The sequence below is a fragment of the Oryctolagus cuniculus genome, chromosome 2 (genome assembly GCF_964237555.1).
Source record: "Oryctolagus cuniculus chromosome 2, mOryCun1.1, whole genome shotgun sequence".
Taxonomy (NCBI): Eukaryota; Metazoa; Chordata; class Mammalia; order Lagomorpha; family Leporidae; genus Oryctolagus; species Oryctolagus cuniculus.
Genome location: NC_091433.1, coordinates 174,011,282 through 174,154,679, shown reverse-complemented (window position 1 = coordinate 174,154,679; position 143,398 = coordinate 174,011,282). Strand labels below are relative to the sequence as shown.

The window sequence follows — 143,398 nt, the reverse complement described above, 5'->3', positions numbered from 1 at the left end:
GGCCCAAGCGCTTGGGCCCCTGCACCCACGTGGGAGACCCTGAGGAAGCTCCTGGCTTTAGATCGGCCCAGCTCTGGCTCTTGTGGCCATCTGGGGAATGAACCAGTAGATGGAAGACCTTTCTCTCTGTCTCTAACACTACCTCTCAAATTTTAAAAATTTAAAAAAAAATTATATATAGAATAAAGAAAAGCAAGGGAATAGGAAAAGCAGTTGCCTCGGGGGTTCCGGAATGGGAGTAGGGGGTGCATACAGACCCAACAGTATTGTTGACGTTGCTGGTTCTTGGGTGTAAGACTCATGTTTTTGGTGAGTGGTGGCTTCACAAGGTCTAGGGTTTTATGTTTCGGCGTTTCTACTTGCTATATGTATTCTTCTGTGCATAGATTTCCTTTTTAAAAGTATGTATATGATCCCATTTATGTCAAATTGTGTCTGTAAACACAAGGATTTTTTTTTTAAAGATATCCAGTTGGTGAGATTACATAAATGAGGGGCCAGCGCTGCGGCTCAATAGGCTAATCCTCCGCCTGCGGCGCCGGCACACCGGGTTCTAGTCCCGGTCGGGGCGCCGGATTCTGTCCCGGTTGCCCCTCTTCCAGTTCAGCTCTCTGCTGTGGCCCAGGAGGGCAGTGGAGGATGGCCCAAGTGCTTGGGCCCTGCACCCGCATGGGAGACCAGGAGAAGCACCTGGCTCCTGGCTTCGGATCAGCGCGATGCACCAGCTGCGGCGGCCATTGGAGGGTGAACCAACGGCAAAAAGGAAGACCTTTCTTTCTGTCTCTCTCTCTCTCACTGTCCACTCTGCCTGTCCAAAAAAAAAAAAAAAAAAAACATAAATGAGAACTTCAGAAAATGCTACGGAAATTCAAGAGTATCTCAGCATCCTGCACTTAGCATTCAAATGATGATGGGCTGATAATGCTGGATCTTCACGGATACCAGATAAACAGAATTAGGATGATGAAGAGAGCTCATTAAATGCAAGGTCAAAAAGAAAATTCAAGACATGTTCAGTGAAAAGCATATTGGTATATGTGGGAGCAGATTTTTATTGGATAATAAAGATAACATTGAGGACAGTAAAATAGTGACAGATGAAGCACTGCAGACAGGGCGGGAGAGCCTGTTACAGCCAGTCAGTGGTTTTCAGTAAGGGAGTAACCGCCATGTGATGAGACGGTAGACTGCATAAGAAAAGGGAAAGGACTTCAGGCACTAGTTCAGGCTAATCAATTAAATGCCTAATGTGTTATCCAAGTCCCAGATTAAGTGGAAGCAAGAAGAAAGCTAACATGTGCTGTAGTCTACTGCTAAGACAGTCTGCCCTACAATATGAGGTGTGTTCAGCTGCTTCTACACATGCCTTTACAAGGCAAAGTAATTTGCCCCCATATGATAGCTAATAAAATGGTGGTGTCTGAATTCAAACCAGGTGAGTGATCATAAAGTGTCTTCATTTCACACACCAACAAGGGGTGGGGGTGGAGGGAATCAGTAATGAGAACACTGATGAGGTCCTGCTGGTAGTAATCTTTAATTTGAAACCAAGATGTAGGCAATATGCTACTTCCCCAAGACCATTAACGTACATGCCTATCTACTGACTTTATATGCAGATTCTACTTAACACAGATTCACTTGTGACGATTTGAGGATCCTAAGGAGTACTTTCCAGCTACTCCATTTGCAGTATATACAAGCAGCAGGCTCCGCTCATCACTGTGCTGGGGGAAACAGCCCCGCTGCCTGGGTTCCCATTGGCTGCCTTTCCCAGCCTGGTGGGCATTCCCAGAGCCACCTGCAGGGCTTTCCTGTTTTCTGCTGCTCCCTGGTCCTGGGGCCCCATCAAGATGGCCAAGTACCTGCTGCTGCTAAGCTTTCCCGCTGGCTGTAAAGGGTTTCCAGTGAGCTTAAGGCAGGTCCAGTGGGATTTACAGGAGTGGTGAAAGCTGCGGAGACCCAGGGGAGCCAGCAGTGGTTCCCGGAGAAGGTCTGTGAAGGTGCTAGGTTCCAGTATGAAGACTGGAGTTAGAGGACTTGGGCCTCTCATCAGAGGAAATGCTCGCATGGATTTGGTGTGCTGCAGTGACATCTTGGGCCTTATTCACCCTGTTGTACTGCTGGTGAGCCTTGGCCCTTCTCTGTACTACTGTAGCCTTGCAACCCAGGCTTGATTGTACTAAGCTAAAGGTGTTGACACTGTAACAGTTCAGTCTGACAGAGATGCTATCTCCTTCCCATCACCATCGGTACCCCCCTTCCTCGGATTCTAGTTTGCTTCCTTCTTGCCCTCGATCACTGACTGCTATGTAGCAAAATCTTCCCCTCTCCCCCAGTCATTTTTTCAACAGATGTTTCCTGTTAAGCAAGTAATTAGGTGCTGATTACACAAGAGTGATTAAGACAGTCCTGACCCCTGCCTTCAGAGGACTTGGAGCTTAGTGGTTTGTTTCTGCCACTCTGGCAAGGCAACAACATCTTCCCTCCATCTCATCATAGAACCCAGAGCTGGAAGGGGCTCCTCCTCCACCTTCTCCATCTTACACACGGCCATCCTCGGCTTTCCCCCCTTTTCACTGTTTAACTTTTACCTAATCCCGTAATTTCTGGTGAAAATGTGTCTCCCTCATGCACAACTCATTGTGCCTCGTGTTCTAGTAGTGTGTGTGTCTGCCTGGAAGTTCTATGAGGGTGGTGCCATGGTGTATTCATTGTGCTGCTTTCTCTGCCTCCCTTTTTTCTTCTGAGATTGATTTATTTGAAAGAGTTAGAGGTCTTCCATCCACTGGTTCACTCCCCAAATGGCCACAATGGCCAAAACTGGGCCAGGCCAAAGCTAGGAGCCAGGAGCTTCTTCGAGGTCTCTTGTGGGTGGCGGGGGCCCAGGAGTCTGGGCCATCTAATGCTGCTTTTCCAGGCACATAAGCAGAGAGCTGGATTGGAAGTGGAGCAGCCAGGACTTGAACTGGCGCCCATATGGGATGCCAGCACCGCAGGGCGTGGCTTAACCCATTAAGCCACAACACTGGCCCTCTCTGCCTCCTATAGTATAACAACTGTTCATACAGTATACATTCATTGTTCGGTAAGTATCTCATAGTCAAGGCTAGGAATCAGTGATCACAGGAGTCCCTGATGCTTTGCAAGAGACCAGGCAAAGCAGGGAAGAATCCTCAGGAAAACACGGGGTTGAAGCTTGAAGCATTTTCCTGAAGATTTTCATAACCAGTTGGTGCCTCTTAAGAGTTGAGAAGAAGGCCGGCGCCGCGGCTCACTAGGCTAATCCTCCGCCTAGCGGCGCCGGCACACCGGGTTCTAGTCCCGGTCGGGGCGCCGGATTCTGTCCCGGTTGCCCCTCTTCCAGGCCAGCCCTCTGCTGTGGCTAGGGAGTGCAGTGGAGGATGGCCCAGGTGCTTGGGCCCTGCACCCCATGGGAGACCAGGAAAAGCACCTGGCTCCTGGCTCCTGCCATCGGATCAGCGCGGTGCGCCGGCCGCAGCGCGGCGGCCATTGGAGGGTGAACCAACTGCAAAAGGAAGACCTTTCTCTCTGTCTCTCTCTCTCACTGTCCACTCTGCCTGTCAAAAATAAAAATAAAAAAAAAATAAAAAAAAATAAAAAAAGAGTTGAGAAGATGTCAGAGACATCCATAAAGAAAAGTTAGTTATTAGGTGGCCCTCATTTCCTGACACGATTTTGCCATCTTGCTGCATAGGAGTCCCAGAAAGAAGGGAATTGATATGTTTGTTATCAGGATGATGGAGGAACTTGTGGGGAAGTAGCCACACAAACAGGCAAAGCCAACTTGTTTTTAAGGGCAATCGTTGTAGCTGAAAAATCTGGAAGCAACCCAAATAACAAAATGATTTAAAAGTGGCCCAACCACTCTGGAATAGTATGCAAGTTATTAAAGATGATTTCAGGGGCCAGCATTGTGGCCAGTATCCCATGGGAGCGCAGGTTGGAGTCCCGGCTGCTCCATTTCTGATCCAGAGCCTTGCTAGTGCACCTGGGAAAGCAGCCAAAGATGGCCCAAGTTCTCTGGGCCCCTACCACCCGCTAGGAAGACCCGGATGTAGTGGCTTGGGAGGCACTTGGGGACCGGACCGGATGTCGGTTTCTCCCTCTACCTTTCAAATTACAAACACTAGCAATGTATTGGCAGCAACAAAATTACACATCAGGTAGAAGGAATGTGAAGAGGAAGGGCTATCAAGACAAGAATTTAAAACCTGTAGAGAACCCTTTTTATTCACTGAGGAAGCACCTACTGCATCCCAGGCACCTGGCCGAGGGCTCGGATGAAACCACAAAGATGCCGGCTTAGAATAACCGTTACAACGGATCCCCTCACAACAGCGCGGCCTTCACGCTCTCGCCTTTAGTATAGAGAGCCCTAACTCTGCGACTTCACGGACAGGACAACCACCGCGCCAAAGGCCGGTTCCGACTCCCGCCTCGGTCACCGCGCGTGCGTGCGGGGCGCCGGCCGGTACTGCGGGATCAGGCTGAGGACAGGCCTGCGGCCTCACTAGAGGAAAAGTCAAATGCTCCACGCAGGACTGGCGGTGTGAAGCGTCCAAGGGGAAGAGGTCAACTGAGGCAGCTCGTGTGAGCTTTGCCTGCGCTTTGTAGCTCGAGAAATCTCGCCGTGTAACCGTAGGAGGCCTCTTGCCAACCGCGGCCCCGTGCCAGTGCGCGGGGCCCGGAAGTCCCGCCCCCAGAGGCCGGCTCTGCTCGTTGATTGGTCTCAAGGCCGGGCGCGAGGGTTCGAATAGGAGGTGTTGTGGGCGCGGCCCCAGAGAGCAACCGTCTGAGGCCCGGAACGCTGTGGTAGAGGCTGACGGCTGCGGGGATTTTCACGCAGTCCTGGGTGCTTGTAGGTACCTTCGCCCGCAGCCGGGGTCGGGCCTCGCGTGCCAGTCTCCGGTTGCACCCGGCCCCTCCGCTCCCTCCGGCTGCCACCCCGCGGCCCATTCGTGTGAGCTGGTGGCGGCGTCCCTGCCCCTTGCCGACGCCACAGCCCCGCCCCGCGCGCTTCCCCTCGCGAATCCCCTCAGATGCCTTCGCGGTAACGAGCACGCACACTCCGGCGCCCGGGGGCGAAGGCGCGGGCTGTGGGGCGACGCGGGAGGGGTCGGGGACGGGGCGCGGCCAGCTCCCGAGGCCGTGAGCGCCCCGGGGGCCCCGACTGCCGGAGCGGGGCGGTGGTCCCGGGGGCGTCCGCGCCGGCGTCTCGGGGCCGGGCCCGGGCCTGCTTCTCAAAGCGCGAGAGCCCTCCCCTCGCAGCCCCCGGGGCCGCCCCCCGGAGCCTCTGCCTGCTGTTGGTTTTCTTTCTTCTACTAGCTGCCGCGTTAAGGGTCCACGGGTGGTGGAAGTTTGGACGGCGGGGAAGGTGCCGACGTCTCATGCTGGAGCTCCCGGGTTCCGTTCCCACCTGGCTAATGCAGACCCAGGGTGGCGGCAGGGATGGTTTTGTTCACACCTCCTCCCCATTTTCTAGCACATAATTTGATATTTTCATTTGGTTTCCTTTGATTCCTACCACTTCAAGGAAGTGTATTATATATGACGCGCTTACGCACGAATGGATGAGATTTCTAATCCGATTTGAACGTATCGAACAGCCATGCACGCTCGCCTAGCATTTGGCCAGATCAAAAGCATTAAGCCGCCGCCTGCAACACGGGCAACTGTATGGGCATACCGTATGAGCACCAGGCCGTGCTGCTGCTCTCCCCATCCAGCTCCCTGCTAACGTGCCTGGGAGAACAGGGCAAGATCGCCCAAGTGCTTGGGCCCCTCCACCCATGTAGGAGGCACAGATGGAATTCCAGGCTCCTGGCTGGCTTCCTGTTGCAGCCATTTGGGAGAGACAGCAGATGCAGAATCTTTCTCACTCTTTCTAACTCTGCCTTTCTAATAAGTTTTTTTGTAGCCATTATATGAAATTACATTTTTGGAAAAGATCTTTAAAACCTCAAAATTGTGGGGATTCGATAATAACCCAAGCAAAGCTTCTAGCAGTTTTGCCAGAATACTTTTCCAATTTGCTGTGTTGTTTTTCAGTAGTTAGATGTGCAGGTTATGGTAGAAATGGCGGTAGTCATTTCAATAAAGTTTTTTTTGGAAGATTTATTTATTTATTTGAAAGGCAGACTTGTAGGGAGGAGGGAAAGAGAGCTTTCATCTGTTGGTTCACTCCCCAAATGGCTACAATGGCTGGGGGCTGGGCCAGGCCAAAGCCAGGAGCCTGAAACTTCATCTCAGCCTCCCATGTGGGTGGCAGGGCCCCAAGGACTTCGGCCATCTTCTTCTGCTCTCCCAAGGACATTAGGGAGCTGGATCAGAAGTGGAGCAGCCCGGCCTCGAACTGGTGCTCCTATGGGATGCCGGAATTGCAGGCAGTGGCTTACCTACTACGCCACAACACCGGCCCCAATAAGGATTCCTTTTTAAGAGTTACTTCATTTTAGCAAAAAGGTAATAAACTCTTCTCTATAGCAATGCTTCTTTAAGCCATCAAGTCACAGTTTATCAAGCATATTTACATTACAAATGATAGAATTAAATTTATATAAAGAGATTTATAGCTGGGTTTCTTTTCCTGACAAGGTTACAATAAGTAATATTGAAGTATTTATTATGTGGCAAGTATTTTACACATGATTTCATTTAATATTTAAAACAATTCTTTAGTGGTTAAAGATTATGGAACTTTGTTATGAAATAGTCCTGGAATTCAAATGTTAGCTTTATCATTTACTAATTTTGTGGCTATGAGCAAATTTCTTCTCTAAGCCTCAATTTGTTATCTATAAAGTAAGAATAAAATAACTCATTCATCTTGAAGTTAATGAGATAATGCATGTAAAATGTGGCACATAGTGTTATTACATTGGCTCATAGTAAGTGTTCAGTATGTGATGGCAATTATAAAGAAGGCTGAGTTGCCAATGAATATTGCTGTTAGGATTTTATTATTATCATTATTTAAGGATTTATATATTTTGAAAGAGTTAGAGGAGAGCACGAGAGAGAGAGAGAGCACTTCCATCTGCTGGTTCATTTCCTAGATGGCCACAACAGCCAGAGCTGGGGGATGCCAAAGCCGGGAGGTTCATCCAGGTCTCCAACATGGGTGGCAGGGACCCAAACATGGTGGGCCATTTTCTACTGCCTTTCCTAGGCCATTAGCAGAGAGCTGGAACAGAATTGGAGCAGCTGAAACACACACTAGTGCCCATGTAGGATGCTGGCATCCCAAGAGGATGCTTTACCTTTTACTCCACAATGCTGGCTTTGCTGTTAGGTTTTTAGTATAGGCAAATGAATCTCCAGATTACTTTTGCTTCAGTTTTGTGATTCTGTGAAGCATTACCGTTTACTTTACCTCAGAGAGAAATTATTTCAAATATGCAGAGAATTAATATGGTGTAATTACTAAAAATAAATAAATAAATACAAATTATTCCTAGATATCCTGTTAAAGTGTGAGTTTTGGCTTGATTGAAAAAATTACTTTTTTGAAAGGCAGAGATACAGAAAGAGAGGGAGAAACAAAGAGATTTTCCATTTACTGGTTCACTCCCCAAATGGCCACAAAAGCTGGCTGGGGCTGGGCTAGGCTGAAGCCAGGAGCCTGGAATTCTGGGTTTCCCACGTGGGTGGCAGGGGCCCAAGTACTTGGGCTTTCCCGGCACATTAGCAGTGATCAGAAGGGGAGCAGCAGGGACTCAACTGTCACACTTAAGGGATGCTGGCACCACAGGTGGTGTCTTAACCCATTGCACCATGACAACCCCAGCTTGGTTGTTTTGAATGTTGATGATTCCAGGTAAAAATCCAGTAAAGGATTTTACCATTATCAGTTCAGTTTCTCCTACTTCACTCCCTTTCCCTGTCTCTTACCCTGTCTGAAATGACCCATATTTTAATTTTTCTTTCATTCCTTTCCTTCTGCCTGCCATCAGAACTCTTGTTCAGTTAGTTTATCTAAACAAAGAACAAAATTAAAAGCTACTTCAAGGTGGAATATGACCAAAACTGTAGCATTGATCACTTCTCTCCTTGAGCTTCTTCTCTACAGCCTTCCTGCCAAAGTTTGCTGATTAACTTAAGTGAATCTCTGGAGATTTTCAGACATTTTATGTTCTTTTAATTTGTTTCAAATCTCTTATGATATACCCTAAAATGAACATTAGGGTTTAGTGGAATAAAGAGACCTACTGTGAGCATAATATTTTGTCCATTTGGTAGGAAAATTTCATTTCATCTCATGACATACCCATTTTTTAAAATATTAAAATACTAATTAAAGTTGCTTACCATTCAGTAAAATTTAGTCCTAGAAGATGTGCCACAGTTGTTCTGTGTTCTGGTATATTGCCTAGCCCAACGACCCAATTTGAGAAGCCTAATTTTTTCCATCTAGATATAAGTCTGCTCTTATTTGGAAAAAAAGATGTAGATGAAGCCTCCACCTGTTCAGAGCAGAAAGTTCTCACACAAACTGAAGGCTCAACTGATCACTTACTTATCTTTCCGTAGAGTTTATAGCACCCATGCTCCAACTCCATAATTTCCTTCTCTTTGGACCTTAGGATCCAGAAAGAAAGATGGGAGAAGTATTTGTAGAATTGATAAAGTATCATTTCTTCTTCCTAATCTAGTCCTGCACTGTATAATACAGTAGCTACTAGCCACATGTGGCTATTAAATACTTGAAATGTGAGTGATGCAACTGAAGATTTAATTTTTATTTAGTTTAAGAACTGGTGCAGTATAAACAATTTCCCACTTTACACAACTTCATTTTCTTGGTAGGACTGCATTTCACTTTGTTGAAAAATTAGCCACAGAGGGGCCGGCACTATGGGTAGTGGGTAAAGCCACCACCTGCAGCACCTGCACCCCTAACAGGATGAGTACCAGCTGCTCCACATTTTTTTAAAATATTTATTTATTTATTTGAAAGAGTTACACAGGCGGGGGGGGGGGGGGAAGGAGGGAGGGAGGGAGGGAAAGAGGGAAAGAGAGGTCTTCCATCCGCTGGTTCACTCCCCAGTTGGCCCCAACGACCAGAGCTGCGCCAATCCGAAGCCAGCAGCCAGGAGCTTCTGGGTCTCCCAACAGGTGCAGGGTCCCAAGGACTTGGGCCATCTTGTACTGCTTTCCCAGGCCATAGCAGAGAGCTGGATTGGAAGTGGAGCAGCCAGGACTTGAACCGGCCCTTTATGGGATGCCAGCACTGTAGGTGGCAGCTTTATCCATTATTGCCATAGCGCCAGCCCATGTTCCACTTCTGATCCAGCTCCCGATTAGTGCCCCTGGGGAAGCAGTGGAATATGGCTCAAATCCCTGGGCCCCTGCCACCCACATGGGAAACCTGAAAGAAGCTCTTGGCTCCAGGCTCCTGGCTTCATAGTAGCCCAGCTCCAGCTGTTGCAGCCATTTTGGGAGTGAACCAGTGGATGGAAGATTTTTCTGTCTCTCCCTCTCCTCTCTCTCTCTCCTTTCAATAAATAAATAAATCTTTTTTAAAAAACTAGCTTCGGAATTGAAATATGCTATAAATATAAAATACCCACCAGGTTTCAAAGACTCAGGGTATAAAATACCTCACTAATTTCTGTGTTGATTGTATTATTAAATTATATTTTGAGTATGTTTTGCATAATTATATTAAAGCTTCCCTTTTAAAAAAAATGTGGCTTTTAAAAAATATACAGCTATTGGGGCCGGCACTGTGGAGTAGTGGGTTAAGCTACTGCCTTGCAGCGCTGGCATCCCATATGGGCACCAGTTCGAAACCCAGCTGCTCCACTTCTGATCCAGCTCTCTGCTATAGCCTGGGAAAGCAGTGGAAGATGGCCCAAGTCCTTGGGTCCCTGCACCCACGTGGGAGACCCAGAGAAAGCTCCAGGCTCCTGCTTTGGATTGGTGCAGCTCCAGCCATTGAGGCCATTTGGGGAGTGAACCAGTGGATGGAAGGCCTCTCCCTCCCCCTCTCCCCATCTCCTCCTCCCCATCTCCTCCTCCCCCTCTCCTTCTCCCCCTCTCCTTCTCCCTCTCCCCCCCTCCCTCTCCTCCTCTCCTTCTCCCCCTTTCCCCCTCTCCCTTCTTCTCTTCCCCCTCCCCCTCTCCCTCTCCCTCTCGGTGTAACTCTGCCTTTCAAATAAATAAATCTTTTAAAAAATATATACAGCTACAAGTGTGGCTCATGTTATACTGAATAGTGATACTCCAGTCTCACTACACCCAATTTTATTTTACAGTCCTTCCTTCAGTGGGGAAGGGTCTGAGGGTCAGGAAGAAGAATGTGTACCTACCTCCCTGAATATGAGGGGAGGCATGGCTGCTGGGCCACTGAGTTATGGATGCATAGGTTTTCATTAGGTTCTTAGAGTAGTTTCCTGCTTTGCCTATTTGTGTCTCCCATTTCCCTAGAAGTACTTTGACCACATAAATGGTATTAGCTGTACTAATCATGCTTATGAATTAGTACCAACAAGGTAATTAGTATGCATATTGTTAAGTATTGATGGTTTAACTTCGATTCAGATTTTATCATACTATAACACTGTATATTCACATACATTTATAAAGAGCCACTCAAATAGCATGGCCATATACTCATTCACAACTTTAAAAAGTAGGGATACCAACTTAAGAAAATCCTTCCTGTACCATACATTTCTTTGTTTTCAACTTTTTAATGAACACCAAAATATGCTTGTTAAATAAATTTTGTAATATGTCAAAGAATTTACTAATACAAAGATTTGTGGAGTTTTTTGGGGGAAAGAGGTTGCTTTTTAATGTAGCACTTGACATTGATAATAATTTAGTTCTGGAAATAGTTTTCCTTGTTTTATAAAAATTGGAAGTGGCATATAACAACCATGTGATATAAATTATCAGGAAGAAAACACCGCAAATACATGATAAACTCAATATAATTTCTAAAATTAACTTTCACATTTGTTTGGGGTTCCCTAATAGCCAAGGCAAAATAATATGTACTATCTTATTTGAGCAGAGGAAATGTAAAGGAAGTATAGCTAGTAATGAATTCAAAAAGCAACTTCTAACACTGTAACAAATAACATTTTTTTTTTATTTATTTGACAGAGTTAGACAGTGAGGGAGAGAGACACAGAGAAAGGTCTTCCTTCCGTTGGTTCACCCCGCAAATGGCCGCTAAGGCCGGAGCTACGCTGATCCGAAGCCAGGAGCCAGGTACTTCTTCCTGGTCTTCCACACGGGTACATGCGCCCAAGCACTTGGGCCATCCTCCACTCCCTTCCCAGGCCACAGCAGAGAGCTGGACCGGAAGAGGAGCAACCAGGACTAGAACTGGTGCCCATATGGGATGCTGGCACCACAGGCGGAGGATTAACCAAGTGAGCCATGGCGCCGGCCCACAAATAACATTTTAATAGCAAGTTTAGTTACGTTTTATATGACTACCTCTGGTAGTATCATCCATTTAGTTGTTTTTATATAGAAATGAATGTGATAACTAATTGTATGTTTTGTTTTTACAGATTCTTGGGAAACCAATATGAGGCACAATCAGATGTGTTGTGAGACACCACCTACTGTAACTATTCATGTAAAATCAGGACCAAGTAGATCACATCAACCCAAAAAATCCATGAATCTGAAGCGTCCTATTTTTAAAGATAGTTGGCAAGCATCTGAAAAAAATGCACATAATAGCAACAAATCTAAACGCCCCAAAGGTCCTTGCCTAGTTATACGGCGTCAGGAAATGACTGCTTTCTTTAAATTATTTGGTAGGTTTACAGTGCAATTACATTTAAAAGCTAGAATGCAAACATTTTATCATTTCCAAAATGATCAGAGAGATTGCTGATTTCTGGGTCAAATTTCCCATCTACAACCAAATTTTTGTTTTACCTAAGTTTTTTTAATTTTTTGACAGGCAGAGTGGACAGAGAGAGACAGAGAAAGGTCTTCCTTTTCACCCTCCAATGGCTGCCGGGGCCGGCGCAGCACGCTGATCCGATGTCAGGAGCCAGGTACTTCTCCTGGTCTCCCATGGGGTGCAGGGCCCAAGCACTTGGGCCATCCTCCACTGCACTCCCTGGCCACAGCAGAGAGCTGGCCTGGAAGAGGGGCAACCGGGACAGAATCCGGCGCCCCGACCGGGACTAGAACCCAGTGTGCCTGCGCCGCAAGGCGGAGGATTAGTCTAGTGAGCCGTGGCGCCGGCCATTACCTGAGTTTTTTAATGTTGGTGTTTTTGTTTTTTGCTTGCTTGCTTGCTTATGAATTAAAAATTCAGACTCCTCTACCTTTTAGGTGAATTAAATACAAGTGTCAAATGTAAATCTAGGCAATTCAGGTTCATAGCCTGAGTTTCATTTGCCCTAAAGACAAGACTTAGGTGAGCTACTAACCCAGTTTAACTGGCCTTGAGGGGTATCCCAGGGCTTTGACTGCTAAAACCAAGCATACTGGGAAAGTTGCTCTCCTAGAGAAGTTTTAGAGTCATGTTTTGGGAATGTTAAAAATTTAACTGTGCCTTATCAGCATGTTCATATAATGAAATAGAGCTTGTTCAGATCATGAGGCAACAGTACTTTGCTGACAACATTTCATAACAATTAGACAAAAAGAAACTTCTGCATGGCACTTCTACTAGCCAAGAAAGAGAAGGTATCTATTGGGGGCAGGGGCAGAAAAGAAGGTAGTTAGATAAGTATCTGTGGGAATGAATCAAGTCAAGTAGATTACAGGGCCTAGTAGATCCAGGGAACAGACTTCCTTGTTTACAGGAAGGCCAGGTACATTAAAGCTGATTAATATGTAAGAAAAAATAAAATGAAAAGATGAGTTTCTTTTTTTTTTTTTAAGATTTATTTATTTGAAAGGTAAAGTTGCAGATAGAAGGAGAAACAGAAAGAGATCTTCATCCACTGTTTCACTCCCCAAATGGCTACAACAGCCAGAGCTTGGGCAGGCAGGAGCCAAGAGCTTCATCTGAGTCTCCCATGTGGATAGCAGGGGCCCAGGGACTTGGGCCATTTACTGCTGCTTTCCCATGCACATTAGCAGGGAACTGGATTGGAAGTAGAGCAGCTGGAGCTCGAACCAGCACCCATATGGGATGCCATCATTGAAGTGGCAGCTTAATCCAGTATGCCACAGTACCAGCCCCTCTACAGTGTTTTTGTTTATTTATATTTTTTCTAATATTCAGCTTTTTTCCAAAATTAAATGTTAATTCTAAATGAGTTTTTATGTAGATATTTTCATATGTATTTGAATAATTTAGGTAAATAAGACAAAAAAGAAGAATTCAAAGCTAAAAAATACCTTAAAATCTAAGGAGAAAGTAATAGAAAAACATATTTAGAATACATTTTAAAACATTTAGGAATCAGAATATTAAGTCATTGTTTCTTAAAAACTGATTATTATCAGATTTCATTTCCCCCTGTTAAGATTGATTTTGGAAAGGAAAGAAGAGCCAGAGTTACCCAAGACTTGTTTCACAAAGTGCTATTAGATGTTCAGTAACCCAGACACTTCCATCATTCCATTTCCTTCCTGAGCTGTATTTCAGTTAAATCAAATGGGAAGCTGAACAATTAGGCAGTAGGTTTTGTACAGTCCTTGCAGTGGTAAATATATCAAAGGACTGGAAACTACACCTTAAACAATGCTAAAATGGTCCAGCCATTTTTGTTTGCTTTCTAAGCCTCATTTATAATCTTATGTAGCAGTTCTTCAAGAGGAAATGTTCTATTTTTAAAAGACAAGTCATAGCTATCTTTTGTTGTAGATGACGATTTAATTCAAGATTTCTTGTGGATGGACTGCTGCTGTAAAATTGCAGACAAGGTAAATTTGATAATGATATAAACGTTAGCATTTTTATGTTACATGATCATTAGAGAATTTTGTGAGAATTTTCTGCTTTATTAAGGTTTGGAAAGGGGCTAGCCTATATTGTGCTTTGAAGGCAGAATCCTTACGCATTCAACTTTGGAATTAGCATACAGCATAGATTCATTGAATATTGCTGATTAGATTTAAATGACTCTGTCCATCTGAAAATAAGAATCAATATGGACCTAATCCAATTTTTAATGGCTTTTTTTTAATGATTTATTTTATTTATTTGAAAGATGTTCTATCCATTGGTTTACTCCCCAAATGGCAGCAGCAGTCAGTGCTAGGGTAGGCTGAAACTAGAAGCCAAGAACTTCTATCTGGTTCTCCCACATGGGTGGCAAGGCCATCTTCCACTGACTTCCCAGGCACATTATTAGCAGTGAGCTGGATCAGAAGCAGAGCAGCCAGGACAAGAACCAGCACTCTGATGTGGAATGGCAGCTTAACCAGCTGCATCAAATCTCCAGCCTCAACTTACTCCTGTGATCAGAATTACTACCTTTTATCAGGCTGTGTAGAAAAAAATTCCGAGATTCACTGTACTTGGAAAATCTTATTTTGTAGTAATTCAGATAAATCCAAATAATCTTGTAGGCTAAAATTAGTTTAATATTTATTTTGGAACTAATGTTTCAGGAAAGAATATCTAACTTACATACTAGGAACAGTGTTGTTTCTGTGCTTTTTATGAATAGTAATGATTTCTGCTTTGGCAATGCCGTTTAGACTTACCAGTCCTATAGAAAATTCAGCATAGGTTCACATCACACTTAAAATAACATGTGAGCCAACAAAAAAGATGAATTGGTTAATTTCAAGATTAAATACCCGGGGCCAGTGCTGTGACATAGTGGGTAAAGCCATCGTCTGCAATGCCAGCATCCCATATAGGTGCCAGTTCGAGTCCCAGCTGTTCCATTTCCTATCCAGCTCTTTGCTATGGCCTGGGAAAGCAGTACAAGATGGCCCAAGTCCTTGGGCCCCTGCACCTGTTGGGAGACCTGGAAGAAGCTCTTGGTTCCTGGCTTAGGATTGGCGCAGCTCTGGCTGTTGCGGCCAACTGGGGAGTGAACCAGCAGATGGAAGACCTCTCTCTCTGCCTCTCCTTCTCTCTCTGTGTAGCTCTGATTTTCAAATAAATAAATTTTAAAAATGCTGATAGGAAAATAAATAAAATCACCAAATATTTTTTTAAAACATTAAATACCCACTAAGTTAATATTGATGAGGACATTTTTTGTACTTTTTTTTTTTTTTTTTTTTTTTTTGACAGGCAGAGTTAGAGACAGAGAAAGGTCTTCCTTTTTCTGCTGGTTCACCCCCCCAAATGGCTGCTACGGCCGGCGCTGCGCCGATCCGAAGCCAGGAGCCAGGTGTTTCTTCCTGGTTTCCCATGCAGGTGCAGGACCCAAGCACTTGGGCCATCCTTCACTGCCCTGCTGGGCCAGAGCAGAGAGCTGGACTGGAAGAGGAGAAACTGGGACAGAATCCGGCACCCCAACCAGGACTAGAACCCAGGGTGCCAGCACTGCAGGCGGAGGATTAGCCTAGTGAGCTATGGTGCCAACCGATGAGGACATTTTTAAAAAGATTTATTTATTTGAAAGGCAAAGTGATGAGAGAGAAAAAGATCCTTCTATGGCTGGTTTACTCCTCAAATGCTGGCAACAGCCAGGGCTGGGTCAGGCCAAAACCAGGATCCAAGAACTCCACCTGGCTCTCTCACATGGGTGGCATGAACCCAAGTACTTGGATCATCATCTGCTGCATTCCAGTTGCAACAGTAGGAAACTGGATTGGAAGTAGAGGTGGGACTTAATTCTAGCACTCCAGTATGGGATGTGGGCATCCCAGGCATCAGCTTAACCCACTGTACCACAACTCCTACCCCTGATGTGAACATTTTTTTAAAAAAAGATTTGTATTTATTTGAAAGGCAGAGTTAAAAAGAGGTCATCCATCTGTTGGTTCACTCCCCTAATGGCCAGGACTGAGCCAGACCAAAGCCAAGAACCTGGAACTCCATCCAGATTTCCCATGTGGGTGGCAGGGGCCCAGGCATTTTTACCATCATCTTCTGCCTTCCCAGGCACATTAGCAGGGATCTGAATCCAAAGTGGAACAGCCAGGACTCCAACCAGCACCCGTATGGGATTGCTGTTGTCGAAAGCAGTGACTTAACCTGCACCATGCCACAACAGCAGCCCCTCTGTTAAAATTCTTTCTTGGGCCAGTGCCGCAGCTCACTAGGTTAATCCTCCGCCTGCGGTGCCGGCACCCTGGGTTCTAGTCCCAGTCGGGGCACTAGATTCTGTCCTGGTTGCTCCTCTTCAAGTCCAGCTCTCTGCTGTGGCCCAGGAGTGCATGTGGAGGATGGCTGAGGTCCTTGGGCCCTGCACCCACATGGGAGACCAGGAGGAAGCACCTGGCTCCTGGCTTCGGATCGGCGCAGCGTGCCAGCCACAACACACCAGCTGTAGCGGCCACTTGGGGGATGAACTAACGGAAAAAGGAAGACCTTTCTTCCCCCCCCCCCCCCAACTCTGCCTGTCAAAAAAAAAAATTCTTCCTTGAAGTTTAAGATGACAAAGAATGTTAAATTTCAAACATGTACAACATAGAATAGAACAAAGGCCCACTTTTCCAGTCTCAAAAGCCTACAATAAACTCATGACTATTCTTATTTCTTTAACCCTCTTCCCCATCAAAGACTGGTTTATTTTGAAGCAAATCTCAGTCATCCTAACATTTTATCAATAACTATTTAATGATGCATCTGTAAAATACAAGAGCTGTTTGTTTTTTTAAGGTTGAGTTTTTTTTTGTTGTTTTTGTGTGTGTGTGTGTTTGTTTTTTTTTTTTTTTTTTTTTTTTTTTTAAGGCAGAGTTACAGAGGCAGAGAGAGAATGAGAGGTCTTCCATCTGCTGATTCACTCCCCAAATGGCCATAGCAGCCAGAGCTGAGCCAATCAGGAGCCAGGAGCTTCTGGGTCTCCCACGTGGGTGCGCAGGCCCAAGGACTTGGGCCATCTTCCACTGCTTTCCCAGGCCACAGCAGAGTGCTAGATCAGAAGTGGAGCAGCCAGGACTTGAATCAGCACCTATATGGGATGCCAGAACTGCAGGCAGTGGCTTTACCAGTTATGCCACAATGCTGGCCCCAAGGGCTATTTTTGACATAATTACAATGTTACTAACACTTTTAACAATTAAAAAAATATTTGTGTAAAAGATCCAGTTTCTGTGGAGTTGTGAAGTTTTTAAGATGTCCAGTTTTAAGTGGATTAAAATTGTTGTACAGCAGGGGGCAGTGTTAGAAAAGAAACTAACCAGGAATTTGTTATCATTTCAACAGTTCTTTATACTGGACGTTACCCTGAAAACTTGGAATCACGTTTGTGATCAATCCTTTGATAATAGGATAAATGTGTTAGAATACTATGCTTATTTACTAGAATCTGTTATATGCTCTAATATTATCTAGGCATGTATCTTTTTTTTTTTTTTTTAAGATTTATTTTATTTGGCCGGCGCCGTGGCTCACTTGGCTAATCCTCCGCCTCTATCACCGGCACCCCGGGGTTCTAGTCCCGGTTGGGGCGCCAGATTCTGTCCCAGTTGTTCCTCTCCAGTCCAGCTCTCTGCTGTGGCCCAGGAAGGCAGTGGAGGATGGCTCAAGTGCTTGGGCCCTGCACCCGCATGGGAGACCAGGAGGAAGCACCTGGTTCCTGGCTTCGGAACGGTGCAGCACGCCGGCCATAGCGGCCATTTTGAGGGGGGAACCAACGGAAGAAAGACCTTTCTCTCTGTCTGTCTCTCTAACTCTGCCTGTCAAAAAAAAAAAAAAAAAAAAAAAAAAAGATTTATTTTATTTGAAAGGCAGAGTTACAAAGAGATTGTCCATCTACTAGTTCACTCCCTAAGTGGACACAACAGCCAAGACTTAGCCAGGCCAAAGCTAGGAGTCTGGAACTCCACCCAGAAATAGAACCATGTTATTTTTATATCTAAAGATAGTTTATTTAGAAGTCATTTAATTGCATTTAGTTTGAGGCTAGGAGCCCAGAACTCCCTCTGTGTTGCCCACATTGGTGTCAGGGGCCCAAACACATGGGCCATCTGCTACTTTCCCACATGCATTGGCAGGGAGCTGGAGCAGAAGTAGAGCAGCCAGGACTCAAACTGGTGTGGGATACCGGTGTTGGAAGCAGCGGTTTAACCTGCTGCACTACAACATGGGCCCCTAAAAATCATTCATAAAGGTTGTTTTAAAAAGTAGAGGATGGTTTCTATAAGAAACTCAAAGGGTTCAGAAACAAATTAGATATACATTCATACAAATAGAAATGTCAAGCAAGTGTGGCAAAATATTAACTGGTGAACCTCAGTAAAGGATGTATGTTTTTTCAATGTCTATAGGTTTGAAATTTAAGTTTGAAAAACTGGTATTTAAAAATATTAGCTATAATAATAATTTCTGAAATTAATCATAAATGGTCAAGAACTATTTCTCAGTGCTCAAATGTATTGGTTAGATAAAGCAAAAAATATTAAAATAGGTAATTCTTAGTAAGGATACATATTGTTATAGCTTATGAGAAATTTTGAAAGCTATTTTAAAGCAGTGTATGAAAGCAAAGTGTTAATTTTTAACTTTTTTCTTTATAGTATCTTTTGGCTATGACCTTTGTTTATTTCAAGAGGGCTAAATTTGCTATAAATGAACATACCAGGATAAATTTCTTTATTGCTTTGTAAGTATCTAATCACCAAGTGATTTTTGCATTAGTTATTTATAATACATATGCTGTATCACTAAAACATAGGCTGTTTAAAACTTTATATATATTTTTGAATAGGTCTTCTTGTATAAAAGCTATTCATTTTTACCTTAATAGGATATTTTTATTTTCTTTTCACTGAACTTATTGCACTACCTACCTAATATTTATTGTTCCTTTTACATTTTTCAGAGTGCTTCCATATAAATTATCTCAAATTCTCTCCTTTTTGACTTAGATATTTTTAATGCTAAAATATTCTCTGAAATTTCCAGTTGGTAAAGGAACTATATCATCATTATTGCCCTTTTACATCGACTAGCTTGTGGAAAATATTCTACATATACTGTTTGTGGAGCTATGTCTATAACTTAGGAGTTATTTATATTTGATACCTTTAGCATCCACTGACTGTTTTAGTGACCACTTGGAATGCCTGAACATTGTTTTCTAGTTTTTTCACAGACCTCAGATAGTTCATATGAGCTTTGTAATCTGTTAAATGGTTTCAATGACATGATTTTCCATTATATAGCTCAGTTCAGCTGGAATCAATGTAATTAAATGCATTTCCTTTTCCACCCTATACCTGGATATAATGCTATAGATGGCAGTATATGAATCTAATTTAATTCATTAATTATTTTAAAGGTTTATTTATTTACTTCAAAGAGGTACAGAGAGGCAGAAGCAGAAAAAGTGAAGTCTCCAATTCCCTGGTTCACTCCCCAAATGGCCACAACAGCCGGAACTGGGCTGATCCGAAGCCAGGAGCCTGGAGCTTCTTCCAGGTCTCCCATGTGAGTGCAGGGGCCCAAGGACTTGCGTCATCATCTACTGCTTTCCCAGCCATAGTAGAGAGCTGGATTGGAAGTGAAGCTGCCAGGACTCGAACCAGTACCCATGTGGGATGCTGGCACTGCAAGCGGCGGCTTTACCCGCTACCCCACAGCTTCGGCTCCTGAATATAATTTTAAATATTTAACTTGGAACTACCTATACAAATATTTAAAAATTGAATACCATAATAGATGTTAGCCCTTAAGAATAAATATTTACTCATTTTTTTATTTAATTCAGATTCAAAAAGTTATTAAAGAAATAAGAATAGAAGTAACTGATCTCCACATGTATTAAAGAGATACATTTTCCAATACATAGGGAAAATGAAAATTTAAAATTTGGTGATAATTACTAAATTGGAAGAATATAATAGTATTAGCTAATACTGAATATTATGTGGAAGACACCACAATTTTTTTATGTGTTAACTTGTTTAATCTTCCCTATGAAATACATTTTTTTATTATCTCCACTTTATAAATAAGGAAACTGAAACTTAGGATGATTAAGTACTTTCCATGATTACAAAAGCTAGTAAGCAGTGGAGCTGGGATGGAAATTCAAATGCTCTTTACCAATGCAAAATTCAGCCATTGATCCATAAATTAAATTAAACTATTATTCACTTAATTGTAGTTTGTTGACTTTCAAATAGATTTTAAATTTAAATAAATAAAAAAATTTAAATAGAGAACAACTTCCATGTATATGATAAATATATTTTGTCTAATTGAGCTGAGCCTGAAAAACAGACTCATGATGTAGCTCTGGTATAGCATTTTAGTCTATTGTAGTGCATTGTATATTTCTCTCTCTCTCTCTCTCTCTCTTTTTTTTTTTTTTTTTTTTTTTTTTGAGAGAGAGAGAGAACTAGCTAGCTAGCTCACTCCCTCCTTATGCTCATATGCTGGTTCACTCCTCAAATGCCTACCCAAGGCTGGGCCAGGCCAAAGCCAGGAACTCAATCTAGATCTCCAGTGTGGATGTCAGGAACCCAGTTACCTGACTCATCTCCACTGCCTTTCATAGTCTGTTTTAGCAAGCAGAAAGGTGGAATCAGGAGCCAGAGGTGAGTGTCAAAACCAGGTTATTCAAGTATTGGATATGTGCCTCATAACAGCAGTTTTTCCAGCCAGGCTAAACATCCACCCAAACTGAGTCATTTTAACTCTAATCCCCTGCTACCTAATAGTCTTGTTTTGTAGTTCTATAGTTCTGCCTGTCGCCCTCCTACAAATTAGACATTTTTTATACATTTCAAAATTTGCTCAAATTTGCCCACATATTTATATCTTTGCTTACTATTTATTCTTGCACTTCAAGAATCCACTTGGGATTATTTACTTTCATTTCTGACTGTTTTTAAAACTTACTGGGACCACTTGGAATGCCTGTATCCCCTATCAAAATGCCTGGGTTCAACTCCCACCTCCATACCCAATTCTAGCTTCCTCCTAATGTAGACTCTGGGAGGCAGCAGGCGATGGCTCATGTAGTCAGGTTCCTGCATCCCATGGAAGAGATTTGGATTGTACTCCCAGCTCCTGGCTTCAGTGTGGTGTGTGTGCTCTCTCCCTCTTCACTCCCATTTCCTCTCCAATAAATAAAAATATTTAAAAAATTTTAAACATAATAAACCTCTTTCTTTGGTATTTGGCACTGGTTTCCTTTATATAACCTGCTTGGGATTTGATGAGCTTCCTGAATATGAAGATTGATGAGTTGTTCAAAAGCTGAAGCAATTCTTAGAAAATTTTGATCACTGTATCTTCAAATATTCCTCTCCCCCATCTCCTCCTTTTGAAACCAATTAAACATGTTATAACTCAATCCATGTTCTATTTCACTTTAACATTTCCTATCTTTGTTTCTCTGGGCTATATTTTTAATAGATTGAGTTGTATGTATGTATGTATGTATGTATTTGAAAGGCAGAGACAGATCTTGCATTAGCTGGTTTACTTGCCAAATGCCTGCAAAAGCTGGAGCTGGGCTAGACAAAAGCCAGGAACCAGGAGCTCCATTTGTCTCCTACACGAATGGCAGGAACCCAAGTACTTGGGCCATCATCTGCTGCTTCCTCGACACATTTAGCAGGATCAAAAGTGCCGAGTAGTCAGCACTCAAACAAGGCTCTCGATTTATCTTTTGGTTCACTAATCTTCAGCTATGTCTAGTATGCTAATTAATTTAATTATATGTTCATTTATAGGTGTTCTATTTTCTTATTTTTCAAGTGTACTTATGCCTATATGTTATCAAGGTACTTACAAGATTTTTTTTTTTTACCATATTAGACATTCTGATATATTGATTGCAATATCTTAAGACTTTAGGATCTGTTTCTGTTCATAGTGCTTTGTTCCTTTATGTGTTTTGTAATGTTTTTATTGTAAGTTTTCCATTTTTCTTGGAAAGGCATCTATGGGGCTTACATTCTCTCTCCTCCTCTCTCTCTTGCTCTCCCCCCTCTTTCTTTTTAATTTTATTTATTTATTTGAAACTCAAGGTTAGAGAGAGAGAGATGGAAAGAGAGAGATCTTCCATCCACTGATTCATTCTCGAGATGGCCACAGTGGGCAGGGCTGGGCGAGGCTGAAGCCAGGAGCTTCATCTGGGTCTCCCACATGGGTGGCAGGGACCCAAACACTTGGACCCTCTTCCTCTGCTTTTCCCAGACCATTAGCAGGGAGCTGAATCAAAGGTGGAGTGGCCAGGACTTGGACTGGCACCCATATGGGATACTGGCATCCAGACAGCAGCATTACAACTATGCCACAATACCAGCCCTGGCTTGCATTATTTCTCATGGGAAATCTGCTCCATCATTATCTTTGTTCCTGTGTTACCTTTTTTTCCCTGAGTACTTTTAAGATTTTTCTCTATTATTAGTTTTGAGCAATTTGACTGTGATGTATCTTAGTGTAATTTTCCTCATCTTTGTTGTGCTTTGGATTTCATTGAGCTTTTTGTGGGTGTATAATTTTCATTAAGTTTTGAAAAATTTTCAACCATTGTTTCTTCAAATATTTTTCTATCTGCCTGCTGCCTTTTAGAGACTCCAATTTTACCCTTACTGGGTTTTTTGAAGTTATTCCATAGCTAAATGATGCTGTTTGTGATTTTTGTGTCTTTTTTTTCCTCTGTATGTTTTCATTTTGGATAGTTTTTATTGCTGTCTATAATTCACAATATACAATATTCAATCTATCATTAATTCTAGTCTGTATTTTTCATTGTACATATTGTGTTTGTCTCTACAGGTGTATCTTCAATGTGTGTACTTTTTGAGCTTATGGGATAGTTAAAACTTTTTTTTTAAAGATTTTATTTATTTATTTGACAGGTAGAGTTACAGACAGTGAGAGAGAGAGACAGAGGAAGGACTTCCTTCTGTTGCTTCACTCCCCAGATGGCCACAATGGCCATAAGCTCATGCGGATGCAGGGGTCCAAGCATTTGGGCCATCCTCCACTGCCTTCCCGGGCCACAGCAGAGAGCTGGACTGGAAAAGGAGCAACCGGGACTAGAACCGGCACCCATATGGGATGCCGGCCCCGCAGGCACAGGATTAACCTAGTGCGCCATGGCGCTGGTCCAGTTATAACTGTTTTGATGTCTTTGCTATGTCTACCATGTGTGTCACTTTTGAATTGGTTTAGCTTGAGTGATTATACTTATTATTATCAGTTGTATTTTCTTGCTTCCTTGCATGCCTGGTTCTCCTCAAATATTCAACAGAATTCCGATTTCCAGAAGTGTATAAGGAAACTACTCAAGTGTGTGGGAAGATGATAAGAAAAGACTAGGAAGAACAGGGCCTACATTCATAAAGGACTAGAAGTAAGCCTATTCCCACCAGCCAGACTGTGAAAACTTATAATTCATGGGGTGTTAAGAAGAGTACTCAGAAAGGTCTTGCCTTAGTAGTGAGGAATAATTAGTTCCAGACTGAACATTGCTCCAGATCACCTAACAAATCGTGAAAGTGATACCTGAAAGATCAGACTGTTTCCAGGTAACTTCATTCTAGAACAAAATTCAGTATTTGTAAAACTTATATATTTTTAATCTGCATTCCTTTAATTACGAGTATGGTTGAACGTCTTTAATGTGTTCATTTATTTTTGGTTAACTACTTTTGCCTGTCCTTTTACCCATTTCTTTTTTGAGTTGTTGGTCTTCTTTATTAGGTACCTGGCTAACACAGTTGAAGAAGATGAAGAAGAGTCCAAGTATGAAATTTTTCCCTGGGCTTTAGGGAAAAACTGGAGAAAATTGTTCCCTAATTTCTTAAAGTTAAGGGACCAGCTCTGGGATAGAATTGACTATAGGGCTATTGTAAGCAGGCGATGCTGTGAGGAGGTAAGGATTCTTAAGTACTTATATATATGTAATCTTTGCATTCTGTTTATCTAACTTTTCTTTTTAACATGTGTCTAAGTTTTGGATCTTGGTTTCTGTTTTGTTTTGTTTTTTGGTATACGTAAGGGTAGACCATTAACCTGATCATTACTGTGAATACAGTGTGTACATTACCATGTTGCTGTTTGAATTCTGTAATACAATAATTAAAAATTATCATTGGTGCTTTTCAGAGCAGCCTACTTCTATAGTAAGTATTTTGATTTTAATGTGTTTCTCCTATCTGAACAATTACTAATATATTGGAACAGGTCATATGATTATGCCAAAATATCTTTTTTTTTTTTTTTTTGACAGGCAGAGTGGACAGTGAGAGAGAGAGACAGAGAGAAAGGTCTTCCTTTTTGCCGTTGGTTCACCCTCCAATGGCCGCCGCGGCCAGCGCGCTGCGGCCGGCGCGCCGCGCTGATCCGATGGCAGGAGCCAGGAGCCAGGTGCTTTTCCTGGTCTCCCATGGGGTGCAGGGCCCAAGCACCTGGGCCATCCTCCACTGCACTCCCTGGCCACAGCAGAGGGCTGGCCTGGAAGAGGGGCAACCGGGACAGAATCCGGCGCCCTGACCGGGACTAGAACCCGGTGTGCCGGCGCCGCTAGGCGGAGGATTAGCCTAGTGAGCCGCGGCGCCGGCCGCCAAAATATCTTAAGGGTGGCAATAATATTGGAGTTCAATAATAATTTTCACTGAAGTATGTGAAATTTCAAGTTCCCAAGATTAAAGTATCAGCAGCATGAAATCAATGTAATTTAAATGTTTAAAAACCATACCTCTTTTCACATGAAATACATTAAGTAAATGTACTTAATTCCAAATTTTATCAAGAAAAAAACAGCAGAACATTAACAATTTTGTTATGTTATTTTATCAAGTGTTCTGGTTTTACATAAAGAAAGCTAATGTTTCAAATTAAAGAAAAATTCTAGAGTGAAAAATTAAATGGAAAGCATTAATCACTGTAAGCTCTAGTACTAATTCAGAAATGTTGGTAATTGTGAGTTAAATAATGCTCTAATTAAATGAAATCCTATCTAGTTAAGTAACTATGGTTCAGAAGAACCAGTGAATGGATTACTGTCAAACCTGAATTTGACTGAGGGAAGACTTCAGTGGTATGTTACAGAATGCTGCCCATAACTAACCTTATTTATTGTATTTACTAACAACATGAAGAGAGCAAATATGCATATTTGTTAATTAGGAGGATTATTGTTGGGGCCACTACAAGAATTAAGCAATAACTTTCTGACTATGCAATGGGCCAGTGTTGTGATGTAGCAGCTCAAGCCATGCCTGTGACACCATATCCCTTACTGGAGTTCAAGTTTAAATCCTTACTGCTCCACTTCCTATCTAACTTGCTGTTAACACCCCTGGGAAAACAGCAGAAGGTGACGCTAGTACTTGGGCCCCTGCCACCCATGTGGGAGATCTGGAAGAAGTTCCAGGCTCAGGCGTGGCCCAGCCCCAGCAGTTGTAGCCATTTGGGGAGTGAACCAGCAGATGGAAGGTCGGTCTCTCTCTCTCTCTCTCTTTCTCTCTTTCTCTCTTTCTTTCTCTCTCTCTCTCTCTGTCACTCTGCCTTTCAAATAAATAAAATAAATCTTAAACAAAATTCAAAACACCATTAAAAAAAAAAGACAGCAACTACAATCGACTGAATGTTTACAAGATTAAATTCGACAGAAAAAGATGAAAAGTTGGTTGTATAAGCCCCACCCAAATTAATGGGCTCTCACTGAAGTATTTAAACGGGATTCATTACAATTACAAGGAATTGAAAGAGTTCTGTAATGTATATATTTTTGGTCACCATTTCCTCAGGAAAGGAGTGAATAATTTGTATACCTGCTATTGTCCTTGGATATGATGGTGAGCCATATTCAAACACTCTAATTTAAAAAAAAAAAAAAAAAAAACAACTGTTTCAAGGGGCAGGTGCTGTGGCATAGTAGGTTAAGCATCAGCCTGCTGCACTGGCATCCCATATGGGAACCAGTTTCCAGTCCCAGCTGCTGCTCTTCCAATCTGGCTCCCTACTGTTGGCCTGGGAAAGAACTAGAAGATGGCCCAAGTGCTTTTGAGCCCCTGCACCTGTGTGGGAGACCCAGAAGAAACTCCTGGTTTCAGATCAGCCAGCTTTTGCGGCCATTTGGGGAGTGAACCAGTGGATGGAAGACCTCTCTCTCTGTCTCTCCCTCTTTATATAACTTTGCTCCTCAAGTAAATAAATAAATCTTATAGATAAATAAATGTTTCAAGCATCGTGGAACAGTCAGCTAAGATGGATTGTATACCAAAAGCAAGAGGGCAGAGGAATGGCAGTGGCTTATCTAATGGCAGACAGCCTGTCCACTCTCAAGATACTATGACTAACATTTTAATACAACAATATTAATGTGTGCTTTTGGACCCAGAATTACCTCAGCTGCTGGCACTAGATTATGAAAGAGCCAGAGAGAATGATGTGATTTAATAGCATATGTGCAGCCAGCGCCGCGGCTCACTAGGCTAATCCTCCGCCTTGCGGTGCTGGCACACCGGGTTCTAGTCCCAGTCGGGGTGCCGGGTTCTGTCCCGGTTGCCCCTCTTCCAGGCCAGCTCTCTGCTATGGCCAGGGAGTGCAGTGGAGGATGGCCCAAGTATTTGGGCCCTGCACCCCATGGGAGACCAGGATAAGTACCTGGCTCCTGCCATCGGATCATCGCAGTGCGCTGGCCGCAGCACGCCGGCCGCGGCGGCCATTGGAGGATGAACCAACGGCAAAGGAAGGCCTTTCTCTCTGTCTCTCTCTCTCACTGTCCACTCTACCTGTCCAAAAAAAAAAAATAGCATATGTGCAAAAGACTGAAAAGTTTTAGAAGCTGTAAATTCAGTTGTATGATGGGACTTACACAAAAGTTTAGACTTAGACTGCAGAAAAGAGGAGGTAATAATCACATTACACCTAAAGCATGGCATTGACTTTGGAATGTCACACTTGAAGACGAACACAAGCAAACAACTGAATATCCAGAGGACAGCAACATGAATAGAGGAAGGTCACAAAAGAAAAATGTCATCTGGAATAATACAAGGGATTAGGATATAATGAAAAGTTTCAGGAAGCTTGCTAGATGTTTTCAAATATTTTAAAAATCACAGAATATTTCATTTATCTTTTATGACTATAAAGAAGAGAACTAAGATCTGTGAATAGAAAAACAAAAAGGCAAACTAAAGTATCTCAACATGAAGAATATTACTCTAACAACTATCCGAAATAGATAGACTCTTCTAGAGGCAGTGATTCCTGTCAGTAGTGAATTTTAAAAAATAGTCAGCTATGGGGCTGGCATTGTGGTGCAGAGGGGTTTAGCTGCCAGCTGCAACAATTGCATCCCATATCAGAACACTAGTTTGAGTTGTGGCTACTCCACTTCTGATCTGCTATTGTGCCTGGGAAGGCCTCAGAAGATGCCCCAAATATTTGGGCCCCTGCCATCCATATGAAAGATCAGGATGGAGTTTCTGACTTCTGGTTTCAGCCTACCCCAGCCCTAGCTGTTGTGGCCATTTGGGGAATGAACCAGCAGATGGAAAATCTCTCTGCCTCCCTCTCTTTTCAAATAAGTAAATAAATCTTTAAAAAAACAGCTGTTTATGTCATATAGGAGATTCAGGTAAACAAATTAGACTGCCACTAAAATTTATTCCAAGTCTAAATTTTGAGTTCAAAGTTATATAAGTTTTTACTGCCTCTTGCAGGATAACCTGGGTGTTCCTTAACATTTATAGAATGTAATCATTCATTAAATACATATTAATTAATGAGTACTTAATATTTACCAAACTGTTATTTCTCTTAACTTAAAAAAAGCTTGAAGCAAATGCAGCATTATTAACATCTTTTAATTCCAGTTGTTAGGGACACAAATGTTTGTTATATTCCTTTTATATATATAACTTTCAAGCTTTTCAATACTCCTTAAAAGATAATGGAACTTTTATCTCATGATTTAAGTGAATTTAATCCTTTTATTCTCTGTCACTATACCTTTTTTTGTTTCCTTGTACAAAACTGAAATTTATTTATTTGCCTCCTATTTACAGTTTATAAGCTAAATTTAATGAAGTCAAACATCTAGTGTCCTTGCAATATCTCCCATCCCTGTCCTAACTATCTGTGGATAACAATAATGCATTCTGTCACTGAGAAAACAGAAGCAGTCAGGAAAGAATGTCAACATGCTCCCATCACATCTACCAGCCTAGCAGCACATGGACCTGTATATTCTGCTGTCACTTTGGTACTGTGAAAGAGCTATCTTTGCTCCTATCCTAGTTCATTTTCTCTGCTTATGCACTAGATCTCATCTTTTCTTGCCCTCAAGGATATCACTCCAGTAATTGCCCCATTTCTAGCATTTCGTGTCTTCTACTTACTGGATCATGCCATCAGAATACAAAATTGATCTAAGATCTCCATCATTTAAAAAAATTCATCTCCCAGCTACCACCACATTTCCCTGTCCTTTCTTATAACTAAACCCCTTAAAGAGTTGTCTATACTATTTCCACTTCCTTTTTTCCCAATTGTCCTTGTACCAATTATGTATATATTTTCTCTTATCTCCTAGAAACTTGTCACATCTCTGTCATCCAAAGATTAGTCCTTAGTCCCCACTTTACACAAAGAGCTGCAGCAGTTGACACAATCCCTCATTTTTTCCTTAAACACTCTTCACTCAGTTTCAAGGACACCATGTTTTTTTGTTTGCTGCTCATTTCTACCTCACCATCCTCATTAAGAGTGCCCCAGGGCTTCGTCTTAGATCTTCTCGCCTTACTACATGTTCTTGTTCACTCAAGGCTTTAATATAGCTAACAGATATCTGCCAATTCTAGATCTGCATATCAAACTGTTCATATTTCACTGTCTAGTTGCTACCTCAACTAGACAGTGCCTAAATTGAACATGCCTAAATTGAATTCCTAATTCTCCCAAACAACTCCAAAACTGCTCCTTCTGTAATCTCCTACCTGTTAATAAAAAGCAACTCTATTTTTTTAGTTACTCAAGCAAAAAAAAAAAAAAAAAAAAAAAAAAAAAAACCTGTTAACCTTTGACTTTTTTTATACACCTGTACCTTGAAAAATAGTCAGAATCCTACCATTTCTCATCACCTCAATCACTAACACCTGAATTTGCCAACTGTTGTTACAGTTGTCACCATAACCTTCCAAATAATCTATTTTATAATCCTCCTCCCCCTCTATTCTTTTTTAACCCCCCTCTATATACAACAACTGAGTAAATCTTTTTTTAAATAAGTCAAACATGAGTCCTCTATTCAAAAGATCACCTGACGTAGAATAAGGCAAAGTCTTTATCATAGTTCTACATGGTTCACCAACTCTCCTCCCTTATGGCTTTGACCTCATCTCCCATCATTGCTCAGTCCATTCCAGTTACACTGTTCCACCAAGCACGTTCTTACCTTGGTCTTTTTACTTGCCATTCCCAAAACCTGAAACAGTCTTCCCCCAGGTATTAGTATTCTTTACTCTTCACTACATTCAGGATTTTGTTTAAATATTGCCTCAAAGACCTTTCCTTACCATCATATGTAAATATTAACCTCAGTGGAATAGAAGTGTTCTGAAGTAAATTCTCAAAATTATGATTAATATAATTTTGATAAGTGTGCCAAGAAAATTGAGTAAAGGTATAGCCTTTTCAACAAACAATGCTGAGACAACTTGATATCTGAATGCAAAGAATAAAGCTAGATTCCTATTACATTGTATGTACAAATTAAAATGGATAAAAGATCTAAATATAAGACTTAAAGCTAAAATTCTTAGAAAACATAGGAGTAAATCTTTATGATACTAAATGATTTTTTTAAGTAGGATAACAAAAAATGCAACAAAAGAAAATATAAAGTGAACATCACAAAATTGAAAACTTGTCCTTCATGGATACCAAGTGAAGAGAAAACCCACAAACTAGGAGAAAATTCTTTGCAAAATGAACTAGAGAATGGACTTGTATCTAGAACACAAAGCTCTTACAAATCAAAAATTTTAATGGGCAGAAGACTCTTTTTCCCTCTCTGTAAATATGCCTTTCAAATTAATTTTTATAGGGCCAGTGTTGTGACATAGAGGGTAAAAGCACCACGTGTGATGCCAGCATCCCATATGGCTGCCAGTTTGAGACCTGGCTGCTTGCTTCTGGTCCAGCTCCTTGCTAATGTGCCTGGGAAGGCAGAAGATGGCCCAAGTCCTTGGGCCCCTACACTCATATAGGAGATCTGGAAGAAGCTACAGACTCCTGGCTTTGGCCTAGCATAGCCCCCACTGTTCCAGCCATCTGGGAAGTGAACCAATGGATGGACAATCAATCTCTCACTCACTCTGTCTAACTCTGCCTTTTGAATTAAAAAAAAAAAGTGAGCAGAGGATCTGAATAGATATTTCTTCAAAGAAGTTACACAAATGGCTACAAAGCTCTTAAAAAGATCTTCAGTACCATCCATCAGGAAAATTCAAATTAAAACCGTAATGAGAAATTATTTCACACTTACTGTGATGACTAGGACTAAAAAGAATATTTGCATTGATGTGGAGATTCTAGAACCCATATATACTTCTGGCAGAAGTATGAAATGGTGTAGTTGCTTTGGATAATAGTTTGACAGTTCCTCAAAAGAATTAAAAATAGAATTACTATATGACCCAACAATTCCATTATACCAAAAATAAATGAAAATTATGTCCACATAAAACACAGATGTTCATAATAGTATTATTCATAATAACCAAGAGTGTAAGCAGCCCAAATGTCTGTCAACCAATGAATGGCTAAACAAAATATACTATATTCATACAATAGAATATTTCTTTGCAATTAAAAGGAATGAAATACTGATAAAAGCTACCATGTTGGGGCTGGTTTGGTGTAAGCTGCAACCTGCCAGCATTCCATGTGGGAACTGGTTTGAGTCCCAGCTGCTCCACTTCCCATCCAGCTCCCTGCTAATGGCCTGGGAAAAGCGGCAGAAGACAGCCCAGATACCTGGACCCCTGGTCCCACATGGGAGAGCCTGAAAATGAAGGTTTCAGCCTGGCCCAGCTCCAGCTGTTGCAGCCATCTTGGGGACTGAAGTAGCAGATAGAGGATCTCTGTCTCCCTCTCTAATTCTGACTTTAATAATAATTTTAAAAAAGCTGCCATGTGGACAAACCTTGAAAACATTAAGTGAAGTCAGTTACAAAGGATCACACGTTGTATGATTTCTATTTATATGGAATGTCCAGAATTGGTAAATCCAAAGAGACAAAAGGCAAATTAGTGGTTGTCGGGGCCAGCGCTATGGTGCTATGGTGGGTTAAAGCTGCAGCCTGCAGTGCCAGCATCCCATGTGGGTGCCAGTTTGTGTCCCGGCTGCTCCACTTCTGATCCAGCTCTCTGCTATGGCCTGGGGAAAGCAGTAGAAGATGATCCAATTCCTTGGGCCCCTGTACCTGCATGGGAGACCCTAAAGAAGCTCCTGGCTCCTGGCTTCAGATCAGCTCAGCTCTGGCTGTTGTGGTTATTTGGGGAATGAACCAGCGGATGGAAGACCTCTCTCTCTGGCTCTACCTCTCTCTGTAACTCTTTCAAATAAATAAAATAAATTTACAAAAAAAATTAGTGGTTGGGCCAGCGCCATGGCTCGCTAGGCTAATCCTCCACCTGCGGCGCCAGCACACCGGGTTCTAGTCCCGATCGGGGTGCTGGATTCTGTCCCGGTTACCCCTCTTCCAGGCCAGCTCTCTGCTGTGGCCAGGGAGTGCAGTGGAGGATGGCCCAAGTATTTGGGCCCTGCATCCCATGGGAGACCAGGAGAAGCACCTGGCTCCTGCCTTCGGATCAGTGCGGTGCGCCGGCCTTGGCAGCCATTGGAGGGTGAACCAACGGCAAAGGAAGACCTTTCTCTCTGTCTCTCACCGTCCACTCTGCCTGTCAAAAAAAAAATTTTTTTTTAAATGGTTGTCAGATGCTGAGTGGGGCAGGAGGAGAAATGAGGAATGACTGCTTGCTTTATGGGATAATGAAATTGTGATAACCATTATATAACTCAGTATGCAGAAAGTCTTGGAAGTGTACATTTTATATGGGTGAATTGTATGGTTTTGAATTCTATCTCAATAAAGCTGTTAAAAGTAGTATATCTTGCTATTACTCTTAATTTCTCAGTTCTAATTTTCATCATAGCACTCAACCACCATATAATATACTTTTATTTATTTGTGTTGCAAATGTCTATTTCTCCCATTAAAATATAAATTCCAAGAGGGCAAGGTCATTGTTCTCATTGCATCTCAAGTACATAGAACAGTGCCTGACATGTAGTAGGCACTCAATAAATATTTGAAACTTAAGCCTTTCCACCACTTTTTGTACCTACTTATCCATGAAGTAGAACAACTATAATTCTTCATTGCACTCGCGTTGCACTGCCCGTTTCCCCAGTGGCATATAGATGAGATGTCTTTCTGCTGTTCCAACTAGGTATGCTTGAATCATATTGATGCATAGAAAAGACAGCTGCCTAGACTTTATCCTGTTCAATTAAGTGTTCATTCATCAGTTAGTTTTTGAGTAACAGAACAAATTCAGTGTATGGGGGTTATTTATTAAGAATTACATCATCCCTGCCCTAACATTTGCTGAAGTACCAAGACATGTGTTAGAAATTTAGTTAAGCATTCCATGCACTTATTCTTGAAAGCTTGGTACTGACATATTGCCAAACAAAACATCTCTTTAGTCCTATTGTCTAAAACTCAGGATAGTAGCTACAAACTAGCTTGCAGTAGTAACACTTGATTGCATAGTGCTTTATAAATTATAAATGTTCATATAAGTTATTAGTCTCACAAAAATACCTGTAGGAGTGTTGTAATTATCATTTTGCAGTTGACAAAATTGCAGGAGCAAGGAGGTTTGGATTTACTCAAGGTCATGCAAATAAGTGGCAGGCCAGAATTTGACTTCACATCTAACGACTTCCCAGGGTTCTGTTTTCTCTTTGACATCTAGCCTCCAATAAACTACTCATATTTGGGTAGTTTATAAAATGTATCTTTATCTTATTTTAGGAATTAAATAGCATACATATTCTTTCCATTTCACAAATGAAAAACTGTCCTAGACTGTGATTTGTCTACCAGCATAAAGTTTCTAAGTGACAGAGCTAGTTACACTTAAACTCTTTTCATTATCTACCACTGTCCAAAAAACAGAGGCTTCTCTTTGAGATAATGAGCTGTATAATTTGTTTCTCTCCTTTGTTCAATGTTGATTACAAAGAAGTTAAGAGCCAGGTAATTATCCTGAGCCACATTAACTCTAGTACAATTTTATTACCAGTGTGCTTGCACCCTTAACCCCAGTTTTCCCTTTGGGTCTCAGTTTAATGGATTTTTCTCCTTTTTCTCAGCTACCTCAAATCTGTTTTTTGAAAAGAAATAGTTTATGGTTAACTTGAAAACCATGTATTAAAAGAAGTAAATGCTATTTTACTACTTACCTTGATCTTAACTATCTTCTTATGATAAGGTTACCTTTTGGAATTCAGCTTCTTTGAGTTAAATTTATTTTTGTTGGTCATGACTTAATTTCTAGTCAGATTCACAGGATAAGAGAGTGTGACTATTCAGTGAGAGTATTGGATTCCAACTCCAACCCCTTTATGTATCGTAGGAGATAAAAAATTGAGAAAGCTCTTCTCTATTCAGGTTTTGTGCTCTTAGATGCTACATTATCTTCATAGCTGAGTTTTGTGTTAGCTATTACTTGATTCCAGATTAGAATTTCCTTTTTTTTTTTTTTTTTTTTGATAGGCAGAGTGGACAGTGAGAGAGAGAGACAGGGAGAAAGGTCTTTCTTTGCCGTTGGTTCACCCTCCAATGGCCGCCGCGGCTGGCGCGCTGCGGCCGGCACACCACACTGATCCGAAGGCAGGAGCCAGGTACTTATCCTGGTCTCCCATGGGGTGCAGGGCCCAAGCACTTGGGCCATCCTCCACTGCACTCCCTGGCCATAGCAGAGAGCTGGCCTGGAAGAGGGGCAACTGGGACAGAACCCGGCGCCCCAACCGGGACTAGAACCCGGTGTGCCGGCGCCAAAAGGCGGAGGATTAGCCTAGTGAGCCGCGGCGCCGGCTCCAGATTAGAATTTCAAAAGCAGTGATGCAAAATAATCAGTGTTTTTGGACAGAATAATCAAATAACCATATGCAGAAGAAAGCCATTATCAGAAACATCATGGAAACTGCTCAGGAGTTTCTGTAGCTGAGGAGACAAGCATGAGATTCAGATTGATAGCAGTGCTAATGAGACTGAAATAGAAGTACTAAAAAGTTACCATTACTTAGTAACCAGTTGGATTTAGGACATACTGGAGAGGGAGCTATCTAATAGGTATAGGGGCACTATATAATGATTAAGGGATCAATTCAACAGGAAGATGTAACTATTATAAATGTATATGCACCTAATTACAGGGCACCGGGTTATTTAAAAGATATGTTAAGGAACTTAAAGGGAGACTTAGACTCCAATACAATAGTATTGGGGGACTTCAATACTCCACTTTCAGCAATAGACAGATTGGCACATGCTCAATCAACTTACCCCTTAATGGTAGAGTTAGAAACGTGCCAGGGGATTCCAATTTAATCCCATCAAGGTGGCATGTAGCAATGCCATCTCACTAGTCAAAATGATCAGTTTCAGTCCATAATTGATCATAATGATAGGATTAAGTGTCATAGGGATCACACAACAAGACTAATGTCTGCTAACTGATAGAATTAAAAAGGAGAGAATGATCCAACATGGGAAGTGGGATACACAGCGGACTCAGAATGGCAGATGTCCTAAGCAGCACTCTGGCCTCAGAATCAGCCCTTAAGGCATTCAGATCTGGCTAAAAAGCCCATGATAGTATTTGATAGTATTTTAGGCATGGAAAGCCAAGTCACTGTGGCAAAAAAAAAAAAATTGTGAGTGAGATCCCAACGGAAAGAACGGGCCATCAAAGAAGGAGGTACCTTTCTCTGAAGGGAGGAGAGAACTTCCTTGACTATGGCCTTGTCTAAATAAGATTGGAGTTGGCGAACTCAAGAGGCTTCCATAGCCTTGGCAGCTCATGACTAGAGCCTTGGGTGATTACTGACGTCATAATTAGAGTGTCAATTGTTAAATCAACAACAGGAGTCACTGTGCACTTACTCCCCATGTAGGATCTCTGTCCTTAATGTGTTGTACTATGTGAATTAACTGTAAAACTAGTACTCAAACAGTACTTTATACTTTGTGTTTCTGTGTGGGTGCAAACTTTTGAAATCTTTACTTAGTAAATACTAAGTAGATCTGTATATAAAGATAAGTGAAAATGAATCTTGATGAAGAATGGGATGGGAGAGGGAGTGGGAGTTGGGATGGTTGCAGGTGGGAGGGAGGTTATGGGGGGGGAATCGCTATAATCCAAAAGTTGTACTTTGAAAATTTATATTTATTAAATAAAAGTTAAAAAGTAAAAAAATAGTATAAACAATAAGACATGAAAATATTTAAGCTGGAATTTTTAGAAATATAGGGCTTGAGCTGGAGCTCTAGGGAAAAGCAATACTAAGACACATGGAGAAGACATCACAGACATGAGAAACAGATAAAAGTACAGAAGTATTGAAGAAAAATACAAGAAATAAATTCTAATATTCTACTCCTTCACCTTAGGAAGACTTTAATCGGTTTAACTTGTTAAGGAAATGTTTATAGTTAGAGTAAACATCTTTATTTGGTTCTACTCTTTATGTAAGTTTATTATGTGTCATTGGTTGGAAACTTCTGAAGGATTTAAGAAGTAGATTATAAAACAAATTCAATCTTAAAATATACTTTAAAAATAATACTCTTTGAGCCGGCGCCGTGGCTCAATAGGCTAATCCTCCACCTTGCGGCGCCGGCACACCGGGTTCTAGTCCCGGTCGGGGCGCCGGATTCTGTCCCGGTTGCCCCTCTTCCAGGCCAGCTCTCTGCTATGGCCAGGGAGTGCAGTGGAGGATGGCCCAGGTGCTTGGGCCCTGCACCCCATGGGAGACCAGGAAAAGCACCTGGATCCTGGCTCCTGCCATCGGATCAGCGCGGTGCGCCCGCTGCAGCGGCGGCCATTGGAGGGTGAACCAACGGCAAAGGAAGACCTTTCTCTCTCTGTCTCTCTCTCTCACTGTCCACTCTGCCTGTCAAAAAAAAAAAAAAAAAATACTCTTTGTGCTATTATGTTGGAAGAGGCCATAGTAATCCTGTATTCTGAGGGAACTAGTCCAAATCTGTTTTTTTTTTCTTTAAGTTTTTATGTCTTACAGTAAAAATCCTTCTTTCCCTCCAAATAAAACTTGATACAGTTCCCAAAACTGAGCTCTATCTACTATGTTTTCCCTTTGCCCTTCCTGGAGCTACTAATACACCTCTCCAAAACCTCAAGGCTTTCAGAGCAGTTTGAAATTTGTCAGTCTAGAAAATTAATAAGGTTTATGTTTAGCTCTCACATGCTACAGTTCTCATTTACTTTGGGTAGTTTATACTGCAACTAGAGATTTTTGCTTAAAAGTTTTAGATTTCGTGAAGTCAACACAAAGTATACTTCTCCTACTTTGACTTCTTAAATTGCCAGATGCTTACTATGTGATAAGGGTTTTACATAGGGGTATCTCATGTAATTTTCAGAACAATCCTGTGAGGTAGATAGTATCCCCATGTTAGAGATGAAGAAATTGAGCTTCAGAAAGGTTACTTGCCTTGATGGGCATTTGTTGTGACAGGTGAGACACTTACCTGCTAGCTGTATAATACTGGGAAGATTACTTTATCTGTGCTGCTTGAGATGCCCGTGTCACACATCAGAGTGCCTGGGTTCAGGTCTCAGTTACATTTCTGATTCCAGCTTTCTGCTTATGTGCACCCTGGGAGGCGGCAGGACATGGTTCAAGTACTTGGGTTCCTACCTATGTGGGAGATGTAGATTGTGTTCCTGGCTCTTGGCTTCAGTCTGACCTATCACTGGCTGTTGTGGGACTTTGGAAATTGAATCAGTGGATGGAAGATCTCTGACTGACTCTCTGACTTTCAGATAAAACAAAAATAAATAAAGACAGGTAACCTTCCCAGTATCACAGAGCTAGTAAGTGGCAGAGCCAGGATAAGAAACTAAGTGTATCAACTCTAAAGCTCAGGTCTTAGTAAACCTTATAGAACAGTGCCTGACAGGTGGTGAAGACTTCAGTACTTCGTGAACAGTACCTCATCTAGTCCTCACAATTCTGTAAATTACACTCCTATTATCCCCATATTACAGGTGAGAAACCGAGGAACACAGGTTAAGTAACTTACCTGTGTTCTTATTCACCATACACTTTGCCACAACCGCAAACATTTTAAGATTAATAGTCGGGAACAACAGTTTTTAAAAATGTTTAACCCAACATATTTCAAAGTTAAGAATTGTGTCTTGTTTTTGGCTAATTATACTATCTCTAACAAATTTAGAATATTCAGAATTAATAAGTAATCTGACAACCTGGAAGGTTGCTTCAGTCCTCTTTTACTGTTTGAAATAATTAAGTACTTTGCCAGTTATTACCTTAATGATACAAGCAATCAATCACTTTATACTAAGATTGCCTTATCGAAGGGTGATTTGTTGTTGTCTTAAATTGGTTAATTTGGGGATGGACATTTGACCTAGAGATTAAGACACTGGTTAGGATGCTGAAGTCTCATATTGAAGTGCCTGGGTTGGATTCCAGGCTCTGACTCTTGACCACAGTTTCCTACGAATGCAGGCCCAAGGAGGCAGCAGTGATGGCTCACATGGGAGAGCTGGATGTGTTCTTGGCTCCCAGCTTCATCCACATCCAGTCTTGGCTATTGTAGGCATTTGAGGAGTGAAGCAGCAGATGGGAGCTCACTCTCTCTCTCTGATGAATAAATAAATAAATTAGAGTTTTATCTCACTTTTAGGGACAGCTCTTCTTGAGTTATAATTTTATACTTTGCTAAGTTTTAAAATATAAAATTCTAAAAATAAGATTTCCACTGTAGGTTATGGCCATTGCACCAACCCATTATATCTGGCAACGAGAACGTTCTGTGCATCACAGTGGAGCTGTCAGAAACTACAACAGAGATGAAGTTCAACTGCCCAGGGGACCTAGTGCCACGCCAGTAGATTGTTCACTGTGTGGTAAAAAAGGAAGATACGTTAGACTAGGATTGTCTTCAACATCATCTTCATCCAGTGATACAGTCGAGATGGAGAAACATTCTCAGGAATCACATAACTCATTATCAATGAGTATAACAGCTGATCCTTCTCAAGCATATAACTATTCTCAAGGTATGATTTAGTTACCTGCCAGAATTAGATCTATACATATTATTTATTGAGCTCTAGTCAGTTCCCACAGAGAGCATATTTATATACTACAACAGTAAGTTACGTTAGTATTGAATGTTTTCCCCCTTTCGGTGACCACACATTTTGTCTTGTGTCCCTATCTTTATTGGCCTAACTAAAGGATTTTTTTTTTTTTACTGCAAAAGTGAAACCTAATGCACCATGAGATTCAAGTTTTAGAGCCTAAACCATTGTTTTGGACTGTTTATTTTATTCAAAAAGGATTTCAAGATGAAAATAAATTTACCTGTAATCTCATCATCCAATTATATGTTTCGTTCTATATATTTTCTAACAAAATTGGAACCATACTAATCTAGGCCTGCTTTTTTCATTTATCATAAAACTCTTTCCCATTTATTGTTATTGAGACTTTGAAACCTGATTTTTAATCTTGACATGGTGGAAGTATCAGTTTATTTACATATTTCATTTTCATTGGGATTTAAGTGACTCAACAATGGTATCTTTTATTAGTTGGAAAATAATCATATGGGGGAGCTGGTGCTGTGGTTTAGTAGGTTAAGCTTCTACCTGTAGCGCTAGCATCCCATTTGAGCACTGATTCATGTCCCAGCTGCTCCTCTTCTAATCCAGCTCTTTGCTGTGGCCTTGGAAAGCAGTGAAAGATGGCCTGAGTGCTTGAGCTCCTGCACCCATGTGGGAGACCCAGAAGAGGCTCCTGGCTCCTGGCTCCAGTTCTGGCCATTGCAGCCATTTGGGGAGTGAAACAGCGCATGGAAGGCCTCTCCCTCCATCTCTCCCTCTCTCTCTCTCTGACTGCCTCTCAAATAAAAAGTAAATCATACTAACTGGGAATATAACCATAACATCATTCTCATTCAAGTAATTTTTAAAAAAATATTAATGACAATTGTACATATTTAGGGCTACAATGTAATATTTCAATACATGTATACAGTGTGTACTTAGGATAATAAACATTGCGTCTTCTTTGACTTTATGATTGGAGGCTTGGAGCTGCTTCTTCTAATTGTTCATATAATATATACTGGGTTATTGTGAACTGTATTCTTCCCACTATGCTATAGAACACTAGGAACTTATTCCATTGATCTAACTCTGATTTGGTCCCTATTAACCAGACTCCCTCTTGTCCCTCCTCCTACCCCAGTAATTAGCTCTAGTAATCACCATTCTGTGTTCAAATTGAATTTGTTTTTAGTTTGCACAAATGAGGGAGAACATGTAGTATTTGTCTTTCTGTGTCTGGCTTATTTTGCTTAACATGATATCCTCCAGTTTCATCCATTTTGCTGCAAATGAAAGGATTTCATTCTTTTTTTACAGCTGAATAATATTCTGTATAGATTACTTTTTTATGTATTCCTCTGATGATGAACATCTTGGTTGATTCCATATCTTCACTATTGCAAATAGTGCTGCAATGAACATGGAAGTCCAGGTATCTCCTTGACAGACTGATTTTCTTTCCTTTTGGATACACATCCAGTAGTGGTAGTTCTACATCTAATTTTTAAAAAGCATCTCCATACTGTTTTCCATAGTGGCTGTACTAATTTAAATTCGTAAGAACAATGTATAACACTTACCCTTTCTCCATATCCTTGCCAGTATTTGTTACTTTCTTTTTGATAATAGCCATTCGAAGGGAGGTGAGGTATTGTTATGGTTTTGATTTGTATTTCCCTGATGGCCAGTAATAGCACTTTTTCAGATATTTGTTGACCATTTGTGTTTCTTTGAAGGACTATTCAGGTCCTTTGTCCATTTCTTTCTTTAGATTTATTTATTTGAAAGGCAGAGTTAGAAGGAGAGACAGAGATATCCTCCATCTGCTGGTTCACTCCCCAAACAGCTCCAAGAGTCAGGGTTGGGCCAGGTCGGAGCCAGGAGCCAGGAGCTTCTTCCTGGTCTCCCATGTGAGTGCACTTGGATCATCTTCTGTTGATTTCTCAGGTGCATTAGCAGAGAACTGGATCAGAAGAGGAACAGCCAAGACTCAAACTGGTGCCCATATGGGATGCCAGCACTGCAGACAATGGCTAAACCGTCTGCATCACAGCGCCAGCCCCTAAAGTCCTTTGTACATTTCTTAGCTAGATTGGGTTTTGTTGTTTTTTGAGTTCTTGATATTGTCTAGATATTAATCCTTTGTCAGATAAGTAGCTTGCAAATATTTTCTCTGATTCTGTCAGATGCCTCTTCACTTTTGATTGTTTCCTTTGCTGTCCAGGAACTTCTGAGTTTGATGTAATCCCATTTGTCTAATTTTGCTTTTGTTGTTTATGCTTTTAGAATCTCTCAAAAAAAAAATCACTGCCTTCACCAAATGTCTTGAAGTAGTTTCCCTATGTTTTTTTCTAGCAACTTCATAGTTCTATGTCTTAGGTCTTTGATCCATTTTGACTTGATTTTTATATATGATGAGAGGTGGTGATTTAATTTCATTCTTTCAGATAGATAGATAGATAGATAGATAGATAGATAGATATAGATATCTATATCCAGTTTTGCCAGCATCATTTATTGAAAAGATAATTCTTTCTCCCATCTGTATTCTTTGTGCCTTTGTCAAAAATCAGTTCACTATACGTAAATGGATTAAGTTCTGGGTTCTCTATTCTGTCCCACTGATCAGTGTGTCAGTTTTTATGCCAGTACCATGCTATTTTAATTACAGTATTTTTGTAGTCTGCTTTGAAATCAAGTAGCATGATGCCTGGAGCTTTATTTTTTCACTCAGGTTCACTTTGGCTATTCTCGGTCTTTCTCATGGTTATATATAAATTTTAGAATTGTCTTTTTCTATTTCTGTGAAGAACGTCATTGGTATTTTGATAAGGATTGCATTGAATCTGTAGATTAGTTTAGGTGGTATGGCATGTTAATATTAATTCTCCTAACCCATGAATGACGAATCTTTCCCATTTTTTTGTGTGTCCATGATGATTTTTTTTAAAGATTAATTTACTTGAAAGGCAGAGTTAAAGAGAGAGGGAAAGAGAGAGAAAGAAATCTTTCATCCACTGGTTTACTCCCCAAATTGCCAAATGGGCCCATCTGAAGCCATGATCCAGGAGCTTCTTCTAGGTCTCCCTTGGGGGTGCAAGGTCCCAAGTACTTGGGCCATCTTCCACTGCTTTCCTATGCACATTAGCAGGGAGCTGGATCAGAAGTGGAGCAGCCAGGATTCTAACCGGCACCCATATGGGATCCCATATGGTGGCTTCACCCGCTATTGCTTCAGCGCTTGCCCCTTTGATGATTTCTTTCATCAGTGTTTTATAATTTTCACTGTAAGATATTTCACTTCTTTAGTTAAATTCATTCCCAAATAGATAATTTTTGTAGCTGTTGTGAATGCAATTTCTTGGTTTCCTTTTCAGCAAGATCATTATTGGTGTATAAAAATGCTATTGCTTTTGTATGTTGGTTTTGTGTCCTACAACTTTACTGAATTGGTTTATCAGTTCTAACAGCTTTTTGGTGCAGTGTTTAGGTTTTTATTTCTTTTTTTTTTCTTTTTCTTTTTGACAGGCAGAGTTAGTGAGAGAGAGAGAGAGAAAGGCCTTCCTTCCATTGGTTCACCCCCCAAATGGCCACTATGGCCAGCACGCTGCACCAATCCGAAGCCAGGAGCCAGGTGCTTCCTCATGGTCTCCCATGCAGGTGCAGTGCCACAGCAGAGAGCTGGACTGGAAGAGGAGTAACCGGGACCAGAACCCGGCGCCCCTATGGGATGCCGATGCTGCAGGCGGAGGATTAGCCAAGTGAGCCACGGCATCGGCCCCGTATGATTTCAGTTTTTGAAGATTTACTGGGGGGGCCAGTGCCGTGGGTTCTGGTCCCGGTTACTCCTCTTCCAGTCCAGCTCTCTGCTGTGGCCCAGGAGAGCAATGGAGGATGGCCCAAGTGCTTGGGCCCCTGCACCCTCATGGGAGACCAGGAGGAAGCATCTGGCTCCTGGCTTCAGATCAGAGCAGCACCAGCCATAGCAGCCATTTGAGAGTGAACCAACAGAAGGAAGACATTTCTCTCTGTCTCTCTCTCTCACTGTCTATAACTCTATCTGTAAAAAAAAAAAAAAAAAAAAAAATTTACTGGGGGCACCGCACTGTGGCATAGCAGGTAAAGCTACAGCCTGCAGTGCCAACAGACCATATGGGCACCAGTTCGTGTCCCAACTGTTCCACTTCCAATCCAGCTCTCTGCTACAGCCTGGAAAGGCAGTAGAAGATGGCCCAAATGCTTGGGCCCCTGCACCAACAATGGGGGCAGGGAAGAAGCTCCTGGCTCCTGGCTTCGGATCAGCGCAGCTCTGGCTATTGCAGCCAATTGGGGAGTGAACCAGTGGATGGAAGACACCACCCCCCCCGCCGCCGCCCATCTCTGTCTCTCTTCCTCTCGCCCTCTCACCCTCTCCTCCTCTCCTCCTCTCCTCTCTGTGTGTAATTTTGACTTTCAAATAAATAAATCTTTAAAAAAGTGATTTACTAAGGCTTGATTTGTGATCTAATATGTCATCTATCCTGGAAAATATTCCATGTGCTGATGAGAATGTGTAATCTGTACCTGTTGGATGAAATGTTCTATAAATGTCAGGTTCATAATATGTCAACTCTGCATCTTTGTTGATTTACTTCTAATATAGGACTCCCTTAAGAATTTCTTGTAGGGCTTGTCTAGTGGTGATGAATCCTGTTTTTACTTGTCTGGAAATAGTTTTATTTCTCTTTCACTTCTAAAGGATAGCTTTTCTGGAAATAGTATCATGATTGGATGTTCTTTTCTTTCAAGACTTTGAATATATTATCACATTCTCTTCTGGCCTGTATGGTTTCTGCTAAGAAGTCTGCTTTTAGTCTAATGGGTTTTCCTTTAAATGTAACTTTATGTCTTTCTCTGTCTAATACTCTCTCTTTATCTTTACTTTTGACAATTTGACTATAATATGCCTTGGAGAGGATCTTTTTAGGTTGAGTCTGGTTAGGGTCCTTTGAGCTTTCCTGTGTATAAACAGATGTCCTTATCTATTTTAAAACTTGGGAAGTGTTCAACTATTATTTCATCAGATTGGTTCTCAATGCCTTTTTCCTTCAGGTATCCCTACAATCTGAAAATTTATTCACTTAATGGTATCCTGTATATCTCTTGGGGATTCTTTATTCTTTTTAATTCTTTTGTTTTTGTCTGATTTTGTTATTTCAAAAGTTTTACCTTCGGCTGGTGCTGCGGCTCACTAGGCTAATCCTCCGCCTGCAGCACCGGCACTCCGGGTTTTAGTCCCAGATGGGGTGCCAGATTCTGTCCCGGTTGCTCCTCTTCCAGTCCAGCTCTCTGCTGTGGCCCAGGAGAGCAGTGGAGGATGGCCCAAGTCCTGGGGACCTGTACCCGCATGGGAGACCAGGAGGAAGCACCTGGCTCCTGGCTTCAGATCAGAGCAACGCGCCAGCCGTAGCGGCCACTTGGGGGATGAACCAACGGAAGGAAGCCCTTTCTCTCTCTCTCTCTCTCTCTCACTCTCACTCTCACTGTCTAACTCTGCCTGTCCAAAAAAAAAAAAAAAAAAGTTTTACTTTCAAGATCAGAAATTCTTTCTTCTGCTTGGTCCATTCTAGTGTTGACGCTATGAATTATATTTTTTATTTCATTGACTGAAGTTTTCAGTTTTGACATTTCTGATTGGTTCTTTTTAATAATTCCTATCTCAGTATCTCATTCATATCATGCAATGTTTTCATCATTTCTTTGATTTGTCTATTCTGTGTTCTTTTGCATCTCATTGAGTTTCTTTAGGACTATTATTTTGAATTCATTTTCATAAAGTTCATTGATTTACTTCAAACTAGATTCTGTTGCTGGAGAACGGTTGTGTTCTTATGGAAGTGTCATGCTTCCTTCTTCATGTTTCCTGTGTTCCTACTTTGATGTCTGTACATCTGGTAAAATAAGTGCTGCTTCTTTATGGAGCTTTCATTGGAAAGGAATCTTTGTTTATATGGATATGAGTGTCAACTGGTTAGTTGCTTCGGCGTTGGTTCTAGGTGAGCTCATAAGTGTAACCTCTAGTGATTTCTTCAGCTGCCATCAGTGCCATAATTGTTTAGTCTGCAGCAGCTCATGGAGGTAGTAGTATGACTATGAAGTGGATATGAACTTTCCAAAGGTGTATGTCTTCAAGCCCAAAGAGGTGGCAAGTTTTTTTTTTTACATAATATTTCTTCAACGTCTCTATTTTAGATTTGGAACAGTACTAGAATATTTTACTATAGTGATCCTTTCTATTTCTTATAAAACTTCTGTTTCAGATTTTACCCATCTGAAGATAGGACAGATTTCTTATGATTCCCTTCTAATTCATTATGAGAAATTAACAGACACATATTACTTTAGAATTTCACCTATTTATTTTCCCCACATCCCTTATGAGAGTAACAGTGGCTACTAAAGCTATACTAAAGAAACTGGACTCTAGGACTCTTGAAAGTAGGGACTGCGGCTCAATCATGGTTCCATTCCCTACCATAGTAATTTCTCAACAAATCTGGCAGTATGTTCTCTTCCCTTTCAAAACCTCAAAGCGTAATTTTTATTTTTCTAGTCATATTTGAAGGTAAATAGGGTCCACTATATGCTAAATTTAGGAATTACCTTTAGCTTACTTCCCTGTCTCCCAGCTCCTTTTACCTTTATATTCTTTGGTCTGTATAATAGGTAAGATTTTCATGATGTTTTAAAATGTTCCAGGTAATGTATTTTATGTACATAATATCATTTAATTCAACTTAAGGTAAATACCGCTATCTCCACTTGGCAGATAAGAAACAGACTTAAGAGAAGTTAAATAATTTGCCGTAGGTGGTGGAGTGACATTTGAACCAAGGTCTCTGACCCTAGACCAGGGCTTGAATTCCTGTCACACTCTACTGTCCCTTGATAAAATCCTATATTTTACAATGAAAATGAGCTACCATGGAAGCCTTCCTGCAGACTACTAAGGAAGTAGTGAAAGCAGTAAGAACCACATGCTTGATGAAAGGTTGAATGGACTGAGTTGGGACAGAATTCCTATGACAATAAGAGCAGAAGCGGGAGAAAGTTCCATTTATTCAGAGAAGCCCCCTCTAGATACTAACAGCAGTACACTCTATATTCTAGGTTTTGACGTCTCAACAACACATCCAGGCTCCACTTGTCAGTGTGTTTTGAAAGAAAGAAATCATGAGGGATTATGGAGGAAAAGTGGGATACTGATTTAAAGGAATTATAGAAAGAACTACTTTCCTTGTGTCTCTAGATGAAAGCCCTGCTGTACAGGTCCTAACTCAGAAGAAACCAGCACTTCTGTTCTGAGTATTAAGGTTAATTATAAAACTCTGTTTCACAATGTCACAGAGTAGGCAATACAATGAAAAATTACTGATTGCAAACACATTTGACTAGAAAATTTAGATTCATTTTCTTCCAACAACTGAGAGTGAACTACCTTGGGGGTGTGGCAGGGGGTGCAGGAGGATTGTAGGGTAATAGGAACATATAATATTACCAGTAGAAGGGGCCATCTTTCACGACTTAAGCAGCTGCTGATTCACAGTAGTGTCCTCTGCTAGTAGAAGTTCTCTCCTCTGGTCCACTTAAGATTAGAATCACTTGATAGTTTGTAGTGACAGAAAACTCAATGTAGCACTCTCCAATAAAGGCACAAAGAGCTGACGCTCTGCCTTTAGGTTTCAGTGTAATACAGTCATCAGTGCTTCCACCTTGCTTTCAAACAAAAGCAAGCAACTTCTCAATTTTCAGACAAAACCATGATTTCTGCCTCTAATTTTTTTCTGAAAAATAACATGTTCAAAAAGCAAGTTTTACACAAACATGTTTATGACATTTATTAAGAAAAAATGTTTTTCAGTTTGATAGAGTGGGTAAAAACACTGTCAAAACATTCCATTTTAGAGGGAGGGATAGATCAGGCATTCTTTACAAATTTACATACATCACAATCACCAATCATGTGCTAGGGCTTTTATAAAAGTAATCTCATTTAACATCCACCCTTCCCACTTCAAGAAATCTTGAACTGATATATTTGTTTTACTTTTGTTTTTGTCGCTCCCCCTCTTCGTGGAGGAACGACACAGGACCCTGCGCTGTTCTTTTGTCTGCTCGGCCCTCCCCGGGTTTGCTGCTGGTTCTTCCCGGGTTGGCTACCGTCCCTTCCACCTCCGTGGAAGGGCGGTTCCCCCTGCCACTTTCCCCACTTCCGCGGGGGAGCGGCACACCGCCGGCCGGCTCTCTCGGGGGCTGCTCAGGTGTTCCTTCAGATAGATGTTCCTGGTGCATGTTGTCTCTCTCCTCCTTTATAGTCCTCTTCCACCAATCCCAACTCTGCTACCCACACGCCGAGTACGCTGCTCTCCTCCAATCAGGAGCAGGTCCTGCTGTTTATTGGTTGAACTGCAGGCAGCTGTGTAGAAGCTGTTTCCTCCTCTCCCAGCGCCATATTGTGGGAGAGCAGATGCATAGAATAAGTCTTAATTCCAGTAACTTAGTCTAGTCCGAGTTGCTCCCAGTTGCTCCCCACAGTTTTTGCTTATTTTTATTTATTTATTTTTTAAGATTTATTTATTTATTTGAAAATAGGCAGAGAGAAAGAGAGGTCTTCCATCTGCTGGCTCATTCTCCAATTGACCACAACGGCCAGAGCTGCGCTGATCCGAAGCCAAGAGCCAAGAGCTTCCTCCGGGTCTCCCATGTGGGCACAGGCTGTGGCTTTATCCGCTATGCCACAGTGCTGGCCCCTTTTGCTTGTTTTTAAAGATTTGTTTATTTATTTATTTGAAAGGCAGATATATAGAGAAAAGGGAGGAGAGAGAGAGAGAGAGCTTCTGTCCATTGGTTCACAAATGGCCACAATGCCTGGACTGAGCCAAGCAGGAGCCAAGAGCCAGGAAACTCTTCTGGATCTCTCACATGGTTATGGCCCAAGCACTTGGGCCATCTTCCGCTGCTACCAGGGAGCTGGACAGGAAGTGCAGCAGCCGAGATTGAAGCTGGTGCCCATATAGGATGCTGCCATTGCATGTGGAAGCTTAGCCTACACCAGAGCACTGGCTCCTGTTTACCTTTGGGGGGAAAAAAAAAAAAAACTCAGAATAGTTAGTTACTAGGTAACATAAAAAAAATTCAGTTCTATCTGAATACATACTATATTTTATACTAACTACTGTTATTTCTCTTTAACTTTTGCTATCTAAGCCTTATGAAATCTAGGGTGGTCCAAATAAAACATGAGTATGTACAATATATATTATCTGAAGACCCTGTGATTTTAGAGTAATGCCAAAGGGGGAAAAAAAACACCAAGCCTATATATATTTTTTTCATTGCCAGTGTTCTAGTCATCCAGGATTCAAATCCTTAACACCTAATAAAGAATAAGCAGAATCACAGCATATGAATTGATAATGTAACTGATAAAGTAATAAGGACTAAGCTAACTAGATGATTAACAGTGAGGAGCACAAGAGATATCAGAATTAACTTCTGTGTGGTAAAGCCTTTTAAGAAGAAGTAAAGTATATGACCTGGACATTGAATGAGTTCTGTTTGCTTAGAAAAATAAGGGAAAGGGGGCCAGCATTGTGGCATAGCAAGTTTAGCCCCTGCCTGCAGTGCCAGCATCCCATATGGGCACTGGTTTGAGTCCATGCTGCTTCACTTCTAATCTGGCTCTCTGCTAATGCACCTGGGAAGCAGTGGAGGATGGCCCAAGTGCTTGGGCCTCTGCACCCATGTTGGAGACTCAGAAGAAGCTCCTGCCTCCTGGCTTCAGCCTGGCTGAGCCTCATCTGTTGTGGCCATTGGGTAGCGGACCAGCAGATGGAAGCGCTCTCTCTCCCTCTCTCCCTCTCTCTCCCTCTCTCTCTCTCTCTCCCTCTCTCCCTCTCTCCCTCTCTCCTTCTCCCTTTCTCTCTCTTCCTCTCTCCCTCTCTCTCTCTCTCTTTGTAACTCTGCCTTTCAAATAATAAATCTTCAAAAAGAAGGGAAAGGGCTTCTGAATAACAGAAGTTCAAAAATACATAGATTCCCTCCTCCCTCCCTCCACATCCAATAATTCATGACTATATCTGGTCATTTTTTTATTTTTAATTTTTAAAATTTATTTGAGGGGCTGGCCCTGTGGCATAGCAGGTAAAGCCACTGCCTGCAGTGTCAGCATCCCATATGGGCGCTGGTTCAAGTCCCGGCTGCTCCACTTCCAGTCCAGCTCTGCTATGGCCTGGGAAAGCAGTAGAAGATGGTCCAAGCCCTTGGGCCCCTGCACCCACATGGGAGACCCAGAAGAAGCTCCTGGCTCCTGGCTCCTGGCTTCAGATGGGTGCAGCTCCGGCCGTTGCAGCCAATTAGGGAGTGAACCAGCGAATGGAAGATCTCTCTTTCTCTGTCTCTGCCTCTGCCTCTCCTTCTCTCTCTATGTAACTCTGACTTTCAAATAAATAAATAAAAATCTTTTTTTAAACATTTTTTTTGACAGGCAGAGTGGACAGTGAGAGAGAGAGAGAGAGAGAGAGAGAGAGAAAGGTCTTTTTCCTTTGGTTCACCCCGCAATGGCCGCTGCGGCCGACGCATCATGCTGATCCGAAGCCCGGAGTCAGGTGCTTCTCCTTGTCTCCCATGTGGGTACAGGTCCCCAGGACTTGGGCCATCCTCCACTGCACTCCCGGGCCACAGCAGAGAGCTGGCCTGGAAGAGGAGCAACTGGGACAGAATCTGGCATCCTGACCGGGACTAGAACCCGGTGTGCCAGCGCCGCAGGTGGAGGATTAGCCTACTGAGCCGCGGCACCGGCCAATAAATAAAAATCTTTAAAAAATTTTTTTATTTGAAAGAGATAGAGGGCGAGACAGAGAGTGTGACATCTTTTATCTGTTGGTTCACTCCCTAACTGGTCACAATGGCTGGAGCTGTGCCAGGCCAAAGCCAGGAGCCCAGAGCCTCTTCCAGGTCTCCCACATGGGAACAGGGGCCCAAGCACTTGGGCCATACTAAGCCTGCTTTCCCAGGTGCATTATCAGGGAGCTGGATCAGAGGTGGATCAGAAAGATCTCTAACTGGCACCCATATAGGATGTCAGCATAGCAGGTGGCAGCTTAACCCACTATACCCCAACACTGGCCCCTGTATCTGGTCCTTTCACAGTATGTTTTACATCCCCTTTTCTACTATTAATTACCCCATATATGTATTACTATGAAATTTCTGACATAACAGTTTTTCCTCCCTTTAAATACTCATAGACACCACTAAGATTAACTTTGTTAAAACATCTCCTTTTACATGACTATGGTATCTTTGGAAGTTGCCACTGTCTCTGAAATTAAAAGTTCAAAATCAAAGCTGTCCACAGTACAAGAGCTGTATACTTAAATCTCCCCCCTAGAACATCTAGTCACCAAATGAAACAGTACTTGGCCCTGGGTAGGCTTAAAGCCATCAGCAAACATTGACCATTTACTTCAGAGGTGAGGAACGTCCAGCCTTGCCAGGGCAACCAGAAGCAGGACCTGAGATTCACTAAATCTTTAGCAGGCTAATTTTTAAGCTGATAATTTTGTATGGCCTGTGAATGAATGATGTTTTAAATATCCAAATGGCCCTTTGCAGAAAAAAAGTTCCCCATCCCTGATAATATTGGATGGAAAAGGTGGGGCAGGGCCTCTGGATGGCACTGGGATGAAAGTACTAGGTCAGTCCCACATTTCTAGCAGTTTATAGTATGACAAAAGAGAGCCACATGTGGACATAGAAAGCTAACATTAGAAGGTTTCGGTCCCATCAGTGAAACTGTCAACGTAATTAGTGTTCAGAAGAAAGGACTTAAGCTGTGCCTTGATTATATGAATAAATAGTGATTTGTTGTCTTTGATTCAACTTAAAATTAGAATGGACATGGTTAGACAGCTCTTAGTTTAATATCTATTGGGCACAATGTGCTGAACAGAACTAAGTATTCTACATGAAAAAGGTCTTTTTTTTTCTCTTAAGACAGCAGCCTCCCCCCCCTTTTTAAGATTTTATTTATTTATTTGAGAGGTAGTTACGGACAGTGAAAAGAAGAGACAGAGAGAAAGGTCTTCCTTCCATTGGTTCACTCCCCAAATGGCCACAATGGCCAGAGCTGCACCAATCCGAAGCCAGGAGTCAAGAGCTTCTTCCCGGTCTCCCATGCAGGTGCAGGGGCCCAAGGACTTGGACCATCCTCCACTGCTTTCCCAGGCCATAGCAGAGAGCTGGATTGGAAGTGGAGTAGCTGGGATGCTGGCGCCGCAGGCAGAGGATTAACCTACTGTACCTCGGCGCAGGCCCCTCCAGCAGCCCCTTTTCAAAGCAAACAATTAGAGTCTAACATGTAATGAACATTCAAAATGAAAGTTATAATACAGAAATATAACACCAGAAGAATATGCTCCTCCTGATCCAATCAGTTCCTCATACATGGCCAGAGTGATTTTTTCAAAACACGAAGCTAAGCATGTTATCCCTTTACTTAATCACAACCTTCAAAGGAATCACATTTTTCTGAGGACAAACTCTTTCCCAGGCCTTGAAGATCCTGCATGGCTTTGACGCCTATCTCTCTGTTTAGTCTCTTACTCAACCGCAGCACCACTGACCTTTTTTCTCACTTTCCCTGCTGCAGGTAATTCCTATTTATCATTCAGGTCTCAGCTCAGTCGTCACTTACTAAAGCAAAGCCCCGGTAGGGCTAATCATAGCGCCATGCATCTCTTTGGAGAACCTACAACAGTTTTAGGTATATATTTGTGTGATTATTTTTCAAGTTTTTATTTATGCTCTGATGAGCTCTACCATAGATTGTAAATTCTAAAAAAGCAGAAACTTTAGGTTTAAATTCCCCACATTCTTCTGTAAGATATTATAAAAATATTTACATACACATACATATAATGTTAAATAATCCTAGCATTTGGCACAGCAGTCAAGATGCTGCTTGGTGCTGTGGATAACTGGTAAGGTTCGAGTCCCGGCTGCTCTACTTCTGATTCAGCTCTCTGCGTGGGAGACCTGGGAAAAGCTCCTGGCTTCGGATTGGCCCAACTCTGGCTGTTGTGGCCATCTGGAGAGTGAACCAGTGGATGGATGACTTCTCTTTCTCTGCCTCTTTCTCTGTAACTTTGCCTTTCAAATAAATAAATAAATATTAAAAAAAAAAAAAAAAACCTGCTGCTTGGAGGGACTGCATCCCATATTGGAGTGCCTGAGTTTGAACTCCGCTTCCAGCCTTCCTTCCAGATAATGCATACCCTGAAAGGCAGCAAGGGATGGCTCAAGTGTTTAGGTCCCTGCCACCTGTGTGAGACCCTAATTGAGTTTCTGTCTCCTGGCTTCAGCCTGGCCCACCTCCAGCTGTCGTGTGCATTTGGGGAGTTAACCAGAGGATGGAAGAGCTCTCTCTTGCTCGCTAGCTTGCTCTATCTCAGCCTTTCAAATAAATAAATAGTCTTAGCCTAAGGGATAAATCTAGGATAAGCAGCATTTATCCTTCCAGACATTATGACATTAAGACCTATAAAACATATACATTGGGAGCTGGTGCTGTGGTGTAGTGGGTTAAACTACCACCTGCAGTGCCAGTATCCCATTAAGGCACCAGTTTGAGTCCCAGCTGCTCCACTTCTGATCCAGCTCCCTGCTAATGCATGTAGAAAAGCAGTAGAACATGGCCCAAGTCCTTGGTCCCTGCCACCCACGTGGGAGACCCCAAAGAAGCTCCTGGCTCCTGGCTTTGGCTTGGCCCTTGTGGCCATTTGGGGAGTGAACCAGCAGATAGAAGATCTCTCTCTCTCTGCTTTCAAGTAAATAAAATAAATCTTTATATATATATATATATATATGTTTATTTAAACAACCTAAACACTCCAAGACTGTTTATCTGTAAAATATAGATGACATTAAAGATGTGTTGCACATATTAAACGAATATATAAAATTCTTTTTTTTTTGGACAGGCAGAGTAGATAGTGAGAGAGAGAGATAGAGAGAAAGGTCTTCCTTTTTTCCATTGGTTCACCCCTCAATGGCCGCTGCAGCTGGCGCACTGCGCTGATCCGAAGCCAGGAGCCAGGTGTTTCTTCTGGTCTCCCATGTGGGTGCAGGGCCCAAGTACTTGGGCCATCCTCCACTGCCTTCCCGGGCCACAGCAAAGAGCTGGACCGGAAGAGGAACAACCGGGACAGAATCTGGCGCCCTGACCAGGACTGGAATCGGTGTGCCAGCGCCGCAGGCAGAGGATTAGCCTATTGAGCCATGGCACCGGCCCTATATGAAATACTTTTTTAAAAAGATTTTATTTATTTCTTTGAGAGGTAGAGTTACATACAGAGAAAGGGAGAGACAGAGAAAGATCTTTCATCTGCTGGTTCACTCCCCAAATGCCAGAGCTAGGCTGATCCAAAACCAGGAACCAGGAGCTTCTTCTGGGTCTCCCACTTGGGTTCAGGTGCCCAAGAACTTGGGCCTTCCTCTACTACATTTCCAGGCCATAAGCAGAGAGCTGGATCAGAAGAGCAGCAACCAGGACACAAACCAACACCTATATGGTATGCCGGCACAGCAAGCACAGGCTTAGCCTATTATTCCACAGCACAGGTCCCTATAAAATTCTTAAAACAGGCCGGTGCCGTGGCTCACTAGGCTAATCCTCCACCTAGCGGCGCAGGCACACCGGGTTCTAGTCCCGATCGGGGCGCCGGATTCTGTCCCAGTTGCTCCTCTTCCAGGCCAGCTCTCTGCTATGGCCCGGGAAGGCAGTGGAGGATGGCCCAAGTGCTTGGGCCCTGCACCCCATGGGAGACCAAGATAAGTGTCTGGCTCCTGCCTTCGGATCAGCAAGGTGCACCGGCTGCAGCGCGCCAGCCGTGGCAGCCATTGGAGGGTGAACCAATGGCAAAAGGAAGACCTTTCTCTCTGTCTCTCTCTCACTATCCACTCTGCCTGTCAAATAAATAAATAAATTCTTAAAACAATGTATGATACATAGTAAATGCTAAGTAACTGGTATTTTGAATAAGTCCTATTCCTAATTAACTCTTGCTTCTAAGGTAAATCTTCCCAAAATTTTATTTACGTTCAACAACTCTTATGTTCTTTCAAGTTAAGAAGATTCTCAGAGGGTATTGTGGCACAAAAGGTTAAGCCACTGCTTGGGAGTATCAGAGTACCTAGAATGGATTCCCACCTCCATTTCCTGTTCAGCTTTTCTGCAACCCTGGGAGGCAGCAGACAAGTGGGTGCTCAAGTGGGTCCCTGCCACCCACGTGAAAGACCCGGATGGGGTCTCTGCCTCCTGGCTTTGTCCTGGCCTAGTCCCAGCTGTTAACTGGCATTTGGGGAGTAAACAGAGGATAAAAGAGCTCTCTAATTTTGCCTTTCAAATATGTAATAACAAACTTTAAAAAAAAAGATTTTGAGGGGGATAGAAGAGCTTCAAGAATTGTTACATCTTTGGTTACAATTTTTAAGGTCATTATACATTCTTACCAGTTTTTCCCTATGAGTTACTATAACCCAAATTTATTATTTTTGAAGATACATACAAGCCATTAAAATATGTATTTAAAATTTATGGATATGTAAAAGTTATCTTAAGATGCATATTTTATTTCCATAGCCAATGACCATCCATCAAACAAAGGAAATGAAACCAATTTCATGAAGGAAGACAAATCCATGCAATGGTTTACAGGAAGTGAAGAATGAGGTAGCTCAACTAAGGCAACTTGGAATCACTAACTACAAAATGTCAAACTAACTACAAGACAAGTGTCAAAAAGGGACATTTAGAGCAGTTTTGAAGTATTACACATCTTTCTTTAGCTTTTGTTATTTTTCAAAATTATATGTAAAAGTTATACAAATCATAGTAATAGTAAAAATACTAATCTATGAAAGTAGTGATTTGCAAATAAAGTTCTATTTCATTACGTTTCCATCTTCAAATCAGTTGCTGTCTTCTGGGTACTCAGATAAGCTGTGGTTTGAACATCCTTAACTTGACAAAAAAAGCTAATTTTTTTTTCTCTTTTATTTTTTTGAGAAGCAGTTACAGACAGAGAGAGGGCTTTAGTCTTCCATCCACTGGTTCACTCCCCAAATGGCCACAATGGCTGGAGGTGGGCCCATCTGAAGCCAGGAGCCAGGAGCTTCTTCTGGGTCTCCCACGTGGGTGCAGGGGCCCAAGACTTGGGCCATCTTCTATTGCCTTTGCCAGGCCATACCAGGGAGCTGGATCAGAAGCAGAGCAGCTGGGACTCAAACCAGCACCCATATGGGATGCCAGCGCTGCAGGTGGAGGCTAAACCTACAGTGCCTGCCTAAAGAAAAGCTAATTTAATGAAGGAAAAAATAAAGTTGTTACATTGATTAGAAAACACCATTTGATATGGCTCAAAACATTACTTACCTGTGTGACCAGTTTACCAGTGAAGAAGTCTAGCCATATAGAGAAATGATACATATGGAAAATCAGAATATGATTCTTCTATTTAGAACAAAATATGTACTAAAAATTACATAAAATACCTCACAAAGCTTAAAATACAGATAATATTTATATAAATATTAAATATAAATTACTGTCCCTTTACCATAACTAGCATTTGTTTTGGCACTATTCTGCCAGTTAGGTATTGAAACGATTTGTGAATGATTACTTGATAATTATACATGGTTTTAGAAACAAATGAATAAGGTCATATCATGAATCAGTGGATGCTGGAAAACTTGTTGATGGCCTAAATAATATGTACATTCAGCAAGACCTAAGCTAGTTCTTTGCAGAATTCCAGCAACATCTTAGAAGTTACATTTGAGAATACATGCATATCTGGCCATATTAAATTCATTCCCTGCAGTAATAATCATTGATCTAAATTTAAAAGACAAAGAGTGGGTGATTAGCTTAGTGGTTAACATACCTACATGCCTGGCTCTAGCTCCTGACTCTAGCTTCTTGCTAATGCAGACTCCGGGAGGCAGCCCATTTTACCTCAAATAATTGGATTCCTGCCATTCACCTGGGAGACCTGGATTGAGTTCCTAGATCCCAGCTTCAGTCCTGGCCCAGCCCCACCTGTTTCAGACATTTAGGGAGTGAACCAGTAGATGGGAGCTTCTGATTCTCTCTCTCTTTCTCTGTCTCTCAAATCAAGGTTCTTGTGATAAATAAAATACAAATAGACTAACAAGCTAAATTCTTCAAAGATACCAGAGTTTTCCCTAAAGGTAAGAGAAGTCATTATTCTGTCCCTTAGATATTTTAATGGAATAAGGATTGGTGTTGGGGCACAGCAGGTTGAGTCACTGCCTACAACTCTGGCATCCCCTATCAGAGCACTGGTTCGAGTCCCAGCTTCATTTCCAATCCAGCTCCCTGCTAATGCATCTGGGAAAGTGGCAGACAATGGCTCAAGTACTTGGGCCCCTGCCACCCATATGGGAGACTCCAGTTGGAGTCCTGGGCTCCTGGCTTCAGCCTGGACTAGCCCCAGCCGCTGCAGCCATTTGAGGATGGAAATCTCTTTCTGTCTCTCCCTCCAGGTCACTCTGCCTTTCAAATAAATAAATCTTTAAAAACAACTTGGGCTGGCACCCATATGATTGCCAGTTCCAGTCTCAGCTGCTCCACTCCAATCCAGCTCTCTATTAATGAGCCTGTGAAGGAAGCAAAGCATGGCCCAAGTCCTTGGGCCCCTGCATCACATGGGAGACCTGGAAGAAGCACCTGGCTCCTGGCTTCTGCCTAGCACAGCCCCAAGCTGATGCAGCCAGCCATTTGGGGAGTGAATCTGCAGATGGAGGACCTCTCTCTCTCTGTAACTCTGCCTTTCAAATAAATATTTTAAAAACTTGTTTACAAAAAATTTTAACAGAATAAATACCTTTTCCATTTCTATAGGGAACAAGATCCCTGAGGAATATTTTTATTACCCTATTAGTTAATATACTCAAGAACACATTCTCCACTTACTACAAACAGATGGGCAAAATAAAATTGAAGCCCATCATAGTCATTCCCTTGAAACATCTCACCTTCAACTCCAATTTTTTTTCTTTTTTAAAGACTGATTCATTTGAAAGGCACAGTTACACAGAGAAAGAAACCAATATCTTCCATCCGCTGGTTCACTCCCCAAATGACCTCAACAGCTAGGTTTGGGCCTGGCCCCAGCCAGGATCATCATCCAGGTCTCCCATGTGGGTGCAGGGACCCAAGCGCATTAGTAGGGAGCTGAATCGGAAGAGGAATAGCCAGGACATGAATCAGCATCCATATGGGATGCAGTGTCACAGACAGCAGCTTAACCCACTACATCACAACACCGGCCCTCCAATTTTCTTTTCATAATGCAATTCAACATCTGTGTTGATTTAAGTTTTACTTTGTAAGCTAAAATTTTATTTTTCTGTTCCGCAAAGCAAACCAACCCATCTCTTGACAGTGGCCTTACTTTCCACACAAAAGCAAGTTCACACATGCAAATTCCTTTTAAAGATTCAGTAGCCTATGTGATGCTTTTAGAAAAGTGAAAAATGTACTTTATATTTCTACTAAATAATCTTTTTTTAATGGGACTGGTGCTGTGCCTGCGGTGCTGGCATCCCATGTGGGCACCGGTTTGAGTCCCAGCTGCTTCACTTCTGATCAAGCTCCCTGCTAATGAGTCTGGGAAAGCAGCAGAGGATGGCCCAGGTCCTTAACCCTTGCCACCCACGTGGGAGGCCCACATAAAGCTCCTGGCTCCTGACTCCTGACTTTGGCCTAGGTTGGCCCCAGCTGTTGCAGCCATTTGAGTGAATCAGCAGATTGGAGACATCTCTCTCTGACTCTCCCTTTCTGTGTAACTCTGCCTTTCAAATAAATATGTATAAATATATTTAGAAATTTATAAAAATTATAAATATATATAACTACCACATGAAGATGATTTTAACATTCAGGCATATGGTCTTAAAGTCTTATTTCCCACTTTCACTGTTTCCTGTTTGGGGAAGAAAAATGCCTATAAACATTAATTGTAAGAATTCAAATTTGCTGAGCTGGCACTGTGGTGCAGCAGGTTAAAGCCCTGGCCTGAAGCGCTGGCATCCCATATAGGTGCCAGTTTGAGACCTGGTTGCTCCACTTCTGATCCAGCTCTCTGCTGTGGCCTGGGAAAGCAGTGGAAGATGGCCCAAGTCCTCCCGCATGGGAGACCATGAGGAAGCTCCTAGCTCCTGGCTTCGGATCAGTGCAGCTCTGGCCATTGCAGCCAATAGAGGAGTGAACCATTGGATGGAAGACCTCTCTCTCTCTGTATAACTCTGAGTCTCAAATAAATAAATAAATCTTTAAAAAAAAAAAAACAGAACTCAAATTTGCTTGCTGCAGGGTTGTATCCTTTTATTATAATTAAGATAATTATAAATATATATTTATAGTATATATTTAATATATTAATATATAATATAATAATGTATATTAAATATATCAGCATGTACTATATATCTAATATATTAGATATTAAATATATTTAATATATACTATAAATATATATTCAAAAATTTATTTACTTAAAAGCATAAGACACAGAGACAGAGAAAGAGATCTTCCCTCTGCTGGATTACTCCCCAAATGGCTGTAATAGCCAGAATTGGACTAGCCAAATCCAGGAGCCAAGAACTCCATCCAGGTCTCCCGCATGAGTGGCAGGGTCACAAGTACTTGGGCCATCCTCTGATGCCTTCCCAAGCACATTAGCAGGAAGCTTGAATCAGAAGTGAACAGCTGAGACTTAACAATCACCCTGAGTTTTTGTATGAGTGTTGCAAGTAGGTGGCTCAATCCACTGTGCCACATGCTAGCTCCTTAACACCCTTTTCATTCATTTACCATCACTTTGGTTGGCAGGAATATAGAAAGGCAGGTTGAAAGGGAGGAAGGGAGGAAGGAAGGCAGGCAGGCAGGCAGGAAGGAAGGAAGAAACGTTGAGAGAGACTCCAAAGGACACTGAAAGTCTTAGAATGAAAGCTTAAGAATGGTTTTTCAGCAAGTGAGTATCAGAAATATATATTTTAGGGAGAATATTCTGGAGATATGAAGGATGGATTAGAGGAAGGAAGGCCGGGGGTGGGGTGTAAAAATAACAGCTAGGAGGCATTAAGTAATCAAAGAGGGCAATAAGCACTTAGGAAAATAGTAACCAGAAAAGTAGTGAAAACATGAAAAAAATGTGGGGACAGTGTTGTGACACAGCAGGTTAAAGCCACAGTCTGTGATGCCAGCATCCCAAATGGGAGTGTCGGTTTGAGTCCCTGCTACTCCAGTTCCAATCTGGCTTCCTGCTAATGCACCTGGAAAGGCAGCATAAAATAGCCCAAATATGTGGGCCCCTGACACCTGTGGGAGGCCAGGGTGGAGCTCCTGGCTCCTGACTTCAGCCTGGCCCAGACCTGGCAGTTGTGGCCATTTAGGGAGTGAACCAGCAAATGGAAGATCTCTCCTCTCTCTGCAATTCTGCCTTTCAAATAATTAAATCTTTATTGAAAAAATTTATGTGAAATAAATGTTTTGATTTTTGACCAGGCACCCACCTTCAAGCAATACTTTTACTAGCTGAAATTTTTTTTCAAGACTTTCCTGTAGAAATAAAATTCTTTGTGATCTAACTTTAACTTGGTAGTTCTGTATCATGATTTATTTATGAATATCAACAATAGTTCTTTGGCCCTAAGAATGTATACCTCTTCCCCAGCAGCTGAGATCCCTTGACCTTCTATATTCTCCTATACTAACTTCCCATCTGGCATTATTATTCATGAGAGATTCAACTGAAAAACCCGAGTAAGTAGTATTCTTTTTAGGTCAGGGACAGTTCAGCAGGTTTCCACAAAGCTCCAATAACATTGTTAAAGTCCTTTTGTTTTGTTTTATGCTCAACAAGCAAAATTCTGCTGACCAACTAATCTCCCAGGTATTTTTGACATTCCTACAGATGGTCTAAGTCAATCCATCTCTGCTTATTGAGCTGTAATATGCAAATTAAATAAAGATAAGGAAAAATAACTGTGGTCTTGTGTCCAACAAACTGTGCCACTAAAACTATAGGCTTTAGTTACGTTACAGAGAGGAACCAGTGCAGATACAAATCATCCCCTCTCCTCTTGCATGAATTCTGTTTCATCTCCTCTCACATAATCTAACCTTCAGAGGCCAGTTAGGGAAACCAGGAAGACTCCTTCCACAGGCCTTAGTCCACAGTGTCAAGTATGAGGTGTTAAGTAGCATCACCAATGATAAGGCAACTTATGGTAGCATTCTAAAACTCTGAAGCTAGTATTACCTCCATGTCCCACATCTCCACCATGTTTGGTTATAGCTAAATATATCATCTTTTTTAAAGATTTATTTATTTATTTGAAAGTCAGAGTTACACAGAGAGAGAAGGAGAAGCAGTGGTCTTCCATCCATTGGTTCACTCCTCAATTGGCCGCAATGGATGGAGCTGTGCCGATCCAAAGTCAGGAGCCAGGAGCTTCTTCCGGGTCTCCCACATGGGTGCAGGGGCCCAAGGACTTGGGCCATCTTCTACTGCTTTCCCAGGCTATAGCAGAGAACTGGATAGGAAGTGGAGCAGCCAGGACTCGAACCAGCACCCATATGGGATGCTGGCACTGCAGGCGGTGGCCTTATCTGCTATGCCACAGTAATGGCCCCAATCCTCCTAAAAAAAAAAAAAAAAGAAAAGAAAGAAAGAAAATAAAAGATTTTTAGAGGCAGAGTTACAGACAGAGAGAGGAAAAGATAGAAATATCTTCCAGGGGGCTGGCGCTGTAGCTCAGTGGGTTAATACCCTGGCCTGAAGCACCGGCATCCCTTATGGGCACTGGTTCTAGTCTTGGTTGCTCCACTTCTGATTCAGCTCTCTGCTATGGCCTGGGAAAGCAGTAGAAGGTGGCCCAAGTCCTTGGGCCCCTGCACCCACGTGGGAGACCTGGAAGAAGCTCCTGGCTCCTGGCTTCGGATCGGTGCAGTTCTGGCCGTTGTGGCCAATTAGGGAGTGAACCATCAGATGGAAGATCTATCTCTCTCTCTCTGCCTCTCCTCTCTGTGTAACTCTGACTTTCAAATAAATAAATAAATCTTTAAAAAAAAAAAAATCTTCCATCCACTGGTTCACTCCCCAAATGGCCACAGCAGCCGGAGCTGAGCTGATCTGAAACCAGGAGCCAGGAGCTTCTTTCAGGTCTCCCACATGGGTGTAGGGGCCCAAGCACTGCACCACTTCCCACTGCTTTCCCAGGCCATAGCAGAGAGCCAGGTTAGAAGAAAAGCAGCCGGGACACGAACTGGCAACCATATAGAATGCTAGTGCTGCAGACGGAGGCTTAGCCTACTACACCACCCTGCTGGCTCAATCATCCTCCTTGTCATCATTCCTTTATCTTGACATTGCTGCTTCTCCCTAGCTCAACTCCTCAGTGTTCCCCTTCTCACAAATCCCTCTACTTTGCCTTCTGGAGTTTGTTCATGATAAACACTTTTATCCTATCAGCTTTACTGGACGCACTTCTCTAATCCTAACTTTACAATCTAAAGATGCCTCTATCAGGTTAAGATGCCACATGTGATACTGGCATCCCATGAGTGCCTGTTTGAGTCCCAGTTGCTCAACTTTAGTGGCTTAACCCGCTGTGCCACGAAGCTGGCCTCCCTCCCTGTTCACACACACTGTCCTGGACCTTCCCTCTTACACCAATGTCATTTCAGTGACCATGGATGCACTGCATTCCTTTTAACAGCTACTATATTCCATGGGATGGCTATGCTATCATTAGTCACTAACTGATGAACATTTTGCTTGTTTCTAAGCCTTATGTTAATACAACTACAACTACAATGGAAATACCTGTGAATAAGTTTTTTACCAACAGCCAGTAAATCACTAGAGGATAAAGTCCTAAAATGGAATTGCTGGCTGAAGGGGCTTGTGAATTTTTTATTTTGAAAAATACTATATTGTCCTCCAAAAAAAGTGGTAACAATTTATAATTCCAGAAGCTATGCATTAGAGTGCCTATTTCTCCATACTCTCCCCAACAAAGCGCTATTAAACCTTTTTTTTTAAAGATTTATTTTATTTATTTGAAAGAATTAAAGAGAGAGGTAGAGACAGAGAGGTCTTCTATCCAATGGTTCACTCCTCAGATGGCTGCAACAGCTGGAGCTGTGCCGTTCCAAAGCCAGGAGCCAGGAGCTTCTTCTGGGTCTCCCACGTGGGTGCAGGAGCCCAAGGACTTGGGCCATCTTCTACTGATTTCCCAGACCATAGCAGAGAGCTGGATCAAAGTGGAACAGCTGGGTCTCAAACTGGCGCCCATATGGGATGCTGGTGCTTCAGGCCAGGACGTTAGCCCACTGCACCACAGTGCTGCCCGCCCCCCCCCCCCCATTAAACCTTTTATCTGTGTCCATCTAAAAAACGAATGGAGTTTATCATTGTAGTTTATTTATTCTTTATTTATCTGAGAGACACAGAGATCCCATTTGTTGGCTCACTTCCCAGATGCCTACAACAGCTTGAGGGGTAGGAGACTGAAGCTGGAAGCCAGGAACTCAACTCAGGTCTCCCGACGTGTGTCAGGGAGCCAACCATTTTGATGTAGGAAGCTGGAATCTGGAGTGGAACCCAGGTACTGGGTTGCTTACCTGCTAGGCCAAATGTCCACCCCATCACTGTAGTTTTAATTTGCATTTCTTTTATATGGATGGGACTGAACCTTTCATATATTTAAAAGGTATCTGTATTTTTATGCCTATCTAAAGAACTTTCAAACTGTTTAACATAGTAATAATGCAACTCCAGAGAGGAATTCCATATGTTAACTTTTTTTAAAAAAAGATTTTTTATTGATTGATTTGAGAGGTAGAGTTAAAGACAGAGAGAAAGGTCTTTCATCTGCTGGTTCACTTCTCAAATGGCCACAACAGCTGGAGCTGAGCTGAGCTGAAGCCAGGAGCAGGAGCTTCTTCCAGGTCTCCCACGTGGTTGTAAGGGCCCAAGCACTTGGGCCATCTTCTACTACTGTTTTCCCAGGCCACAGCAGAGAGCTGGACGGGAAGAGGAGCAGCTGGGACATGAACTGGCACCCATATAGGATGCTGGAGCTGCAGGTGGAAGCTTAGTCTACTACGCCACAGTGCCGGGCCCCACCATATGTTAATTTAAGGCAATTAATTGTCCACCTATGTGTATCTGTGGTCATTTGACGCCATCTGGAGGCTATCTGAGATCAATTTATAATTTACTAATGAAAAATTTACACTCCAAGATAAGATGTCTTTTGGACTGTAACTCCAGGCAGCTCATATTCTCAGGGGACAAATGAACATTAATAGTAGCACAAGCTAAAAAACTGAAAAGGAAAATTACGGAGGAGAAAATATCTATCCCAAAGATGAATGGCAGTATTTCTTGGCCACTCCAGTTTGTGATTTTTCAATGCTATGACACTCTTCTGATATTACAAATTTAGAAATATGGCTACCATGTAAAAATTCATTGTGGCATACACTCAGGATCTATGTATTTTTCTTTTTTAAAATATTTATTTGAAATGCAGAGTGACAGAGTGGGGGAAGAGGAGACAGAGATTTTTCACTCTGCAAATGGCCACAACAGCAGGGCCTGGGCCAGGCCAAAGCCAGGAGCCTGGAACTTCATCCTGGTCTTCCACAGGGGTGGCAGGGCCCAAGCATGTGGACCATCTTTTGCTGCTTTCCCAGGCACATCAGCAGAGAGCTGGATCAGAAATGGAGCAGCTGGAACATGAACTGGCACCCATGTGGGATGCTGGGACTGAGGAAAGAGAGCGAGCAAGAAAAGAAAGACTGGCATAAATGTGCAAAACAAAGTAGCTGCTTACATTTGGTTTCAAGGAAAATGCTCTCTCACAGGGATTTCCCAAAGATCTTTATCTCTTTATTATGAAAGATTTGAATGCTTTCTTATCTCAATCTAGCTCACTTATCGCAATCTCTTATCTGCTTTTGACAAGTATAAGCTCATTGCACCAGAGCCTGGTTCCACTTACAAAACAATGTCACCTGGGCTGACATTCCTCACCAACAGTCTCATACTGAGCCTAGGGCTCAAACACTGTACAGGTGACTCACCGGCTGATACACATGTACAGAGCGCTGACTCTTATCTCACACTATGTTGAACACAGAAAAAAGGAGTGTGGAAAAAAGGATTAGGCCCTACAAAGGATTTATATATAATTTACTTGATGAAGTAAGATAGCTGTGGGGCCGGTGCTGTGGTACAGCTGGTTAATGCCCTGGTCTGAAGTGCCGGTATCCCATATGGGCTCTGGTTCGAGACCTGGCTGCTCCACTTCTGATCCAGCTCTCTGCTGTGACCTGGGGAAGCATTAAAAGATGGTCCAAGTCCTTGGGCCCCTGCACCCACGTGGGAGACCCAGAAAAAGCTTCTGGCTCCTGGCTTTGGATCGGCACAGCTCCAGCCGTTGTAGCCAATTAGGGAGTGAACCAGGGGATAGAAAACCTCATTCTCTCTCTCTCTCTCTCTCTCTCTCCCCCCCCCCCGTGTAACTCTTTCAAATAAGTAAATCTTTAAAAAGTAAATAAGTAAATCTTTAAATAAAAAAAAAAAAAAGAAAAAGAAATAAGAGAGCTGCTCTTCTGCCATGTGATACAGCGTTCCTCCCCTCCAAAGAATGCAGCAGACAAGGCCTATCTTGGAAGAGGCCAAGCCTCTAAACCTGCCAGGACCTTGACCCCTACAACCATGACAAATAGCTTTCTGTCCTTTAAATTAAAGAGAGAGGGAGAGATTATTTAAGGACCAATTATCAAATAAGACAGCACTACAGAATAATACTAAACTAGCATTAGGCGCAGTGGTGGAGATGCCCCTAGGGACACCTGCATCCCACATCACAGTGCTTGAGCCCCCGTCTTGATTCCGGCTTCCTGCTGCTGTGCACCCCCGGGAGCAGCATGTGATGATTCAGGCGGTGGATCCCTGGTCCCATGTGGGTGACCTGGATTGAGTTTCCCCATCCCTAAGCCTGGCCCAGCTCTGGCTGCTGTGGACAACTGGGGAATAAAGCCACTGGATGGGAGACCTCTGTCTTTCTCTCTGCTTCAAAAAGAAAAAGATGAGGAAAACAGAAATTATGGACAGTAAATACAGTAACAGTTCAGAGAAAGGAGAAAGCAATGGATTCCCCTAGCTTAAAGATAAACATTGGAGAATTTAAGGAAAGAAGCACAAGACAGGACCGCTTTAAACAAAGCAGAGGTAGACTAAAGACAGTTTGCCCATGTCAAGAGAAAGAAGGAAAGACTTAAATGCCTGTCTGAGTCATCTGAACTTTGCCTGGTAAGCAGCTGAGGCACGTCACTGAGGCAATAAAAGTGATATTTCATTAAGATTTATCTGGCAGGGCAATACAGGATGTACTAAAGAAAAATAAAAGGCAGAAAGACAGACTAGTTAAGAAGTTGTATAGGGGCCAGCATCATGGTGTAGCAGATTAAGCCACTACCTGTGATGCAGCCAACTCATGGGCGCTGATTTGAGTCCTGGGTGCTCCACTTCTGATCCAGCGCCCTCCTAATGGGCCTGGGAAAGCAGCAGAGGATGGCCCATGAGCTTGGGCCTCTACTACTCATGTGGGAAGAAACTCCTGGCTTCAGCCTGGCCCAGCCCTGGCCATTGTAGCTATTTGGGGAGTGAACCAGCAGACGGATCTCTCTCTGTCTCTCCTTCTCCCTCTCTCTGTAACCCTGCCTTTCAAATAATAATCCTTTTATCATTATTTTTATAGAAAACTTTTAATAAATTTCAAGAGTATAACTTTTGGTTTATAGTGACTTTTTCCCCCCATAACCACCCTCCCACCCACAAACCATCCCATCTCCTACTCCCTCTCCCATCCCATTCTTCATTAAGATTCATTTTTAATTATCTTTACATACAGATCAATTCTATACTAAGTAAAAATTTCAACAGTTTGCACCCACACAGACACACACAAAGTATAAAGTACTGTTTGAAGATTAGTTTCACCATTAATTCTCATAGCACAATACATGGGAAGCAAGTGCACAGTGACTCCTGTTGTTGATTTAACAACTGACACTCTTATTTATGATGTCAGTAATCACCCTAGTCTCTTGCCATGAGCTGCCAAGGCTATGGAAGCCTCTTGAGTTCACAAACTCCGACATTATTTTTTTTAATAAGATTTATTTTATTTATTTGAAAGACAGAGTTACAGAGAAGGGTCTTCCATCCACTGGTTCACACCCCTAGATGGCTACAACGGCTGGAGCTGTGCCAATCCGAAGCCAGGAGCTTCTTCTGGGTCCCCCATGGGGGTGCAGGGGCCCAAGGACTTGGGCCGTCTTCTACTGCTTTCCCAGGCCATAGCAGAGAGCTGGATCGGAAGAGGAGCAGCCGGGACTAGAACTTGCGCCCATATAGGATGCCAGCGCTTCAGACCAGGACTTTAACCTGTTGTGCCACAGCGCCAGCCCCAAACCCCGACATTATTTAGACAAGGCCATAAGCAAAGTGGAAGTTCTCTCCTCCCTTCAGAGAAAGGTACCTCTTTCTTTGATGGCCCCTTCTTTCCACCAGGATCTCAGAGATCTTTCATGTAGGTCCTTTTTGCCATAGTGCCTTGGCTTTCCATGCCTGAAATACTCTCATGGTCTTTTTAGCCAGTTCTGAATGCTTTAAGGGCTGATTCTGAGGTCAAAGTGCTGTTTAGGGCATTTGTCATTCTGCGAGTCTGCTGTGTATCCTGCTTCCTATGTTGAATTGTTCTCGCCTTTTTAATTCTGTGAATTATTATTAGCAGACTCAAATAATAATTTTTTAAAAAATTGTATACATCTCTGCAAGAAATGATGATCTTTTTCCTCTAAGACTTTATTTATTCAAAGTTTTTTTTATTTATTTGAAAGTCAGAGTTACACAGAGAGAGGAGAGGAAGAAAGAGAGAGGTCTTCCATCTGGTGGTTCACTCCCCAGTTGGCTGCAACAGGCGGAGCTGCGCCAACCCGAAGCCAGGAGCTTCTTCTGGGTCTTCCTATGTGGGTGCAGGGCCCAAGGACTTGGACCATCTTCTACTGCTTTCCCAGGCCATAGCAGGTAACTGGATCGTAAGTGGAGCAGCAGGGACTTGAAACAGTGCCCATATGGGATGCTGGCACTGCAGGCAGTGGCTTTACCTGCTATGCCACAGCGCTGGCCCTGACTTAATTATTTTTAAGCCAGAGTTAGAGATAGAGATCTTCCATCTACTGGTTCACTCCCCAAATGGCAGCAACAGCTAGGCCTTGGCCCAATCCGAAGCCAGAAGCTTATTCTGGGTCTTCCCAGTGGGCACAGGGCTCCAAGCACTTGGGCCACCCCATCTGCTGCCTTCCCGGGTCCATTAGCAGGGATCAGGATCCAAAATGAAACAGCCAAGACTCAAACCAGTGCCCGTATGGGATGCTGGCACCACAGGTGGTGGCTTAACGCGCTATGCCACTGCCCTGACACTAGAAATGTTTTTCTTAACAAGAGGGGCTGGCATTTTGACATGGTAGGCTAAGCCTCTGCCTGTGGTGCCTGAATCCCATTTGGGCACTGGTTCATGTCCTGGTTGCTCCTCTTCTGATCCAGCTCTCTGCTATGGCCTGGGAAAGCAGTGGAAGATGGCCCCAGTCCTTGGGTCACTGTTTGTGCATGGGAGATGCAGAAGCAGCGCCTGGCTCCTGGCTTCAGATTGGCCCAGCTCTGGCCATTACAGCCATCTGGGGAGTGAACCAGCAGATGGAAGACCTTTTTCTGTCTCTCCCTCTATCTGCAACTTTGCCTCTCAAATAAATAAATAAACCTTTAAAAAAGACAGAGAGAGAGGGAGAGAGAACAGGAATGTAAGGATAATAGTAAGAAGTGCCGTTCATTGAAGCTTTAGCACGTTCTAGACTTCTGTAACTGTGAAAACTGCTTTCATATATACCTTGTTTAAACAAAAAAAATGAGAAAAATGCCATTATCTACATTGTAAAGATGAGAAACCAGAGGTTAAGTCATTTGTCTAAGATCATAGTGCCATGAATTACATGGGAAAGTCAGGAGAAGAGATGTTGAACTCCACAGATGACCTGTTGACCATTATGCAATTTTAAATGTCAGCATTGTATAGTAACATTCTCCCAATACCAAACTTTTCAAACTTGCCATTAAACAGCATATCTGGTAAGTTTTTGCTGTTTTTTTATCTGAGAAAAGCTACTTGTGAAAATTCTAAACAGAAGATGGTGTCAAGGATCTATCTGTCCAGTCATAACGAAATCATGAATGAAACACTTTTCAGGAGCAAGTGATAAGCCTAGCAGTTAAGACACCCAAGGGGCAGAGTTTTGGCACAGCTCTTGGGACAAGCATATAGCAGATCCAAGTGCCAGTTTGAGTCCTGATTACTCCACTTCTCATCCAGCTTCCTGCTAATACACCTGGGAAGGCAGCAGATGACAGCCCAAGTTCTTGAGTCCCTCCCACCCATGTGGGCAATCCAGATGGCATTTCAGGCTCCTGGCTTTGGCCAGGCCCAGACCTAGCTGTTGCAGCAATCTGAGAGAACTAGCAGATATACGTTCTCTTTCAAATAAGTAAATAAATAAAACTTAAAATAAATAAGACACCCATGACCCAAATCGGAATGCCTAGGTTTCATACCTCACTCTGCTCCTGACTCTAGCTTTTTGCTAATGCATACCTGAGAGGCAGTGCTGATGACTCCAGTGGTTGGGTTCCTGCCACCCACATGGGAGACCTGGATTGAGTTGCTGGTTCCTGGATTCAACCTGGCCCAGTCCTGGGCGCTACAGGCATTTGGGGAAGAAAACCAGCAGATGGGAGCTCTTTCTCTCAGTCTCTCTCCCTTTCCCTCTTAGCAATTTCGACCCAAAATGTGCGTGAAACTTTGGCATTTATTTATTTCCCTGCCTCTTCCCAAAAGCATTTAAGAATGCTAAGATACTCCTCCAAAGTTATGAAATAATCCTTCCACTATTGAGTTTTCTAATTTTAAAAACTGAGGCTTTCAAACGCTTTTAGACTTATATATCTTTTTCTCAACAAGAATTCTAATCTTTTTCCTAATTCAATAATATAAATATAATCCTCTGCCTAAGGTTTCAATAATTGAGCTGTACTTTAGCTGTAAGTGGCAACAATTTCTACCACTCAGCTATCCTCAAATCCATGCAAGTCAGCAAAAGTTACAAAATAAGAATTGTTGCCATTTTGTACTTCTACTCCAAAGCCAAAGTCCTCACACTGACAACATACACTGGCATCACCCAAGACTCTGTTAGGAAGTTGACTTTAAAATATTCCCACAGACTATTTTTAATATTAAGATGAAATTTACATGATTCAGGAGAGCTGCTTTTAAAAAGTCAGTTGGGGCTTATCCTTAAAAAGCAGTTTGAAGTTGTAAAGGTGGAAATCAAATTTCCTGCAGGCACTACTTGGGGAACAAAATAAGCTGACACTTGTTGAATGTGGTTTTTCTACATTCTCCTTAGAGTAGAAAACTGTTACTTTTATCTGTGACAAATGGAAAAGCAAAACCTGTACTAAAGATCTCTCTAGTCTCCCTTGAATTTGTCTCGTGAAAAGACAAAAGACATACGGAAGAAGCATGAAATTGTGGGGAGCAGGGTCGGTCTCCCGCAACATGGTGGGGTGCCTGGGAGACAAACAAGTACTGAGACTGTGGACTGAAACTAACTCTATGCGTCTGATCTCCCAACATATGGTGCTGAGAGGGAGTAAACAAATCTTACACAGCTGCTTCCTCAATTAGCTGATTCCTGATCCAACCTCTGATTGGAGGAGAACAGCAAGCATGCTCGGCACGTGGAGAGAGAACGCCGGCAGAGCACGGATTGGTGGGAGAGGACTATAAAAGGGGGAGAAAGAAAACATGCGGGGCCCCTTCGAGTCGGTCGGAGAGCTCCGGGAAGGACCAGGGAAAGAAAACAGCGTCCAGTGTCGTTCCTCCACGAGTAGGGGAGCGACAGAAATTACCAAAGTTTTTTATTACTTATTTGGTTTGAATGGACAAGAGAGGAAAGAGAAGTGAGGCAGTTAAAAAAAAAAAAAAGACGATGAAAGCTCTGTTAAGAGGCTGGCATTGTGGCATAGCAGGTAAAGCCACTGCCTGCAACATGGCATCCCATATGGGCATCGGAGTCCTGGCTGTTCCACTTCCCATCCAGCTCCCTGCTGACAGCCTGGAAAGGGCAGCAGAAGATGGCCCAAGTGTTTGGGCCCCTGCCACCAACGTGGGAGACCTGGAAGAAGCTCCTGGCTCCTGGCTCCTGCCTGGCCCAGCTCTGGCTGTTGTGGCCATCTAGGGAGTGAACCAGCAGATGAAAGATCTTTCTCTGTAACTGACTTTCAAATAAATAAATAAATGTTTAAAAAAGAAAGGACCCTGGGGAACGTTTTCTTAGTCTTTGGGTAGACCTTTTTGGTTTTTTTTTTTAAAGATTTTATTTATTTATTTATTTATTTGAGAGGTAGTTACAGACAGAGGGAGAGACAGAGAAAGGTCTTCTATCCCACTGGTTCACTGCCCAGTCGGCCACAATGGCTGAAGGGGCACCAGTTGAAAGCCAGGAGCCAGGAGCTTCTTCTGGGTCTCAGGAGCAGGAACCCAACCACTTGGGCCATCCTCCACTGCTTTCCCAGGCCATTAACAGAGAGCTGGATTGGAAGTAGAGCGGCTGGAACGTGAACTAGTACCCATACGAGATGCTGGTGCTGCAGGTGGAGGCTTAGCCTACTATGCCACAGTGCTCGCCCCTGCCTAGACCTTTTAAAATAGAGATTAGATTAGGTGCCTACTTAGAACCTTCCAGTGGCAGTGGAATAAAATCTGCCAACCACCTCTCCTACCAGGTCCCTCGCGGACTCACTCAGGCCACTTTAGGAGCTCTGCAATGCTCCTCCCTCTGAAGGAACACTCTACTGGGTCTTTGCAAGCTTGGCTCTTCCCTGTGTAGGCTTCCTAACAAATGACCTCCTGGGAGATCTTAACCACCTGACATAAAGTACTCTCCTTCCCAGCCGCCCATCCCAAGGTCACTGGGAATCTACTGTCTTCATGGCCCTTAGCACCACCTGCAATGGCCTGGTCTTTCATTTGCTTGCTTGTTGTCACCCCCTTCTAGAACATAAGGTCTGAGTGGAGAACACGCTGGTGGTCCAACACTGGACCTTCCTAAAACAGTGCCTTGACCAGAGAAGGCAGTCAGGTGTTTGCTGAATAAAGCCTCATCTAGGGAAAGGAGCAGCAGTTGTCTTTACAAAGGAACATTCTACTTGAGGGCTGTAACTGACTGAGGAATGAAGTAAACCATAAACCACCAGCAATGGATGACTGGTGTAAGATTCAAACTGGGAACCAGGCAGTTAACTTAAATGAATACTTATTTCAGGTTTAGTGTTGAATGTTGGCAATTTTAATACAAAACTGCTTTTTTTTCTAAATAGAGAAGATTATATCTGTTGTGGATAAAATACACCTCCACTAGAACATCTTATTAAATATGATTAAAAGACTACCATAAACAAAATTCGTCCCCCCAAAACTCAACATTCTCTTGAGCACTGAACTTGCAAACTGAAGAATAACAGGAAGAGGCCGGAGCTGTGGCTTAGCAGGTTACGCTGCTGTCCACAGGACCGGCAACCCATAGGTGCACTGGTTTGGGTCCCTGCTGCTCCACTTCCGGTCCAGCTCTCTGCTAGTGGCCTGGGAAAGCAGTGGAAGATGGCTCAAGTACTTGGGCCCCTGCACCTACTTGGAAGACCCAAAAGGAGCTCCTGGTTCCTGGCTTCAGCCTGGCCATTGCAGCCATTTGGGGAGTGAACCAGTGGATGGAAGACCTTTCTCTCTCTCTCTGCCTCTGCGTCTGCCTCCCCTGTGTGACTCCGCCTTTCAAGAATAAATCTTAAAAAAAAAAAGGGAAACAAATACAAGTTCTTATTATGTGCCTAGTAGGTCCACACCACTCTTAACAGTAAATGGATATAGTCTTCATTTAACCCATAAGGGACTGGCAGTTCCAAAATTAAAATAAAAATCTGGCTATTCCCTCCCCAAATAAACAAGATGCCAATTTTGCGAGAACTTCATCCTAAGAAATGTAAAAGTCAAATCCATTCATATATATCATATACACACACATAACGGTAGACAAGGATGAAAAATTCAAACGTCCTTGAGACAGGCTTTGAGCGCACTAAACTGTGCTATGTGGTCCTGCACCTGTCACTGCCCTTCCTGGGACCAACACGCACCTGATGCCCATCGCATACCCTCGGCGATGGCAGGCCCCCTGCGTCAGCAACACATCACCTTCCAACGCCCGCCTCCTCGGGTGAACGCTTGCAGGCGGGCCTCGGCCGCGTCTGGCCGGGAACGCCCCCAGATCTTGCGGACCCGGACTGCCCCCTCGGTCTACCCAAACAATTTTTTAAATTGTGCTTCTCTTTGCCCAGACTCAGCTACATTCAGCTGCCCTGCCCGAAAGGGTCCCTCTCTGGGAGTCGGGCGACAATGCGGAGTCGCGAAGCTCTTCGACCTCGGTCGCGGACAGGGCGAGGGCCGGCATCGAAGGAGCAGACCTCCGGCCCTGGCCTCCGCGCTCCAGTCCTCCCGCCTCGTCGGCGGCCTGAGCCTTTCCAGCGACGGAAGACATCGGGTGCCAACGCCCGGGACGCTGCAGAGGGCGAGACGGGGAAGACTGCGCCTGCGGCTCTCCGTACCACCTCGCTTTGCCTTTTTCCATCTCGTGCGTCTCTGGAAGACTCGGAATACAGGAGCCGAGCTTCCCCCAAGGGCTCTCATCCAAGGCCGCGCAGGCACGATCTGGTCCCGAGTCCCAGCACGCTCCGGCGCCGCCACAGCCCTAGCCGGACCTCACCGGGCGCCGACAGGCAGTCCTGCGCACGCGCCGGCGCAGGCGAGTGACGCGCAGGCTCCGCCCCGCCCCTCGCTGCCCGGCGCGCCGACGCCTCGCTCGGGCTTACCGCGTGACCGCGCCTGCGTGCGGAGCCTGGGGCGCGGGAGGGCGGGGCGGCTGCCTGTGAGTAACTGAATGCGGAGCAGGTCTTCCTCCCGGCTGTCTCCTCCTGGGACTGCGGGCGCGTGGGGAGTGCAGCGCTGGTAATTCTCCGGCAGCTTCTCCCGGGGGAGGGGCGAGAGCTGCGGGGGCTCCCCGTCGGCGCTGACGTCACCGGCACCTTGGATGCGTTTGACGGGCGGTGCGGGGCGCGGGGCGCCTGGGCCTGGCTGTGACCACCTGCCGGCGCCTTCCCCTGCGGAGCCGCGGAGTGAGGGAAAGCCGATTCTAGCGGCAGGCGCCACTGTCAGAATTCACTTAGAAGACTTTTGCAAAATAATTACAGTACTTGGTGAACCAAGCGTCTTAAGACGGGAAAGTATCTTTGGAGGCGAGAGTTATTTAACAGCAACTATCACGACCTCGTTTGCTGAAGTTCACCTGGAAAAAGCTTTTTCAGTCTGGCCTTACCAGGCACGTTAGGAATTACTTAGTTCACAGCTACTCAACGGTTAAAAAACAAACAAACAAAAAACACAAAACCTGGAAACCATCACACTTAGTGAAATAAGCCGGTCCCCAAAGGACAAATACCGTTTGTTCTTCCTGACCTGAGATAATAGAGCACCTGGAATGTAATGTGTAGGAATGAAATAAACATTTTGGGATCCCATGGTTGCTTACAGCCCTCGTCTCTATGCTGAGGAACAGTGTTTTGTTGTTTTTTCCTTCATGCTGCTCATTGAACTTTTTACTGAGTGTAGGGTTAATCTTAGGAGTATAAAGTGAACTGGAACTAGATCCTTCTAAAAACTAAGCGTGGAACTAGGAGAGGGAGGAGGAAGAAGGGTGGGAGTGTGTTCCTGACTCTGCTTATAGGAAATACATGAAATGTGTGCACCTTAAATTTTTTTGATTAAAAAAAGAAGAGAGCCGGTGCTATGGCACAGCAGGTAAAGCCGCCGCCTGCAGTGCCAGCATCCCATATGGGCGCCGGTTTGGGTCCCAGCTGCTCCTCTTCCGATCCAGCTCTATGCTATGGCCTGGGAAAGCAGTAGAAGATGGCCCAGGTCCTTGGGCCCCTGCACCCGCGTGCAGACCTGGAGGAAGCTCTTGGCTCCTGGCTTCGGATCGCCGCAACTCTGACCATTGCGGCCATCTGGGGTGTGAAACAGCAGATGGAAGACCTCTCTCTCTCTCTCTCTCTGCCTCTGCCTCTGCCTCTGCCTCTCCTTCTCTCTCCCTCTGTGTAACTCTGACTTTCAAATAAATAAATAATTCTTAAAAAAAAAAAAAAAAGAAATATTCATGTTGTATGCCTGAGAAAATGGACCCAGGCAGGTAAAATGACCTGACACGTGCGTGGTGGAGCTCCCCGTCTTGGTCACCTGGTTGAGCAGCCTGTGCTCTTTGTACACTAACACCCTTTGGAAACCAGAATCAGCTCACAGGGATGTGAATTCAAAAGAACTCGGTTTAGCTTTCATAAAGGAAATCTTGCTAGAATCTAAGACCTAATTTTTACCTCATCTGTGCTTTCTAGAGCGTCAGCCACCATAAGGTCCACCATCAGGATTTCTCTTTGTTAATCCTAAAAAGGAGTAAAGAAACTGCTCCCTCCCCACTCTGCCTGAATGTCTCACGTTGCAGGTTTTGTGGTGCTTTTTCTAAGTTTTTACTTATTTTCATTTAATTTGAAAGCCAGTGTGTGTGGGGGGGAATGAATCAGTCTTCTGTATCCGTGGATCACTCTGCAAATGCCTACAAGGAAGCAGAAACCTAAGACTCCATCATAGTCTCCCGCAGGGGTGGCAGAGACCCAAATACTTGAGACCCAAATACCCAAGCTGCACATTAGCAGGAAGTTGGATCCGGAGTGGGGGAGCCAGGACTTGAATCAGGCACTCCCACGTGAGATGCAGGTATCCCAAGCAGTGCCAAAGGCTTGCCCCAATTCCAAGAACTTTATATCCAAGAATGACTTTTTCTCTAAGGAAGGCTAAAATAAGAACAGGTAGTGAGAAAAGTCCTTTGATCCTGGAAGAGATTGGCTATGTAAGAACTTTTCTTAGGAAAACAAACCAACCAACAAGCGACGCATTTGGGACGACTGGTAAGACACTGCTTGGAATGCTCATACTGGAAATCAGAGTACCTGAGTTCCAGCCCAGGCTGGCGTGGGCATTTGGGGAGTGAACGAGTAGAGGGAAGATAGTGTACTCACTCACTCACTCACTCATTCACTCACTCACTATTTCTTTCCTCTGCTTTTCAAATAACTAAATAAATATTCTTGAAATTAAAGGTTATCATTGCAATATGGATCTGAGTTGGAGCTTCTGAATTCGGAGCCCATGATGGTTTTAAATTTATAAGTCCGACTTTATTATCTTTTAACTATTATTAAATGATACTTATTTTAAAAGGAACAGGAAAAAAGTAGATGGACAAAATACAGAAAGCAAATTTAAGTAACATGACTTTTTAATAAACTAGAAACAAAATGGCATCCTTTCTGTTGTTTGAATAACAGACACAATGTTCCTTTTTGTAATATACACATCTAATGAAATACATTGATACGTTTTGAAGAATATAATTATACCGTATTTGTGCATGATCTTTTCGAGCATTGAAGCAAAAAAGTCACTGTGTGCCTTTCTTTTTCTCTCAACTCATTTTCTTTTTTAAAAAAACATTTATTTATTTGAAGGAATTACAGAAAGAGAGAGAGAGAGAGGAATCTTCCATCTGCTGGTTCACTGCCCAGATGGCCACAGCAGCCAGTGCTGTGCCAATCCAGAGCCAGGAACTTCTTCCAGGTCTCCCATATGGATGCAGGGGCCCAAGGACTTGGGCCATCTTCTGCTTTCCCAGGCCATAGCAGAGAGCTGGATCAGAATTGGAGCAGCTGGGACTTGAACCAGCACCTATATGGGATGTTGGCACTGCAGGTGGCAGCCTTACTTCCTATGCCACAGCGCCCGCCCCTATCTTTTATTTTTAAGGATTGATTTATTTGAGAGGCAGAGAGAGAGGTCTTCATCTGCTGATTCACTCCCCAAATGGCCACAATGGCTGGGGCTGGGCTGATCTGAAGCCAGGAGCTTCTTCTGAGTCTCCCATGTGAGTACAGGGGCTCAAGCACTTGGCCATTTTCCACTGATTTCCTAGGCCATTAGCAGGGAGGTGGATCAGAAGTGTAGCAGTTGAACTTGAACCAGCACCCATGTGGGATGCCAGTGCCATAGGCGGAGGCTTAGCTCGCTCACCACCGCACTCACCCCTTCCTTCTGTCTCTCCTATGAACTTGCCAACCTGCACGATGAAACTGTTCTTTGAATGAGTCGTCACCTGCTCATCATGTTCACATTATGATATAAGATGAAGAAAGGCGTTGTTGTCCAGTGACCTTTAGTCAAGCAGTTGCCTTGAAGTCCAAACAGCTGCCAAGAAATCCTATGGATGACTGCTGAGCTTTCTAAGCGTCCAAGCAAACTAGAGCAGCAGTTCTTGTCCACAGACGCCCTCCTCCAGCTGTCTGCAAGTGCCCCCTCTGTCTTGTGTAGCTTCCCTTTGTGCTTCGTGTGTCAGCCTCACGTTTCCAGCAGAGGGAGGCTTGTGCCGATTCCAGACTTGGAGGAGTTCCTCTCATTTGTACTTTCTTTTAAGATTTATTTATTTATTCATTTGAAAGATAAGTCACAGAGAGGGAAAGGTGGCAGAGAGCGAGAAGTCTTCCATGCACTGGTTCACTCCTCAAATGGCCACAATGGCTAGGGCTGAGTCAGAGCAAAGCCAGGAGCCAGGAGCCTCTTCTGGTCTCCCACGTAGATGAAGGGGCCCAAGCACTTGGGCCGTCCACCGCTGCTCTCCCAGGAACATTAGCAGGGAGCTGGATCAGAAGTGTAGCAACCAGAATTCGAACTGGCACCCATATTGGGTGCTGGTATGGCAGGCAGCAGCTAAACTCACTACACCACAGAGCCAGCTCCAGGCCCTGACTACAGACTTGGCATCACTCATGCTCTATTGTCTGGAAATCTCTGTTTATTTCACAAGTTAAGGAATACCATTGTTGGCACTGTGGCATAACAGGTAAAGCCGCCGCTTGCAGTGCCAGCATCCCATATGGGCGCTGGTTCAAGTCCTGGCTGCTCTACTTCTGATCCAGCTCTCTGCTGTGGCCTGGGAAAGCAGTGGAAAATGGCCCAAGGTCTTGGAACCCTGCACCCACATGGAAGACCCAGAAGAAGCTCCTGGCTCCTAGCTTCATATCAGCGCAGCTCCGTTGTGGCCATTTGGGGAGTGAACCAGTGGATAGAAGTCCTCTCTGTCTCTCTCTCTGTGTCTCTATCTCTCTCTCTGCCTCTGCCTCTCTGTAACTCTGCCTTTCAAATAAATAAATAAATCTTTTTAAAAAGAAATCTTCTGAAATTAAGTGACTTCTTGTGCTCTGTAAGGTCTAATCCTTGATAACTTTGTGTGTTAGTTATAGTTTGGCTGCACATGAAAGTGGGCTAAAGATGGTCTATATTAAAGTGTCAGATGTGGTTTCTGTGCCACAGCTGACCTCATAGCTCAATAGGGCTGCTTATGCTGAAGCCATCACAGTTTAATCCCAGACAGTAAGAAGGGGGAAAAATCATTCCCTGTTAAAAAAAAAAAAAAAAAAAAAAAAAAACTGTACTAAAAATTTACCTATTCTGCTTACACCTCATTGACAAAGACTCAAGCACATGCCGCATCTAGCTATGAGAGAGGCTGGGAAACTCAGTCTTCATTACAGCTGGACAAAAGCCAGCTACGAATATGAAATATGAAATTAGAATATAAAATATGAAGGCCGGCGCCGCGGCTCACTAGGCTAATCCTCCGCCTTGCGGCGCCAGGCCACCGGGTTCTAGCCCCGGTCGGGGCGCCGGATTCTGTCCCGGTTGCCCCTCTTCCAGGCCAGCTCTCTGCGATGGCCTGGGAAGGCAGTGGAGGATGGCCCAAGTCCTTGGGCCCTGCACCCCATGGGAGACCAGGAGAAGCACCTGGCTCCTGCCATCGGATCAGCACGGTGCGCCAGCCACAGCGCGCCGGCCGCGGCAGCCATTGGAGGGTGAACCAATGGCAAAAGGAAGACCTTTCTCTCTGTCTCTCTCTCTCACTGTCCACTCTGCCTGTCAAAAAATAAAATAAAAATAAAATAAAAAAATAATATAAAATATGAAGTTGTATGATTGCTACTGAAGAGGGAGGAAGGGGTTTGGGGACAGCTAGCATTTGCTCTCACAGGTTCTCACTAGCTAATCTAGGCAAACCTCATTTAATAAGTGTGTTATATTCCCCGAACTTGGTGGGAAATAGGATAATTACAATCTGTTGAAAATAGAGGTTATGTTTCCAGGTCTATTCAAAAGCCTATTTAGCACTAAAGTAACTTCAGCGGTCTTATTTCTTTTAAAAAATTTATTTATTTGAAATTCAGAGTTGGAGCTGTCGCCATGGCTCACTTGGTTAATCCTCCGTCTGCGGCACCAGCCTCCCATATGGTCTCCAGGTTCTGGTCCAAGTTGCTCCTCTTCCAGTCCAGCTCTCTGCTGTGGCCCAGGAAGGCAGTGGAGGATGGCCCAGGTGCTTGGGTCCCTGCACCCGCATGGGAGACCAGGAGGAAGCACCTGGCTCCTGGCTTCAGATTGGCGCAGTGCCCGCCGTAGCAGCCATTTGGGGAGTGAGCCAATGGAAGGAGGACCTTTCTTTCTGTCTCTCTCTCACTGTCTATAACTCTACCTGTCCAAAAAAAAAAAAAAAAAAAAAAAAAGAAAGAAAGAAATTCAGAGTTATACAGAGAGAGATGTTCCATCCACTGGTTCACTCCTCAAATGGCTATGATGGCCCCAGGCTGTGCCAGGCTGAAGCCAGGAGCCAGGAGCTCCTTCTGGATCTCCCACATGGGTGCAGGGGCCCAAGCACTTGGGCCATCTTCCATTGCTTTCCGAGGCACATTAGCAGGGAGCTGGACCAGAAGTGGAGCAGCAGTGACTCAAACTGTCACTCATATAAGGTGCCAGTGCCACAGGCAATGGTTTTCCATGCTACATCACAAGGTCAGCCCCATGTTAATTTTTTTTTTTTTAAGTTTACAAAATGAGGCTAGTGCTGTGGCTCAGCAGGTTAAGCAGCTGCCTATAGTGCTGGAGACCCATATGGGCACCAGTTCGAGTCCTGGCTGTCCACTTCCCCTCCACTCCCTGTTAATGTGCCTGGGAAAGCAGTGGAAGATAGCCCAAGTCCCTAGGCATCTGTCACCCATGTGGGACCCAGAAGAAACTCCTGGCTCCTAGCTCTGGCCTGACCCAAAGGCCAAAAATGGCTTGTGGCCTTTTGGGAAGTGAATTGACAAATGGAAGATTTCTCTCTTTCTGTCCCTCCTTCCCTCTGTAACTCTTTCAAATAAATAAATACACACTTTTTAAAAAAGTTTACAAAACCTATTTCATTCATTTGAAGGTTGAAGGGCAGAAAGAAAGAGAGATCTTCCATCTGCTCATTCACTCCTCAAGTGCCCAGAACATTGAGAGTGGCATCGGGCTGAAGCGGGGCACCTGGAACTCATCAGGGTTTACTCCGTGGGTGGCAGGGGTCCAGGTACGTGAGCCATCACCTGCTTCTAACGGATGGAAGATCTCTTCAAGTGCCTCTGTGCCTTGCAAATAAAATGAAAGTAGGCCGGTGCCATGGCTCACTTGATTAATCCTCCGCCTGAGGCGCCGGCATCCCATATGAGCGCTGGTTCTGTCCTGGTTGCTCCTCTTCCAGTCCAGCTCTCTGCTGTGGCCCGGGAAGGCAGTGGAGGATGGCTCAAGTGCTTGGGCCCTGCACCTGCGTGCGAGACCAGGAGGAAGCACCTGGCTTCTGGAGGATCGGCATAGCTCCGGCTGTAGCGGCCATTTGGGGGGTGAACCAATGGAAGGAAGACCTTTCTCTCTGTCTCTCTCCCTCACTGTCTAACTCTGTCAAATAAAACAATAAAAAAATGAAAATAAATACATAAAAGTTTTGTTTAAAATGGTAAGTTTATTTTGGTGCAAAAAATTTGAATCACATGCATAGTCTTTTCCTATACACACTTTTTTTAAAGATTTTTTTTTATTTATTCATTTGAGAAGTGGAGTTACAGTGAGAGGAAGAGACAGAGAGGAAGGTTTTCACTCCCCAGATGGCTGTAATGGCTGGAGCTGCCCTGGTCCGAAGCCGGGAGCCAGGTGCCTCTTCCAGGTCTCCCACATGAGCACAGGGGCCCAAGGACTTGGGCCACTTTCTACCACTTTCCCAGGCCATAGCAGAGAGCTGGATCAGAGGTGAAGCCAGGCCTCAAACTGGTGCCCATTTGGGATGCTGGCACTGCAGGCAGCAGCTTTACCTGCTAAGCCACAGCGCCAACCCCTAAAGGAAGTTTTTAATTTCCAACAGAGAGCTGGATTGGAAGAGGAGCAGCTGGGACTAGAACCGACATCCATATAGGATGCTGGCACTGCAGGTGGAGGATTAACCTACTGCGCCATGGCACTGGCCTCCCTATACACACTTCCATGAACTTTTGGAGGCCCCCCCCCCAGACAGTATTTTAAGGTTTTTGCCAAAATAAACCTACCTTTGACTTCCACAAACTTTTCAGAGTGCCTGCCTACATTGTTTCATGTGAAAGAAACTGTTCAAACTTAAAATGAATGCAAAGTGTTGCCTTGCAGCTGTGGGCACACACAGATGAACAGAGCCACAGTACTGACTACTGAACAGGAGGAGGTAAAGATCAGTCCTGCCAAAGTCATTCACTAATCCACAGAAGTTAAAGACTGGAAAGCAAAACTAACGTTAGCATTCATTACTGCAACAAATCAATATGTAGGCAAGCCCTCTCTCTCCTTCAGAATGTGCTTCAGTGTGATTACAAAATATTAATCCATAACTTCTTCCCATTTTTGTACTATAAGATTTCTTACATAATTTAGTCATTTATCTGTTCTAACCAGAAGGATTACATATTTGAAGTTCAATGAAAAAAAATTACAAGTGTTTTTCTTTAAGGCCTTTGTTATCATTTGTTTTGTTTCATTCTTTTTTTTAAATATTTATTTATTTGAAAGACAGAGTTATAGACAGAGAGAGGGAGAGACAGAGAGATGTCTTCCACCAGCTGGTTCACTCCCTAAATGGCTGCAATAGCCAGAGCTGGGCTGATCTGAAGCCAGGAGCCAGAAGCCTCTTCTGGGTTCCCATGTGAATGCAGGGGGCCAAGCACTTGGGCCATTCTACTGCTTTCTCAGGACATTAGCAGGGAGCTGGATCAGAAGTGGAGCAGCTGGGGCTCAAACCAGCACCCATATAGAATGCCAGCACTGCAGGCAGAGGCTTAACCTGCTACACCACAGTGCCAGCCCCTCATTTCATTATTCTTACTAAAAAGTATTTGGCCATAGGAAATAAGGTTGATGTTTTAAAAGTGATCCACTCATGGGGCTGACTCAGTGACATAGTGAGTTGAACCACCACTTGGGATGGTGGCGTCCCATACTGGAGCTCTGCTAATGGACCTGGGAAACCAGTGGAAGATGGCCCAATCCTTTGCCACCCATGTGGGATACCAGGATGGAGTTCCTGGCTCCTGGCTCAGCCTTGGCTGTTGTGGCTATTTGGGGATTGAAACAAAGGATGGAAGCCTCTCTCTCTCTCTCTCTCTCTCTCTCTCTCTCTCAAATAAATAAATAAGAGGTCTATAAATAAATAAGTGACCCACTCAGGTGCTAGGTAAGCTAGGTATGCCCTGGAATGCTGGACTCTGGGACAGATTATTGCAATGCACCGCGGTACTTTAAGGACAGTGCCCCTCACAGCACACACTCAGAGGGGCCCTGCCTCATTGACTGCTGTCTTCCTTTGTTGTTGGTCACGCAGATTCTCTCTGATGCCTGACCTTTTGTATGTGGCCAGTTGCTTTCTCTCTGGACGCCTGTAGGATCTTTTCATTGCCTTTTCTCTTTATTCTGAATCATTTACAGCGATTTTCTTTGAGTCTAATCTTATCCTCCATGTTCAGCATTTGTGGACTTTTTCTTCTTTTACTATACTTCCTCCTCTCCCATCTCTAGCAACGACCAATTGGCCCTTTTTCTATAACTCTGATTATTTTAGATAAGTCATGTAAGTGAGATCACGCAGTATTTGTCCTTTTATGCCTGGCTTATTTCACTTAACACAATGTCTTCATGATTCATCCATACTGTCACAGAGGGCGGGACGCACACTGCCCCTTGTAAAGGCTGAGTAACAGCCCATTGTAGGTATATCCCACACTTTCTTTATCCATTCATCCATCGTGAACATTAGGTTGTTTCTGTATCTTGGCTTTTTTGAATAACGCTGCAATGAACATGGAAGTGCAGCTATCTCTTTGAGATCTGACATATATTCTTTCTGATACATACCTAGAGGTGGGATTGCTGGATTGTATGGTAGTTGTATTTTTATTTTTTACTTTTTGAAGAGCTTCATACTGTTTTCCATAAATGGTTGTAATAACGTGCACTCCCACCAACCATGTACAAGGATTTCCTTTTCTTCACATCCTTGTCAGTATTTGTTATATTTTATTTTATTTTTTAAAAGATTTATTTATTTACTTGAAAGGCAGAGTTACAGAGGGGCAGAGACACAGAGAGACAGAGAGAGAAACCTTCTGTCTGCTGGTTCAATCCCCAAATGACAGTATTGGCCGGAACTAAGCCAATCCAAAGCCAGGAGCCAGGAGCTTCTTCCAGGTCTCCCACGTGGATGCAGGGGCCCAAGGACTTGGGCCATATTCTACTACTTTCCCAGGCCATAGCAGAGAGCTGGATCAGAAGAGGAGCAGCCAGGACTTGAACCGGCACCCATACAGGATCCTAGCACTGCAGGCGGCAGCTTTACCTGTTACGCCACAGCGCTGGCTCCCTGTATTTTATTTTTTATAACAGCTATGCTAACTGGGGTGGGGTTATGTCTCCTCATGTTTTTTTTTTTCCACCTTTTAGATTTTTATTAGTAGTATTCTCTGAAGAATCAAAATAGCGAATTATTTTAGATTCAAAACTGTATATTCTTTCTATTTAGATTTTTAATGTTCAGTATAATACAAACCAAAGAGACTGATTTCTATGAATAGGTGTTACTTGTGTCATTCTAGAGCAGTGGGCTGCAGGGGGAGAGGCTGTCCAAGAACAGACGTGGAGTTGGTGCTGGGTGACGACACCGTGGCCTGTTGTCTCACCCACTGAATGTGCTGCCAAGGGGCCAAGGATTAAGCTGACAAGTGTTTCCTAGAGCAGGGTCCTCATGGTTTTGATTTGCATTTCTCTGTGATTGGTAATGTTGAGCATCCTTTTAGATTCCTACTGGCCACTTGTATATCTTCTTTGGAGAAATATCTATTTAAGTCCTTTGCCTATTGAAAAATCATTTAACTATTTATTTGAGAGAAAGAGAGCGAGCGAGCACTCCATCTGCTTGTTCACTTCCCAAATGTCCACAATGGCAGGGGCTGGGCTGGGGGTGAGGCCAGAAGCTGGGAGCTCAATCCAGATCTCCCACGTGGGTGGCAGGAACCCAATCACTTGAGCCATGACCGCTGCCTCCCAAGGTCTGTATTGGCAGGGAGCTGCCGGGAACCTGAGCATGGAATCAAAGCCAGGAACCCTGATTCAGGCTGTGGATATCTTACCCATCTGGCTAAATACCTGCTTCCGTTTGCCTATTTTTTAATTGCAATTTTTTGTGGGCTTTTTCAGTATCCTCCAGGTCTAGAGACCCTTTCCTGAACTATTGCTTTGACATTTTCTTTTCTCTTTTCTATTCTTTCTATTATTTAGGTGGGGGCCATCTGGAAAGGTTCCCTGATTTTTTTTTTTTTTTGGCCATTTAATTATTTTTATTTATTTGAAAGAGAGACGGAGTCAGAGAGGGATCTTCCATCTGCTTGTTCACTCCCCCTGTGCCCACAATAGCCAAGGCTGGGCTAAGCAGGAGGCCAGGAGCTCAGAACTCATCCCAAGTCTCCTGTGTGGGTGGCAGGGACACACATACTTGAGCTGTCACTTGCTGTCTTCCAGGATGCACATCAGAAGGAAGTTGGAAGTAGAGCAAGGACTCAAGCTCTGGCACTCCAATATGAGATGCAGGTGCCCAGAGTTGTATCTTAATAATTGCACCAAACTTCTGTCTCTTGAATTGTAATTTTAAAAAATCACATTGGTGCCGGTGCTGTGGTGTAGTGGGTAAGGCTGCTGCCTGCATTGCCGGCATCCCATATGAGTGCCGGTTTGGGACTCAGCTGCTCCACTTCTGATCCAGCTCTCTGCTATGGCCCAGGTGAGCAGTGGAGGATGGCCCGGGTCCTTGGGCCCCTGCACCCATGTGGGAGGCCTGGAGGAGGCTCCTATCTCCTGCCTTTGGATCGGTGCAGCTCCGGCCATTGCGGCCAATTGGGGAGTGAATCATTAGATGGAAGGCCTCTCTCTCTCTCTCTCTCTCTCTCTCTCTCTCTCCCTCTCCTTTCTCTGTGTAACTCTGACTTTCAAATAAATAAATAAACCTTAAAAAAAATCACATTCTGTTTTTATTTCAGTAATGCAATATCTTTTCTTATCTCTTAAAGAGTGCTCCCATCCGAATGCCTATAAGGACTAGCGGGAGCCAAAACTGGGAGGCTGGGACACAGTGAGGTCTCCCACATGGGAGGCAGGGGCCCAACTTTTGGAACTATCACTGCCGCTTCCCAGGGTCTGCGTTGGCAGGAAGCTGGAGTTAGAAGCCAGGACTAAGAATGGAACCTAGGTGCTCTGTAGGTCATAAGCATCTTAACTGCTGGCTAAATTAAAAAAAAAATATTTAAAATGCAGAGAGAGAGAGAGAGAGAGAGAGAGAGAATCTTCCATCTGCTGGTTCACTCCTCAGATGGCCACAAGAGCCAGCACTGGGCCAGGAGCCAGAAGCTTCTTCCAGGTCTCCCATGTGGGTTCAGGGGCCCAAGCACTTGGGCCATTTTCTGCTTTTTTCCCTGGAGCTGGATCGGAAGTGGAGGACCGAGGACACAAACTGGATTCCATACGGGATGCTGGCGGTGCAGGCAGCAGCTTTACCTGCTACGCCTTAACGCTGGCCCCGTCTTCGTCGTGTAGCGTTTGGCACAGCTTTATTAGGCCTCGCTTCTGACATTCTCACACACATTTGGTTTAAGGACACCTCTTTCTCCTGGGCTTTTGTCCTGCCTCACTATTGCTGCTTCCCAATATCTGTTCCTGGATCCCCTTCCTCTTCCTGACCTCTAAAGATTGGCATGGCTTGCGGCTAAGTTGTCTTCATCTGCACCCACGCCCAATGTGAGCTTTCCAGTTCCATAGTTTCAAGCAGCATCTGTATGCTAATACTTCTAAAATTTCTCTCCCTGCGTGGGATCTTTTCTCCAGGAGCCAACTCATGCATCCAACTTCCTACCAAACAACTCTACTTTGATATATAATAAGGATATCCAACTTAAACACAAGAAGCAGAACACTTAATTTCCACCCCACCCAAACCTGTTTCTCCAATTTAGCTAATGGTATATGGCCATCCACTGAATCGCTGAGGCCCTAGAGTCATTCTTCACTCCTCTCCTCTCCTCACTCTCCACAACCCACCCGTTGGCAAGTTCTGTTGGCTCTAACTGCAGACACTGTTGGAGTCTGACCACTTCTCTTCTCACCACATCCATTACTTCCATCAGAATTCTACACACCACTGTCCTCATTGCCAAATACTAGTCAACAGCCATCTACCTCATCTCTCTGCTCTCGTGTTTGCCCTTCTACAGACTCTAGCAGTCAGGAAATTTAAAAAATCTAGATCAGCTCATGTCATCCCAATGTTCAAAATTATCCAGTGGCTTATTTCTATCATTCTTGGAGTAACATCCAAACACTTTTCTACAGTGGACAAGGCTCTAATTTGACTCCTTCTGAACTCAACTCTCACTCTTGATTCTTCCAGTTCTCACCATTTGCTCTGGGCTTCTTCAAAGACTTTTCTTTCCACCTGTCAAGGTCTTCGTTGTCTTAGAATCTCTGCGCTTGATGTTCTCTGTGCATCAGCTGCTCTTCCTTCTGACCTTGCCTGGTTTGAGAGACGCTTTCCTATCAAAAATCCATTTCTTCCAACAATAAAGTCTGTTTCACCTTCCTCTGATTTATTTTTTTTTTACAGCAGCTTGCGCTATCCAAAATAGGGATTTATTTACTTCCGTGTTTATTTCCTGCTTCCCTGTCCAGAATGTAAGCTTTATGGGAGCAGGAATCCTGAATCCCATAATAACGGACCTATTCTTGACACTTAGGACAGTGTTGGGCACACAGCAGACATTCAGCTCGTTTCGGTGGCTGAATGAGTCCGTTTCCAGACTAAAGACAACATCACCCTTCCCAGACAGCTGCTCCTCTCGGACTCACTATCCTGTGTGAACTGGAGCCCTGAGCAATCCCATGGTGTAAAAGCTCAAGGAGTTATCCTTGGCCTCTCCTCTGCCTTACTTGCCACTTCAAATTCTCTTCATCGCGTTTAATAAACATCTCTTTCAAAAATGATTCATTTGGAGGCTGGCACTGTGGCATAATGGGCAAGGTTGCTGTCTGCAGTGCCGGCATCCCATGGGGGTGCAGGTTCAGGTCTCAGCTGCTCTGCTTCCAATCCAGCTCTCTCTATAGCCTGGGGAAGCAGAAAATGGCCCGAGTCCTTGGCTCTGAAAGAGAGAGAGAGAAAGAGAGAGAGAGAGAGAGAGAGATATGGTTCTTCCATGCACTGGTTCATTCCCCAATGGCTGCAACAGCCAAGACTGGGCCAGGCCAAAGTCAGGAGCCAGGAACTCCCATCTGTGTCTCCCGTATGGGAGCCACCATCTGCTGCCTTCCCAGGCACATTAGCAGGACGTTGGGTCAGAAGCAGAGCAGCCAGGACTTGAAATGGTGCTCTGAAATTGGATGCTGGCATCTCAAATGGTGGCTTAGCTCCCTGCACCACAACACCATGCCCCTGACAAACATCTTTCGAAGCTGTTTGTCTCCACTGCGTTTTCCCTGAAGTCACAACCATCTCCACCTGTGATCCCAACCTTCCAATACAGTCATCACACTGCTGCCCAAAGTCTTTCTAAAATGCAAACCTCACCATGCCATTCTGCAGTTGTAAAAGCCTCCGTCTTCGCCGACAGTGGTATTGCTCCTCCTTTCTAATATTTCTTTGTGCTTTTCAATAGAAGGTGGTAAATTTTCTTTCCTGGTAGGCAATAAACGTGGCTTGAGCTGCACAGTACCTGAATTAGAATGCATCGGTTTGGAGAAATAGTGCCACCATAAAAAAGTCTATTTGATGTACAACATAGGATAAATCCTGGAGAAATAAGAGCGAGTAGCTGCTCTCACCATTATTTTTAAGGTATTATGATTGAAGAAATTATTATCTGTGTACGTGATTACAGCCCGGAAGGGAATGGGAGAAAACAGAAACAGTTGTTACAATCAGGGATAAGTGAAGAATTTTTTTTTTTAATTTTATTTGAAACCCAGAGAGAGAGAGAGAGAGATCTCCCGTTGGCTGTTTCACTCCCCATCAACAGCTAGGGTTGGACCAGGTCGAAGCCAGGAGCGTGGATCTCAATCCAGATCTCCCACGTGGGTGATAGGGATCCAATTACTGGAGCCATCGTCAGCTGCCTCTCTGGGTGTGCAGAAGGAAGAGTCGGGATTCGAACCCACTTCTGGGTTGCAGGCCCCTAACTGGTGTTTTAGCCGCCCCCTCCACTTATTTCTTTTAAATGTCTCGTCCAACCACCTTATACGAATTTCTTTATTTTCCCTTAAGCAACGGACCTTGCTCGCCCTTCTCCAGTCACGTTCCCTAACGCGCTCTCGTCTGCCTCAGAACGAGGCAGCGACGGGCCCCACCGGGCCACCGTCCACAGGACGGCCCCGCCCAACGCTCCGCGGCGTCGCGCAGAGCCACTCCGCCCCACTTCCTCCCTCCAGGCCCCGCCCTCGACCGCTGCGCCTGCGCACGGACGAACACGTGGCTACCGCGGAGCCAGAGCAGCAATGGCGGCGGGCGGCGGCGGTAGCGGCGACCCCCTGGCCCCGGCGGGGGTCCCCTGCGCCTTCTCCCCGCACGGGCAGGCCTACTTCGCTTTGGCTTCTACCGATGGGCACCTGCGAGTGTGGGAGACAGCCAACAACCGGCTGCACCAGGAGTACGTGCCTTCCGCGCACCTCAGCGGTACCTGCACCTGCCTGGCCTGGGCGCCGGTGAGGCTGCAGGCCAAGGTAATGCCAGCGGGACGGTGCGGGGCGGGCTTCTGCCCAGGCTCGGCTTGGGCGCCCCTGGGCTAGGCGGCGCGCGGTACGGCGCGCGCGTGGCCCTCGGCTCCGCGGGTTAAGGAGGCGCAGAGCGCGGCGGCGGCGCGCATGGGGCCCACGCCGCCAGCCCGGTGCGCGGCCTGTCCAGAGGGCAGTGAGCGAGGGCGCGGCTCGATCGCGTGGACCGTGGACTCGAGCCCTGCCGGCAGGCTCCATGCGGTGTGCTCCCCACCGTCTCCCGGCCGCCATGTTCACCGAGGTCCCCGGCCCCCTTGGGGCAGCTTCCTTCTGCTGGGCCTCTCTCATCAGCTTGCGCTCATCGGACCCCTGACTTTTGACAGAGCCCCGCCATGGGACCATACGACGGTTCTCTGTCCTTCTCTGTCCCTGATCCAGCCCGTCCGCTTTGCCCTGGGCAGTTGGGATGGACAGGTCTATCTCTTGCTTCCGGGACACCCCCCTCCCCTTGCCCCTTGGGTGCAGACTCAACACGTGTTCCCTTCCATGTCAGGCTGGGGCACTCTCGCTCTTGAAACTCGTGACGTTTCTAGTGAATCTTCATTCTCAGCCTTTCCAACCTTCTTGATTTTCAAACATTTACCCCCCCCCCCCCCGCGGACCCCCCCCTCCCCCCGTCACTGCCTTAGCCCTCCAAGCTTCCAGTTGGCATTAGGGTGTGGAGGTGAAGTGGAGTAGTGGCTGGACTGGAGATCCGTGCAGGTAAAGTTTCCCTTCGATGGGGGATTGCCCAGTTAGGGAAGGGTTTTCACTGTCAGGTAAATGCCATTCGCTGTTGGTCTAACTCTCACGCACGTGGTTGCCGCGGTTAGAAAGAAGCCGGACCCAGTCGCCCCAGCCCGACCTGTAAGCATCGGAAGTTTAGCCCTGACTCTTGAGTTTGCACTTGGGCTGTTTCTTACTCCGTCTGATGACCCGTGGGAACTGTCTACTACGTTTTGGAGTTGGAAGCAGAGATATATCTAACTTGTGTTTTTTGGGGTGGGTGGGTTTATATGTGTATTTCAGATTTGGGGTCATCTTTTCATAGTTGGTGCTGCTGACCTGTGAGGAGACCTGTCAGGCCCCATAAGGGAATCACAGAACGTGAACTTTGAAGATACTGTATTTGTTGGTAACATTACAGCACTCTGCGTGTTTTTCCTTTTCGGCATTGTTCTCCGTTTTTGATTGAGCTGTTCTGAACCGTGGTGGCAGCGCTCATCATGCCCGTGCTGAGAAACACGGAGCAGCGGTTTGGTTGGCGCTCGGACCCGGGCTGCACTGCCTGTGTTGGAAGCCGGCCATCACTTCATGGTGGTAGTTGTGCCTCTAGTCCTCTGTTTTTAAAATGGGGATAAAAGTACCTCCCTGGTAGAGTGGGTGTCCTCTTGGACCCTCAGTGTTGAAAGTGAGAGGGGGCGGGGGCAGAGTGTTTTCCTCTGTGAAAACACTTCACACAAATGTTAGGTGTAGAATTTGAAAGTCACATAGTTACAGATGGAAAAGGAAGTCATTTGTAAGAGCTGCTGCAACCACTGCTCCCAGGTCCCTGGCTTATGTTCCTTGTCATTTAAGTTGCCCCTACTAAACTCTTTATTTTACATCTTTGTGGCTTAACAGGGTGGGACATAAAAAGGATGTTATTCCAAACCATGTCCCAACATTTTGTTGAGGTCCTGGCACATGATGGACTTTGGAGGTGAAAAGAGACATCGGACACCTTTCAGGGTCCTCACAGGGCTAAAAGGGGACAGTGTATAGGACTGGTACATCATAAGTGCTCAGTAAATGAATCGGTGAGCTGCTGGCTGCTGGCTGCTTTTTATCATTTCACGCTGCATTCCCCAGTATAAATCAGTTTGTGGGAGCATCCTGGGTTTGGTTTAGTAATTGGCAGCTTGCCACCCCAGGACTTACCAAGTGTGGTGATGGGACTCTTGTCAGTGGAGAAAGATGAGTTTATGCTGGTTTTTTTGGGTAACAGGTTAAAGTTAGTACATAAATGTTTAGAAAAACTAGATTGCCACTTGTTTTCCTCACAGGTTGGTTGTAATACCTTGCAGTTACGCCACGATATAGTAAAGAGGATCTTTACACACATGATATAGCTGATCATTCGTTTGATGCGGCCCGGAGGTAGGAGAGCTCTCATGAGGGAAGGAAGTACTCTGGGCAGGCGCAAAGAAGCAGGGTGATGGGCTCTGGCTGGGTGCTCCTTTTAGAGTTGCTCGGGTTTCTGTGTGTAAACTGTGACAGAGAGTGGCTGAGCCCCGTGGAACCTGCGGATTTGTTGGCTCCTCTGAAATTCTCCAGACTTGCACACCTTCCCTTCCCTGACTGCTGGAGAGCTCTGCAGAAAGAGGGCTGTGCTCTGCCAGCCGTCATGGTAGCTGCCCCTGCAGCGAGGAGACCCCGCCCCGCTTGGGACCCATAGTGGGCCCGCAGTGTGGCAGCACTGGCCGGGTCAGCACGGTCGTGCTGAGGGTGTTCCTAGAAGTCTGAGCCGAGTCTCCCCATCGCCATCCCTCAGGGCTGTGGCTCGGTTCAGCTAGGTTCCCGTACAGTGTGGAAGAAGACAGAAGCTTGACGTTAGATCCACTTGGCAGAAATAGACGTTTCTGTGTATTATAATTTAGTGTTTCGATGTAAACACTTGGTAATTTTAGGTAAAATGTACACATTTTTTTTACCACTTGCCAGAGTAAGTGGCAGTAAGATGGGCCAAGAAATGGGACAGGAGATTTACTTACACGATGAAACTTAAAACTTGGGGCATAATTTTCAGTATAGAGAGTTCAGTTTTTTTTTCATTTTTTTTAAAGATTTATTTTATTTATTTGAAAGAGTTAAAGAGAGACGTAGAGACAGAGAGAGAAGTATTCCTTCCGCTGGTTCACTCCCCAATTGGCCGCAACAGCCAGGGCCGCACTGATCCAAAGCCAGGAGCCAGGAGCTTCTTCTGGGTCTCCCACACAATTGCAGGGGCCCAAGCACTTGGGCCATCTTCCACTGCTATCCCAGGCCATAGCAGAGAGCTGGATCGGAAGAGGAGCAGCTGGGACTAGAACTGGCACCCATATGGAATGCCAGCGCTTCAGGCCAGGGCTTTAACCCGCTGCGCCATAGCATCAGCCCCTGTATTTTTCAGAAGTAGGTTTTGATCCATCAGTTAATTTTGAAGTAGATAAAGTGGGTTGTGACAGCATTAGAAAAACTGAAATAGAATGGAAAATAGCAGTGTATTGCTCCTGGTAAGGATATTCCTCTGTGGAACTGTCTCACTTCCATGTCCGTGTTTTTATGGGTGTGTTCTGGCTCTCCATGTGCATGTCAGCTCCTGCTGTGGGACCTCCGTCTGAGAAGTCGTTGCTTAGTGACTGATGAAAGCCAGACTCCTCCTAGATGTACTTTTCCTCTCTCCTCTCCTCATCCCTGCTCTAGGCTTTATAAGTCACACAGGTGTGCCATTCAGACTCCCATGCTGATGGCTGTCTTCATCAGACAGGTGCCTGGTGTTTATTGATCGCTCAGGCTGCCCTTCGTGTTGGAAGGCTCCTTCATCTAAGGAGTCACATCCTTCAGGCCTTCACTCCTTTTGCTTTCAGGAGCTGAGAATTTTTCAGTTACAAGTATGTGAGCTGACTTCTCAGTCTGCCTGTTACGGCACCTTAGATTTACAGGTTTGAATGTAAATGTGTGCACCTGGCATTCTGCTGGGCACTTCAGTGGTAGCAAAACTGAGTATGACGAAGATGTAAAAGACAGATTTACTGTGTCTGTAATGAGTATCTTGAGAGAAAGAAGAGATTTCTGTAGATCTTGAAGTGTGGCTAAGATTTAAGCCATGAAACTGGAGATGAATCGGAAGAGGCCCCTACAGGTGAAGGGAAAAGCAAAAGCAAAATGAGAGAGTATGTGCCTGTTTAGGAAGTGTACTGTAAACAGGGGGTTCCAGGTGAGGCTGAAACGGTGAGGTGAAGGCCAGCCTGGCTGCTTCTGAATGCCACAGAGCTGTTTCTGTGGATTTACTCTTTGATCACAGCAGTAGCATGTTCAGACAGTCCATGGCAACCAATGGCTGTCATAGTGTACAATCATCAATAGCACTCAACTCTAGGTTTCAGAAATTCTTAGTATGAGTTAATACTTAAAATATTTCACAAAAATGTATGCTGTTTATATCAACCTCTGATAAGGTCTCTGTGTTACCTGTTTGGACATGCTCATCCTGCTAAGTTATTTTGAAAAGTATCCAACCCTAAAAAATCTAGCTGATTGAGATTAAATTAATTGGTTGAATTATTTAGGCTTAGATCAGTGATCCTCAAAGTTGAACATAAATGGTGTGGCTACTGCTTCTACCTGTCTCTGCTTGCTGCTCCCAGAAATGATTGGGATTCTTTAGATAGGGAAAACAGGGTTTTGAGTGTGTTAATCTTTAATTTCTAATATTTCTTTGTGCTTTTCAGTAGAAGTTCAAATCTGCTGAAGCATACACATTTTGGGCCAACCTTTACTTTACACATTGAGAAACCTCGGTGTGTAGGTAGTTTCAGTCTGATTTTGGGAAGCCAAGAGCAGAACTGTCTCCTGGAAGCTTTCAGCACAGAGTTAGTAGTAGATGAATGCGTTGGGCCTCCACTGTCCTTGCTGTGGGTGGGAACTGCATTTGCCCTCTGGAAGCCTTCAAAGGTAGAGCCAGAAATTCATGTAACTGAAGGTGGGACCTGGGACACTCCTCAGACAAAGGTTTCAGTGTTTCCTGTAAATTAAATGTTACTAAGGAGACCACCTGCTTTTAGATGTAACTCCTTTTTTGGGCTTTTTATGTAGATACATTTTTAAGGATTTGCACATTTGTATTTTTTCCTGTTAAATAAAAAGTCACATTCTTTGATTAAATCTTTTTGCTTTTTGTTTGTCTAAGTGTGTCCAGTGAATTATTCTTCAGATGTGTCTGAGTAAAAGGCCCCTTCACTCCCACGCACAAAGAAAATGCTTTCCACATCTACTCCTTGGTATTCTTTATGCACTGGTAACATTGTACTTTTCACTGGTGGTTCTTGAATTGGGTAGATTTTTATAGGTCCTGGACTTCCTTTTTCTGTGCCATAGAACAAGGATCTTATGTTAAGGTTTCCTTTTCGATGGTATTGATCATTCTATACAGGTTGAGCACTGCTTATCTGAGATACTCTAAAATCTGAATATTTTGAGCACTGACATGATGCCAACAAGTGGCAAGTTGTGTACCTGACCCCATGTGAGGGGTTGCAGTCAAAACACAGCCACTTAGAATATTGTATAAAGTTATTCTCCAGCCGTGCATATAAGATGCACATGGAGCATAAATGAATTCTGTGTGTAGACATGGGTTCCATGCCCAAGATCTCTTTTTACACACACACATATACATGCATACACATACTCCAAAATCTGAAAAAACTGGAAATCTGAAATTCTTCTTACCCCAGGATTTTTGCATAAGGAATATTCAACCTGCATTGAAAGGATGGAGTTTTCTGAGCTAGTTCATGCTAAAATACACAGACTGGTGAGCTCTAATTAAAGCATAAGAAAAGCTCTGAAATCATAATTGTTTAGCATTTTAAACACACATCCTTTTTTTTTTTTTTTTTAAGATTTATTTATTTGAAAGGCAGAGTTACAGAGAGGCAGAGGCAAAGAGAGAGAGATATCTTTCATCCATTGGTTCATTCCCCAGTTGGCTGGAGCTGCGCCGATCTGAAGCCAAGATCCAGGAGCTTCTTCTGGGTTTCCCACACAGGTGCAGGGACCCAAGGACTTGGGCCATCTTCTACTGCTTTCGCAGGCTATAGCAGAGCTGGATTTTTGGGACTCGAACCGGCACCCATATGGGATGCCAGCACTGCCCGCTATGCCACAGTGCTGGCCTCCCCACATACTTTTAAGTTGTAACCATTGATTGTCTTTGATGGACAGACATGAACTGTTCATATTTGAATAATTCAACAAAGTTGTAGCATTTGCCATGAGATTCAAACTTGTGCCTTTTTTTTTTAAATTTTTTTTGAGATTTACCTTATTTATTTGAAAGATGGAGTTACGGAGAGGGAGAGGCAAAAGCCGAGAGAGAAGTCATCCATTCGCTGGTTCACTACTTCACTCCCCAAATGGCCACAATGCCAAGGCTGGGCTGGACCCATGCCAGGAGCCAGGAGCTTCATCCAGTTCTCCCACATGGGTGCAGGGGCCCAAGGACTTGGGCTGTCTTCTGCTTCTTTCCCAGGTGCATTAGCAGGGATCTGGATCGGAAGTGGAGCAGCCCATATAGGATGTTAGCTCTGCAGGTGGCAGCTTAACCCACTATGCCATAGCACTGGTGAAACTTGTACCTTGTAAGCCATTAGAATCACTGTGCCAGTCTGGAGCTGTCAGCCCAGCCCTGGATCCGTCACTGGAGCAATCTCTGTTGTGTCCTCTGCTGCCCCACTAGTCGCTACCGTTTGGCTTGAGTTTTACAGGTGATGTTAATGGGTGTTATCCAGGTGTCCTGTTTGCTTCCTTTGGAGGGGGGCAAGGGCGGAGAATTATCAACTCTTCCCATTGGAGTGATTTTTTTATTTTAGTAGACATCATCTTAGAGTGGTCTTCCCCTTTAAAGGTGTGTTTTGTGAGCTAGTGGGCATTAATGATGTTTTAGTGTTTGAAATACTAAATATAAACATTGTTTTTCTTTTTCCAGGAAAGTCCTCAGCGGAAAAAAAGGAAATCAGAAGCTTTAGGAACAAGTAACCAGACGGACTTATTGGCTCTTGGTACAACAGTTGGTAGCATCTTATTATACAGTACAGTCAAAGGAGAATTGCACAGTAAATTAACAGTAAGTGGATACATGTATGTGTCACATAAAAGAACAGGGAGTTATTAGAAGTTATTAAGAACAAAACTCTTGAAGGTATGTGTTGGGGTCATTGCTTGAGGGGCAGTTTTCTGTCCCTTCTACTTTTTTTTTTTTTTTTGACAGGCAGAGTGGACAGTGAGAGAGAGAGACAGAGAAAGGTCTTCCTTTTTCCGTTGCTTCACCCCCCAATGGCCACTGCGGCCAGTGCACCGTGCTGATCCGAAGCCAGGAGCCAGGTGCTTCCCTTGGTCTCCCATGCGGGTGCAGGGCCCAAGCACTTGGCCCATCCTCCACTGCACTCCCGGGCCACAGCAGAGAGCTGAACTGGAAGAGGGGCAACCGGGACAGAATCCGGCGCCCCGACCGGGACTAGAACCTGGTGTGCCAGTGCCGCAGGCTGAGGATTAGCCTATTGAGCCGTGGCGCCGGCCCCCTTCTACATTTAAAAATGACGTGATGTTTGATGCAAAGCTGCAATGGTATCCTTGCCTTCATGTGGGTTAGTGTCTGAGGAAGTGTGGACTGGATCTAAAGTCAGAAAAGGTCCAGAAACCTGGAGATCCCAGGCAGCTGCCTCAGGAGAGCAGCGCGCCAAAGGCAGGCATAGCTCTGAGGCCGAGAGCTTTGAGGAGTGGCTGTGGCTCTGTTGCCGCTGCTGTCCCTGGAGGAGGAGAGGCCCCGCGGACCTAGGGTCCAGAACTCTGAGGAGGGCTGCAGCTGCCTGGTGCTGGGTCTCCCCGAGTTGGGAAAACTGCGTATTGGGTTCTGCTGCTCCTGGGAGGATTGCTGCCGCTGGGGCTGGCGTGGTACAGGCCAGGAGGCCGGAAGGTAGAGCCCTGGTTCCCTCTCAGGCCAGGCCTCCCTCTAGTGTGTCCTGTTGGCAGAGCCTGTCATCCAGCTCTCAGAGCAGCAGAGTTTGCAGAGCCTGGTACCAGCACTGGAGTATGGAAGGGTGGGTTTGGCTCTGGGAGACAGTTCCTTAATTGGCATAATTTTTTAAAAAAATATTTATTTATTTATTCTGAAAGTCAGAGTTGGGGGTAGGGTGGGGAGAGAGGTCTTCTGTCCTCTAATTCACCCTCCAGATGGCTGCATTGGCCAGGGCTGAGCCAGGCTGAAGCTTCTGGGTCTCCCATGTGGGTGCAGGGGCCCAAGCATTTGGGCTATCTTCTGCTGCTTTCCCCAGTTAACTGGCATAATTTGTTTGAGAATACCAGTCACACTGTGTTTCTTTTGCCATTGGACTCCTGTGCATAGGAAAGCTTTCTGTATGTATGAATCAAACAAGTTTTCCCTTTAAATAACGTCAGGAAATTTGGGACTATGTAATGTTGAGAAGTGGGAAAATACCCTCATCTGTCGAGACATCTGTTAACAGTTTCTTTGCTTTATGTATGTATTTGAGGAGTACAGTTGGCTCTATTGTATGTCCTGGTTTTTTTTTTTTTTTTTTTTTTTTTGATTTTTTTTTTTTTTTTTTTGACAGGCAGAGTGGACAGTGAGAGAGAGAGACAGAGAGAAAGGTCTTCCTTTGCCGTTGGTTCACCCTCCAATGGCCGCCGCGGCTGGCGCGCTGCGGCCGGCGCACCGCGCTGATCCGATGGCAGGAGCCAGGAGCCAGGTGCTTTTCCTGGTCTCCCATGGGGTGCAGGGCCCAAGCACCTGGGCCATCCTCCACTGCACTCCCGGGCCACAGCAGAGAGCTGGCCTGGAAGAGGGGCAACCGGGACAGAATCCGGCGCCCCAACCGGGACTAGAACCCGGTGTGCCGGCGCCGCTAGGCGGAGGATTAGCCTAGTGAGCCGCGGCGCCGGCCTGTCCTGGTTTTTTTCCTTAAATAAACAATATAAGCAATTCTCATATTTGTCAAGACCAGTTATAAGCATTAATGACTGCCGAGAATCCCACCGACTTGAGTAGTTCATTTGTACTTAACTTTTGTTAAGTACCATTTAGGAGTTTCCAAGTTTTTGTTGTTAAGCAATAAAAAATTTTCTTAGGGATTTCCAGAATTACTAACTTGTAATAGTGAGTAGAAGTGTGTCATTATCGGGGCTTTTTGTACACAGTACGGAAACACTTTCCAGAAGAGTTTCCCTGGCTTGTGCTTAGGTCAGCAGTGGAGGGATGGTACCTGCTTTCAGTAGCATGATTACTGCCGCTGAGTAGCCCATTAAAACAGCAGCAACAGTGAAGATGGAAAACAGCGGCTTGATGGATGGAAAGCTTATCTGATTTGTAATTTATATCTAGAAATATATTACTTATTTTTGCATATTAAAGTTATAAGGCTAACATACAACTGTTAAAAAATATAAAGCACTTAGATCCATATGGCAAGAAAGAACTCTGTTCTCTCCTGCCCCATATGTCTAGTGTGTTCCTCATCTGAGCCCTTTACCCCGCTGGAGGCGGAGCTCGTCTTTGCATTTGATTGGTCTTCTGTGGTTGGCTGTGCCCTGCATTCTGTGCAGTGTGGGGTGGCTTTCTCAGCTCCATGATGCTGGTGGAACCCAGAACTCCTTTTTGGATCATTTTGCTACTTGATAGGACTATACATGCATCTTTAAGGGGCATGAATTTATCCAGAAGGAACTCCCATGTGGGTGTCAGGTAGGGGTGTTGGTAAGATATAGTGGAGCAGAAAGGGACCAGGCTTTGAGGCTTTGGAGCTAGTGTGTCCTGAGGTGGAATCCTGCTCTTTTCTGTGATCTTAAGGGTGTTACACAGCGTATCTCAGGTGACTGTTTAGACTTAGACATGATACTGAAGCTATTTGCTATTTAGTAGATGGTTAGTGAGTGAGTGAGTGAGTGGACACATTGCCAGATTGCTGTCTAGAAGGATATGTTAGTGTTCATTGCTCCTCGCAGTATATGATCTATGTACTACACGTTTTTACTATAACCTCACCAGCCTGAACAGTACAGTGATAAAGATTGGTAGGTGAACAGACCAAAAGTGCTACTTTGTTTTGGTTTTTCTTTCCGTATTTCTTTGATTAGTAACAATGTTGATTTTTTAAAAAAGATTTATTTATTTATTTATTTGAAAGAGTTACAGAGAGGAAGAAAGAAGAGAGAGCTTCCATCTGCTGGCTCACTCCCCAGATGTCCACAATGGCCAGGGCTAGGCCAGGCTGAAGCCAGGAACCAGGAGCCAGGAGCTTCATCCAGTGGGGGCAGGGGCCCAAGTGCTTGGGCCATTATCAGCTGCTTTATCCAGGCCATTAGCAGGGAGCTGGATAGGAAGTGGAGCAGCTGGGAAATGAACTGGCGCCCATGTGGGATGTCGGTACTGCAGGCAGCGGGATTATGCACTATGCCCTAATGCTGGCCCCAAGGTTGATTTTTTTTTTAACTTTATTATTTGGAATTTATCTGTTTGTGTGTGTAACATAGAACTTAGTTCTTAAAATTTTTTTTTTTTCATTTGTTATTTGTAAGGAAGAGAGACAGAGATCTTTCATCTTCTGGTTCATATCCCAAATACCCACACCAACCAGGGCTGGCCTAGGCCAAACCCAGGAGGAGCCTAGAACTCCCATGTGGGTGTCGGAGGCCCAAGCACTTAGACCATCTGCTAGTTTCTTAGGCACATTAGCAGGGAGCTAGGTTGGAAGCTAGTAGCTTGCTATCATATACATATACATATACATATACATATACATATACATATTTAAAGTGTTGTACACAAGGCACTTGGGTGGCATGGTACTTGAGCTATAACTACCTCCTAGGATATGTCTTAGCAGGAGATGGAACCTGTAGTATAACTAGGATTCAAACCCAGGCACTCTTGAATGGGGTACAGGTATCCCAGGAGGACATCTTACCCACTAGGCTAAATGGCTGACCCTGGCACTTATTTTAAAAGGGATTTTCAGGGCTGGACATTTTATTTATTTATTTATTTATTTATTTATTTATTCATTTATTGACAGGCAGAGTTAGAAAGAGAGACAGAGAGAAAGGTCTTCCTTCTGTTGGTTCACCCCCCAAATGGCCGCTACGGCCGGCGCACTGCGCCCATCTGAAGCCAGGAGCCAGGTGCTTCCTCCTGGTTTCCCATGCGGGTGCAGGGCCCAAGCACTTGGGCCATCCTCCATTGCCTTCCCGGGCCACAGCAGAGAGCTGGACTGGAAGAGGAGCAACCGGGACAGAACCGGCACCCCAACCAGGACTAGAACCCGGGGTGCCAGTGCCTCAGGCGGAGGATTAGCCTAGTGAGCTGTGGCGCTGGCCAGGGCTAGGCATTTTGGAGTAGTAGATTAAGCCTCTGCCTGTCACATAGTCATCCCAGATGGTGCTTGTTTGAGTCTTGGCTGCTCCATTTCTGATCTAGCTCCCTGCTAATGTGCTTGGGGAAGCAGTGGAAGATGGCCCAAGTGTTGGGGCCCTGCACCCATGTGGAAGACCTGGAAGAAGCTCCTGGCTTCAGCCTGGCCCATCCCCAGCAGTTGTGGCCATTTTGGGAGTGAACCTGCAGATGGAAGATCTCTTTCTGTCTCTCCTCCTCTCTCTGTAGCTTTGCCTTTCAAATAAATTTTTAAAAAAATCTAAAAAGGGGGAGTATTTTCAAGTGCATATTTTTAGCAAACTTGATTTTTTTACCTTAAGCATGATTTGGAGCTCTGCTGTTTGAAATCAGTAGTTCACTCGAGTGTCAAACTTCTTGCCATCGTTCATAGAGTATTTTGTCATGCTTAGAGCTGGAATTCTTTTTTTTTTTTTTTTAAGATTTATTTATTGATTTATTTGAAAGTCAGAGTTACACGGAAAGAGGAGAGGCAGAGAGAGAGAGAGACTTCACTCCCCAGTTGGCTGCAATGGCCAGAGCTGCACCGATCCAAAGCCAGGAGCCAGGAGCTTATTCCAGGTCTCCCACGCGGGTGCAGGGGCCCAAGGGCTTGGGCCATCTTGTACTGCTTTCCCAGACCACAGCAGAGAGCTGGATGAGAAGTGAACCAGCGTCCATATGGGATGCCGGCGCATCAGGCCAGGGTGTTAACCCACTGCGCCACAGTGCCAGCCCCTGGCACTTTTCAAAACCAAATGATGGCCGGCACTGTGGCTCAGTAGGCTAATCCTCCGCCTTGCGGCGCTGGCACACCGGGTTCTAGTCCCGGTCGGGGCGCCGGATTCTGTCCCAGTTGCCCCTCTTCCAGGCCAGCTCTCTGCTATGGCCCAGGAGTGCAGTGGAGGATGGCCCAAGTGCTTGGGCCCTGCACCCCATGGGAGACCAGGAGAAGCACCTGGCTTCTGCCATCAGATCAACGCGGTGCGCTGGCCACAGCGCGCTGGCCGCGGCGTCCATTGGAGGGTGAACCAACGGCAAAGGAAGACCTTTCTCTCTGTCTCTCTCTCTCACTGTCCACTCTGCCTGTCAAAAAAAAAAAAAAAAAAAAACCAAATGACATTCAAAACTAGTATTCTTGGGCTGTAGAAGTAGAGTTTTCCTACAGAGAATAGAGTTAAAGTTTTCATAAGGTTCTAGCTGATTTACTTCAGTTTTGACATTGGAAAACTAAATTGGAAGATTGTAGTCGAAAGTTTAGTTGCGGCCTAAAAACATTTTAGCTAACTATTTGGTTTTGACTCCAGGTTTCATATTCTCATGTAAGATGCATTTTTCTTTATTATTATTTTGTTTTAACCTGCAGAGTGGTGGACATGACAACAGAGTCAATTGCATACAGTGGCATCAAGACAGTGGCTGTTTGTATAGTTGTTCAGATGATAAACACATTGTGGAATGGAACGTACAGACATGCAAAGTGAAGTGGTGAGTACTGCTGACAGCTGTGTGCTCCTAGGGGGTGACTCAGGTACTGGGGAAATGTGTTAGAGTTTGATTAGTTGTCCTGGACAGTGGGGAGTATTAGATGTTAGTATTAACGACTCCAGTCTCAAGGAACTTTTAACCAAGTGGGACCTGCAGGGCTTTACTACATAAAAGCTAGATGGTGGTCGAGAGTAAATAACTGTACAGGGATGTAATGAGGTAGCTGTGGTTACTTCTCTGATGGGTAGGGTGGTGTTGGGCAGGCCTGGAAGAAGCGAGGGGATGCCAGTTGGCCCTTAGGTTAGGTAAGGTGTGGTTAGAGCAGGGTGGGGATTCCTCGCACGGGTTGGGGAAGGAAGGATGGGAGATGGCAAAAGTTCGGAGACAGGAATTTAGAGGAAGTGCATCTTAAGAGATAATGTGTGGTAGAGGATGGATGGTATGTCCTTCGGTTAGTACAAATAATGGTAGAAGAGGGTCATGATTTTGAGGTTTTTGGATATGTTTAATTTGAACTGACATGTGAAAGGCAAGACTCCAGCAGGTGTGGTGAGAGATGCGTGGAATTTCAGGAAAGGTTTGGGGCTGGAGGTGCAGGTGGGGTGTCCCCTGCCCGGAGAGCCGGCGAGCTCTGCACTGTTTTGCCTGCAGTGGTCGTTCTGCACGGATGACCTGCAGAGCTTCTGATCGGGTCTTTCTCGAGTGGGGCTTGTGCTGCTCTGTCCTGGATGAGAGACCATGGGGTCGCGTATGGCCTAGCGTAGGGGTTGGCAGAGTTGGGGGCACTGTTGAGCACACTGGGCACATTATTGTGTTCAGTCATAGCCTTGTCAGATGGGCTGTTTCTCTGTTTTATAGTGGAAAAGTATGTTGATTGAGTCCAGTCTCTTGTGCAGTAAGCTGCTCTCTCTTAATGTGTTTCCAGGGTCATTCTTCGCCTTCTTAGGCTGCTAATTGATGTTGTTTCCTTAGATACTGCCTGCTGATATCCTGCTGTGGAGGATGAGGACCTAGCTGCGCTTCTCTCCCTCCTTGTTGTCCTAATATTGTTACATTGCCCCGTTTGATTAAGCAGTCTTCATTGCTTACTTTGTGATTAGTTAAATATTGTCACAGCTGAGTCTTAGACTGTCCTAGGTTTATATTTTCCTTTTCATATAAAATTTAGTTTTTTTGAGAGGTTTATAATTGTCTTACTTTTCATTTTCCTAGCTTTGTGTATACCTATCATTAATCCTTTAATAGTGTAAATCTTTTTAAAATATAGGTGAAAGTGTATACACTTTTTTTTTTTTTTAAAGATTTACTTATTTATTGGAGAGGCAGAGAGAGAGAGAGAGAGAAAGAGAGAGAGGTCTTCCATTCATTGGTTCATTACTCAAATGTCTGCAATGGCCAGAGCTGGACTGACCTGAAGCCAGGAGCCAGGAGCTTCTTCCAGGTCTCCCATGTGGGTGCAGAGGCCCAAGCACTTGGACCATCTTCTGCTGCTTTCCCAGGCACATTTGCAGGGAGGTGGATCGGAAGTGGAGCAGCTGGGACTCGAACTGGCACCCATATGGGATGCCAGCACTGCAGGCGGTGGCTTTCCCTGCTATGTAGGGAAAATAGTGTAAATCTTCAGATATTCTTAGACACAATTACTCAGACCCATTTTATTTCTTGGAGGGCTTCCCTGTTGTCCAAAGTCTGCTGAATAGTGAATGTCCTAGAGTTTCCTTTCACCATCATCCTGAAGGTGATCTTTTGTTGGACAGAGCTGCCGGTCCCTGGGTCCTTTTGCCCCTTTGTAGGTTTGCCCCGGGGGCAGGGCCTGTCATTTTGGTAGCGAGTTCCCTAAGTGTGCGTGAGCGATAAATTGGAAATTTTGCTTGTTTTCCAATAGTCCTGTCCTCACAGTAGCTTGCTGGTTTGAGGACATAGAGTTTTAGGTTGGAATTATTTTCCCTTAGGAATGTTAAAGGCATTCCATTGTTTATTTTTTTAGCTTTTTAGTGTAAATTATGTTTAGTATTCTACAGTTTTCCATGTTCATCCTTCCTTTCTCCTGCCTGCCATTCTATTGGCTTATTTGAAAGGCCACAACAGCCAGGGTGGGCCAGGCCAAAGCCAGGAGCCAGGAATTCTATCTGGGTCTCCCATGCTAGTGGAAGGGGCCTAAGTACCTGGGGTATCTGCTGCTGCTTTCCCAGGTGTATTATCAGGGAGCTGGATTAGAAGTGGAACAGCCAGGCCTTGTACCAGTGCTTCTATGGAAAACCGGCTTCTCAGGTGGCGGCTTAACCCACTGTGCCAACACTGGTCCCCCATGCTTATTTCTTTAAACCATTATGTGCGCTCTGGGAGGCAGCAGTGATGGCCCAAGTGCCTGCATCCCTGCTGCCCATGTAAGAGACCTGGATTGAGTTCCAGGTTCCTAACACAGCCCTAGCTAATTTTTGTGGACATCTTGGGAGTGAATCAGTGGATGGAAAATCTGTCTCTCCGCCTTTTTTTTTTTTTTTTTAAATTTATTTTTATTTTTATTTTTTTGACAGGCAGAGTTAGTGTGAGAGAGAGAGAGACAGAGAGAAAGGTCTTCTTTTTTCTGTTGGTTCACCCACCAAGTGGCCGTTATGGCTGGTGGGTTGTGGCTGGCGCGCTGCGCTGATCCGAAGCCAGGAGCCTGGTTCTTCCTCCTGGTCTCCCATGCGGGTGCAGGGCCCAAGGACCTGGGTCATCCTCCACTGCCTTCCCGGGCCACAGCAGAGAGCTGGACTGGAAGAGGAGCAACCGGGACAAAATCTGGCGCCCGGACTGGGACAAGAACCCGGGGTGCCAGCGCCGCAGGCGGAGGATTAGCCAAGTGAGCCGCAGCGCCAAATAAACAAAAATAAAGAAAGCAGAAGTTATACTGGTACTTGATGGCACCGTTTATCCTGGGACTTCATGTGCTACAGTTTTTTTCTGGGGAGGGTACTGTTGGGTTATTTCATTTCTGCTTTTTCTAATATTTCTCTGGTACTATCTGCTATTACCCAGGTGTTGCATTTCCTGGACTGGTCCTTGAAATTTCTTGACTATTTTTCTCTTTATTTTTTGCTTTGTACCTATCTTTTGTTACCGTTTTTTCCCCCAGCTTTTATTTTATTTTATTTTATTTTATTTTTTAAGATTTATTTATTTATTTAAAAGGCAGAGATAGGAGAGAAATCAGTCTTCCATCTGCTGGTTCACTGTCCAAATGGCCACAGTGGCCAGGGCTGGGTCAGGTCAAAGCCATGAGCCAGGATCTCTTTCTGGGTCTCCCATGTAGGTGCAGGGTACCAAGCAGTTGGACCATCCTCTGCTGCTTTCCCAAGCACACCAGCAGGGAGCTGGATTGGAAGTGGAATGACTGGGACTCCGACCGGTGCCCATATTGGGTAGCCTACACCACAGCACTGGCCTCTCCAGTTTCTTTCTTTTTTTTTTTTTTTTTTTTAAATATTTATTTAGTTGAAAGTCAGAGTTACACACACACACACACAGAGAGAGAGAGAGAGAGAGAGGGAGAGGTTCTCCGTCCGCTGGGTCACTCCCCAAATGGCTGCTACAGCTGGCGCACTGCGCTGATCCGAAGCTAGGAGCGAGGTGCTTCTCCTGGTCTCCCATGCAGGTGCAGGGCCCAAGCACTTCCCGGGCCACAGCGGAGGGCTGGACTGGAAGAGGAGCAGCTGGGACTCGAACTGGCGCCCACATGGGATGCCGGCCCTCCAGGCCAGGGCGTGAACCTGCTGCGCCACGGTGCCGGCCCCTCCAGTTTCTTTTTCTAAAACTCCTATTGAACGCTTAAAATTTTCTTAGTATTCTGTGTTTTTTTAAATGAATCTTTTAATTCCATTTCCCAGGAGTTTTGTTTTTGTTTTTTGTTTTTTTTTTTTTGTTTTGTTTTTAAAGAAAGATTTATTTATTTGTTTGAAAGGCAGATTTGCAGAGAGGCAGAGGGAAATAGGTAGATAGGTCTTCCATCTGCTGGTTCACTCCCCAGATGGCTGCAACCGCTAGAGCTGTGCCGATCCGAAGCCAGGAGCCAGGAGCTTCTTCTGGGTCTGCCATGCAGGTGCAGGGGCCCAAACACTTGGGCCATCTTCTGCTTTCTCCGGCCATAGCAGAGAACTGGATTTGAAGTGGAGCATCCCATATGGGATGCCGGCACCTCAGGCGGTGGCTTTACCTGCTTTACCACAGTGCCGGCCCCTCTTAATATACTTTCGACCTTAAGGGGCTATTTTTGGTTTTGTTTGCTTTTTATTGCATCATGCTTCTTTCTGACTCTCTTGAGATAACTACATAGAGGATTTAAAATTTTTGCTCCTTACATCCATTCTGTTGAAGATGTGTTTTAATTTGTTTAATTTACTCTTTCATGTTGAACACACTTTCAAAATTACCCGAGATCCATGCTCCCTATTGCAAAGCTGGGTGGAAGGCTGTGCAGTGGTGTGTGGCTCTTCAGTTGTAGGACTTCACATGTGGTGACTGGGCAGCTTTCTGACGTCAGTACCTGTGGATTACTGCTGGAACCCGTTGCACTTCCTAGAGAAGGATCTTCTAATCTAGTGCATTTTAAACTTGCATGCTCATAGACGGTTGACCCTTGAATAACAGAGGTTTGAAAAGCACAGGTCCACCTATACATGGGCTTTGCTTTTGGCGGGGAGATTTGCAATAATTTAGAAAAGACTTGCAGGTGAACTATGTAGCTTAAAAATATAGAAGAAATTAACACAAAGTTAGGTATGTCATTAATATATAAAATATATATAGATAATAGTCTATCATTCACTACCATAAAATATGTACAAATCTATTACAAAAAGGTTAAAATTTATCAGAACTCAGACAAAGTCTTTGGGATCACACCTGGCACCATTTGCAATTGAGAAATGTAAACAGACACAGAGATGCAGGATTCATTCATGATTGCATAGAATTTCACTGTTGTAATACTGTGCTACTGCCATAATTTCATAGCTACCTCTTGTTCTTTTCAGTGACTCAACAGCTATAGGCAGACTTTTCACTTCATGGGGGCCAGTGCCATACCCTCTACCTTGTTCAAGGGTCAACTGTGCATTACCTGTACATATGATCTGATTTAGCAGGGCTAGCAAAATTGGGACTTAGGAGTCTGTAAGTCTAGCAGGTTCCCAGGAGGTGTTGGTGTGAGAGGATTGCATTTTGAGTTGCGAAGCTCTTAAGGAGGTAGAGACTGGGGAGGGTACAGTGGTGGTGGTATTAGCCTGTGCTGGCATTTTCTTGGCTGAGCAGGGAATTCAATTCACAATGCTTGTCAGCTCCTCAAGGCAAGGTGGCAATCACGTCTTCTTTATATGTGTCAACTTAATGAATACATGTTGAATAGTGAATATAAACAAGTGTTGACACTATGGGAATGGATAAAAGATGGGCAAAACTTTTAGAAGCTGGTGAGGGTAAAGGGAAAGTTCTCTTGTGGTTTCTGAAATTCCATGACTGATTGTGTGTCCAGTGTTTCAGGTTTATCCACAAGGTATATGTCTCCTGTGAATTGTCTGCTACATCCCTTTTCAATTTTTGAGTTATTTTTCTTATTGATCTGAAGAAGCTATTCTGAGTACTTTAATCCTTTGTCTGTAGCATTTTTCCCCTAAGTTTTACATTAGTTTTATGATTTATTTTATAATGTTAAAGTTTCATGTGACTAAATCAGGTTGGTTTTTCCTTTGTGATTTCTTGTTTACAATTGCTTTGGAAGGCTTTTCCTAACCCTGGAATTATAAAAACATTCTCATACTTTATCTTAATACTTTTTAATCATAATTTGTGTGTATATATATTGCAGCATAGAGACCTAATTTTGTTTATCCCAGTGCCTAATTTGCCGTACTTCAATGAGACTGGCAGAAAGTAATGTTTTCTGTTTTAGAATTTAGTTTGGTAGTAAGATTCCTTCGTTTTATATGTGAATAGCCAAGTTGTCTATTGCCTGTAGCAGCATTCAAGTGTACAGCAAACTACAAATACTGATAATTATAATGATATTTGAAGTATTAGAAAGGAATCATTTATACCTGATTTATTTTAGCTATCAGATGGGAGTTCGTCATTGTGAATTTGGAATATAAATACCGTTTTGGGATGTAGCTTGAGAAATCATACATATTGCTAAGAACCGTGAAGGGGTAGGATGGGCTTGTGGAGGTCCAGCTATTGTGAACCGTTCTTGGGCGTTGACCCAGCCCAGATACAGGTCACAAGATGCACAACTTAAGGGTTGACATTCTTATGACTCTATCCTGTGTCTGCCATGATATGTTGAGAGGATTCTGTTGGGGAGGCTTTATTTTTTATTTAATTTTAATTTTAAAGATTTATTTATTAGAAAGTCAGAATTACGGGGTGCTGGATTCTGTCCCAGTTGTTCCTCTTCCAGTCCAGCACTCTGCTGTGGCCCGGGAAGGCAGTGGAGGATGGCCCAAGTGCTTGGGCCCTGCACCTGCATGGGAGACCAGGAGAAGCACCTCGCTCCTGGCTTCGGATCAGCGCAGTGCGCCAGCTGTAGCAGCCATTTGGGGAGTGTACCAACGGAAGGAAGACCTTTCTCTCTGTCTCTCTCACTGTCTAACTCTGCCTGTCAAAAAAAATTAAAAAAAAAAAAAAGTCAATTATGAAGAGAGGAAGAGACAGAAATCTTGCATCTGTTGGTTCACTCTCCAGGATGAAGTCAGAAGCGAGGAGCTTCATCCAGGTCTGCCAAGTGGGTGCAGGGGCCCAAGCATGTGGGTCATCTTCTGCTGCTTTCTGAAGCACGTTAGCAAGGATCTGGATGGGAAGTGGGGCAGCTAGGACATGAACTGGCGCCCATATGGGATGCCAGCACTGCGGGTGGCAGCTTTACCTGCTGTGCCACAACACTGGCCCCCAGGATTGACTTACTTTAATAGTAAGTTCAAGGTCAGACACAACCTTTTTAGGGAGTGCAATTGACATAGGAGCTTGGATGGTACTTTTTGTTGTTTATTTTCTGATCTGACTAAAGGTTTCCCCATTTGTTGAGTTGTTTTGCTTTTGTTCACATTACAGCAAATGGAAAGGTGACAATAGCAGCGTCAGTTCCCTATGTATCAGCCCAGATGGAAAGATGTTGCTTTCTGCTGGTCGAACAATCAAACTCTGGGTTTTGGAGACCAAAGAAGTTTACAGAGTAAGTGAATCAAACTATTTGTAAGCCTAACAGTTGTATTGAGGAAGCTTGGAGAACAACACATTTGAGCCATACAGTGCTACTTTAAAGAATACAGACTTTGTTGTCAAGCACACTGAATAGTAGAATTAATAAACAAAAGTTAGACTCCAAATCTGATGTGTTGATGTAAAAGGTTAGAGATGTCTACTTCAAATGTCTTGGAGAAAAGAATAAATAGAATGTGTAGTAGGAATCTTATTCTGTTACGTGCTGATTGTGGTAACTTGCTCGCTTGCAGTCAGCATTTAGTCCACTTAGAATATTTTACTGGGAGATTTAGTATGTTTTTTGAGGAGGAAAAAACTGGTACGCCCAGGGGTTACTGAACGTTTGGTGCTGTGATGATGCCTTAAAATTGTGGTTTCGACTCACTGAGAGCAAAATGAAGACCTACAATTCCTTGGCTGTGTCTGAGCACCTAAGCACCCCTTCCAAAATGGATAGAATTAAATGGATCTTTAATTCAAAAATGGAAGAAATAGTGGTTGTGTTATGAGAACATCTTAATTTTCAGGTGAATGTTACAAGAAGCGAGACGATTATAGTGCAACTAATCCCAGCTACTTAGAGTTAAATTTAATTTACGTCATCATGGAGCCTGGCTTTCAGATATGCACATTGTGATGCATGGGGATTCTTAATATTTGTGCCATTTTGAACTCATTCTCTCCGTAATGAGACTTCCCTTTCTCCAGCACTTCACAGGACATGCGACGCCAGTGTCGTCACTTAAGTTCACCACTATCAGACCTCCTAATGAGAGCCAGCCCTTTGATGGAATTACAGGTCTTTATTTCTTATCTGGAGCAGTGCATGACCGGTTACTTAATGTCTGGTACGTAGTTCTTTTGGGTTTGGAAGATAAGACTTTGTCATAGCAAATTATATAAATGATGAGTGGGAGACCTGCTTGATTGTATGAATTACATGGACTGACAATGAGGGACTTACAAGCTTACACAGTTGGAAGTGCCTCTCTGTTTAGAGGTGCACGGGACTTAATATTTTGTGGCTGAGCAATTTAAAAATAATTTCTAAAACAAATTTTTTGCGGGGAGACCTTTGGTTTCATTGAAGTGGATGGCACTGCTGTGTTAATGTAGTGAGGTCTGTTTATTGATGGTTCATTCAGGATGCAACATTCCTTGACTGTGTCTGAGAATACCTACTCTTTTGTGTGGTAGTTTTGTTGAGTTTAATTTATTTCATTGTGGAGCTTGGCTTTCGAAGATGTATCCCAGGTTAACTTTGAAACAAAAATTGACTTCTGTTAACATCTTGAAAGTGTGTCTTCACTCTTCTTGGTAATAGAGGAATAAGCTTAAAACTGCTCCACTTCTGATCCAGCTCTCTGCTATGGCCTGGGAAAGCAGTAGAAGATGACCCAAGTCCTTGGGCCCCTGCACCCATGTGGGAGACCTGGTAGAAACTCCTGGCTTCAGATGGGCTCAGCTCCGGTTGTTGTGGCCATTAGTGAATCAGTGATGGAAGACCTTTCTCTCTCTCTCTCTCTCTCTCTCTCTCTCTGTAACTCTGCCTCTAACATATAATAAATAAATCTTTTAAAAAATGCCAGGTTTTTGTTATTATTGCTTTTCAAAGATTATTAGAAAAGCAGAATAATGGAGAGAAGAAAGTATTTTACCATGTTACAGTCTTACCAGTAGTGTATTAGAGTGCAGATTCCTTCATATCCTCACAACACTTGGTACAAGATTTAATTTTAGCCATTCCAATAGGTTGGTGGTAGCAGATCACTGTTAAATTGCATTTCCCTAATGACTAGTGATGTTGAGATTCATGTTTTTGCATTATGATTTCAGTGATTCCAATACCATTGTTGAAAAGACCATCTCAATGGATTTGGTTTTGCATATGTATATGTATATACATAATATACATGTTCAATCAGTTATACATATATAATTATATGTTATACATATACAATCAGTTACACAATTATACATGTACAATCAGTTTTTATTCATAGTTACTCTTCTGTAAAATACCTGTGAACACTGATTTAGTGAATACTGAACTGTTACTACTTGGAGGAAGTGTAGGGAATATATCATTATATAACCTTATTGGTGTTTCTGTTAGATACCTTATTAATATGTATATAATCACTAATTCTGAACTCAGCACGGTAACTGAAGCTTATCTGACACATATTTTTGCTATAAAGCATGTGAAGCACATTACAGCTTTCTTGTGCTTAGCGACATTAATCACTTCATAACAGTGCTTGAAGCCGTTTTAAAGTCACCATCAATGTGTACAGAATTGTAAAGCACCATGGCGTAGGTTTTCACTGGTCTGTACATGACTGAGCATGTACAGTGGTTTGGGAGTTAAAAATAAACTTTAAAAACTAGGCAAATTTACAGATAAGGTATCCACAAACACTATTTTTTCAGCATTCTTACAATGTTAATTCTCCCCCAGTTTGCCCTATAGCTTAAAAACAGACTAATTCAGAATCCCAGTAGGCTTTTTTAAGATTGACAAACTGAAAAATTAAAATGGAAAATGACATAGAATGACCAAAATGACTTAGAAAAAAAAAAAAAAAGAGGACTAACAAATATGTCTGATCTCAAGACTATACTGTCAAGGTTGGCAATCAAGAAAATATGGTATTGGCATCAGATAGACAAATAGATCAATGAAAAGGGTAAGAATGTTCCTTATTGTTCAAATATGCCATTAATATATTAATGCTTTTTCTTTTGCCAGGCAACATGTTAAATGGCAGTGGCCTGAACGCTTCCCTTGCTTTGATCTGTAGTTACCTTATTTAGCTTTCAAAAGATGAAAGAGCTGTTCGTTCTGTGATTCTTCCTTTAGGTGCTTTTATTTATTTATTTATTTTTTAAACTATCCTTTTTTCTAATCGCTGGTTTCATTTCTAGGCAGGTCCGGTCAGAAAACAAAGAAAAGAACGCAGTTATGTCTTTCACAGTTACAGACGAGCCTGTCTATATTGACTTGACCTTGTCAGAAAACAAAGAAGAGGTAATGACTCTGTTCTTGAAAATTTGCTTTTGCATTTCAGTTATTTTTCAAATTAGTGTATGTTTTGATGATTTAATGACCTGGGAAGGAGGAGACAGGAGGGAGTAACAATGAAATGTAACAATTTTTAAGGCTTTCTAAGTAACTAGTAAGTCACTAGGCTGAACTCTTAAGAGGGGAAGGAATATTTTACATACAAAGGCAGCAGTACATTCTGGAGGTGAATTTTGTTAAGAATAATCATGAGGATACTTTGAAAAGTTTGTGGAAAAGTGAAATTAAAACATTTTTATTTTGGTATGAAAGTTTTTGAAATGGATTTAAATGAGGGGTCTTCAGAAACATACTTATTAATGAAAAAGTTATCATGTATTTCAGTATTTTTTGCACCAAAATAAACTTGGTCTCTCTTTTTTGTGTGTGAATTTTACTTATTTATTTGAAAGAAAGACGAAGATACAGAAGTCTCCCATCCACTGGTTCACTCCCGGAATGCTCAAAGATAGTCAGGGCTGGGCTGTGCCAAAGGCAATATGTGAGTAGTCAGTTGGGGGCTTCCACGTGGGTGGCAGTGACCCAACTACTTGAGCCATTACCTGTTACCTCCCAGTCTGCACAGTAGCAAGAAGCTGGAATGGAGAGCCAGGACTTAACTCAGGCACTCTACTATGGTATACTATACTATGGTATACTTGGTATACCACCAAGCAGCAAATTAACTATTTTACCAAATTCCTTCCCCAACTTACCTTTTTTATTTATTTATTTTAAAAAAATATTTATTATTTGTTTGAAAGGCAGAATTATTAGAGGAAGAAACAGAGAGATCTTCTGTTCACTGACTGGTTTACTTCTCAAATGGCCACAATGCCAGGTCTGGGTCTGACCAAAGCCAGGACCCAGGAGCTTCCTCCAGGTCTCCCATGTAGGTGCAGGGGCCCAAACACCTGGACCATCTGCTGCTGCTTTCCAAGGCTCAGTATCGGGGAGCTGGATTGGAAGTGGAGCAGTTGCAACTTGACTGGTACCCATATGGGGATATGGGCATTGAAGGCTTAACGTGCTAAGCCACAGCACTAGCCTTCCATGAACTTTTTTGAAGTATCCTCATAGATACAATTCCTCTGGCCAGTGGTTTTCTTTTCTTTCTTTTTTTTTTTTTCTATACAATATTTCTTTTATTTGTCCTAATAAAGATTATTCTGTTAAAGAGTGATACTATCTTGTTTGCTAATTTTTTGTACTTTAGAATCTTTCATATTAAAAATTAGGGATTTGATGAGTTTATCAGTGAACGAAGTACTTAATATTCATGTGTCCATTTGATTAGAGCTTTGTAGGATTTAAATTTGGATAGAATCTTGCTTTTTTAATGAAAAGTAACTAAGGTTATCACTTTCAATTCAATCTAGTTTTTGTGTGTGTGTGTTTTAAGGAGCAGCATTAAACAATATGATTTATTTGAAAGACAGACATATAGACAGATTTACAGAGTATCTGTCATTCTTTGTTTCACTCCCTAAATGCTCACAGCACCTGGAGTTGGACCAGGTTGAAGCTAGGAGCTGGAGGCAGTCCGGGTCTCCAGTGTTGGGAGCAAGGATCCGACTGTCTGAGTAATCACCCACTGTTTCCCCATGTGTGCTTTAGCAAGAAGCTGGAATTAGGAACAGAACTGGAAATTGAATCCCGATTCCCATGTGGGATATAGGTGTCTCCGGGGTGTCTTTTTTGTTTGTTTGTTTGTTTGACAGAGTGGACCGTGAGAGAGAGAGAGAGAGACAGAGAGAGATCTTCCTTTACTGTTGGTTCACCCTCTAATGGCCACTGTGGTCGGTACACCGCGCTGATCTGAAGCCAGGAGCGAGGTGCTTCTCCTGGTCTCCCATGTGGGTGCAGGGCCCAAGCACTTGGGCCAACCTCCACTGCCCTCCCGGACCACAGCAGAGAGCTGGATTGGAAGAGGGGCGACCGGGACTAGAACCCGGTGTGCAGGTGCCACAGGCGGATTAGCCTATTGAGCCGTGGCGTTGGCCCAGCGGTGTCTTAAAACTACACCAAACACCTGCCCCATCAAAAATTGTGCTTTGTGGCACATATGTGCATAAATTTCGAACTAGGGTTTCAAGACAATTTGGAAGTTTTAATCAATGTAATATTTTTGAAAAGTGTTTTTAAATGCTAAGATTCTGCTTTAAATATTGATTCTACTACTAACAAATTTGACTTTCTTATAAGAAGTACAGTGTGCAGCCACTGCTGATCAGATTGATGATTCCCTGTAAGGGCTTTTGTCTGTTCATGTATCCAAATCAGGAATGTGTAGTAATGAGACTCACAAGTTAGTTTATGTAATTTTAGAAAACTAGAGTGGGAATCCTATTTTTTAAGTTTTTTTTTTAAATTTTTAAGATATTTATTTATTTGAAAGTTAGAGTTACACAGAGAGAAAAGGAGAGGCACAGAGAGAGAAGGTTCACTCCCCAGCCAACCGCAATGGCTAGATTAAGTTACTGATTTATTTGGAAGGCCGAGTTAGAGGGAGGGAGAGGTAGAGAGATAGATCTTCCATCCACTGGTTCACTCCCGAAATGTTTACAATGGCCAGGGCTGGACCAGGCCAGAGCCAGGAGCTTCTTCTGGGTCTCCCACATGGGAGGCAGGGGCACAAGCACTTGGGCCATTTGCTGTTGCCTTCCCAGACACATTAGTAAGGCACCCATTTGCGATGCTGATGTAGCAGGTGGCAGCTTAACCTACCATGTCACCATGCATGCCCTGTTTACTTTTTAAAAAATTTATTTTTTGAAAGGCAAAGTGACAGAGTGAGAGGATGGCTGGGTCAGGTTGAAGCCAGGAGCCTGGAACTCCATCTGGGTCTTCCAAGTGGTGGCAGCAACTCAAACTGGTACTTAGAGACAGTGGGTGTCTCAGGCTGCGGCTTAACCTCCTGCACCACAGCACTGGCCCCTGGTTTTGCCTTTTCTGGTTGAATTCTTTTACTACTTTTAGATACAGTTTTAGGCTTAATTTCTTTTATCTTGGACTAATTTTGGCATATTTAAAATGATAAATAATGGGGCTGGTGCTGTCTCATAGTGGGTTAAGCTGCCACCCATGACGTTGGCATCCCGTGTGGGTGCCAGTTTGAGTCCTGGCTGCTCTACTTCCAATCCAGCTCCCTGCTAATGGCCTGGGAAAAGCAGCAGAAGATGGCCCAAGTGATTGGGCCATTTCCATTCACGTGGGAGACTTGGATGAAACTCTTGGCTCCTGGCCCTGGCCTTGCCCAGCCTTGGCTGTTGCCAGCATCTGGGGAGTGAACCAGCAGATGGAAGATATCTCATAATCTGTGTGACTTTTTCACATAAATAGTTTTTAAAAAAGATTTATTTATTTGAGAGGCCGTTACAGAGAAAGGGAGAGACCGAGAGGGAGTCCTTCCATCCGGTGGTTCACTCCCCAAATGGCTGCAATAGCTGGAGCAGATCCGAAGCCAGGTTTCCCAAGTCTCCCGGTCTCCCAAGTGGGTGCAAGAACTTGTGTACTTGCACCATCTTCCACTGCTTCCCCAGGGCATCAGCAGAGAGCTGGATCGGAAGAGGAGCAACTGGTACTGGAACTGGTGCCCATATGGGATGCTGGCACCGCAGAGGGAGGCTTAGCCTACCATGCCACATTGCCAACTCCTAAATAAATCTTTTTTTTTAAAAAAAGATCAATCGTATAATAAAGGAGGGAGTGGAACTTCTGTTTCTTTTTAAGATATTTTAAAGATATTAAAGTAAGTGATAGCTTGGGAAACCAAGTTTTTATTTATACTTGGTATAAAATTATAGTTACAGTAATTTACAAAGTAAAATTCCAGGGCCTGTGTTGTAGCACAGCAGGTTAAGCTACTACTTGTGACATCAACATCCAATATCAGAGCGCCAGTTCGCATTCTGGCTTCTCTGCTTTCCATGCAGTTCCCAGCTAATGTGCCTAGGAAAGCAGCACAAGATGGCCCAAGTGCTTGGAACCCTGCTACCCATGTAGGAGACCCGGATGGGCATCCAGGTTCCTGGATTCAGCCTGGCCCAGCCCCTGCCATTGCAACCATTGGGAAGTAAACCAGTGGATGGAAGGTCTCTCTGTGACTCCATCTTTCTCTGTTGTTCTGCCTTCCAAATAATTAAAAATCTGTTTTAAAAACAATAAAATTCCAAAACAAACCCTTGATTCTGGAATGGAGAATATTCTCATGTTTTCTTAAAATATATGCCTATCTCTAGATGGTTTAAAGTTAAGTTTGGCTGCTGTCAGAATTGTAGAAAAGAGCTATAAAATTTGGGCAGAAATGGTCTCTGCCTTGGTGACTTTTTTTTTTTTTTTTTTTTAAAGATTTATTTATTTGAAATGCAGAGGCAGAGAGAGAGAGAGAGAGGTCTTTCATCCACTGGTTCACTCCCCAGATGGCTGCAACAGCCGGAGCTGCGCCAATCCGAAGCCAAGAGCCAGGTGCTTCTTCCAGGTCTCCCACGTGGGCGCAGGGGCCCAAGGATGTGGGCCATCCTCCACTGCTATCCCAGGCCACAGCAGAGAGCTGCATCAGAAATGGAGCAGCCGGATATCAAACTGGAACCCATATGGCATGCTGGCACTGCAGGCAGTGGCTTTACCCTCTACGGCACAGCGCTGGTCCCCCAAGTCATTCTTGAACATTTTACATGGTTCATTTTCTTCAATGTATTGGCTACTCCTTAAATTCTCCCATTAGAATTATAACTTAGAATAAAGATAGTAACTTTTTTGGAACTGCTAACTATTCAGTTAAACTTTCTTTAAGAAAGCGTCAGAAATTTTAAAAAGTTGCTGCATAGATCCTTGGGGTAGGAGGCAAATAATAAGTGTGATGGGGGCCGGCTCTGTAGTGTAATCGGTAAAGCCTCCGCCTGCAGTGCCGACATTCCATATGGGCGGCGGTTCGAGTCCTTGCTGCTCCACTTCCAATCCAGCTCTCTGCTACAGCCTGGGAAAGCAGTAGAAAATAGTTCAGGTCCATGGGTGCCTGCATCTGCATGGGAGACCTGGAAGAGGCTTCTGGCTTCAGATTGGTGCAGCTCTGGCTGTTGCGGCCAATTGGGAAGTGAACTAGGGGATGGAAGACCTCTCTCGGTCGCTCACTTGCTCTCTCTCTGCTTCTCTAACTCTGCCTTTCAAATAAATAATTTTTTCAAGAGTATGATGGATGGGAACATCCAGCCAGAGAAGCAACTAGAATTGAAGATAGACAGCAGGAAGAGAGGTGAGGAGGACTTGGAACTGCACCCCCACCCCTTTCTAGCCACCTATGCTTATTGGCATCTTCAGCAGCCCTGACTGCTCTGACATCCAGAGCCTCTATACTGGGCAGTACCTTTGCTCATCCAGCTTTGAGACTGTCTTCTTTGCCTGTATTACCTTCTTGTCTCAAGCATTCACTTAGAATCTCGACAACAAGATCACTAATTATTTTGACAGAGGTAATTGTTTTAAATGCTGCCTTGCTGTTTTAACTTTTTCTCTGGTTGTTCAGCAGGGGGCCAGGGAGAAGTTTTCCCAAGTTAGACTAGGGTGCTGAATTATGCTACTTACATACTAATCAGTCGTGTTTCTTCTTTCAGCCTGTCAAGCTGGCTGTTGTTTGCAGAGATGGCCAAGTCCATCTTTTTGAACACATATTAAATGGGTAAGTAAGAAGCTTTTTCAAGTCAGGAATTTTTCTTTCCCTCTCATTACTTTTTCATATTTCTACCTCATTATTCTTTGCCTGTATTATTATTCAGGTCGATTGTTTCAGAATCATTCCTTATTCTTTATCTATCCATATGAGTACATGCATTCCCAATAAGAACTTAAGTTTTTGGAGTCATGGATCATTAGTTTATTTGTGTATGGGAAATGACTTGTTATGATGTATGCTTAGCAAATGTTGCTAGTTATAATTATGAATTTTCAAAGAAAGTGTCTTGTTTGGCAAGATTTAGTGCTTTACTTCCTCTTGCTTACCTGTACATGAGTGACTAAAGCATGACAATGCTGTTGTTTTGATGGACAGAGGGGGGAGAATGTTGGACGATTTTGTTGTAGTCATATGCCGGGGTTTAGCAAAATGTGATCTTTAGGCCAAATCCAGTAAGAGAACACATTTGGCCAGAAATCCCTGAAATACTACCTAGCCCTTTACAGAATGTTTATCAAACCTCATCACACACCGTAAACATGGTCTGAGGCTCATTGTGTGTGCTTAATTATGTTAAAGTTTAAGGAAATTTTAATCTTTCATTGGCAGTTGGTATCCTTTTAAAACACTAGCATAAGAATTATTTAAATATAAACTAATTATGAAAGCAAGATTTACTTATTTTTATTATTTAAAAAAATTTTCATTTTATTTGAAAGGTGGAGAGACAGTGACAGAGACAGATTTGTCTGCTGGTTCACTCCCTCAAATGCGCATAACAGCTGGGTCTGGCCTGGGCTGAAGTCCAGGAACTCAATCCAGGTCTCCCACGTGGGTAGAAGGGACCCAGGTACTTGAGCCATCACTTCTGCCTCCCTGAGTTTGCATTAGCAGGAAGCTGGATTAGAAGTGGAAGCAGAACTTGGACTTTATAGCTCTGATATGTAATGTGGACACCCCAAGGAATGCCTGAACTGTTAGACCAAGCACCTATTCTGTTACTTTATTTTATTTTTAAAGATTTACTTTATTTGAAAAGACTACTTGAGGGCCGGTGCCGCGGCTCACTAGGCTAATCCTCCGCCTTGTGGCGCCGGCACACCGGGTTCTAGTCCTGGTCGGGGCACCGGATTCTGTCCTGGTTGCCCCTCTTCCAGGCCAGCTCTCTGCTGTGGCCAGGGAGTGCAGTGGAGGATGGGCCAAGTGCTTGGGCCCTGCACCCCATGGGAGACCAGGATAAGTACCTGGCTCCTGCCATCAGATCAGCGCGGTGCGCCAGCCTTGGCAGCCATTGGAGGGTGAACCAACGGCAAAGGAAGACCTTTCTCTTTCTCTCTGTCTCTCTCACTGTCCACTCTGCCTGTCAAAAAAAAAAAAAAAAAAAAAAAAAAAAAAGACTACTTGAGAGAGAGAGAGAGATCTTCCATCTGCTGATTTACTCCTTAAATGGCTGCAATGACTAGGGCTGGGCCAGGCCTAAGCCAGGAGCCCAGAAGCCCACCCAGGTGACCTACATGAATGGCAGGTGCCCAAGTAGTTGGGCCATCTTCTGCTGCTTTCCCAGGTGCATTAGCAGGGAACTGGCTTGGAAGTGGAGCAGCTGTTACTTGCACCAGCTCTCCAGATGGGATGCCTGCATGGCAGGTGGTGGCTTAACCTGCTGCACACTATGCTGGCCCCCATTCTGTTACTTTAAAAATGTTCAGAATGTATAGACAATTGATTATAAATTTTGAGTGTTGCTCCATTGAATTCCTAGAGATAATTTTTAGCGTTTCAATGTATTTAGATAGATAGGTATACCTGGAATATTGAGACCCTGAAGGGCCCTGGTGAGGACTTGGACACTTCTCCTTGGGTCCCATCAGTTACTGAAGGATTTTAAGCTGAGGACTGATGCATTCTGACTCTAATTTTAAGATACTCATTCCTTTTGATATGCTGACAATAGACTGCAGATGGGTAAAGGCCAAAACAGGGACCTAGATCCTGGGTTTGGAGATACTTGTGGAGTCAGGGTACTAGGAGTTGTAATGATAGAGATGGTGGGATGCTTAAAGTTGATAAGATGTAGGGTGTGTACTTAGGGAATAAATGGTTCTCAATGTCTAGGGTGTGAGAAGTTTGTAAATGGACACCATGATGGGCATGATTATTGGAGGAAGGGACTGAGAACAGAATATTCCATCAGAAAGATCATCAACCTTAATGTTGCGTCTTGAAACCACTTAGAAAGGACTTGGAGGAATAGTGAGCCACTGGTGTTTTTAAGAAATGTGAGAGTCAGTCAGATATGGTTTGGTAGTGGTAGGAAGGAGCAGTAGCTGGTAACTGGGGACAATTCAAGGGTTTTTAGGGATGAAAGATGCAAAGATGATGGTTTGTATCAGTGAAGAGCAAGAAGTGTACTTTAATCACGTTGGGGGCCCCTGGAACAAAGTGTGAGAGAAGAAAGAACCTCTCTTGGGAGGGCTGCAGGGCTGAGGCAGAGTAGAGCAGACTTGTGCAAGGCATCGCCATTGCAGTTGTGTTAGGGCTTGATGGTGAAGCTTTGGGGCCTAGGCAGTGGGGAAGCCGGGGCTGGCTGAGGTAGGACATGCTCGGAACCCTATGGTGTGAAGCGCAGGGCTGTGAGAGATCGTTTGGGATTTTGGGTCTCCTTGGGGTGACAGAATGCTGCACTGAGGCAGGTGGGCCTCAAGGCTGATCGTGGTGAGGTTTGGGGTATAGATGGGGTTTGGTAGTATCTTGAGAGGAGCACTTGTGCTCTACGGACTCTGGTCACTGCTGGTGGTAGTGTGGCCCCGGGAGGACAGTTGTGTTTTGTGACCTTAGAGGTTTAGAAAGAGGTGTTCTTTCAAATTCTCTAATCTTATTTTTCCCCCATTCCTAGATACTGCAAGAAGCCTTTGAGTTCCAACTGCACAATTCAGATAGCATCACCTGGGAAAGGCAAGAAGTCAACACCAAAACCCATTCCTATTCTTGCAGCTGGTTTTTGCTCAGACAAAATGTCATTGTTGCTTGTATATGGCAATTGGTTTCAGCCTGCTATTGAGCGAGTGGTACGTAGATGCTACTCTGGAGTAAACCCCACAGCATCAACATGGCCATGGAAAAGGATCATTTTAAGAACCATGCAATGGCCTCTCACTGTAATACAGTGTATTTTATTTTAATACATTAAAAATAATGTATTCTTTAATTCAAGGACCTTTCATATTCCAAAGTGTTATTTTAATATGTTGATATGAAGAGTTATAGATAAGTAATAGCTCAACTTACACACATGCACGTACTGTGCCCTAGTTGCCCATTACCCCCCGAGAAGCTGGTGTGCAGTTAACACTTAATCATCTTAGATTGGATTAGCCCAGTTACACAAAGGCTGAATCTTTGTAGTAAGAGCCCTTAGTGATAGCAACTGTTGAGTTTTCTGTGAAAATGTAGCAGGCAGTACAGTGATTTAACAGCTTTTACTGTAGAAGTTTCTTGGAAGACTTGCAGTGAGCATGTCCAACAGGTGATTTATCTTAAGTATGCAATTAAATTCGAGTACTTTTACTTAGGAATATGAGACCATGACAAGAATATTACATGCTCAAGCAAGCTCTAGGTGACTTTATTTTTTAAAAAAAGCTTTTAATACCTGCATGTTATTTAATTAAAAAGGAAAAGTGTGATGTTGGAAACATGCATCCTTGCCATACATGTGTCCCCTCTGGATGCAGCTGCTGTTACCTGTTTGCTTTGTTGACTGAGTCCATTGGCATGTATAACAGCAGATAACCTTAAACCTTTATTGATATGTGGGAATTGACTGCACGTGGACTGTATCCCCGACCTTAGTCCCCCAGTTTAGTGTGTCAGGACCTCCAGAGCCACCTCCAAGCAGTTTGTCCCTCAGCAGTACTGCTTTTGACTTGCTGTGGCCTGGGTAACTGTGGGAAAGTTTAGTGTAGGATTGTTAATTTTCAGTATGCATTGCTTTTTTTTTGCATTGCTTTTTTTTTTTCGCTGAGGTTTTTTTTTTTTTTTTTTTTTAAAGATTTATTATATTTGAAAGAGTTACAGAGAGAGGTAGAGACGAGTGATGGGGAGAGAGAGGTCTTCCATCTGCTGGTTCACTCCTCAAATGGCCACAGTGGCTGGGACTGAGCTGATCTGAAGCCAGTGGGTGCAGAGACCCAAGCATTTGGGGCTGTCTTCTGCTGCTTTCCCAGACACATTAGCATTGAGCTGGACTGGAAGTGGAGCAGGTGGGACTTGAACCGGTGCCCATATGGGATGCCGGCTCTGCAGGCTGGCGCTTTAACCTGCTGCGCCACAGCACCAGCCCCTGCATTACTCTTTATAAGGATGATGAACTAATACAATTTATTTAGAACTTCTTATGTTTAAAAAAAAATCACTTGACCATTTAAGACTATAACTGAAAATTTTAAGCAGTTCATAACTGAGGAAAGCCCCCAATGTACCCAGTGTCTTCATTTTCCTCAGTGGCCACCAGTCAGAGTGTGATCCTTGTATCAAAAAGCTCAGTCATTGTTCATTTTATTCTAATTCCCATTGACTTTGACGCTTTCTCTTTTTTTCTCTTTTAAAAATATATTCCCAGGCTTTAAATTCCAAAGAAACTCATATGTGTTTAGTAAGAGATATTTCAAACTGCTGGGCCCCAAAAGTAGAAACGGCTATAACAAAGGTAAGTATATTGCATGTTTGAAATGAAGAAAAAAAGGTTGGCATGAATTGAATTGTTACATAGTACTTCACTTACACTTTTATTCTTTAACCTCCTCTTTATGATCTTGTCCTGACATTGTGAGATTCTGGTCTTAGTTGTCAAGGTGATGGAGCTTCATGTCTGTACTCTTGGTCTGTTGAATCAGTGAGTGGATGGGCGATTAGCAGCTGAAGACCTTAGATTTAGGTCTTCCCTGACGACCAGCCTAACCCCCCAGACAAGGAAGTGTACAAGAATAAATGGCATCCTCAGATGGTCAACAAATGATATTACCAGTACTTGGAGGGGACGCTCTACGAGACTGGAGTTGATACCTTACGTAGGAGCGTCTCTGTGGTGCTCTCTTTTGAATGGAATGTGATGTTTGCATGCAGGAGCTGTGTGTTTGGCAGTTTCATTGGAAGAGGAAGCCAGGATATGCTATGATGACATCCATATGGTTTCGCTTCTGGCTGAGTTTCAGAGATGACACCTTTCTCTTGGCTGTCTGAGCATTTCGGGCAAAGTTCAGTTTCCTTTACCATGTTCTGAAACCATGTGCCCTTGTGTAATCTGGAGTTTGTATTTTTAGGTAGTATTGCAGTCTCTAAAGCCCTGATTTTTCAGATTATCATATAACAATTTATTTGCCAATATTCAATTAAAATTTATTTTTTGCTCCTATCAAGCAAAATAAGTTAATGATACTGACTTTTCCAAAAAGAAGGCCTTCTCAGAGTTGTTCGTTTCCCATTAAGAATTCCTGAGGACTAAGGTGTAATTTCCTTTTCCACCTTCTGCCATTCCCACGTGACAGGTGCGGACCCCAGTGATGAATGCAGAAGCGAAAGTTCTGGTGCCCGGGCTTCCAGGGCATCATGCGGCCATCAAGCCTGCTCCTCCACCAGCGGAGGGCAAGGAGAGCAAGAGGAAGTTAACGGGGAATGAGGTAATGCAGCTGCTTTGCACGGGTGTGGATTCTGACTGAAGAGGACTTGGGAGATCCTCACCTGCGTGCTGGGGGTTTGCGCAGCTGGCTGTGGTCGCTGCCTCCACACATAGGAGAGCAGCTCTGAAAACTGGTGCTGAAGTGGAATTTTTCAGGTCTGTGTGTAGACTTTCATCATACGCATTTTCCATGACCTTCTTGTACACTCCTTGTGGATCCCCAACTTCTAAAGTGGCACTTCTGTCAAACAGTTGGCCACTGTACTCACTGTTGAGCAGATGGAGCTCTTATTACCTGCAGAGGGCGCTGTTTAGGCCATTGTAGCAGCTGGATGACGCGACGCTGAGTGCACTGAGCTGGGACTTGCCGTGATGACTTCCGTTGGGTTTCGCATGTTGCTGAGCCCCAGTGATGCGTCCTCTCTTGGCTGTCTGAGCAGTCCTCGCTCTTCTAGGACCAATCGGTCCTTACAATGGTAGGCCCTGGGATCTCTGGAAGTGGAATCTCTTAAATCCCACTTTTCCTCGGCTCCCCAGCCCCCGTGTGCTTACTGCCTGTGTCTGCAGAGTGCTCTCTTCGTCTTCCAGCAGCCCCCACTCCTCAGGATTCGAGCTGTTTTATCCTTACAGAAAGATGCTGCTGCTTTAGTGAGTTTTAAATAACTTACGTTTTTGGGGTTGGCGACAACATAGCTGTTCAGGAAAATTGTTCTCCAATAAGGGGTTATGTGGCTTTAAAAATAAACTGCCAACTTTATTTAGCTTAGGCCAGACTCTACTCCTTCATCTCTTTGCTTTGTGTGTGTGTCTGCCTTTTTTTTTTTTTTTTTTTTTTTGAAGTAAATTGTTTTTCATATGTTAGGATGACCCATACAGGGGGCTTCACCAGGGCACAAGGGTTCCCGCTGTCACCACAGGAAGGACGTCTGATTTGGCTTACTTACCTGCGGGCTGGTGGGGTGCGGTTTGTTAGCCTTGCTTTATTCACAGATCAGTTCTCTACAGTTGGGTTTTTGTACAGCAAATTCTGTGATATACACTTAAATTTTAGGATTTTAAAAGCCCTTTTTTAAATTGGCTCATCATAATTGTACATATTTATGGGGTACAGTGTGAAGCTTCAGCACCTGTAAACTGTGTAGTAATCAGGGTGTTAGTGTATCTGTCAACAGATAGCATTTTTCAGCATTTTTCTTTGCTTCGTGGTAAGGACACTCAGGGCTCTCTTCCAGCTGTTGGGAAATGTGGAGTTGTTAACTGCAGCCTCCCTGCTGTGCAGTGGAGTGCTAGAACTTGCGCCTGCTTGCTCACTGCAACTTTGTAGCCACTGACCAGTCCCCTTTCTGGGAACCACTGTTCTGCTCTTTACTTCTGTGAGACTGTCTCTTAGATTCCAGGTGTGAGAGATCTTGTGGTATTTGTCTTTCTATGCTCTGTGCTTGGCTTATTTCCCTTGATATAATGCCTTCCAGGTTCATCATATTGCTGCATAATGACAGAATTTCATTTTTTATGGCTCAATAGTATTCCATTGTGTACAAGTATATTTTCTGTGTCTGTTCATTTCTTGTGGGCTCTTAGATTGATCCCATATCTTGGCCATTGTAAATTACAATTAAATTTTTTCATTAAAAATTATTTATTTATTTATTTGAAAGTTACACAGAAAAGGAAAGGCAGAGAGAGAGAGAGAAGTCTAACATCCACTGATTCATTCCTCAGTTGGCTGCAGTGCTGGAGCTGCACTGATCCGAAGCCAGGAGCTTCTTCCAGGTCTCCCATGTGGGTGCAGGGGCCCAAGGACTTGGGCCATCTTCTACTGTTTTCCCAGGCCACAGCAGAGAGCTGAATCGGAAGTGGAGCGGCTGGAACTTAAACCGGCACCCATATGGGATGCCCGCAAATGCAGGCGCTGGCCCCTACAATTAAATTTTTTTATTAAGATTTATTTATTTACTTGAAAGTCAGAGTTACACAGAGAGAGGAGAGGCAGAAAGAGAGGTCTTCCATCCGCTGGTTCACTCTCCAGATGGCCTCAACAGCCGGAGCTGCGCCGATCTGGAGCCAGGAGCTTCTTCCAGGTCTCCCATGCGGGTGCAGGGGCCCAAGGACTTGGGCCATCTTCCACTGCTTTCCCATGCCACAGCAGAGAGCTGGATTGGAAGAGGAGCAGCCAGGACTAGAACCGGTGCCCATATGGGATGTTGACGCTTCAGGCCAGGGTGCTAACCTGCTGCGCCACTGCGCTGGCCCCTCTATAATTAAATATTAAGTGTTTATCAAAGACACTCTGTAGTATAGCATATTCTAGCTGATTAATCATTTGCAGTTCAATTAAAAATATTTTAGAAATTATTTTGGGAAGATGGCTTTGATACTCCTTAGGTATTACCCTGTTTCCATTGTACACATCTGAAGTTGATGCCAAGGACTAGTTCTAGTGGGGGAGACTTCTGCAAAAATAGGTCTCTAGTAATCACATGACAAGTCCTTGCCTTTTCTGTTATTTTCTTTCTTTTTTTTTTTTAAAGCTATTTTTATTTATTTTTTAAAGTGTCTTTAAAGTTTATTTTCATCTACTTGAAAGGCAGAGTGACAGAGGAAAAAGAGATGCGTTTTCTCTCTGCTGATTTATTTCCTAAATGCCTGCACACTGCCAGGCCTGACCCAGGCTGAAGCTTGAGGCCCCATCTAGGTCTCCTTCGTGGGTGATGGGGCCTGAGCACTTAGCCGTCATCTGCTGCCTCCCAGGATTCATTAGCAGGAAGCTGGGTCAGGAGAGGAGCCAGACTTGAACTGGCGCTCTGATGTCGCAGTTGCGCATCTCAGGCAGTGGCTTAGCCTGCTGCACCTTAGCCCCTTGTTTCTCCCCGTCGCATCCCATCCCACCCTACCCTGCCCCTGTCCCTGCCCCTGCCCCTTTTCTGAGTCTGTGTGTGGAGGGATTTTTTTTTTTTTTTTTTTTTTTTTTTGTGGATTACATTTTCCGATTATGTGCTGCATTTTCCGATTATGTGCTGCGTGGGCTGCAGATGCTTCACTGATCTCCAGCATTGGCCTTGTGGGAATGAGATTCTGCTGGAATGAGAATGAGTTGAGGTGTGAATTAAACTTTTTTGTCTACTTGAGACCTGCGGTGAAAATAACAGCTGATTTCTGCTCTGCAGGTTAGCATTGAAGAACGCCTGGGGGCCATGGATATAGATGCCAAAAAAGGGAAGGATGATCTGCAGACCAATAGCTTTCCAGTTCTTCTCACACAAGGGCTGGAAAGTAACGACTTTGATATGCTAAATGTAAGTATTACGCAGCTTCTAAAGGAATTAAGTTAATTCTTTCTTAGCAGTTGATGTAGCATATTCAGTCTGTGAATAATGATGTTTAGTGTTTGAAATTGTTTTGTGACTTTAGTCAAATGTGTATCACCTGGTGGCATTATATAGGCAGTCACCAACCTACAAAGGGCTTAAGTTGAATTCTTGTGAACCTGGAATGCATTTTCTCATAGAAATATGGTTCTGAATCATTAGGTTCTTAGGCTTTAAGTTCACCAAAGCCTTTGTAAACATAGTGTAGCTGATCGATAATACTCAGCATTCTAGATCACAATTTATATTTTTTTCTGTAGGAAAATGCGTTCCTGAGTTTTTACTCTGGATTCCAGAAACTTATTTCCCCCTGGCCGTGAGAGGGGGCGGTGAGGTGGAACCTTGGCAATGGGTAGGAGGTTTGGGGGAAAAGTTAAAGAGGGTTGGGGGTTATGTTGTAAAATATTTAGCAGTAAAAGTACTTAAAACTTTAAATAAAGCGAGATAGATTTTCTGTGTAAGTTGGTGACTGCTTGTATGAAGTTACTTAGTTTGCTTCTCTTAAATTTCACAATTCAACAATGGCCTATATAATGAAAGTTGAAATGTGAGAAGCAATTTTATTGAAGCCCTGCCTTATCAGATAAAAGAAATTTACATTTATTCTTAATGATTTAGTGATATTATGTTTTCATAATACAGCATAGCTATATCTAATCTGTTAATGTTGTCTCTGGTTTTATTTGATCTCAATGGGAATATTTTATATTTGTGTCTAAGATGATTTTTAAGAAATAAGAAGAAACCAACAGGTCTAAAAATCTAACATTATTTTAAAACAGTTTGCTAAGTCATGTATTTTGGAAGGTGGATTTTAGTTTATCAGGGTGTAGGAACCTGGGTTGGGGGTGGGTGAAAAAGATGCTAAAGAAAACAACTGATGATATTTTTGGAATGTCACATAACTCACCAGCCATCATTGTCTGTGTAGCTATGCTTTGAAGCCTCCCTCAATAGGTACAAGTGAATCTGGTACAGTGTTTTCATTTTTACTAAGAAACATTTAAAAAATTTAGAATAGCACCTTGGACTACCACCAACCTATCACCAAAAATTGTGAACAAGACAATACTGTATGGTTTCTTTATATGAAAATTCTAGAAAATGTAGACCAATATCTAGTTCAGTGGCTGCCTAGAGTTGGGGGTAGAAGGAGGGACAGATTGTTATGCAGCCTGAGGCTATAATAATCACTTTTTTATTTGAAGAGTTGTGGGGAGAGAGAGAGAGAGATCTTAAATCTACTGGTTTACTCATTAAATGGCCACAATGGCTGGGACTATGCTAGGCAGAAGCCAGGAGCCAGGAAGCTTCTTCCATGTCTCCCACATGGGTGCAGGGGCCTAAGCACTTGGGCTGTCCTTCGTTGCTTTCCTAGGTGCATCAGCAAGGAATGGGATCAGAAGTAGAGCAGTCTGGTCTCGAACCGGCGCCCATATGGAACACTGGCATTCGCAGGCTCTGGCTTAACCCGCTGCACCACAATGCTGGCCCCTGGAATATTCACTTTTATCATAGTGTTTATTTCATGGATAAATGTGTTTGTCAAACTGATCAGATAGTGCGCTTGAGATAGTTTCTATTTGTTAGGCAGCAGTTATACTGCAGTAAGACTGTAAAAGAAAAATATCTTGTGTCATCTTTGTGGTAATAGCAGCTGTGGTTTGTAGGGTGGTTTATAGGTTGTTCTTCCTTGGAAGAAGTTAATGATACTGATTCCTCTGTCCATTATGTGGCTCAGAACATTTTTTATTTGCTTGTTTTAGATTTAAAAATTATTACCATAGAAATTCTGTCTTTACTGGGCATATGGAGTGGCAAGAGTTTGTTAAAACTTCTCTTGCCCTGTAGTTTGGGATAACTTCAGAGTAGTTAGGTCATACTTGCCTGTGACAGCTCGGGTTCTCACCTCTCGTCTTAGAGTAGTATAGTGACTCCCTCCATTCACAGAAGTGTCCTTATTTTGGCAACAAAGTGTATGGTCATTCCTCTATAATTAGAATGAGCAGATGCCATGAATCACTTGTCTAATAGTCCTGCATGGGATCTGAACCGCAACTGGTGTAACTGACGGCAGTACAGCATGTTGCGCTCTTGGACCTGAGGTGTTGCCTGCACTTGACCATTTAAGATAATGAAGCCTGGTGGTGTGGGTGAACATCTTAGGAAAATTTAAAAGGCATGTTGTCTTTCAAAAAATAATTTGTAGACTAGTTCAGACAGATGTTTTCTCTGGCTTCTCTGTATCATTGGAACTTTATGATAACTGACATTTGTAATAAAGAAGTAATTTGAGGAATGTTTAGTAGCATTAAACACCTTCTGAATTGTTGAAGTTATGACCAACATATTTTGCTTTAAATCTTACATTCTGGGTATAGGAAAATGAATATTTAGGTTAATTGAAACTTAAAATTAGGACAGTCCATTCCTCAGTTCTCCAGTGACTATAAAATGTTCTATCTCCTTAGATAAGAAACTATATAATTATGTAAGTGGTAATTTTAAAATAGTACTTGATGGATTTAGAAGAGTTTAGCGTAGAGGTAGTTTTACAACCAAATAAAGTTGATGGGGTTTTCTGAAAAGGTACGTAGAGAATGTTAAACTAGGTTGGAGACCAACTTTGTGTATGTTTGCTCTTGCGTACCTCTGTCATTTATGTTCTGAGCATGACAGAGCAGTAGCCACCACCACAGTGTGCACGCACCACTAGGGCAGATCGAGGAGTAAACCCTTGGGAAAGAGGGCGTATTTCAAGTATGGAAGAACAAGGGGAGTCGGAGAGCTGTAAGGACTCTCTCTGAGCCTCACAGTGGAGTGGGCTGCCTGGGCAGCAGCAGAGTGAGGGCCTGGCTCGGGCTGGTCCACGGTGCCTCTTCTGCAGTGCGGAGGGAGACCGGCAGCTTTGAGGAGTTTGTGTGAAGGACTCCTTATGATTTTTCTGATTGGCTGAAATTTTATCAAGAAGTTGACACTAAATTTAAATGGGTTTCTTGCTTCGTTGGTGTGGTTTTGCTGTTCTGCTCACTCTTGTGTGGGTACAGCTGTAGTTCTTACAGTGGGGTCTGGGTGCACCTCTCAAGGGTTGTGTATCTACGTAAATGCCCAGAGGTGTTCCTTTGCGCTGAATACAAAACACTGGTAAGAAAACTGTTTAAGGAAGTGAATTTCCTGATTGCTAAAGACTGTGCTTTTCTGACAGCCACAGGATTTGATGTGCATTCTCTGCTCAGCTCCTCCAGCCTTTGCTAAATTTCAGATGATAGTTTATTGCCTTGGTCTGTTGTGAGTCAATTTTACAGCTTTTCCTGTAGTGCCCTTAGCTTGTGGATATGCTTATCTTAATAATCATTTTATTTTCTCACAGAAAGTCCTTCAAACTAGGAATTTAAACCTAATAAAGAAGACTGTGTTAAGGATGCCCTTGCATGCTGTTATTCCGTTGTTACAAGAGGTAACTGGCTGCTTGTTTAATTTTAAGGTCCTAATGCTGTGGCTTAAAGGAAGAATCCAGTATTTAGAAAAACAGATTTGTAGGATGCAAAGACACGTGGCATTTGGAGAGGGGTGGTAGATGAATAAGAGAAACGTCTTCATATAGAAAAGTGAGGTAGATGATCTTGAAGCGGTGACAGGACATGCCATTGGCACGAGCCGCAGCGTGCTGTGTGTGTGGGAGGTCCTCTCCACGGAGCTCCTAGAGTCTCTTTTTCACTTTTCCCGCTTTGTTCTGTGAGCTACCTGAGCCAAATACTAGAGCCACTTCTGTCCAGTTGCTGCACATGAGCTGTTGATCTCCATGCCTGCTAGTGTGAGATTGCAGAGGTCACCAAGACCTGCACCAGAGGGAACTTGCCCGTTTCCGACGTGTGAGTTCTGTCTTTGCTTGCTGAGTCTGCTGAACCGTGTGAAGGGTTGAGTGGCAGCTGAGCTAGAAGGGGCCTGAGAGCCCCCGAGGTGTGGAGCCACTCTTGGCACGAGTGAAGGTGCAGGTCACTGGTGTGCCATATGTTGAACTCAGGCTTTATTTTTTTTTAAGTTTTTAAAAAAATATTTATTTAAGAAGTAGAGTTATAGACAGGGAGAAACAAAAAGATCTTCCATCTGCTGGTTCACTGCCCGATGACCACAACAGCTGGAGCTGGGCTGATCTGAAGCCAGGAGTCCGGAGCTTCTTCTGGGTCTCCCACACAGGTGCAGGGGCCTAAGCACTTGGGCCATCCACCATTGCTTTCTCAGGCCATAGCAGAGAGCTGGATCAGAAGTGGAACAGCCAGGACACGAAACAGCTCCCATATGGGATGCTGGTGCTGCAGGCGGTGGTTAGCCTGCTACAGCACAGTGCTGACCCCTGAACTCAGTTTTCTAGTCATTACTTCCATTAAGGGAAATCTTGTTTCTTTAAAAGTATACATAATGACACTGAAGCCTGTCCTAAAAGAACAGTTGTCATTGGACATTACGCTTGCAATGCATTTGTTGTACATTCTGAAGCATTTTGTGAGAGCTTTGGGTAATGACAGTGTGTGCTGGTTTACTGTTACTGGTAGGGAAACCTCCGTATTTCAAAGAGCAGTGTCATATGTTAAAGTGCAGTCATACTTCTAAAATAGTTTATCTACTCTAAAAAACAAAGTTTACCTAGCCATGCTTTCCTCCCTTCCTCTCTCCCTCTCTTCCTCCCTTCCTCCCTCCCTCCCTCCCTTCCATTTTTCCTCCCCTCCCTCTCTCTCAGAAATTGAAATATAAGTCACTTACCATAGATTCCTCTTCTTAGTGTGTACAGTCATGTTAGTGTGTGTGTTCCCAGGATGTCCTGCCATCCACCACACAGAAATCCGTATCCGTTAGCCTTCACCCTCTGTTCTCCTTCTCCCGTGTTGCTGGAGCTCACTCACCTGAGTGCTGTTCCCTGGCTTTGCTTTCTGCACGTTGACTCATGGCAGTGCCAGCCCAGATTGTTCTCAGGTCATTCCTCTTGCCATGGGAATGTTTGCATATGTTATGTTGGCTTAAAATAGACTGGAAAATGGAATAATGACTTCCTAGTACGGTCTCTGTGGCCTGGGAACTGATAGAGATGGGACAGATTGGAAGTGTGTTACTAACAGTGTTTTTCTCTCCCTCAGCTTACAAAGAGGTTGCAAGGACATCCCAATAGGTAAGATGCTGGGGCAGTGTCAATTGCTTTGTGTTTACAGCTAGATCAGAGGTGACTGGAAGACACCGGTGCCTAACCGTGCGACATGCAATACTAGGTAGCCCCAGATTGTAACTGACAATGTTTTAAGTGTCAGGTATTACCCCTTCTTTATTTTAAGTTAAATGATTCTTATTGCTTTCTTTTCTTTCAGAAAATGTATATTTTTATCAGGTCATTAAATGGATTAGTCTTATTTAATTTTGTCTTAATTATTATATATAAAATTGCCATTTGTGAAATTTGCCCAACCTTTGGTACCTGAAGATACTAAAGAAATATTTCAGCTAAGAGACTGATTTTTCTGGGTCTTTATTTTAATTTATGATTAAACATTTAAGTAGGAAGATGATATCTCAGCGATCCTCAGCTTGCAGAATATTATCAGTGTCTGTAGTCCACAGTTGCTCTTGTCTCAGCTTTTTTCCTTGATAGATCTCATCAGCTTTCTGAGCTCAGACAAGAGAAAAGCTGAACAGGTTATTAAATAGGACTGGCTCACATATTTTTGATCTTTATATAGTGTGGAAGACTTGCTGTATGTCCCTGAATGTGAATGAGATGATGGGTTCAAATATCATGACCTTAAAATACAAAGTCAGTTTGGATGGATGATTCCTGCATTGGCATCGTTTAGTTAGAAAGTGGGTTTTGGTTTTGGTTGTTTTAGAGGGAGGCGTTCTCATCCTGTTTTCCAGCCTCCCTCATCCTCGCTGGATTACTGTGTTAATGAAAGGACCTTAAAATGCATAGTCATCTTCACAGCACAATTTGTACATCTTCACTTGCTTTTGAATTTGTGAAGATGTTTACTTGGATGTTTTCTTTTTTCCAGCGCTGTCTTAATGGTTCAGTGGCTGAAGTGTGTGTTAACGATTCATGCTTCATACCTATCCACAGTAAGTGTTATCAGCTGGAGTAGCTGAGTGCAAGTCCTTGGGCTCCGATGAGGACTGTAGACTGATAAGGTGGCAGCACAACCCACCTCCCCTGTCCTTCAACCTTAGGGACTTCCTGTACAGATTGTGGTTTTCCCCAAGCGCAGTGACATCATGTCACTGGTAGCACCCTGTCTACATTGGTCTTCCCTTCTGGAGATTTTATCTCATTGCATTTTTTTAGTTTTTAAAATTGAATTTATTTTTTTGAGAGGCAGAGAGACACATAGAGGCAGAGCTCCTGTCCACTGGCTTCTTCACCAAATGCCCCGGGCTGGGCCAGACCTGGGAACCAGGACTTTAGTCTCGTCGTGTGCACCGTCACCACGGCTTCCCAGGGTCTGCGTTAGTCAGAGCTGCGCATTGAACTCAGGTTCTTTGATTTAGGACATGGCATTGTACCAACATTTTAAGCCTTAGACCAAATGCCTGTACCCTTCAGTCTCCAATTTTGAAAGTGATTTATGTATATTATTTATAGAGAACTTAAAAAAGTATAGAAAGGCTAGCACTGTGGCAGTGGGTTAAGCTTCTGCCTTCAGTGCCAGCATCCTATATGGGCACTGGTTTGAGTCCTGGCTGCTCCACTTTCAATCCAGCTCCCTGCTAATGGCAGTAGAGGATGGCCTAAGTGCTAGCGCCGTGCACCCACGTGGGGGACCTGGAAGAAGCTCCTGGCTCCTGGCTTCTGTCTGTAACTCTCAAATAAATAAATCTTAAAAAATATACAGAAATGAAAAAGGTACATATTAGTACATTAGTCTTCAGCTGTCTTTCTGTACACCTATTCTCCTCAATACAATTGTCTTTGTTGTATATATCTTTTGTTTTCCCTTTTACATTTTTGTATATACTAACTTGTATACTGCCTTGTCACAGGAAATAAAAATGACACAGATTAAATATTTAATACCTGCCATTTTGCTGGAGTTGCTATCAGCTGTTGGTTATTTATGCAAATAAGAGTGGGAGCATAAAATCTTCTCCCCCTTCAGAATTTTTAATTTATTAAATCATAAGTTTTTGGAGGAGGGGTAGCATAAAATCTTGAAGCAATGTCATAAGAGAATAGTTCTGTGAACTTCAAAATGCTACTAAAAGGATAGAATTAAATGATGTTTGAAATCTATGCATAATTTTTTTTTCTTTAGATTTTATTTATTTGAGAGGTAGAGTTAGAGAGAGAGAGAGATCTCTCTGCTGGTTCATTCCCCAAATGGCTGCAATGGCTGGAGCTGAGCGAAGAGCTTCTTCCAGGTCTTCTAGATGGGGGCAGTGGTCCAAGTACCTGAGCTATCTTCCACTGCTTTCCTGGGCCATAAGCAGGAGCTGAATTGGAAGAGCAGCAGCCGGGATACGAACCGGCGCCCATATGGGATACTGGCGCTGCTGGATGCTGCTTTGTCTGTGTTGGAGAGACAAGCAGCAGTGAGGATGCACTGGGTTTCCCAGCCAGCAGGCGTGTCAGGAAGTGAACTGCGGCAGTGGGGCAGGGTGTGTGTGTGTGTGTGGGGGGGTGCATGCATGTGTGCAGTGACTGAGGGGCAATGGGCTAGGGCACTGGATGATAACCACAAGCATCCAGTTTCAGCCAATGGCTGGAGAGCAGAGTGACTCATTTTGTGGCCTCAGTTATGCTTGCTCAGAAGAGTGAGGAGGCCCAGGAGGGCTTGGTAGTGATGCTGTTCTGGTACCAGTTCCTGAGGAGGCACTCCTGCAGTAGCAGCGGCGCAGGGGGGCCCCTCTCTGAGAACATGGTGGTCCTCCTTCCTCAGATGTCTTTACTGGCAGCCTTTTAAGCTGAGGACTGTGCTAGGCAGCTGACCCCCATTCTTGAGTTCCCAGTTTGAATGGGGACACGTAATTGAGAGGTGATGGTAAGCTGAAGGGCAATCAGTTAGCATCCTTGTGTGTCTGCTGTTTAAAGTTGGTCAGCTTTTAAATGAAATACTCTACACTGCAGTGTCAGAAATAGAGGAGGGCAAGGGGCCAGCATAGTGGCGGAGCAGGTAAAGCCGCCACCTGCGATGCCGGCGTCCCATGTGGGCGCTGGTTCAAGTCCCAGCTGTTCATTTCTGATCCAGCTCCCTGCTGATGGCCTGGAAGAGCAGTGGAAGATGGCCCAAGTCTCCGGAGTCCCGGTTGCCCCTCTTCCAGGCCAGCTCTCTGCTGTGGCCAGGGAGTGCAGTGGAGGATGGCCCAAGTGCTTGGGCCCTGCACCCCATGGGAGACCAGGAGAAGCACCTGGCTCCTGCCATCGGATCAGCGCGGTGCGCCGGCCACGGCGGCCATTGGAGGGTGAACCAAAGGCAAAGGAAGACCTTTCTCTCTGTCTCTCTCTCTCACTGTCCACTCTGCCTGTCAAAAAACAAAAAACAAAAAACAAACAAACAAACAAAACAAAAAAAAAAAAAAAAAAAAAAAAGATGGCCCAAGTGCCTGGACCCTTTTCCGTCCGCTCAGGAGTCCCAGATGGAGTTTCTGGCTTCTGGCTTTGGCCCGGTGCAGCCTTGGCTGTTTTAAGCAGTGGATGGAAGATCGATCTCTCTCTCTCTCTCTAACTCTGGCTTTTAAAATAAATAAGTCTTTAAAAATAGGGCAAGTTATGGCTAATTAAAGAGCTCTCTAGGGGAATTAGTAAACGGTTTCTTTACTTTCTTAAGCGTGAATTTTAGGATTCATTAACAGATTGTGTTTAAAGTGGTATATAGGGCCAAACATTTAGTGAGTGGCTAAGATACCACTTGGGGCATACTTTTTCCATATTGAAATGCCTGGATTTGAGACTCAGCTCTGCTCCTCATTCCACTTCCTGCTAATGTGCACCCTGGAGGCAGCAGGTGAAGGCTCCAATAGTTCGGAACCTGCTACCCATGTGGGAAACCCAGACTGAGTTCCCAGCCCCATGCTTTGGCCTGACCTTCCCGGGCATTTGATGAATGAAGCAGCAGATGGAAGATCTCTGTTTCTTTGTCTCTCTTTCAAATAACAGTTCTAAAAATGCTATATAAAATCAACTTGGTAATTGTCTTCCTAGTCCCTGGGAACTGGGGGAAGCTGTTTGGGCCCGTGGTAGAAACCTTCATCAGAGGGAAAATTCAGAGGAAAGCCCCTTTGCCCTGCAGGCGCGTGGTGGGGTATTCTTTAGTTAGTGTCTACTTTGTGTTGATCTTGTCTGAAACAGTTGAGCAGCACAGACTCACAGGGCCCACCCTGCATTTTGTCCTGCTTTGTGATTTCTCACTCCTCACTTTGCATCATTATTTGAAAGTTGTCATTTCTTCCTGTTAGGGTAATGGGGGCCTTCTGTGAACATTTGTTATGTTGCCGGGCCATGTCCCACACAGCCAAGGAAGTACTTATGAGCAGGTGCTTGTGGTGCAGCACTTGACCGTGAGACGTAGCTGTGTGGTTGTTTCTGGAGTGTGATGATGGTGTTAAATGCCCTTTCTTCTTAGTTGCCTGACCTGGTGCCCCAGCTGGGGACACTCTACCAGCTAATGGAGAGCCGAGTCAAAACTTTCCAGAAACTCTCACATCTTCATGGGAAGCTGATCCTTCTCATCACGCAAGTGAGTAAAACGTCGGTGTGGCAACAGCTGGTGGATGTGATAGAAATAGAAGAGTGAGGATTGTTTACCTTGAACCTTGAGAGCTCCTTGCTTCAGTCAGAACTTGGTAAATGAAGACCCAGTCTAAGTCGGAAATGTTAACTGCTTAATGGGAAGAACTGCCTGTTAACTTTACACTCAGTCGCCCCACAGTTAGAGTGTGGTTGTTAGCGCAGATCGGCTGCAGGGTAACTGAACACGTTACAAGGTGTTTATACAGTGGAAATCCTGGCACAGAAAGATCGCCCCAGAGGTTTTCCAACTTGACAGAGTAATTCTTTCCTTCTGTATTTGAAGAGATTTTTTTGGGAGCTTGATCCACTTCGTTTTGAAGTCATTGATTGCAGGGGTGGGGGAGTGTTTGTGTGCTCGTCGTGTGTGTGCTCTGCTTGCTAATGGTGCTGCCTCACCTTTCAGGTTACAGCATCGGAGAAGACGAAGGGTGCAGCTTCCCCAGATCAGAAGGCAAAAGTGGTGTATGAAGAAGGTAAATGTTGCGGTGGGGTTAAGTGCAGAATTGAAGCATTTGGCTTCTCACAGTGACTGTGGTCACCTATGTTGACAGCATGATGTAAGGTCTTGCTTTGGAAGACCTCTGAAAGCAGGCAAACCTGTGTGGCAAAAATACATGAAGATATGGGTCATAGAAGAAAAGACCCAAGTGCTGTTCATTAGCAAAAAGGCATTAGATGAGGAACAGATTTAAATAAAGCAACACTATGAATGGCTTTTATGACAGTGCATTTCAAAACCTGGGTAATACTGAAATTTTTCAGGGAACTTTAATGACCAAAATCAGCTTCAAAAACCCATAGTTCTAAAATGGATTTAATCAAAACCTCTCACAAGCTACCCAGCCTGGGAGGTTTTGTGGCTTATTTCATAAAGCCTTCAAGGAACAGGTAATTTTTGTCATGTAAACAATTTAGATGTTTCATTAGTTAAATACAATGGTAACCTTGTTAAAGACAGATGAGCAAGAAAGGAACATTTGACCTTCTTCAAACATCCTATTAAGTAAACTGATTGTGGAATTGTGTAAGTAAAATAATATGCCATTACTAAGGAGAATTTAAAGATTATGAGTGATTATAAGATGGCATTAAGAAATCTGTTAATGTAATGATCATATTAACATCAATTGGGAAACACTAGATTAGCTTAGTAGTATAGAAAAATAATTTAGTAATATTAGCCTTTTCACATCTCAAATAATCTAAATAGCTAAGGAATTTAAGAGAATTCCTTTAACTTAGGAAAACCTACACCAAGGGGTTGCTGCTGTGGGGCAGTGAGTTAAAGCCTTGGCCTACAGCACCGGCATCCCATATGGGCGCTGCTCTATTCTGATCCAGCTCCCTGCTAACATGCCTGAGAAAGCAGCAGGGGATGGCCCAAGTGCTTCGGTCCCTCTAAGCATGTGGGAGACCCAGAAGAATCTCCTGGCTTCAGATCAGCTCAGCTGTGGCTGTTGCAGCCGTTTGGGGAGTGAACCAGCAGATGGACGATGTCTCTCTCTGTCTGTGTCTCTCTCTCCCTCCCTCCCTCACTCTCTGTCTCTGTCTCTGTCTCTCTACCTCTCTCTGTAATGCTGCTTTCAAATAAATAAATCTTTTTAACAAAATCAAATATAAACGAAAGCTTTGAAAGCATTTCCAGGAACAGGGACTGGCATTGTGGCGTAGTGGGTTAAGCTGCTGCCTTCGGTGCTGGCATTCCATATGGGTACCAGTTTGAGATCCAGGAGGTGCAGCAATCAGGACTCCAACCAGTGCCCATATGTAATGCCTGCATCGCAGGTAGTGGCTTGACCTACTATGCCACAACTCTGGCCCTGAGAAGTGAATTCTAGAGCTTTGACCTTTCTACTTATTGCTCTTCCTTACACAGAAATGTATAGCTGCACTATTAGGAAAAGGGGCTATGTAGAAAAGCAAGCTTGCTAGGCACCAGGATCAGCAAAAAGGGAATTCCTGGCATTTTTATATAACAGTAATCACTTGTCTGAAGACGTGTGAGGGGAAAAGATCTCATTCACTCCAACGATCCAAACTATGAGGACCTGGCACTATGTCTATAATAGGAAGCAAAACCTTTATAGAGGAAATTACAGAACCTTGAAGGACACAGAAGCACATCTGCATGAATTTACACATCTGTCAGTCCTGACAGAAGGGAAGATTCCAGGTTAGAATATTGCCAGTCACCTCCAGCTTGGTGTGTGAATTTAGTACTTCCTGTCGGGGAGAAGGAAGAACCTGGAGTGATTGAGGTGAATGCGGTAAGGACAGCTAGGTGCAGGAACACAAGGACCATCAAACCTGAAACCCTGTATGTACAACTGTGGATTCACACACCTGTTGCAGTTGTGTGGCACAGTGGTCGTGGTGCCACCTGGGACAGTTGGGTCCCATATTGGAGTACCTGGGCTAGAGTTCCACTCTGCTGCCAATCCCAGCTTCCTGGTCATGCACACCCTGGAAAGGCAGCCAGTGACATCTCGAGTGGTTGGGTTCCTGCTACCCGTGTGGGAGATGAGGAGCAGCACAACTCTGGCTGTTGCAGGCTTTTGGAGAGTGAGCCAACAGATGGCGCTCTCTGCCTCTGTGCTTCTCAGGGAAGAATACATGGTGGCAGGTCATGGAGCCTGGAGAAGAGAGCTTGTTCAGTAAATCTAAATCGCTAGATGCACCAGTGCCTCATAGGAAACATGCTCTACCTGCCTGTGTCATGTGACACATCACTAAGTTTCCTTACATACACTTATGTAGTAAAAGGAAAATTTATCATTAGAGGAAAGTGTCTAGATAAACATAGGCTCTGTTGGTGATTTTCTGGGGGAAGAAGCAAATGAGTAATAAACATAAAAATATAGCATTTTAGGAAAATGCAAATGAAAACCCCAGTGAGATAAGATTTCCTATGGTGAGAAATATCATACTTAATGAAATAAGCCAGTCCTAAAAGGACAAATACCGAATGTTCTCCCTGATCTGTAATAACTAATAGAGCACCTAAAAGGAAATCTGTAGAAGTAAAATTAACACTTCGAGATGGAATGACTTTGAACAGCCCTTGTCTCAACTGTTGCAGAACAGTTTTTTCCCATACAGTTTGTTGAACTCTTAGTATGAAGTTAATCGTATGTGTTTTATAAAGTTAATTAGAAATAGATCTTAGTAAGAAATAAGAATGGGAATAGGATAGGGAGGAGGAAGAGGGGTGGGACGGCGGGTACAGTGGGAAGAATCATTTTGTTCTTTAAGTTGTATTTAGGAAGTGTATGAAGTTTGTATTCTTTAAATAAAAGATTTCTGGGAAAATAAAATTTGGTAATTGGCTCAGAAAATAGGTTTTGGCAAAAATTTAGAGAAATGCCTGTCCATATGCCGTGTTGGAAGTTCGTGTGCGTTCTCTTTGTGATGAGGATTAAAAGCGTTGCTACTTGGTAATCTCAGGGTGGAAAACATCCTTCCGTTTGTCATAGGTGTTTCTGGGAGTGTGCACTTGTAACTGGCCCTTCCCACAGTGAGGCCAGAGGACTGTGGAGACTCGGATCCTGTCAGAGGTCCATGATGTCTTGTTTGTTACTAACCATTTGAGGCTGGGCTTTCTTCATATTGTTCAAAAACGTCACCGTATCCAAAAAATAGGATGCAGAAGCAAATAAGAGAAGTTTGTCAAAGTGTAAAAACAGTGCCATTCAGTAAAATGTTTTGGAAAATATATATATTTTTTTTAAATATGTACTTATGTTAACATTTAGTGAGTTGCCTTTTATTTATTTGAGAGTCCAAGAGTCGGACCTCGTGTCCACTGACTCTCTCTAAAATGCCTGCAATGGCCAGGGCTGGGGCCAGAGCCAGGAGCTGAGCACGCTATGCAGGTCTCCCCTGTGGGGTGGCAGGATCCTTGAGCTGTCACTGCTGTCTTCCAGGGCATGGGCTAGCAGAACCCCGGCACTCTGGAGTGGGGTGCGGGTGCCTTAACGACCACCTAACTGCAAGCCTAAATGCCTGCCTCATGTGATCAGTGTTGATAGACTTATTCCATGGAAAAGAAGGCTTTCTGGGGCTCTCAGGGTTTTTTCTTTCTTTCTTTCTTTCTTTTTTTTTTTTTTAAGATTTATGTATTTATTTGAAAGAGTTACACATACAAACAGAGAGAGAGAGAGAGAGAGAGAGAGAGTCTTCCATTTGCTGGTTCACTCCCCAGTTGGCCACAATGGCCGATCTGAAGCCAGGAACCAGGAGCTTCTTCCAGGTCTCCCATGAAGGTGCAGGGGCCCAAGAACTTGGGCCATCCTCCACTGCTATCCCAGGCCACAGCAGAGAACTGGATTGGAAGTAGAACAGCTGAGACTTAAACTGGTGCCCATATGGGATGCTGGCACTACAGGCGGCAGCTTAACCTGCTACACCACAGCGCTGGCCCCTCTCATGTTTTTATGACCAAAAAGCTTGAGGACTATGACTTTAAAACAGGTATGCAAGGGACTGGTGCCATGACGCACTAGGTTAATCCTCCGCCTACAGCACCAGCATCCCATGTGGGCGCTGTTTCTAATCCCAGTTGCTCCTCTTCCAGTCCAGCTCTCTGCTGTGGCCCGAGAAGGCAGTGGAGGATGGCCCAAGTGCTTGGTCCCCTGTACCCGCATGGGAGATCAGGAGAAGCACCTAACTCCTGGCTTCAGATCGGTGCAGCGCCGGCCGTTGCAGCCATTTGGGGAGTGAACCAATGGAAGGAAGACCTTTCTCTCTGTCTCTCTCTCTCTCACTGTCTGTAACTCTGCCTATCAAATAAATAAACCTTAAGAAAAAATAGGTATGCAAGGAGAATTGTTAATTATGTTAATCTTGTTCCTGTTTAAAATGAACAGAAAAATTTTGTAAATAACAATATTCTTCACAAGGGGGAACAGTGTTTAAATTAGTTCATTCCCTCTGCACACACTGCATTAACCAGAACGTGTCAAATGGAGGTCTACATTATCAACATAGATAAATTTGATCACAAAATCAAGTCATGGTGCTGTCTTCTGTACACTGTGTGATTGCATGTGTGCGTATAAACACAGAGAACATTTAAGCACCCAGGTAGCAGCTCGTCTGTTGAGCACCTTATCTAAAACATCTGGTCCTCTGAAGTGTTTTCAGCTCTTGGAGTTTTCAGTTATGCAGGATTTGCATAGACTTTAGGGTTCGAGTGTTCCTAATCTCGAAATCCCAAATGCCAGTTTCCCAAGATTTTGGATTTTAGGACCAGGAGATGCTCAGCCTGTATTTCTTCATGAGTTTGTTTCTGTAGTTATGGGCTCATGAGGCTTCATCACATTACATCACGCACAGGAATGAGAAATTCAGGATGGTGTTTGCTGTGAGGGAAGGGCCTTAGGAAGATGAGCAGGCAAGGGGACTCTATCTGTGGATAGTGGTTTATTTTATTTATTTATTTTTAAAAATTGTTTATTTGAAAGACAGAGTTAAAGACAGAAAGAGGGAGAGACAGAGACAGAGAGATCTTCCATTCACTCCCCAAATGGCCGCAGCAGCCTGACCTGGGCTGATCTGAAGCCAGAAGCAAGGAGCTTCATCAGGTTCTCCACACGGGTGCAGGGGCTTGAGCACTGGACCATCCTATCCTCCACTGTGTTCCCAGGCCATTAGCAGGGAGCTGGATCCCAAGTGGAGCAGCTGAGACTTGAACCCGCGATGTAGCTGACACTGTGGCGTCACAGGTAAAGCTGCTACCTGTGGTGCCTCCCATGTAGGAGCTGGTTCGAGTCCTGGCTGGTGTATGTAGATGAGAAGAATGTCTATGTTGGCTCTTAGGGATGATAGCTGAGTGTAAATGTTTCTAGCAGCACATTCAGGAATCTCGCTGGTGAGATTTCAGGCTGTGCCCTGTGTTCACAAAATCAGTGCTGAGTGTTTTTCCCCCTGCTGCAGAATCTTCAGAAGAGGAATCTGATGATGAAGTGCCAGACAAGGATTCTGATGTGAGTGTTTTTCTTTCCCTTGGTGTGAACATCCACCTTTCTACCCCATGCCTTGTCAGAATGAGACCTGATGAACGTTTTCCTGCTTGCTGTTCCTACCAGGATAATTGGGATGAAGATGAGGAGGAGAAAGAAACTGAGACTGATGAGGATGTTGACGAAGAGAACGGACAGGAAGATGAGGATGGTGAAGAAAATGGTGAGGACAGAGATGTGGCAAGTGAAAAAGAATTAAACGGAGATTCTGACGTAGATCCCGAGAATGAGAGCGAGGAAGAATGAAGACGCAGACGCAAGCCCCCTGGACCGTGTGTATCCGCCAGCCCGCCTCGTGCTGAGCTGCAGTTCTGGGGAGGGGGTCGCTGTGCCAGGCCCCCCGGGGCCTCTGCAAGGCCGTGCGTGCCGGTGAGCCCCTCGCCACAGACTTTCACTGTGTAAATAAGAGTGTTTCATTCAAATGTTAATAAACTTTACACAGTAAATAGACACATTTTCTGCAATGTACTGACACGAGTGTCCAATATATGGTATATTTTTATAATATATCCTAGTACAATTGGTTGTGTCCAGAACTGGCTTAAAGCCCCATGCGTAGGGGTTCAGGAGCTGGACTGTTGTGAGAGTGCCAGCTCTTCTCTCAGCAAATCAGGTGCAGGACAGCACTAGTGAAATCTTTAATTTGTTCATAAATTATGAAGGGGTAACTAAACTGGAGTAGAAATGATTGTGATTTAAAAAAAAAATCACCAGTATCCCTTGCGGTCTCCTAGCTGTGGTCCTCTGGCTTGAGTCAGATGGGACAGTTGAGTGCTTCCCCAAAGTGGCCACTTATTTTTTAAGCTGTCATGTGGAATATTTTTTTAGAACAAAACAAAAATTATGATACTAAAAACAAAAGAATTAGCCATATTACAGATTTTTCTCGACTGCCGGTTGCCTGTAAAGATGCATCAGTGTATAGATCTAGAAGTGCTCATGACCTGCAACTTTTTAAAAACTGAGTCATTGCTGCTTTTGAAGAGGTTTTCATTTTTATTTAAATTACTAATGGATCAAAGAACAATTGTTTATTTTTTCTCTTTGGTTTTAGATATTAACGATGACCTTGCTGGAAGTTTTTTCCAAAGAAAATATTTTTATAATTCAATAATTTAATGTTTATCTTCCTTTTCATTACCCACCCTGGGCAGTGTTAGGGTATCTGTTTATCCTTAAAATAATAAATCTGACTCGAGATTTTTACGTGTGTATAAATACAAGTATTTTGGTGTGCTACAGAAGCCTTTTCAAAGGATCAGTAATTTGGTTTCTGCTTTGTCTGTTAAAGAGTGAGCGGTATTTGCTTCGTGCTCACTGGGGGACATGCAGATGAAGCTCCTCTCTTAGCGAGGGCTGGGCAGATGGATTTATTTCCTCCCACCTGTGAATATGTAAAACAGAACCATCATCTCGGAGGGACTTCGTAGCATCAGCGGCAGAACAGCGGGTTCCGGGCTCGAGTGACTGAGCTGGAGCCGTGAGAGCACCTTGGGAAGGCCAGCTGGAGCTGCTGGTGCCATGTACAGTTACACTTGTCTATAAATGGAGCTGTTTATGGCGATTTCATACCATTCTCTTTGTAAAGTGAATAAATACTCATCTTTACACGGTGCTTGTCTTGTGGTGTGTGCAGAGGCTGTGGCTTGACTTTTACAAAGTAGTTGTACTCCGCCAGCCTTCGCAGGTCAGTCTTTCCAGGCTTGTGCGGTCACCAGCAGCTTAGGGAAGGGAAAGAAGCAGAGACGGTCTTAGTCGAGTGTCAATCACAGCTGGCGGTTTTGAGGCGGCCCCTTGGCTGGGCTGTGACTCCACGGCTCACAGCCACCGTGACAGTGAAGGGGC

The 143,398-nt window shown here is 43.8% G+C and overlaps 2 protein-coding genes and 3 non-coding genes across 11 annotated transcripts; all 5 read left to right on the top strand.

Moving 5' to 3' along the window:
• The first annotated feature begins 4,761 nt into the window (after positions 1-4,761).
• Positions 4,762-54,460, top strand: SPDYA (speedy/RINGO cell cycle regulator family member A). 7 transcript variants are annotated; one of them, XM_051839950.2, is made up of 8 exons: positions 4,762-4,882; positions 11,137-11,244; positions 11,553-11,804; positions 13,820-13,878; positions 18,601-18,686; positions 23,750-23,921; positions 38,116-38,410; positions 54,147-54,460. In XM_051839950.2, the coding sequence occupies exons 2-8, from the start codon at positions 11,199-11,201 to the stop codon at positions 54,233-54,235; spliced, it is 999 nt and encodes a 332-aa protein (XP_051695910.1). In that variant the 5' UTR covers positions 4,762-4,882; positions 11,137-11,198; the 3' UTR covers positions 54,236-54,460. The 7 variants fall into 7 exon arrangements, with proteins under 7 accessions (XP_051695910.1, XP_017196337.1, XP_051695912.1 ...); XM_051839952.2 differs by having other exon boundaries at positions 4,781-4,886; XM_070069289.1 differs by having other exon boundaries at positions 4,850-4,984.
• Positions 54,461-87,764: 33,304 nt separating this feature from the next.
• Positions 87,765-143,161, top strand: WDR43 (WD repeat domain 43). The gene is made up of 18 exons (XM_002709939.5): positions 87,765-88,051; positions 94,812-94,949; positions 100,633-100,754; positions 107,841-107,961; positions 108,699-108,838; positions 110,919-111,021; positions 116,667-116,731; positions 119,619-119,790; positions 121,344-121,430; positions 122,269-122,400; positions 125,567-125,695; positions 129,138-129,224; positions 130,900-130,931; positions 131,806-131,869; positions 135,367-135,480; positions 135,937-136,006; positions 141,468-141,517; positions 141,620-143,161. Exons 1-18 carry the CDS (start codon positions 87,827-87,829, stop codon positions 141,797-141,799), a joined length of 2,031 nt encoding a protein of 676 aa, XP_002709985.2. The 5' UTR covers positions 87,765-87,826; the 3' UTR covers positions 141,800-143,161.
• On the top strand, positions 108,337-108,421 carry LOC127490451 (small nucleolar RNA SNORD53/SNORD92). The gene has a single exon (XR_007918400.1). It is a non-coding gene; the product is annotated as a small nucleolar RNA SNORD53/SNORD92 (small nucleolar RNA).
• Positions 121,890-121,967, top strand: LOC127490449 (small nucleolar RNA SNORD53/SNORD92). The gene has a single exon (XR_007918398.1). It is a non-coding gene; the product is annotated as a small nucleolar RNA SNORD53/SNORD92 (small nucleolar RNA).
• LOC127490450 (small nucleolar RNA SNORD53/SNORD92) lies at positions 122,764-122,839 on the top strand. The gene has a single exon (XR_007918399.1). It is a non-coding gene; the product is annotated as a small nucleolar RNA SNORD53/SNORD92 (small nucleolar RNA).
• Positions 143,162-143,398: the final 237 nt, after the last annotated feature.

What these genes read in the sequence shown, in the direction of transcription:
- SPDYA (XM_051839950.2), top strand. Translation starts at nt 11,199, where the DNA reads ATGGCCGCTAAGGCCGGAGCTACGCTGATCCGAAGCCAGGAGCCAG. An exon ending in GATCCGAAGCCAGGAGCCAG is followed by an intron (nt 11,245 to 11,552) that starts GTACTTCTTCCT and finishes TTGTTTTTACAG; the next exon opens with ATTCTTGGGAAACCAATATG. An exon ending in TGCTTTCTTTAAATTATTTG is followed by an intron (nt 11,805 to 13,819) that starts GTAGGTTTACAG and finishes CTTTTGTTGTAG; the next exon opens with ATGACGATTTAATTCAAGAT.
- WDR43 (XM_002709939.5), top strand. Translation starts at nt 87,827, where the DNA reads ATGGCGGCGGGCGGCGGCGGTAGCGGCGACCCCCTGGCCCCGGCGGGG. An exon ending in GACCGGTTACTTAATGTCTG is followed by an intron (nt 108,839 to 110,918) that starts GTACGTAGTTCT and finishes TTTCATTTCTAG; the next exon opens with GCAGGTCCGGTCAGAAAACA. An exon ending in AGCCTGCTATTGAGCGAGTG is followed by an intron (nt 119,791 to 121,343) that starts GTACGTAGATGC and finishes ATATATTCCCAG; the next exon opens with GCTTTAAATTCCAAAGAAAC.